At 53.3% G+C, this 134,910-nt stretch overlaps 6 protein-coding genes across 14 annotated transcripts; all 6 read right to left on the bottom strand.

Moving 5' to 3' along the window:
• Positions 1 to 47,827: 47,827 nt before the first annotated feature.
• On the bottom strand, positions 47,828 to 52,055 carry LOC147414956 (uncharacterized). 3 transcript variants are annotated; one of them, XM_086470036.1, is made up of 5 exons: positions 51,802 to 52,055; positions 51,090 to 51,155; positions 49,041 to 49,075; positions 48,764 to 48,930; positions 47,828 to 48,662 (listed from the first exon to the last, which is right to left on the bottom strand). In XM_086470036.1, the coding sequence occupies exons 2-5, from the start codon at positions 51,112 to 51,114 to the stop codon at positions 48,647 to 48,649; spliced, it is 243 nt and encodes an 80-aa protein (XP_086326162.1). In that variant the 5' UTR covers positions 51,115 to 51,155; positions 51,802 to 52,055; the 3' UTR covers positions 47,828 to 48,646. The 3 variants fall into 3 exon arrangements, 2 of the variants coding, with proteins under 2 accessions (XP_086326162.1, XP_086326161.1); XM_086470035.1 differs by lacking the exon at positions 51,802 to 52,055 and having other exon boundaries at positions 51,090 to 51,438; XR_015183775.1 differs by lacking the exons at positions 49,041 to 49,075; positions 51,802 to 52,055 and having other exon boundaries at positions 51,090 to 51,438.
• A 1,768-nt stretch (positions 52,056 to 53,823) lies between these two features.
• On the bottom strand, positions 53,824 to 59,008 carry RPS4X (ribosomal protein S4 X-linked). The gene is made up of 9 exons (XM_086470705.1): positions 58,979 to 59,008; positions 58,510 to 58,689; positions 58,277 to 58,363; positions 57,988 to 58,065; positions 57,266 to 57,446; positions 56,750 to 56,847; positions 55,452 to 55,623; positions 54,623 to 54,780; positions 53,824 to 53,986 (listed from the first exon to the last, which is right to left on the bottom strand). Exons 1-9 carry the CDS (start codon positions 59,006 to 59,008, stop codon positions 53,885 to 53,887), a joined length of 1,086 nt encoding a protein of 361 aa, XP_086326831.1. The 3' UTR covers positions 53,824 to 53,884.
• Positions 59,009 to 59,503: 495 nt separating this feature from the next.
• On the bottom strand, positions 59,504 to 59,962 carry CITED1 (Cbp/p300 interacting transactivator with ED-rich tail 1). The gene has a single exon (XM_086469812.1). The coding sequence runs from the start codon at positions 59,960 to 59,962 to the stop codon at positions 59,504 to 59,506; it is 459 nt and encodes a 152-aa protein (XP_086325938.1).
• Positions 59,963 to 61,908: 1,946 nt separating this feature from the next.
• HDAC8 (histone deacetylase 8) lies at positions 61,909 to 101,271 on the bottom strand. Its single transcript, XM_086469849.1, has 11 exons — positions 101,191 to 101,271; positions 100,608 to 100,660; positions 99,073 to 99,203; positions 96,661 to 96,802; positions 93,589 to 93,701; positions 92,500 to 92,577; positions 91,984 to 92,092; positions 83,365 to 83,537; positions 81,592 to 81,686; positions 68,983 to 69,088; positions 61,909 to 62,453 (listed from the first exon to the last, which is right to left on the bottom strand). Exons 1-11 carry the CDS (start codon positions 101,269 to 101,271, stop codon positions 62,431 to 62,433), a joined length of 1,104 nt encoding a protein of 367 aa, XP_086325975.1. The 3' UTR covers positions 61,909 to 62,430.
• Positions 101,272 to 105,804: 4,533 nt separating this feature from the next.
• Positions 105,805 to 124,790, bottom strand: PHKA1 (phosphorylase kinase regulatory subunit alpha 1). 7 transcript variants are annotated; one of them, XM_086469842.1, is made up of 33 exons: positions 124,713 to 124,790; positions 124,384 to 124,542; positions 123,790 to 123,837; positions 123,072 to 123,240; positions 122,630 to 122,712; positions 122,341 to 122,421; positions 121,814 to 121,912; positions 121,553 to 121,699; positions 121,181 to 121,234; positions 119,451 to 119,573; positions 119,264 to 119,359; positions 118,469 to 118,576; positions 118,187 to 118,265; positions 117,626 to 117,760; positions 116,445 to 116,554; positions 115,699 to 115,843; positions 114,678 to 114,756; positions 114,073 to 114,248; positions 111,933 to 112,109; positions 111,448 to 111,542; positions 111,108 to 111,247; positions 110,801 to 110,957; positions 110,554 to 110,633; positions 110,277 to 110,355; positions 110,058 to 110,187; positions 109,568 to 109,669; positions 109,036 to 109,151; positions 108,660 to 108,698; positions 107,595 to 107,639; positions 107,170 to 107,340; positions 106,572 to 106,625; positions 106,230 to 106,430; positions 105,805 to 105,978 (listed from the first exon to the last, which is right to left on the bottom strand). In XM_086469842.1, exons 1-33 carry the CDS (start codon positions 124,788 to 124,790, stop codon positions 105,805 to 105,807), a joined length of 3,729 nt encoding a protein of 1,242 aa, XP_086325968.1. The 7 variants fall into 7 exon arrangements, with proteins under 7 accessions (XP_086325968.1, XP_086325967.1, XP_086325972.1 ...); XM_086469841.1 differs by having other exon boundaries at positions 107,170 to 107,427; positions 107,463 to 107,639; positions 114,169 to 114,248; XM_086469846.1 differs by having other exon boundaries at positions 114,169 to 114,248.
• Positions 124,791 to 130,170: 5,380 nt separating this feature from the next.
• BMP15 (bone morphogenetic protein 15) lies at positions 130,171 to 131,778 on the bottom strand. The gene is made up of 2 exons (XM_009959755.1): positions 131,463 to 131,778; positions 130,171 to 130,946 (listed from the first exon to the last, which is right to left on the bottom strand). The coding sequence occupies exons 1-2, from the start codon at positions 131,776 to 131,778 to the stop codon at positions 130,171 to 130,173; spliced, it is 1,092 nt and encodes a 363-aa protein (XP_009958057.1).
• Positions 131,779 to 134,910: the final 3,132 nt, after the last annotated feature.

Here is a 134,910-nt window from a genome sequence, read left to right as displayed (position 1 = left end):
CCCTAACCCTAACCCTAACCCTAACCCTAACCCTAACCCTAACCCTAACCCTAACCCTAACCCTAACCCTAACCCTAACCCTAACCCTAACCCTAACCCTAACCCTAACCCTAACCCTAACCCTAACCTCCTAACCCTAACCCTAACCCTAACCCTAACCCTAACCCTAACCCTAACCCTAACCCTAACCCTAACCCTAACCCTAACCCTAACCCTAACCCTAACCCTAACCCTAACCCTAACCCTAACCCTAACCCTAACCCTAACCCTAACCCTAACCCTAACCCTAACCCTAACCCTAACCCTAACCCTAACCCTAACCCTAACCCTAACCCTAACCCTAACCCTAACCCTAACCCTAACCCTAACCCTAACCCTAACCCTAACCCTAACCCTAACCCTAACCCTAACCCTAACCCTAACCCTAACCCTAACCCTAACCCTAACCCTAACCCTAACCCTAACCCTAACCCTAACCCTAACCCTAACCCTAACCCTAACCCTAACCCTAACCCTAACCCTAACCCTAACCCTAACCCTAACCCTAACCCTAACCCTAACCCTAACCCTAACCCTAACCCTAACCCTAACCCTAACCCTAACCCTAACCCTAACCCTAACCCTAACCCTAACCCTAACCCTAACCCTAACCCTAACCCTAACCCTAACCCTAACCCTAACCCTAACCCTAACCCTAACCCTAACCCTAACCCTAACCCTAACCCTAACCCTAACCCTAACCCTAACCCTAACCCTAACCCTAACCCTAACCCTAACCCTAACCCTAACCCTAACCCTAACCCTAACCCTAACCCTAACCCTAACCCTAACCCTAACCCTAACCCTAACCCTAACCCTAACCCTAACCCTAACCCTAACCCTAACCCTAACCCTAACCCTAACCCTAACCCTAACCCTAACCCTAACCCTAACCCTAACCCTAACCCTAACCCTAACCCTAACCCTAACCCTAACCCTAACCCTAACCCTAACCCTAACCCTAACCCTAACCCTAACCCTAACCCTAACCCTAACCCTAACCCTAACCCTAACCCTAACCCTAACCCTAACCCTAACCCTAACCCTAACCCTAACCCTAACCCTAACCCTAACCCTAACCCTAACCCTAACCCTAACCCTAACCCTAACCCTAACCCTAACCCTAACCCTAACCCTTAACCCTAACCCTAACCCTAACCCTAACCCTAACCCTAACCCTAACCCTAACCCTAACCCTAACCCTAACCCTAACCCTAACCCTAACCCTAACCCTAACCCTAACCCTAACCCTAACCCTAACCCTAACCCTAACCCTAACCCTAACCCTAACCCTAACCCTAACCCTAACCCTAACCCTAACCCTAACCCTAACCCTAACCCTAACCCTAACCCTAACCCTAACCCTAACCCTAACCCTAACCCTAACCCTAACCCTAACCCTAACCCTAACCCTAACCCTAACCCTAACCCTAACCCTAACCCTAACCCTAACCCTAACCCTAACCCTAACCCTAACCCTAACCCTAACCCTAACCCTAACCCTAACCCTAACCCTAACCCTAACCCTAACCCTAACCCTAACCCTAACCCTAACCCTAACCCTAACCCTAACCCTAACCCTAACCCTAACCCTAACCCTAACCCTAACCCTAACCCTAACCCTAACCCTAACCCTAACCCTAACCCTAACCCTAACCCTAACCCTAACCCTAACCCTAACCCTAACCCTAACCCTAACCCTAACCCTAACCCTAACCCTAACCCTAACCCTAACCCTAACCCTAACCCTAACCCTAACCCTAACCCTAACCCTAACCCTAACCCTAACCCTAACCCTAACCCTAACCCTAACCCTAACCCTAACCCTAACCCTAACCCTAACCCTAACCCTAACCCTAACCCTAACCCTAACCCTAACCCTAACCCTAACCCTAACCCTAACCCTAACCCTAACCCTAACCCTAACCCTAACCCTAACCCTAACCCTAACCCTAACCCTAACCCTAACCCTAACCCTAACCCTAACCCTAACCCTAACCCTAACCCTAACCCTAACCCTAACCCTAACCCTAACCCTAACCCTAACCCTAACCCTAACCCTAACCCTAACCCTAACCCTAACCCTAACCCTAACCCTAACCCTAACCCTAACCCTAACCCTAACCCTAACCCTAACCCTAACCCTAACCCTAACCCTAACCCTAACCCTAACCCTAACCCTAACCCTAACCCTAACCCTAACCCTAACCCTAACCCTAACCCTAACCCTAACCCTAACCCTAACCCTAACCCTAACCCTAACCCTAACCCTAACCCTAACCCTAACCCTAACCCTAACCCTAACCCTAACCCTAACCCTAACCCTAACCCTAACCCTAACCCTAACCCTAACCCTAACCCTAACCCTAACCCTAACCCTAACCCTAACCCTAACCCTAACCCTAACCCTAACCCTAACCCTAACCCTAACCCTAACCCTAACCCTAACCCTAACCCTAACCCTAACCCTAACCCTAACCCTAACCCTAACCCTAACCCTAACCCTAACCCTAACCCTAACCCTAACCCTAACCCTAACCCTAACCCTAACCCTAACCCTAACCCTAACCCTAACCCTAACCCTAACCCTAACCCTAACCCTAACCCTAACCCTAACCCTAACCCTAACCCTAACCCTAACCCTAACCCTAACCCTAACCCTAACCCTAACCCTAACCCTAACCCTAACCCTAACCCTAACCCTAACCCTAACCCTAACCCTAACCCTAACCCTAACCCTAACCCTAACCCTAACCCTAACCCTAACCCTAACCCTAACCCTAACCCTAACCCTAACCCTAACCCTAACCCTAACCCTAACCCTAACCCTAACCCTAACCCTAACCCTAACCCTAACCCTAACCCTAACCCTAACCCTAACCCTAACCCTAACCCTAACCCTAACCCTAACCCTAACCCTAACCCTAACCCTAACCCTAACCCTAACCCTAACCCTAACCCTAACCCTAACCCTAACCCTAACCCTAACCCTAACCCTAACCCTAACCCTAACCCTAACCCTAACCCTAACCCTAACCCTAACCCTAACCCTAACCCTAACCCTAACCCTAACCCTAACCCTAACCCTAACCCTAACCCTAACCCTAACCCTAACCCTAACCCTAACCCTAACCCTAACCCTAACCCTAACCCTAACCCTAACCCTAACCCTAACCCTAACCCTAACCCTAACCCTAACCCTAACCCTAACCCTAACCCTAACCCTAACCCTAACCCTAACCCTAACCCTAACCCTAACCCTAACCCTAACCCTAACCCTAACCCTAACCCTAACCCTAACCCTAACCCTAACCCTAACCCTAACCCTAACCCTAACCCTAACCCTAACCCTAACCCTAACCCTAACCCTAACCCTAACCCTAACCCTAACCCTAACCCTAACCCTAACCCTAACCCTAACCCTAACCCTAACCCTAACCCTAACCCTAACCCTAACCCTAACCCTAACCCTAACCCTAACCCTAACCCTAACCCTAACCCTAACCCTAACCCTAACCCTAACCCTAACCCTAACCCTAACCCTAACCCTAACCCTAACCCTAACCCTAACCCTAACCCTAACCCTAACCCTAACCCTAACCCTAACCCTAACCCTAACCCTAACCCTAACCCTAACCCTAACCCTAACCCTAACCCTAACCCTAACCCTAACCCTAACCCTAACCCTAACCCTAACCCTAACCCTAACCCTAACCCTAACCCTAACCCTAACCCTAACCCTAACCCTAACCCTAACCCTAACCCTAACCCTAACCCTAACCCTAACCCTAACCCTAACCCTAACCCTAACCCTAACCCTAACCCTAACCCTAACCCTAACCCTAACCCTAACCCTAACCCTAACCCTAACCCTAACCCTAACCCTAACCCTAACCCTAACCCTAACCCTAACCCTAACCCTAACCCTAACCCTAACCCTAACCCTAACCCTAACCCTAACCCTAACCCTAACCCTAACCCTAACCCTAACCCTAACCCTAACCCTAACCCTAACCCTAACCCTAACCCTAACCCTAACCCTAACCCTAACCCTAACCCTAACCCTAACCCTAACCCTAACCCTAACCCTAACCCTAACCCTAACCCTAACCCTAACCCTAACCCTAACCCTAACCCTAACCCTAACCCTAACCCTAACCCTAACCCTAACCCTAACCCTAACCCTAACCCTAACCCTAACCCTAACCCTAACCCTAACCCTAACCCTAACCCTAACCCTAACCCTAACCCTAACCCTAACCCTAACCCTAACCCTAACCCTAACCCTAACCCTAACCCTAACCCTAACCCTAACCCTAACCCTAACCCTAACCCTAACCCTAACCCTAACCCTAACCCTAACCCTAACCCTAACCCTAACCCTAACCCTAACCCTAACCCTAACCCTAACCCTAACCCTAACCCTAACCCTAACCCTAACCCTAACCCTAACCCTAACCCTAACCCTAACCCTAACCCTAACCCTAACCCTAACCCTAACCCTAACCCTAACCCTAACCCTAACCCTAACCCTAACCCTAACCCTAACCCTAACCCTAACCCTAACCCTAACCCTAACCCTAACCCTAACCCTAACCCTAACCCTAACCCTAACCCTAACCCTAACCCTAACCCTAACCCTAACCCTAACCCTAACCCTAACCCTAACCCTAACCCTAACCCTAACCCTAACCCTAACCCTAACCCTAACCCTAACCCTAACCCTAACCCTAACCCTAACCCTAACCCTAACCCTAACCCTAACCCTAACCCTAACCCTAACCCTAACCCTAACCCTAACCCTAACCCTAACCCTAACCCTAACCCTAACCCTAACCCTAACCCTAACCCTAACCCTAACCCTAACCCTAACCCTAACCCTAACCCTAACCCTAACCCTAACCCTAACCCTAACCCTAACCCTAACCCTAACCCTAACCCTAACCCTAACCCTAACCCTAACCCTAACCCTAACCCTAACCCTAACCCTAACCCTAACCCTAACCCTAACCCTAACCCTAACCCTAACCCTAACCCTAACCCCTAACCCTAACCCTAACCCTAACCCTAACCCTAACCCTAACCCTAACCCTAACCCTAACCCTAACCCTAACCCTAACCCTAACCCTAACCCTAACCCTAACCCTAACCCTAACCCTAACCCGACACCCTAACCCGACACCCTAACCCGACACCCTAACCCGACACCCTAACCCGACACCCTAACCCTAACCCTAACCCTAACCCTAACCCTAACCCTAACCCTAACCCTAACCCTAACCCTAACCCTAACCCTAACCCTAACCCTAACCCTAACCCTAACCCTAACCCTAACCCTAACCCTAACCCTAACCCTAACCCTAACCCTAACCCTAACCCTAACCCTAACCCTAACCCTAACCCTAACCCTAACCCTAACCCTAACCCTAACCCTAACCCTAACCCTAACCCTAACCCTAACCCTAACCCTAACCCTAACCCTAACCCTAATGGCTCTAACCCTAACCCTAACCCTAATGGCTCTAACCCTAACCCTAACCCTAACCCTAATGGCTCTAACCCTAACCCTAACCCTAACCCTAACCCTAACCCTAACCCGACACCCTAACCCGACACCCTAACCCGACACCCTAACCCGACACCCTAACCCCCTAACCCGACACCCTAACCCTGTTAGCCTGATTGGGGTTGTGTAGGTGTGCTGTAGTGGTAATTGTTGGGTGGGGGAAGAAAAATTTGCATCTCATTTGCATAAGTAATTGGTTAATTTATGTAATCAATTATGTGGGTAGTCTATGTATATGTCAGTGTGTCAGGTGGGGAATATTTAATGAGGTATGGGATAGTAAATAAAAAGAATAAAAATAATAAGAAATGCATGCAGCAGCAGGGCTTGGCTTGCTCCTGGGGCATAGTTGCTCCTTAATTTATTAATTTTCTTTACAACTTGTAACAACTATGCCCCAGGAGCAAGCCAAGCCCTGCTGCTGCTGCACTAGTTTACAAAAAAAGAAAGAGACACACAAAAAGAAAAACACCAAGGAGTAAAAACTCTTTATTAAACTTTATTCCTTTGCTGCTTATTTTCTTTATTTCTGTCAAACTTGAACTCAATTACTGTAGCTCTGCAAAGTACTGAGCTTGCAGCAGCTACAACACATATATAACTCAGGTGCAGAGCCTACAGCAGGTGCAAAGTGTACAGCAGGTGCAAAGTGTACAGAGCTCAGGTGCAAAGCCTACAGCAGGCACAAAGTGTACAGAGCTCAGGTGCAAAGTGTACAGAGCTCAGGCGCAGAGCCTACAGCAGGCGCAAAGTGTACAGAGCTCAGGCGCAGAGGCTAGAGCAGCTACAACATGTACATAGCTCAGGCACAGAGCCTACATCAGGTTCAAAGTGTACAGAGCTCAGGCACAGAGCCTACAACAGGTACAAAGTGTAGGCAACTAAGTCATGCCCAGAGCATGCTGAAGACAGAGAGCTTACAGATTTAAACTACACAGCACAAACAGCACAGATTTTGATGACAGAGCACCAAGCTTACAGTTTACACACTCAAGGGCACAGCTTTACAACATTGAGTACAAACTGTACCCACCCTCTTTCCCCTTGGATGCTCTCACATACACAGGGCTCGCATCCCTTGCTTGGCATCCATCCCTCTTCCTCTTTAGAGTGACTGCTTCTCCAAAAGTATGATGCCCGGGCAAAGAGCCGGCTGGCTCTGCTGCTCCTGACAGGACCTGGCCTTTGGCACCTGCATGCAAACAAACAATTGTTAACAATACCATTACAGCAAAAAACACACAGCCACAGTTAAAAGCCTAGCCATTTAAAATACAGAGAGGCCCACTTCACAACCCTGCCTTCCTCAAAACAGACTATCTAGCCCCTCTCACTGTACCTTTTTATTGCAGGACCCTCAATTGCCTTCCCTAGACACTCACCTAAACATAGCACCCTGCAATAACACAGAAATAGCCACATTCCAGACTGGGTCTCCTCGGGAACAGCATTCCCCGGGGCCTCCAAAATCACCCTGCCTGCAAAAAACCCAGCCCTAGGCCCTCAGCCGCCCAAACTTTGGCATTGATCATCGCCATGCGGACTGACTCAGACCAGGAGATAAAAAAATCCAGCCAGGGGGAAAAAAAAAAAATCTCGCGCATGGGGTTTTTTTTATTCTAAGTTGTGGTTGGTTGAATTTTTTTTATTTAATACAATGCCTGGAAAAGAAAAAACTCAACTCCATATGCAACACACTAACATCTATTACATACTAACACACAACCATACAAACCCACACACAGGCACAACACTCGCTCACCTACCCAACAAACCAACCCTCCCACTCCCTGCCGCCCACCGCCTCGTCTCCGTGGCTCTCCTCGGGAACGGGGTTCCCGGGGGCCTCCAAAATCGCCCTGCCTGCAAAAACCCCGGCCCTAGGCCCTCCGCCGCCCAAACTTTGGCGATGATTGTCGCCGTGCGGACCGACCGGGACCGGGGGAAAAAAAAACCCAGCCGGGGGAAAAAAAAAAATCCCCCGACTGGGGTTTTTTTTATTCTAAGTTGTGGTTGGTTGATTTTATTTTTTTTTTTTAAATATAATGCCTGGAAAAGAAAAAAATCTCAACTCCATATGCAACACACTAACAACTATTACATACTAACACACAACCATACAAACCCACACACAGGCACAACACTCGCTCACCTACCCAAAAATCCAACCCTCCCTCTCTCTGCTGCCCGCCGCCCCGTCTCCGTGGCTCTCCTCGGGAACGGGGTTCCCGGGGGCCTCCAAAATCGCCCTGCCTGCGAAAACCCCGGCCCTAGGCCCTCCGCCGCCCAAACTTTGGCGATGATTGTCGCCATGCGGACCGACCGGGACCGGGGGAAAAAAAAACCCAGCCGGGGGAAAAAAAAAAAAATCCCCCGACTGGGGTTTTTTTTATTCTAAGTTGTGGTTGGTTGATTTTTTTTTAATACAATGCCTGGAAAAGAAAAAATCTCAACTCCATATGCAACACGCTAACACCTATTACATACTAACACACAACAATACAAAGCCATGCACAAGCACAACACTCGCTCACCTACCCAACAAACCAACCCTCCCCTCTCTGCTAATCCCTTCGCCCAGCACCACGGGCCATCGCCCCGTCTCTGCGACTCACTGACAATGGCGTTGCCGGGAGACTACAAAATGGCCTTCTGTGTGAAAAACCTGGCCCTAGACCCCTCGCCGCCCAAACTTTGGCAATTGATGGCACCCCACAGAGCAATGAGGACCTGAGAAAAAAAAAAAAAAAAAACAAACAACACACAAACACCCAGCCAGGGAAAGAAAAACAAAACAAAACAAAAAACCCCCAGCTGCTTTGGTTTTTTACTTTCCGGTACTCTCAAATCAATACCTTACTGTCAACATTATATCCTACCTGAAATAAAAACAAACAAACCAACCACATTCACACACCCATAAGTTTACACACAATAACTCCCATTCATTCGTTCATTCGTTCATTCATTGAACTCCCGCTCATTCGTTCATTCGTTCATTCATTCAACTCCCGCTCATTCGTTCATTCGTTCATTCATTCAACTCCCGCTCATTCGTTCATTCGTTCATTCGTTCAACTCCCGCTCATTCGTTCATTCGTTCATTCGTTCAACTCCCGCTCATTCGTTCATTCGTTCATTCGTTCAACTCCCGCTCATTCGTTCATTCGTTCATTCGTTCAACTCCCGCTCATTCGTTCATTCGTTCATTCGTTCAACTCCCGCTCATTCGTTCATTCGTTCATTCGTTCAACTCCCGCTCATTCGTTCATTCGTTCATTCGTTCAACTCCCGTTCATTCGTTCATTCGTTCAACTCCCGTTCATTCGTTCATTCGTTCATTCGTTCAACTCCCGTTCAACTCCCGTTCATTCGTTCAACTCCCGTTCAACTCCCGTTCATTCGTTCATTCGTTCAACTCCCGTTCATTCGTTCATTCGTTCATTCGTTCAACTCCCGTTCAACTCCCGTTCATTCGTTCAACTCCCGTTCAACTCCCGTTCATTCGTTCAACTCCCGTTCAACTCCCGTTCATTCGTTCATTCGTTCAACTCCCGTTCAACTCCCGTTCATTCGTTCAACTCCCGTTCAACTCCCGTTCATTCGTTCATTCGTTCAACTCCCGTTCATTCGTTCATTCGTTCAACTCCCGTTCATTCGTTCATTCGTTCAACTCCCGTTCATTCGTTCATTCGTTCATTCGTTCATTCGTTCATTCGTTCAACTCCCGTTCATTCGTTCAACTCCCGTTCATTCGTTCAACTCCCGTTCATTCGTTCAACTCCCGTTCATTCGTTCAACTCCCGTTCATTCGTTCAACTCCCGTTCATTCGTTCAACTCCCGTTCATTCGTTCATTCGTTCAACTCCCGTTCATTCGTTCAACTCCCGTTCATTCGTTCAACTCCCGTTCATTCGTTCAACTCCCGTTCATTCGTTCAACTCCCGTTCATTCGTTCAACTCCCGTTCATTCGTTCAACTCCCGTTCATTCGTTCATTCGTTCAACTCCCGTTCATTCGTTCATTCGTTCAACTCCCGTTCATTCGTTCATTCGTTCAACTCCCGTTCATTCGTTCATTCATTCAACTCCCGTTCATTCGTTCATTCATTCAACTCCCGTTCATTCGTTCATTCATTCATTGAACTCCCGTTCATTCGTTCATTGAACTCCCGTTCATTCGTTCATTCATTCATTGAACTCCCGTTCATTCGTTCATTCATTCATTGAACTCCCGTTCATTCGTTCATTCATTCATTCATTGAACTCCCATTCATTCGTTCATTCATTCATTGAACTCCCATTCATTCGTTCATTCATTCATTCATTGAACTCCCATTCATTCGTTCATTCATTCATTCAAATCCCATTCATTCGTTCATTCATTCATTCAACTCCCATTCATTGCTCCCCTCCTCCAAACATCTCTGCTTCAGCAGTGACCTTCTAGAATAGCATATTTCCCCCAATTCCAGAAGCAGCCCACAAATTGAGTCACTAGGATCCTCCAAACAACATCACCGCTCCACTCGAGGCCAAAATGTCAGCCTTCATAATGGGAAGCACAGGAAAACGTCACATCACGCTCAAGACCCGGGGCAATGCGGAGCCATATCGTGTGACACAGTCTCACAACACGCTCGAGACCCGGGGCAATGCGGAGCCATATCGTGTGACACAGTCTCACAACACGCTCCAGACCCGGGGCAATGCAGAGCCATACAGTGTGACGCAAGACCCAATGCAATACAGAGCCATAGAATACTAGGCAGTCATAGATCACAGTTGAGACCAAGCATAATACAGACCCATACAGTGCGACGCAAGACCCAGCGCAATACAGAGCTATAGAATACTAGGCAGTCATAGATCACAGTTGAGACCAAGCGTAATACAGACCCATATAGTGCGACGCAAGACCCAGCACAATACATAGCTATACGGTGTGATGCAGTCTCACATCACACTCCAGACCCACAGCTATATGGAGCAATGCAGTGCGACGCAAGACCCAGCGCAATACATAGCTATACGGTGTGATGCAGTCTCACATCACACTCCAGACCCACAGCTATATGGAGCAACGCAGTGCGACGCAAGACCCAGCGCAATAAGGAGCCAAACAGTGCGAGCGCTCTTGAATCACAGTCAAGACGCAGGGCAATACAGAGCCACAGAATACTACGCAGTCTTACATCACAGTCGAGACCCAGCACAATATGAAGCTGTATGGTGCAACACAAGACCCAGCACAATGCGGAGCCATATGGTGTGACGCAGTCTCACACCACGCTTGAGACCCGGGGCAACGCGGAGCCATAGAGGGCGACGCAGTCTCACATCACAGTCGAGACCCGGCGCAACGCAGAGCCATAGAGGGCGACGCAGTCTCACATCACAGTCGAGACCCGGCGCAACACAGAGCCATAGAGGGCGACGCAGTCTCACATCACAGTCGAGACCCGGCGCAACACAGAGCCATAGAGGGCGACGCAGTCTCACATCACAGTCGAGACCCGGCGCAATACAGAGCCATAGAGGGCGACGCAAGACTCAACGCAATACAAAACCAAACATTGCGACGCAGTCTTGAATCACAGTCAAGACAGCGTGATACAGAGCCATAGAATGCTACACAATCTTAGATCACGGTTGAGACTCGTTCCTTTGCCTGGCCAAGCAGAACTGACTCTGGACAGCCCTCTCCCCTAAGCTAACTTTAAAATCCCCTCCCCAATATTCCCAAATTTATCTCCCCCTCAGTCCCACCCCCCTCCCTTCAAATACACATCCCAAAACTTAGCTTGCAGAGGGCCAGGGGGCGCAAATCCATCCTCAGCAAAGGAAACACGTCGGCCAAACGGGATGCTCCCACTGTCTCCAAACTCCTCCTTGTTGTCTGGAAAATCCAAAGAAAACAACTAAATATTGCTGGCAGACAGCACCGCACCGCTCACTTCCAACCTCTGCCACAACACACGCACCCAACCACCGCCAAGAACGGCCGAGGTGTTCCACTCCTCACCTGCCCTGCACCGGTTCCAGACTTGGGTGCTGTGGCCCTCAGCGCTCGCCGCACCTGAGATACCAAGAAACAAAAATCACTGGTGCGCTTGTGAGAAGTCACCGGCTCCATGATCCTTCTCCGCCTCCCCCCGGCTCACCTCAAACTTTCATCCTATTCCAGAAGCAGCCTGCACTTCACCTGCAAAAGAAAAGGTAAGTGCTTAAATAAGCTGCCATGTAACACTTGGCTCATAGCCACCGAGGCAGCCCACAACAGCCTCACCTTCTCCGATTGCTCATCGACATGAGGCTTCGTCACTCCCAGCCCGTGTGTGGCACCTGTTAAACACAAAGCAGAAGACACATTTTGAGTTACTGCCCAAAACCAATGCCTGCCCGCAGCGATGCATACATCCCGCCTCCTATACCTTGCCTGCTCCCCTGTCCAGCCTCTGTCATTTTAGGCTGCTGCAATGAGGCTTGCGTACCACCTGTAAAACACAAATAAGAAGGAATGCTTAAAACTTCATTGGCAATACGACAACTGAAAAATAACCGCTACTTCAGCCCGCTAGCCATGGCTCACCTTGCCAGAGTCAGCACTGGCACCAACATCCCGCTTTGCGCATCACTGGGCATCTTCAAATCAGAAAAAAAAAACCCACACAACCCATGATGTAGTCACATCGCCACCGGTCACAACTTCTCTCTGACACCCTGCACTGACTCACCTTCTTACAAGGCTCTGCTCAGCCGCTCACTATGGTCTGCTCACCTCCTCTGTTGCTCTTCGAAGCGCATATTGTCCCTCTGCATCGGAGAAAACAAAAACCCCAACCAAAACTTGTTACATGGGGCACCCAGGTGCTGATCAATAGCTTCACAATTCCATAGCTCTCGCCTCCATTGCGGAGTAGCACCTAGAGGCAAAGGGCAGCCTGCCATTCAAAACAACACACCGACATTCGCGGCCCACAGACACAGTCCTTTACACATTTGAGATGCAATCTGCTTCACTCCCGCTCAACAACCCCTGCCCAGAAGGGTCCCAGCCTCTCCATGAAACACTCCCAAAATGACTGGCCACACAGCCTGCCAACAGCTACTCAACCAGAGATGACTGTACAAACGTTGCCTAAACAGTCTATGCATATCATCAAGACATTAACCAGAGATGCTTATCGCTATAACACCTACCCCTGACTCTACAGCCCTGGGCAGAGCAGCTCCAAGCCACACACACACACACACTCAGAGAGCAACGCTACACAACTCTGCAACCAAGAGAGTTTGTGCAAACAAGGCGACTCAAAGAGGAGGGAAAACTCCCAGCAAGAAGGATGACAGCCGATTGAGTTGCGCTGTCGGGCAAGATGACATACAGAGCCGTAATGCAAGGCGAGGGGTTCTATGGCAGGCCCAGAAAAAAAAGTGGCACGAACTTAATGGCCCGTTCTGAGAAGTTACGGTCAAAACAGAGATGACTGATGCGCAGGAAGCCTGCCTTCAAGACCTATGAACGCAAGGATGCAGGGAAGAATTCTCAGTATATAGAAATGGACAGCTAGCGAGCAGAGCTGCTGGTGCAGCCCAGAACCACACCACAAACGAGGACAACCCGGAAACTTCCGAGATGCAAGACCGATCCACGCTAGAAGCTCGTCACGCAAAGAAAAAAAGAAATGCCCGCGTGGCACTACGCCAAACAGCACAGGCATTCGAGACCACAGGGATGGCGCCCGAGATGTCTGGCTCGCTCTCGAGCGCAAAGAGGAATGACGACATTGAGACCTCAGAAATCTGTAAGACACTGAACGGACTAGACAAACTACAGAACAACACAGAGACAGGCTGGAACTGCCCTGCCCGTGCTACTCCGGTGCCAAAAAGTAACCCGCTCCTTTATCCGCCCAAGGAGAACTGACCCTGGACAGCCCTCTCCCCTAAGCTAAATTTAAAATCCCCTCCCCAAAATTCCCAAATTTCTCTCCCCCTCAGTCCCACCCCCCTCCCTTCAAACACACATCCCAAAACTTACTTTACAGAGGGCCGGGGGTGCAAATCCATCCTCAGCAAAAGAAACACGATGGCCAAACGGGACGCTCCCATGGTCTCCAAATTCCTCTTACTCGTCTGTAAAATCTAAAGAAAAACCAAAATATTACTGACAGACAGCACCGCACCGCTCAATTCCAACCTCTGCCGCAACATCCCCACCTCCACCAAACCACCCCCACCCCCAAGAAGGGCCGTGCCATTCCACTCCTCCCCTGCCCTGCACCGGTTCAAAAGCTGGGCGCTGCAGCCATCATTGCTCACCGCACCTGAGATACCAAGAAACAAAGTTACTATTACGCTTGTGAGAAGTCACTGGCTCCGTGATCCTCCTCGCTAATACCCAGCTCACCTCAAACTTTCATCCTATTCCAGAAGTAGCCTGCATGCCACCTGCGAAACAAAAAGGTAAGCGCTTAACCAAGCTGCCATTTAATACTTGGCTCTTAGCCACTGACCCAACGTTCAACAGCTTCACCTTTTCGGATGTCTCATCAGTGTGCAGCTTTTTTCCTCCAAGCCTGTGTGTGGTACTTGCAAAGAACAGGGCAAAAAAACGCGTGCTGAGATACTGTCCAAAACCAAAGACTGCTTGCACCGATGTCTACGCCCCACTTTACCTTGCCCGCTGCCCAGTGCGACCTCTGTCCTCTTGGGCTGCCGCAATGAGGCTCAGGTACCACCTGTAAAACACAAAAAAGAAGGGATGCTTAAAACTTCACCGACAATACGACAACTGAAAAAATAACTCCTACTTCAGCCCGCTAGCCATGGCTCGCCTTGCCAGAGTCAACACCGGCACCAACATCCCACTTTGCACATCGCTGCGACCCTTCAAATAAAAAAAAAGAAAACAAGGCATGATGTAGACATGTAGCCACCGGTCACAACTTCCCTCCGACACCCTGCACCGTCTCACCTTCTTACAGGGCTCCACCCGCCTCCTCTATTGCTCTTCAAAGCACATCTTGTCCCTCTGCAATTGAAAAAAAAAATTATCAGCACCTGGGTGACTTGTTTAAGTAGCTTCACAATTCCAGAGATGTCATCCCCATTTCACAGTACAACCTAGAGGCCAAGGGCAGCCTGCCATTCAAAACAACACACCGAGCTTTGCAGCTCAAACAAACATCCCTTAAGACCGTTGAGATTCATTCTGCTTCACTACTGCTGAACAGCTCCTCCCAGAAGGCTCCCAGCCTCTCCATGAAACACTCCCAAAACGACTGGCTGCACAGCCTCCCAACGGCTACTCGACCAGAGATGACTGGAAAACCATTGCCTAAATGGTCTATGCATATCATCGAGACATTAACCGGAGATGCTTGTCGCTATACCACCTACCCCTGACTCTACAGCCCCGGGCAGAGCAGCTCCAAGCCACACATACACACTCAGAGAGCAACGCTACACATAACTGTGCAAACAAGGTGACTCAAAAAGGAGAGAAAACTCTCGGCGAGAAGGAGAACACCCGAACGACACAAGGTGTCGGGCTAAAAGACCTACAGAGCCGCAACACAAAGCGAACAGGTTCTATAGGGCAGCCCCACAAAAAACAAACCTCGAACGTAACGGCCCGTTTCGAGAAGTTAGGGTCAAAACCAAGATGACTAACGCGCAAGAAGGCTGGCCTCAAGACCTATGAACATAAGGATGTGGGGAAGAAGTCTCAGTCCCTGAAAGCGGACAGCTAGCAAGGAGAGCTGTTGACACAGCACGGAGTGACGCCACTAACGAGTAATGGCCAGAACTTGCAAGATGCGAGACCAATCCACGCTTTAAGCTCCTCATGCAGAAAGAAGAAACGCCCCACTGGCACTACGCCAACCAGTACGGGCGTTCAAGACTGCAGGGATGGCGCCCGAGACGTCTGGCTTCCTCTCGAGTGCCAAGAGGAATGAGGACATCGAGACCTCAGAAATCCGCAAGACACAGTAAACACACTAGATAGACTACATACCACAGAGACAGGCTGGAACTGCCCTGCCCGTGCTACTCTCGTGCCAAAAAGTAACCCACTCCTTTATCCGCTCAAGGAGAACTGACCCTGGATATCCCTCTCCCCTAAGCTAAATTTAAAATTCCCTCCCCGACGTTCCCAAAGTTATCTTCCCCCTGAGTCCCACCCCCCTCCCTCCAAACGCACGTCCCAAAACTTAGCTTGCAGAGGGCCAGGGGGCGCAAATCCATCCTCAGCAAAGGAAACACGTCGGCCAAACGGGATGCTCCCACTGTCTCCAAACTCCTCCTTGTCTGGAAAATCCAAAGAAAACAACTAAATATTGCTGGCAGACAGCACCGCACCTCTCAGTTCCAACTTCTGCCACAACACACGCACCCAACCACCGCCAAGAAGGGCCGAGGTGTTCCACTCCTCACCTGCCCTGCACCGGTTCCAGACTTGGGTGCTGTGGCCCTCAGCGCTCGCCGCACCTGAGATACCAAGAAACAAAAATCACTGGTGCGCTTGTGAGAAGTCACCGGCTCCATGATCCTCCTCCGCCTCCCCCCGGCTCACCTCAAACTTTCATCCTATTCCAGAAGCAGCCTGCACTTCACCTGCAAAAGAAAAGGTAAGTGCTTAAATAAGCTGCCATGTAACACTTGGCTCATAGCCACCGAGGCAGCCCACAACAGCCTCACCTTCTCCGATTGCTCATCGACATGAGGCTTCGTCACTCCCAGCCCGTGTGTGGCACCTGTTAAACACAAAGCAGAAGACACATTTTGAGTTACTGCCCAAAACCAATGCCTGCCCGCAGCGATGCATACATCCCGCCTCCTATACCTTGCCTGCTCCCCTGTCCAGCCTCTGTCATTTTAGGCTGCTGCAATGAGGCTTGCGTACCACCTGTAAAACACAAATAAGAAGGAATGCTTAAAACTTCATTGGCAATACGACAACTGAAAAATAACCGCTACTTCAGCCCGCTAGCCATGGCTCACCTTGCCAGAGTCAGCACCGGCACCAGCATCCCGCTTTGCGCATCACTGGGCACCTTCAAATCAGAAAAAAAAAACCACCAAGCCATGATGTAGTCATGTAGCCACCAGTCACAACTTCCGTCCAACACCCTGCATTGACCTTCTTACAGAGCTCCGCTCACCTCCTCTGTTGCTCTCCAAAGCGCATCTTGTCCCTCTGCTTCTGAAAAAAAAAAAAAACCTAAACAAATCTTGTTACATGAGTCACTCAGAGGCTGATCAATAGCTTCACAATTCCAGAGCTCTCGCCTCCATTGCGGAGTACCGCCCAGAGGCCAAGGGGAGCCTGCCATTCAAAACAACACACCGAGCTTCGCGGCCCACAGACACAATCCTTTACACCTGTGAGATGCAATCTGCTTCACTACTGCTGAACAGCCCCTCCCAAAAGTCTCCCAGCCTCTCCATGAAACACTCCCAAAATGACTGGCCGCATAGCCTGCCAACAGCTACTCAACCAGAGAAGACTGTACAACCGTTGCCTGAATGGTCTAGGCGTATCTTCAACACATTAACCAGAAATGCTTATCGCTATACCACCTACCCCTGACTCTACAGCCCCGGACAGAGCAGCTCCAAGCCACACACACACACACACTCAGAGAGAAATGCTACACAGAACACTGCAAACAAGGCGACTCAAAGAGGAGAGAAAACTCCCGGCAAGAAGGATGACACCCGAACCACACAAGGTGTCAGGCCAAAAGACCGACAGAGCCGCAACGCAAGGCCGAGCGGATCTATGGCAGCCCCACAAAAAAGCCTCGAATGTAATGGCCTGTTATGAGAAGGTACGGTCAAAACCAAGATGACTAATGCGCAAGAAGCCTGGTCTCAAGACCTATGACCGTACGGATGCAGGGAAGAAGACTCAGTCCGTGGAAACGGACAGCTAGTGAGTAGAGACACCGTCGCATCCCAGAGTGACGCCGCAAATGAGGACTGCCTGGGAACTTCCGAGATGCAAGATGGATCCACGCTTGAAGCTTGGCATGCAAGACAAAGAAACGCCCGACTGGCACTACGCCAACCAGTACAGGCATTCAATACCACAGGAATGGCGCCCGAGATGTCTGCCTTGCTCTCGAGCGCAAAGAGGAATGAGGACATCGAGACCCGAGAAATCTCCAAGACACAGTAAACAGACTAGACAGACTACATAACACCACAGAGACAGGCTGGAACTGCCCTGCCCGTGCTACACTGGTGCCAAAAAGTAACCCGCTCCTTTACCCGCCCGAGGAGAACTGACCCTGGATATCCCTCTCCCCTAAGCTAACTTTAAAATGCCCTCCCTGAAATTCCCAAAGTTATCTTCCCCCAGTCCCACCCCCCTCCCTCCAACACCTGTTCCACAACTTAGCTTGCAGGGGGCCGGGGGGACACATTCATCCTCAGCAAAAGAAACACGTCGGCCAAATGGGATGCTCCCACAGACTCCTAATTCCTCTTCACCGTCTACAAAATCTGAACAAGAAAACAGTGTTGGTAGACAGCAACGCACCAGTCAATGCCAGCTTCTACCACAACACACACACAGCCCCAGAAGGGCCATGTCATCCTACTCCTCATCTGCTCCTCATCAGTTCCAAAGCGAGGGGCTATGGCCATCATCGCTCACCCCGCCTGAGATACCAAGAAACAAAATTACTGTTCTGCTTGTGAGAGGTCACCGGCCCCAGGATCCTCCTCGCTAATCCCCAGCTCACCTCAAATGCTCGTCCGACTCCAAAGGCAGCCTGCACGGCACCTGCAAAAACAAAGGTAAGCGCTTAACCAAGTGGCCACGGAATACTTGGCTCTTAGACGCTGACCCAGCACGCTAACACCTCACCTTCTCGGACGGCTCGTCAGCATGAGGCTTCGTTCCTCCGAGCCTGTGTGGGGCACCTGCCAAACACAAGGCAAAAGACACCTGCTGAGATACTGCCAGAGACCAACTCGTGCCCACAGCAATACCTAGCTCCTTCTGCTTTGCCTTACCCGCTCCCCTGTCCTGCTTCTGTCATTTCAGATAGCTGCATTGAGACCCAGGTACCACCTGTAAAACAAACAAGGGATGCTTAAAAGTTCACCGGCAATACAACACCTTGCCCGAGTCACAACTGGTGCCTGTATCCCGCTTTGCTCATCGCATTGTGCCTTTAAAATACAAAAAATGACCAAAAGATAATGTAGTCAAACAGCCACTGGTCACAACTTCCCTCCCAAACCATGCACCGACTCACCTTCTTATAGTGCTTCGCTCGCCTCCTCTGTCGCTCTTCAAAGCACACCTTGTCCCTCTGCATCTGAAAAAAAAAATAGTAACAAGAGCCACCCAGGTGCTGATCGATAGCTTTACAATTCCAGAGCTCTTGTCTCCGTTTCAGAATACCGCCTAGAGGCCTTAACACCTGTGAGATGCACTCTGCTTCACTACTGCTGAACAGCCCCTCCCAGAAGGCTCCCATCCTCTCCATGAAACACTCCCAAAACGACTGGCTGCACAGCCTGCCAATGGCTACTCAACCCGAGAAGACTGTACAACCGTTGCCTAAATGGTCTAGGCGTATCCTCAACACATTAACCAGAAATGCTTATCGCTATACCACCTACCCCTGACCCTACAGCCCCGGGCAGAGCAGCTCCAAGCCACACGCACACACCCAGTGAGCAGCGCTACACGGAACACTGCGAACAAGGCGACTCAAAGAGGAGAGAAAACTCCCGGCGAGAAGGATGACACCCGAATGAGACAAACTGTCGGGCAAGAAGACCTACGGAGTCGTGACGCAAGGCGAGGAGGTTCTACGGCAGCCCCACAAAAAAAGCTTGAATGCAATGGCCTGTTTCAAGAAGTTACGGTCAAAACTGAGATGACTGATGGGCAAGAAGGCTGGCTTCAAGACTTATGAACATAGGGATACAAGGAAGAAGTCTCAGTCCGTGAAAACGGACAGCTAGCGAGCAGAGCTGCCGACGCGGCCCGGAGGGACGCCGCAAATGAGTAAACGCCCGGAACTTTCGAGATGCAAGACCGATCCATGCTTCAAGCTCGTCACGCAAGACAACAAAACGCCTGACCGGCGCTACGCCAACCGGTACAGGTATTCGAGACCACAGGGATGGCGCCCGAGATGTCTGGCTTGCTCTTCGAGCGCAAAATGGAATGAGAACATGGAGACCCGAGAAATCTGCAATACACAGCGAACAGACTAGACAGACTACATAACACCACAGAGACAGGCTAGAACTACCCTGCCCGTGCTGCTCTGGAGACCTATTCCTGGACAGCCCTCTCCCCACTATGCTATTTTTAAAACCCCTCCCTACAACTCCCAACCTTGTCCCCACCTCCCAGAACACCCTCCCAAACACCCATCGCTCCACTTAGCTTTCAGACGGCCGAGGCTCTGAATCCGTCCTCGACAAAATACCGCATCGGCTAGCCAGGATGTTCCTGCAGCTGCCAGGCTCATCTTCATCTGCACAGAACCAGTACCAGCAGTAAGCATCGATACAGACCTCTTCTACTACACCCTCCTACTCAAATAGAATGTGGCCTTCTGCTCAACTGCAGCAATTCCAGCGTTGGATGCCAGAGACATCGTTGCTTGAGGCACCTAAAATACCGAAAGACAAAAGATTGGTGTTGCTCTTGTGAGAAATCAGGTAATTCACGATCTTGTGACTGCGTGCCAGATATTTGCCCTAGCCCCTGCTAGTTAACCTCACCATTGGTCCTATTTAGAGAAATAGTAACAATTAACTCGGTATACACTAAAACTAGTTCCATTTCAATAGCTAGGAGTTCCGAACAAACACAATAGACATAGATTAAAAGAAAAAGCATGCTACTTTTACCAGCCCAGAACAAAATTTTTGACCTAAAAAAAGAAAATTTGTATATAAGGATACTTTGTAAGATAAATGCAGCTGAACTTCAACCACTCCAGAAGCTCCTACCTCAAAGAGAGCCCTCTGTTTCTTTAAGCATCAAGGCATATCTGCCAAAAATAGCTTAGGCAGTTCAAAAACTACTAATAACTGAAGGCTCGGCAGAACACTGACACCAAAGAAGCCCCAGAGCAGAATGAGCTCCCTGAACAGAGCCCGAGGCTCATATACTCCAGGACCCGCCCACCACCCTTCCCACAATCCCCTGGGAAAGAGGCAGGGTCTACCACCATAACACATAAAGGCACCCAGAGGAGCAGCAGGGACTTTTCTCATCTGCTTTCAGTTTACAGGATACAAAGCACTGAATAGAGAAAGCCACCTGGACTAGAAGTTACTCTTCCAGCTCTTTTACTGTGGCTATATCCATTACATCAGCAACGTGACCAGGTAGGGAATTCAACTTCATTTTTCTGGGGTGTAGGTAGAAAAACATAGATGCCTTACTAAGCTATGGAGAGAAGTCACTCGTTGATTATAACAGCAATATTATTATCAAAAATTATGTCCTTTTACTTTACCGGTTTAAAAAATTCCATAATGGTAACAAAGGGAAACCAAAATAGGTCGATAAGAAGGAAATGTTAAAAAGGAAGGAGGGAAATAGGGTCATCAAACTACAAGAATGAAGATATTGAAACAAAACGTAAAAGGTGATGAAGATGAGGATAGGCAGGAAGACAAAAAAAACCCAGCAGGGACTTGGATAAATAGAGACACGAAAAGAAAATTTAGAGAGAGACCTAGAAATGCTGTTTTCACATGCAACAAGGAAGAATGAAATAAGAGCTGGTGGGCAGATAGAAAAGGAAAGACATAGAAAGAAAAGGTAGAAGGTGACAGTTGACAGGGCAATGTTAGCAGAAGAGGAAAAAGCTTTGGGGAAACAGACAGCCTGAAAAGGAGAGGAAGGCAAGGACAGGCAAGGAGGCAGGCAGAGATCTAGAGAACTGCGGCGGGGATGGACCCCGGCTAGAGCCCGTAGGGAACAGAACACCCTGGGCCCACGGCACATCGCCCCCTCCTCTGCGGCCCGGCGGCCGGAAACGCATCCGGGATTGCAAACAAGGCGGTGACGGTTTGTGCCTTCTTGCCCTTCGGAAGTCCCGGCGGTGAGTTCGCTACGAGGATCGATGTCTGCAGGCAGCAGGAAAAGAGGAATGAGGAAAGCAGGAGGCAGGCCAGAGGAAAGGTAGGGGTGTGGGACGGGGAGCTGGGAAATGGGATACCGGGAACGAGACGGGGACGGGGAACCGCACGAGGGTGTCGAGAGAGAAACGGAGCTCGGCAAGGAGGAGGACGGAGAGGTGCGATAGAGAGGGATGGAGAGAGCGAGGTGCCCGCAGCCAGGAGAAGAAGAGAGTGGACGGGGGGGTTGTGGATTTTACTACAATAGGGAACCGGATAGAGGGAGATGGAGAGAAAACTATAAAAGAGGAAGAAAGCAGAAAGAATTCTTTTTAAAAAAGACAGCTGCATACCGGCATAGACAAATTGAAAAGCGACAAACCTGGCAAAGAATTCAAAACTAGAGAACGTAAGATGACTGGAGTAACAAACAGAAAGGGAGCGGAATTGGGGCAGAGCGGCGATGAAGGAGACTCCAACTTCGTAGCCTTTTTCTAGGTATATTCTTTAATTGGCACGGGCGTGCGGCATAGCAAAGGAAGCTCTCTCGCTTCTCTTTTTCAAGCAACTACATAGAGGTCTCTCATGCCCAAACTATAAAGCCAAGCAGGATGTTTTATATTCTTCTCTGGCACACCCACGCTCGTGACTCTTTTTTCAGCCATGTCTTTTCTCATGCACGATCCCGGGGGGGTTTCCAGCCTGGCCTTTTCATGCGCTCAAGTCTCGTTCTCCTGTGTGGAGAGTTATTGAGAACACCTGCTCTTTTATGTTTATTCTTACGTATTGAGTATTAGCCTCGTGCTTCTCTTTTAGTCTTGGTCGTTCGTCCGTATGGCACCGCTCCCACGTCTCCCCCTCTTTGTTTTGGAACGTCGGGTTCACGGCAAGAGCGGCAAGGAACCTCGACTTCCGTTCTTCTGGGATCTTGTATGGTTCACCAGACGATTCTGAGCGCTACAAGTATAAAAAGGACACAAGTGCGGCCGAGACCAACAATTGCCCAAATTTGTAAATTTAATCCGGTAAACCGATTTTTCTGGGGGGCTTTGGCCGCGTCATGCTATCAGAGATGTCATCCGATATGCTTTTATGTGCTAAATCTTGTAAGCGCTGCCACTTGTCCTTGCAAAGCGAGGGTCAAATCTTGAACCGTGCCATCTATGTTAGTTGAAAAAGCATCTTGAATGTGCTGTTTAATATGATCCCACGTATATATGCTATCGTTCCATACTAATGGAGTAATGCATAACTTTTTTCTTTACATTCCCAGTCGCATTTGTAATTTCATTCGATTAGCCGTTGCATTTTACCTATCGCCTAACCGTATCGCTGCCGCTTCCGATACATCTAAGTGCGTTAATATTTGCCGATCGATATTTGCTTGCGTAGTTAATTCTTGGCTTATGTTACTCAATGTTCCCGCTACTTTGCGTGCGGTGTGTACAGACTCTGCTAAAGCTGTAGCGGTAATAGCTGCGGTAGCTAAGATATGGATTGCGGATATTATAAAAGCGATGACCCGTCCTATACAGAGTTTTCTTCGTTGTGGAGGTTGTTTCAGTGCCTTTGCTAACCGACTTAGGCCAGAATCCCCTACCCGTTGTCGAGTCGCATTTACGAGAAGACGTATCTCGGCTTCTCGTCTCATTGGTATTGTGGCAGATACATTTAATTTAGAGATTTTTGTGTGTGTAATGCAACTGAAATGATATGAGTTCTGTAAGGTGAGTTCAAAGGTATGACTTGTTTTTGGAAATATTAATCTCAGATGCGGCCACAAAAGCGTAAGGATGCGAGGTACAAATAATAAGAGTCATTATGAAAATTGGTCAACTGTAAAGAATATTAATTATTATTTTTTGAATAGACTCCACGTGCTACGTGTCTGAGTCTAAACGGCGAGGCCGATCGGCAAAGCTTTGCAAAATATGAACTAAAACTCTCCTTAAACTGAGCCTGTAGCACGGGTCCTGAAAGACCTCCTTCTGACCGCTTCGACTCATTAGTTAGTGCATAAAAAATTTACGTCCTTCGAGGAATTAGTTATGAGGTGTCCGTGGGGACCCAGGTCCCAAAATATTAAATTGGTTGTGTTTTGTAGCACAGGTTTTTGGTAGGCTATGAGGTGTCCGATTAAGATTTGTTACATCCTTTGTCATATCTCTGGGGATCTTACATAAAGGTAAATTAACAGGGGGAATCGTGGTTGCATTTTGACTGACGACCCTGTTGGCTATTCCGGGAGCAGAGATGAATGTTAAATGGCTAGTTGCTCCTTGTCTATTTTCCCATGTTGAAAGATGAAATTTTTCTCCCGTATTAAGGCAATTCGGTATTGGCTCGTTTGACGTGCAAATGGGTGATAACTCGGTATGATACTGATGGGTGTCGTTACTTCGTACCCCATCTCTGCCTTCCGTTAAAGGCCCTGAAGGGGGAATCCGGGTTCCCTCCGTCCATTTTGAATCGTTATCTGAAATAGGAATTTCCGGATCCCACCAGGTATTTCGTTTAAATGGGGGTGAGGGGTCCGAGACATGTGCCTGATACAAATGTCGAGTGCAACTAGGATGACGTATCGTGTAAAGAATAAGTATACGTCCTTACCGTACTGTTCCTGGCGATGACGGCTAAGTACACCAAAAAGGTGTTTGCTGGCATAGGCAATGCACCCGCAGATGCTGTCGTTGTACTCGCGCTATGTTGTAGTTGTTTCAGTTTTCCCCGGGCGACAGGACCATCTTTTGTTGTTCTCTCTCATTTCCGTGGTCTCTTATTTTCATTTGGGTTCAACTTCTCCATCTGAGGCGCTGGATTCCGGGTCACGTCTTTGCAGCTCATGATAAGGCTTGATATATCGTGCCGGAAACCGTTGCGGTCCTGATGGAAGAAGAACGTGCGCGTACCCCTCTCCCCCACGTGATCGATTCGGCGGGACGGTTATGTCGGTTGTTTGCGCTGGGGCCCCTGTATGTAACCTCTGGACGATGCAATTGTTTCTCTGAAATTGAAAAATGCCTTTCTGCGGCAGTCGTGTTTCTGCCAGCAATATTCTTGCGCTCATAAAGGCAGATAAAGGATTTCGGGATCGTATCCTGTCTGTGTCCGAATACAATGATGCCCTTTCGTAATTAACCATATGACAAGTTCTAAATAAGGGGTTATGATTTTGTTAAGCTCATTTGGTAAAAAACAACTGTTCTAGGTCAAAAAACTCGCTTATTGTCTACCGACAACTGACCCACTGACCCGATGGGTTGACGTTCGGTTCTGAGGATGAAAAGACCCACGGGTAATTCTGGTCAAATTCTGTCGGCTTGAAGCTCAGATAATTTTTGTGCTACAGGGTCCAATTCTTTCTTTGTTTCTGCTGATAAGCAGCATCCTGAGGTAAAGTTGCTATCCCCTTTCAAAGGTGCAAATGAATGACACTTCCCAATTAGAAATACCCGGCCGAGGGCGTAACCAATTGGTGGTTCCTAATAACTTCTGTAAGTCATTCAAGGTCTACTTTGTCTTGTAAGTTTTAGTACATTGTTCTGATAAAATACACGCCGGCTATTTCCACAGTGGCAGTTCGTACTTTTTAATCAGCGATTTGCAATCCATGAGACTTTATTTCATCTGGCATATGATGCAGGATGTTCTTCAAGTATCCTTTGGTTTTTTACACAGACAAGAATGTCATCGGTGTAATGATATATCGTACCGGACGGGAAATTTTGTCTCGTCGATTGCGGAGCGGTCGCGACCGCAGTCCGACAGACGGTTGAGCTGTTCGTTGTGCCTTGCGGTGTAATAAAGAATGGCTAACTGGCTTTTAGAAAAGTGCTGCTGACCAGCCTTTAGAGATAGGGAGGGAGGCCGATTTGTGCTAATCGTTATGCGTATATCCATTGTGGACTAACTAACAAACACTTTAAAGATAAGAACGAAGCAGAATCCGCCAAGTGAAGGGCACCAGGTGCAATCCTCCAATCAGACTGTGGGGCTCAAGGAACACAGAAGACTAAGCAGGAGAGATAGGGAGAGCAGCTAGCAAGAGCTGGTCCTGTGGTTTGGAAAAGACCCAGGATGGTACAGGGCATGCGCCACAGGACAAGTTCAAAAGTTCAACTGTGAGGAAGACTCGGACCTTCATCCCCAATGACCACCAACGACCCCTGACGGGGGGGCGTAAATTGGGCGGACTGGGGTGGGACTATGGGAGGAACTTATGGTAACGAATTCCTGGAAATAATTAGAATAACTCAACCTTTTCTTAGAAATGTAATGAATAAACATGAAAGCTGTAAATATAAGGCAAGAATCCTAACGCTTGAGCGTACACGTACGGAAGGAGCTATCCCCTGTGCTGCCTGGCGCCGCAATAAAGAATACCTGCTTAATAACACTTGGTTGTGATGGAGGTTTCTCGGCTTCAGTGTTAATACTGTCCGGCAATATCTTTTCATGGGTTTTGTCAAATTTTTACTCTTGAGCATCTGCCGCTTTTCAGGACGCTCCTGGCTTGTATGTCCTTGTTTACCACAATTAAAACATTTAACAGTGTTCCGATAACTTTGCAATTGAGATAATGTGGCGGCGAGAACTGATACTCTGTGAGTCTCAGTTTCGATGTTTTGACGTACTTTAATACATTCCCCTACGTCCATTGCCTTTCCTTTCAATAGTAGTAGCGCTGATTGACAGTCACTGTTAGCGTTTTCAAAAGCCAACTGGAATAACAAAGCTTTGGCGGCTTCAGGATTATCTACTTGCCTTTGCCCCCTGCAGTATGTCTTCAAATGTCAGAGGGCTCCCGAGAACCTCGTCTTATTGTCAGAAAAGATCCCGTACGATGTCCCGACTTGTGGCGGATGAAGGGCATGGACTCCGATTGGGGATGAACCGAAGACCTTTATTGTTTCTTACCACCATCATTATATACTTTTCTCTATTAGCGCACGCACCACTACGTAAGCTATGATTGGTGTACAGGCATGGTTCACGCGTCGCTACTGCTAACTCCCTTGGCTGCTATCCTGCAGGCTTGTGCTCCTCTCGGACCTGATGGTCTGCACCTGTTTACTTCCCTGTTATCTTTCTTTACTCTTATTCAAGGCTCAGGGCGGGACATGCCTGAATCCTGTTAACTCTTTCCATCCCTTCTCTCCTTGTTCCTCCTCACTGACCCAGCCGGGCTTGTTCAAAAGCCCATCTATCCAGGGCTATTTGTGCCTGTGTGCTTATATGTTGCCCTGTGCCTGTACGCAGACCCGGATGAATTGGTATTCCTGCACTCAAATTATCCATCGCCTGCTCTGTTACTAAGTTGTAACATTCTAATTGCCAAACCTCACGGCGTGCTGAAAATAATGTTGTTTTCGTTAATATTTTCCAATCCCATGCTGTCATGATGTATGCCACCCGCACTGCCTCTGAACGTATTTTGTAATTCATTTTCTGTAATAGTTTTTTTTTTAAGCTCTTTAGAAACCTGGTAAGGCAAGCCATCGTTACTTGGGGACCGGTTTTATTTCTTTATAACAGAAAGCAAAAGTAAAATTAGCCCGTTTTATAGATGCTTCTTTACATTTCTGCGCTACCGACTTGATCTTGGATAACTCCTTCAGAAAGGGATTAGCAGGTACCGTAGACAATATAGAACGTAACAGCGGTGGAAGTGAAAATTTCAGTGGGGGGTGGGGGAGGTGGGGGCGGTGTCTCTAATGGCTGAGGAGGTAATGGTAATAGAGGGTATAAGTCTGGTTCCCCCTCTGCACTAAGCGGCCCAGGGTCAAAAGGGTCTTCAGTCTCAGAATTATTTGGGACATCTTTAGCTCGATCATATATATTTTGGCCCTTTGGCCCCCGTTTCTATCTTTTTTCTTTTTTTTCCCTTTTTCTAACAATAGCCTCTAAAGGTTTGAGCTGCGCCAACATGGAGTATAAAAACTGCCGTGTCACAATAACAGCATCAGGAATCTCAAAACCTAGCCCTTTAGGTTTCTGTAAGCATTCCCCTACACCCTCCCGCATAGCGCTATCAAGTGCGCCATCTACTGGGAACCAATTACAATTTTTTTTACCAACAGCAGCGATCACATTAGATGGGTTTTAGTTACACGGTAACCAGCAGCACGCAATACCTGTTGCGGTGCTTTTTAATGTAATTTAGCTCTTGCCAAGCCATCTGTCCCATTACAATGATCCTGTAGTTTTCCTGTTCAATGGGTGCAGGTGTTCCTATTTAAGGAATGTAGCCACAAAAACCTTAGTATAACTATAAAAAGCAAACTCGCCCAGAGGTTTTCCCTCACAAGGGGCACCTATCTGCAGTGATGAAGGAGATGCAGACTTTGTAGCCTTTTTCTAGGTATATTCTTTAATCGGTACGAATGTGTGGAATAGCAAAGGAAGCTCTCTTGCTTCTCTCTTTCAAGCAATTATACAGAGCGCGCTCATTCCTGAACTAAAAAGCCAAGGGGGATGTTTTAACATTCTTCTCTGGCGCGCCCACGCTCGTGACTGTTTGCAGTTACGTCCTCTCTCACGCACCCTCCCAGGCGCTTTCCAGCTTGGCTTTTTTGTATGCTCAAGATTCATTTTGCCATGGGGCTTGTTTGGAACACCTGGTCTTTTAGCGTGTTTATTCTTACATGTTGAACACTAACTTCACACTTCTATTTTAGTCTCAATCAATCTTCCATATCGTTGGCACTGCTCCCAAAAGGTAGCAAATTCAAAAACTTGTTAGGGGGAGATTCAAAGCGGAACATAAAAAGCCATGGGCTAAAGTTTCTAGGACAGGAAACTCGGTAAATGATAACAGAAATAAAATTTTTAAAGCAATATGGTACAGGACAGGAAAAAACTAAAACAAGGGAAAGCGAACTAGATAAATGGAGACATTAAAATAAAATTTAAATAGCCAGAGTAAGGAAAATTTAAAAAGAAATAGGGAGCGCAAACTGAATAAAGGACAAGAGAGTCAAATGTGACTGGGTATGCAACAGACAAGAAAGGATTAAAACACAGGGATAGTCAGCTTACCAAAACGAGACAGAGAAGGAAACCTGAAAATGCAAAAAGCTAAGGTATGGTCATCAGAGAACTGAAAATAAGAGACGGCAAACTGAATTACCTGTACAGGTGTAGAAACGCTTTTTAAAGCCAAGAGATTGAGAGAGGAAAAGAATTCAAAAACAGAGACAACAATCTAAATGAATAGACTTGTGGAAAAAAAAAATCATAAAAGAAGCACAGGCTGCAGGACACATGGGAAGGAAATAACAAACAAACATGTTAGCTGGGATAAAATTAAGCACAGAAAACATAAAAAGCCATATGAGGCAAGACAAGCAAACCTAAAAAATAAAGGCTGAAAAAGAGACGCACGTCAAAAGTAAATTCAAAAAGTGACCGGGTACTCAAGAAACTGGAAACTATTAAAAATAAGGATAGAGAGCTGGGTCAAAGGAGAAAAAAAAAAGTGACTAGGTAGAGGACAAACAAAAAACTTAAAAACACCACCAGCAAACTAGATAAAAGCAGGCACAGAAACAAAATTTTTAAAGCCAAGAGACTAAGACAGGAAAGAATGGAACAATAGCCAAAATAACAAGAGACGAAAGAACAAAGAGCCACAGCAAAAGAAAATGCCAAGGTAGAAAGAATATCTAAATAGTGAGGGCGCAGAGGAATGCACAAAATAATTTTAAAATGTCTCAAAATTAAGACAGTAAATGGGATCTAAGGAGACAAAATTTTAAAAGGAATTAAGACAAGAAATTTAAACACAATGATGGAGAACTAAAATGGATTAAAAAAAGTAAATGAAAGAGCACTAAGGAAAGAAAGGAAATAATAAAAGTAGGCATAAAAAAAGAATAAAAAAGGTATGGTTACTAGGGAAATGAAAAAATTATTAAATAGGGACAGCAAACCAACAAGTAGAAAGAAAATATGAATAACATCAGCACTAAGGAAAACTAAGAAATAATTTAAAAAGACAGCAAAGGGTATAATCACTGCTACTCTCCATTTCTTTCTCCTCATTTGCCCCAGTTCTCCCTCGTTTCCCCATCTTTGCCTCCGTTGCCCCTGGTCCCCCTCCCTTCTCCTTTTTATCTGTTTTCCCCCCATTTCCCCCCTGTCCAGTCTATGTGGTGCTGAACCTGGGCCTTTCTCACAGCTCTTACCTGGAAAAGATGACTCCGGTTCTCTCTGTGACTAAAGCCCAATGCCCGCACATCCGGCCAGCTGCGGAGCTGCCACCACCAGTGGAGCACCCACCCCAGAGCAGAATGAGCTCTCTGTTGACTTACCAAGAGCTCCACAGCGTCCATTGGTCTTTCCTTAACCCCGCCGTCACCCTTGCTCCATTCCCAAGTGCACTATGGCTTCTGCCGGACTTTCCCAAAGCACACCAAGCTCCCTACTAAATCGCCGAGTGTGCTGTGTCTTTTCCCGGCTTTCCCGAGGCCCAGCAGGGGACATGCCACTTCTCCGAGTGTGCCAGGGATCCTGCCGGGCTTTTCAAAAGCCCACCAAGTACCCTGCTGCCTTCCACCATCCAAACTTTGGCAGAAATTATCTCTGTGCAGACCAATTAGGACCCAATTACTCTTTCGGTAAAGAAATTCTTCCTAATATCCAATCTAAATCTCTCCTGGTGCAGCTTGAGGCCACTACCTCTTGTCCTGTCATTAGTTACTTGGGAGAAGAGACCAACGCCAGCCTCACTACAAGTTCCTTTTAGGTAGCTGTAGAGAGCAATAGGGTCTCCTCTCAGCCTCCTCTTCTCTCGGCTAATCAATCCTAATTCCCTCAGGAGCCCCTCATAAGACATTTTTTCATGACCCCTCTGCTTCATTCCCCTTCTCTGGGCCTGCTCCAGGACCTCAATGTCTTTCCTACACGGTGGTGCCCAAAATTGCACACAGCACTCAAGGTGGGGTCTCACCAGTGCTGAGTACAGGGGCACGATCACTCCCCTGCTCCTGCTGGCCACACCATTGCTGATACAGGCCAGGATGCTGTTGGCCTTCTTGGCCACCCGGGCACACTGACAGCTCATGTTCAGCCGACTGTCAACTAGCACCCCTGGGTCCTTTTATGCTGGGCAGCTTTCCAGCCACACTTTCCAAAGCCTGTAGCGCTGCTGGGGGTTGTTGTGACCGAAGCGCAGGACCCGGCACTTGGACTTGTGAAACTTCATGCAATTGTCCTCAGCCCATCGATCCAGCCTGTCCAGATCCCTCTGCAGAGCCTCTCTACCCTCAAACAGGTCAACAGTCCCGCTTAATTTTGTGTCATCTGCAAACTTGCTGAGGGTGCACTCGATCCCCTCATCCAGGTCGTTGATAAATGTATTAAACAAAACCAGCCCCAATACTGAGCCCTGGGGAACATCGCTTGTGACCGGTCGCCAACTGGATTTAACTCCATTTACCAAATCTTTCTGAGCTCGGCCATGCATCCAGTTTCTAACCCAGCGAAGAGTACACCTGTCTAAGCCATGAACCACCAGCTTGTCCAATAGGATGTTGTGGGAAACGGCATCAAATGCTTTACTGGAGTCCAGAGAGACAACATCCACAGCTTTTCTCTCATCCACTAGGCAGGTCACCTGATCATAGAAGGAGATCAGGTTGGTCAAACAGGACCTGCCTTTCATGAACCCATGCTGGCTGGGCCTGATTCCCTGGATGTCCTGCACTTACCTTGCGAGCACACCCAAGATGAACCGCTCCATAATCTCGCTCGGTACCTAGGTCAGGCTGACGGGCCTGTAGTTCCCCGGATCCTCCTTCTAGCCCTTCTTGGAGACAAGCGTCTGTCTTGGTTTGAAAGACAGGTGTCTGCGGAGGAAGGCAGGAGCCTCCCTTGAAATGGAAAATGCAACCCCCTTCCCTCCAAATTATTATAATTTTGAAGTTAACGGGCCTTCAGGCAAAGATATGGGGAATAGGAATAACAGTTCTTTACTTATATATATATATATAAAAAAATAACACAAGGCAGGGAAAAAAAAACCAACTGGTTTACACTGACAGAGTCAGAAATACAACCTGACACCCTGTTAGGGTGGCAGTAGCAGTCCGAAAAGATGGTGGCTGCAGTCCTCCTGAAGCGATGGATGTAGTTCTGTTGAAGCAGCGATCTTGGAAAAGGGTCTGGTCTTCCTCCGAAGGTCCAGTGGTAGGTAGGTAGCTCTTGTCCTCTGGAACTCCAGTGGGGGAAAAAACTCCTCTGGGAATCCAGTGGAAGAAGGCTGCTAGGGTGTTCGAGATCTCAGTTTTTATTTAGCATGGTAATAGAATACTTTTTTTTTCTTTTGGCACATTTTACACTGTAACCTAGGACAGCGTCACATTGGTAAGCCTCCAGTCTTCCGGGACTTCTCCTGTTGACCAGGATTGCTGATAAATGATGGACAGTGGCTTGGCAAGTGCCTCCGCCAGCTTCCTCAGCGCTCTCGGGTGTGTTTCATCCGGCCCCATAGACTTGTGAGTTTCCAATTGGCAGAGCAGGTCATTAAGTACCACTTCCTGGATTATGACGGAATTCTCCTGGTCTCCATCCCTGTCCTCTTGCTCAGGGGGCTGATTACCTTCAGGGTAACTAGTCTGACTATAAAAGATTGAGGCAAAGGCGGCATTAAGTACCTCAGCCTTTTCCTCACCCTAATAACAAATCCCCAGCGCTGCAATACCTAAGGCTACCAATCAGGACTGGCAGATGTGCTGGAAAAAAAAAAAAAGAAAAAGAAAAAAAAAGAAAAAAATAACCTTGATCACTCAGTACAGATGTCAGTGTCTCAGTCAGGTTTTCACATACCCCTAAAAGATACTTTAAAAGCTTACAGACTGAAAAAGCATAAAGCTTTTATTGTGAAAACAGTCCGTTTCTTCAGAACACCCGAACTGTTATGCACAGTTTCTTTCCTCTTTGAGTACAATACAATTCTCACAGAATCATTTCTTAGTAAGCGCACAGAAACAGAAGAATACACACGCTTGCAGGAAGAGAAAATAAACAGAGGGAAGTACGTTTCTCATAGGCCTAACGTGCTCCAGGATAGATATTATTTTATTTATCCAGTCATGACGGAGCAGTGGGGAAAGCGGCAAAAGCGAAGACAAACAGCAGCAATGTTAAGTGAAATCCAGCTTTAATTTTGATCACGTCTTTAAGAGACTCTCCAAGTCTACACCTCAGTCCTACGAAGGACAAGCTCTTTTTTGGAAGGACAAGCTTTTTTTTTTTTTTTTAAACATAAAACTCCTAGACTGAGGACTCCACAGAACAGAATTTACTCACCTCTGCCCAGAACAAACCCTGGCATTGAGCTGGCTACAAGGCTCGGTGCCCAAACGCAGCAGGACAGCAGGAAAGAGAAAAGCAGGAGGAAGGTAGAGAAGAGATGGGGGACAGGCAGCCAGCAAACGGGATGCTGCAAACAGGAGAGGGACAGTGAGCAGGACAGTAGAGTAAAGAGAAGAGTACTGGGACACTGAGCAAAAAACCCAGGGAGAGATGGGGGAATACATAAGAGAGAGGGGGAGCAGGAGAGAGAGGCCAAAGGGACCAGCAGGACCACAAGGCAGGGACAAGACGACGGACAGGGAAATATTCTAAAGCAATAGGGGAAAAGAAACAGAGACAAGAACTAACACATAGGGTCAGGAAGACAGAAAGAGGGAGCCTTACAAAGACAATGTAAAAAGTGACACCATTTCCACCCCCTCTTGACTTCCACAGTTTCCCTGCCTTCGCACTCCATGTCAGCCTCCACTTTCTTCCAGCCCTGCCACACCCCGCCTGCCCGCCCCCCCCCCCCCCCCCCCCCCTGCAGCTTGAGGGGAAGCCCCAGTGCCCTCAGAATGGCAGCAGGGTGCCTGGCAGGCTTCCACAGCAAAGGGGCCAGGACAGAAAGCCATTGTCGGCCCTTCCCATCCCTGGGCAGCCCTTCCCCAGGCAGCGGAAGGAGCAGCAGGCAGGGCAGCAGAGATGGACCGGGATGTGCATGGGAGAACGTGTGACTCACCCCAGCTCCTGGCACTGGCTCAGGCCTTCAGCACCCCAACACTTTTCTCTCAACACCCCTCCACCGCCAGGCTGGCCAGCAGCTCACACACACAGCCGATGCAGGCACCAAGCTCCCAGCAACGTGTGCTGGTGGTCTGCTCCGTCATGGACAGCTCAGGGGGATCCTTCCTCACCACAGGGACCAGCCATTCCATGCTGGAGGCACCTCCAGCTCCCTCCTCAGCCAATTCCCCTTTACCAGCTCCCTCAGGCAGCCCCTTTATAGTCCACAGCAGGGCCAGCCCTCTCATTAGCCCCATTGGCCAAACCTGGAGCCCTTCGGGAACAGAGGCCACAGGCAAGAACAAACACCCAGGGACAAGGAGCTCAGAAGAGGGAGATGTAGGAAGAAAATGTAGAAAGTAATGCTGCTTTTCAACTCTCCCACCCACCCCTGCCCTTGGCAAAGCCTGTTGGAAACCATGAGGCTTCGGGGTGCCCCTGCTGGGTGCCCCCCATTTCCCCTGACGTCTACTGGTGATGGCATTTTGGGCCTAAGCTTCGGGATTTGGGGCCCAAGGAAGTGCCAGAGCAAAGTTTGAAATGCAAACAGTTTATTGGTGCTGTACATCTGGAGCACCAGTTCTTGTAGAGGTGGGGGCAAGGCAGGTGCATGGAGCAGGGACAAGGGGGGGACAAAGCATGCCCATGGGAGGCAGGTACAAGGCACACCGATGGCGGGGGGGGCGGGGCAAGACAGGTGCATAGGGGGAGGATAGGGTGTGAGCTATGCACACCCATAAAGAGGGTACACAAAGCAGGCAAGGCACACCCATGGGAGGCAGGGACACGAGAAGTAGGGCCAGGCACACCCACCCTTGGCAAGGCCACCAAGTTGGGGGTGGCATGGGAAAAACCCCACCTGCAGGCACGGACAGGGGATGGGCGGGCATAGACAGATGCAGACATGGTGCACATCCTCATGGCTGCTCGATAATCTAACCTTCAGTCCTAGGAAGGGAAATAGGGTCAGAAACACTCTTCACAAAAAACAAGTTGCCATCCTGCAGGAAGTTCAGAATTCCAGGAAAATCCAGTGCACCTAGAACAAAACAAAAACAGCAGCAAAAAAAAAATCAGTTAAAGCTGTGTGTTTTAAAACCCTCTTGTCACCCCTGGACACTCCCTAGGAAACTGCTGATGGAAAATAAAAAAAAAAAAAAAAGCCCAAGCTGCATCCCAGAGCATTCGCTCCTGCGGGTGCTGCTGGACCCTACCCAGTCCCACAGCTCCCGCCTCGCACAGAAGGAGCTCCCTGGGCACAGCCCGGGGCTCATCTACCCCAGGCCCCGCCCAACGCCCTTCCCACCATCCCAAAGCAAAGGGGCGAGCACAGGGCCCACGGGGGGAGCGCGAGCAGTGCGCAGCACACCCACTGTAGGCGGTAGCAGCAGAGCGCGTGGCAGCGTGCCGCCAGGGCTGCAGTACCGCTTTTTGGTCACACGTTGGCCGCGGAGAGGGCGGCAGCGTGCAGCCGGGGCTGCTGTACCGGCTTTTGGTCACAGGGTGGTAGCAGAGAGCGCGGAAAGCGTCTTCGGGGCTGAAGTACCGCGTTTTGGTCACAGGGTGGCAGCAGAGAGCGCGGAAAGCGCCGCCGGGGAAGAGGCTGTAGAACAGGAACCTCTTGGTCAGGTTGCCCGGCCAGCGGCCAGAAGACCAGGCACGGGAAAAGCCTCACATGGGCAAAAACCTCTCACGGAGGCATGGACAGGTGGATAGGGAGGGGCATATACAGGTGCATACATGTTGCACCTTCTAATACCTAATAATCTCACCTTCAGTCATATTAAGGGAAAAGCTGTCAGCCAAACTAGAGAAAAAAACAAGGTTCCATTCCGCTTCTCTCCATGACTAAACCCCAATGCCCACACAGCCCAGCCAGCTCGCGAGCTGCCACCGCTGGCAGCACCAACAGAACACCCACACCACAGCAACCTCAGAGCAGAATGAGCTCCCTGAGCAGAGCCCAGGACACAAATAACCCAGACCCCGACCACCACCCTTCCCACAATCACAGGGAACTGGTTAAACAGAGACACGGGGAGGGGGAGACCTAGAAATGCCATTGTCACAAGCAACGAGGAAGAATGAAATCAGAGCTGGTGGGGTACCAGAAAGGAAAAGACATAGAAAGGAAAGGTAGAAGGTGACACTTTACAGGGCAATGCTAGCAGAAGACAGAAAAGCTTTGTGGAACCAGACAGCCTGAAAGGCAGACAGAGGCAGGGACAGGCAAGGAGGCAGACAGAGATCTGGAGAACCAGGGCAGGGATGGGCCCGGACAAGCACGAGGGGACATGTGGCTCCTGGTGCCAACGGCAGACCTTCACCACCCTGAGGCTTTTCTCTCTGTCTCTGCCCCTTTCTCCTCCACAGTACTGGCTGCCTGACCTTAGGAGTAGGCGGTGGGTGACTCAACACACTTCTCCCACAAGGTTTCCTGGACATTCAGCAGCTCACATGTGTGCAGCCAACAGAGGCGCCAAGGTCCTGGTGCCATGTGCTGGTGGTGTGCTCTGTTGGGGACGGCTGGGAGGGATCCTTCCTTGCCACAGGGACCATCTGGAGACAGCTGCCTGTGGAAGCCCCTTGGTTTGACTCCTCAGCCAGCTCCTGCACTTGGGCATGCCCAGGCAGCCCCCTTCATAGGCCAAAGCAGGGCCAGCCCCATCATTAGCCTCACTGGCCACACCTGCCCCAGCTGGAGCCCATCAGGAACAGGGGCCTGGCCAGAGCCCCACAGCACATGGCCCCCTCCCTGGCACCTGCCCACAGCCACGAGCTCTGCACCCAGGGGCTTGAATACCATCCAGGGGCACAGAGGAGGCAGGAAAAGTTTACTCGCTCCTGCCCAGAACAAACCCTGGCACTGAGCTGGCTACCGGACTCGGTGGCCAAACGCAGCAGGACAGCAGGAGAGAAAGGAAGAGAAAAGCAGGAGGAAGGTAGAGAAGAGATGGGGGACAGGCAGCCAGCAAAAGGGATGCTGCGAACAGGAGAGGGACAGGGAGCGGGATAATGGTGTAGAGCAAGAAGAGATGAAAGACTTAGCAAAAAACCCAGGGAGAAATGGAGGAATACATAAGAGAGAGGGGGAGCAGGAGAGAGGCATGGAAGGGACCAGCAGGACAACAAGACAAGGGACAAAGAAAGATTCTACAGCAGTAAGGGAAAAGAAACAAAAGCAAGAACTAACACATAGGGTCAGGAAGATAGAAAGACGGTGACTTAGAAAGAAAATGTAGAAAAACGTGACACTACTTTTCCACCCTTCCAGCTTGTCTTGACTGCCACATTTTCCCTGATTTTGCACCCCATCCCAGGCTCCACTTTTTTCCAGCCCTGCTACTCCCTCCTTGACTTCAGCAGAAGCCCTGGCACTCTCAGAAAAGTGGCAGGGTGCCTGGCAGGCTCCAGCACCAAAGGGAGCAGGACAGAAAGCCATGGCTGGCCCTCCCCATCCCTGGGCAGCCCTTTCCCAGGCAGGGTGGAAGAGATAGACCAGGATGCACATGGGAGAACCTTCAACTCACCCCAGCTCCTGGCACCAGCTCAGACCTTCACCTCCTCGAAGCTTTTCTCTCAACACCCCTCCACTGCCGGGCTCGCCAGTAGCTCATATGCATGACTGACACAGGAACTGAGCTCCCGGCACCACATGCTGGTGGTCTGCTCCATCACAGACAGCTCAGGGGGATCCTTCTTTGCTGCAGGGACCAGCCATTCCATGCTGGAGGCACCTCCACTCCCTCCTCAGCCAATTCCCCTTTACCAGCTCCATCAGGCAGCCCCTTCATAGCCTATAGCAGGGCCAGCCCTCTCATTAGCCCCACTGGCCACACCTGGAGCCCATCAGGAACAGAGGCCACAGGCAAGAACAAACACCCAAGGACAAGGAGCTCAGAAGAGGGAGATGTAGGAAGAAAATGTAAAAAGTGACACCGCTTTTCCACCCTCCTGGCCTTGGGAAAGCCCAATGGAGGCCTCGGGGTTTGAGGATGTCCCTGCTGAGTACCCCCCTCTTTCCCCTTGGCATCACTGGTGATGGCATTTCGGGGGTAAGCCCAGGGATTTGGGGCCTGAGGAGTTGCCAGAGCAAAGTTCAGGGTGCAGACAGTTTATTTGTGGTGTGTGTTTGGAGCAGCAATACTTGGAGGGGTGGGGGCAAGACATGCCCATGGAGCAGGGGCACAGGCAAGGCACACCCAAGGGAGGCGGGTCAGCGGTGGGACCAGCACATGCACAAGGGTGGGTACCACAAGAGGGTCAGGGGCAGCACCAACATGCCCCCAAGGGGCAGGATGGCAAAGGGCTTGGGGGTGGTGCTGACACACCATGGGGGTAATTTTGATGCAATCCCAGGGATTTGGGGCCCAAGGAGATGCCAGAGGAAAGTTTGGAATGCAAACAGATTATTGGTGGTGTGCATCTGGAGCAGCAGTACTTGGAGAGGTGGGGGCAAGGCAGGCACATGGGGTGGGGACAAAGGGGGAGACAAAGCATGCCCACCTGAGGGAGGTGCAAGGCAGGTGCACAGGGCGAGGACAAGGGGGTGAGGTGTGCGCACCCACAAAGTGGGTACAAAAAGCAGACAAGGCACACGCATGAGAGGTGGGGTCGTGGGAAGGGGGGCTAAGGCACGCCCATGGGGTGGGTAATTGGGAGGGGCACGAGGCACGCCCACGGGAGGCGGGGCTGCATGAGTCAGGGGTGACAGGTACACCCACGTGGGCTACAGGCCCACAAAATAAGCACAGTCTTGATGCTAATAAACTCGGAAGAGCTTGCCACGAGGTGCAGTTTTTAGGGACAATGTGGTGCTCTGCAGGTGACTGGGAAAGGCAATGGGCCTTCTCAGACCCTGAAATACACTATGCTTTATGTTGCTGCTGCTATTTTGAAAAATGCTCAAACTCTGTATACAGATGCATACAAGGTGCTCACCCTAACCCCTGCTGGAAAACGTGACCATCAGTCCTATTAAGAGAGAAAATCAGCATAGATTGAAATATCGGCAACTTACAGAGCCTACAGCAAAACCGGTGGGAAAAAACCAAGGTCCCATCTTTCATAGTCAGGAATTCCAGGAAAACACAATGAATCTAAAATAAAAGAAAAAAATTGCACACTATTAAACCATCTTGCCACCCCCAAACCCTCAGCAGAAAATTACCAACCTGAAAAACAACCAAAAACTGCGTACAAAGGTAGTTCCTACTCTATGTGCTGCTGGACCTTGCCTTGTCCCGCAGTGCTTACCTCGGACAGGCACCTCCGCTTCTCTCCATGACCAAAGCCCAGTGCCCGCACATCCAGCCAGCTCCAGAGCTGACACCGCCGGCAGCACCGGCCGAGCACCCAAGGCCAAAGCCTTGAGCCATAAACTTTTGACCTTGACCCTGTGGTCTTTGAACCTGTGACTTTTTGACCTTGATCCTGTGACCATTTCCCCTTGACCTTTGACCATGTGACCCCTGGCCTTTTGACTTTGACCTTTGACAGCATGGCCTTGTGACCTTGACCCGTGCCCCTTTGACCCTGTGACCTTTTGATCGTGGTACTTGACCTTTTAAAATTCAACTTTGACCTTGTGACTTTTTCCTTGGCCTTTGACCCTTTGACCCCAAGCCTTTACCTCTGGCATTTTGACCTGGACCTTTTGACTGCTGACCTGTAACTCTTGGCAACTGACCTTTTGACGTTTGACCATATGACTGTTGATCTTTGACATATGACATTTTTACCTTGACCTTTGACCCCATGACATTTGGATTTACCATTGACCCCATAACCTCCTGACCATTGACCCTGTGACCTTTTATCCTTTGACCCCCTACTTTTGACCTTTTTGAACTTGACCTTTCACCCCCACTACCTTTTGATCTTTGATCCCTTGATCTTTTGACCATGACCCGCGACCTTTGATCCACGGCCTTTTGACCTTAACCCCGTGACCTTTTTGACCTTGACCCCTTGACCTTTTGACCTTTTGAATCTTTGACCTTGATCCCGTAACACTATTACCTTGACCTTTTGACCTTGACCCCATGACTTTTTTACCTTGACCTTTTGACCTCTTGACCTTTTACCTTGACCCTGTGACCTTTTGACCTCTTGACATTGACCCCGTGACCTTTTGACCTTGACTCTGTGACCTTTTGCGCTTGGTCCTTGACCTTTTGACCCTTTGACCTTGACCCCTTGACCTTTCAACCTTTTACCTCTGTCCCATGACTTTTGACCTTTAACCTTGACCTTTTTCTTTGACCTTGACCCTTTGACCTTTTGATCTTTGACCTTGACCTTTTGACCCTTTGACCTTAACCCCGTGTCCTTTTAAGACTTTTGCCCTTGACCCGTGACCTTTTGACCTTGACCCCGTGACCTTTTGACCTCTTGCCCTTGACTGTGACCTTTTGAGCTTGGCCCCTTGACCTTTTGATCCTTTGACCTTGACCCCGTGACCTTTTTAGCCGTTTGTCCTTGACCCGTGACCTTTGGACCTTGACCTTTTTACCTTTGTTCTGACCTTTTGACCTTTTGACCTTGACCCCGTGACCTTTTGACCTCTTGCACTTGACTGTGACCCTTTGAGCTTGGCCCCTGACCTTTTGAACCTTTGACCTTGGCCCTTGACCTTTTAACCCTTTGACCTTGGCATCTTGACCTTTTGAACCTTTGATCTTGACCCCGTGACCTTTTTGACCTTGACCCCTTGACCTTTTGACCTTTTGAATCTTTGACCTTGATCCCGTGACACTATTACCTTGACCTTTTGACCTTGACCCCATGACTTTTTTTTACCTTGACCTTTTGACCTCTTGACCTTTTACCTTGACCCTGTGACCTTTTGATCGTCACCTTTTGACCTCTTGACAATGACCCCGTGACCTTTTGACCTTGACTCTGTGACCTTTTGAGCTTGGCCCTTGACCTTTTGACCCTTTGACCTTGACCCCGTGACCTTTTAACCTTGGTCCCTTGACCTTTTGACCTTGACCCCTTGACCTTTTGACCTTTTTACCTCAGACCCATGTCTCCTGACCTTTAACCTTGACCTTTTCCCTTTGACCTTTTGACCTTGACCCTGTGACCTTTTGACCTTGACCTTTTAACCTTTGTTCTGACCTTTTGACCTTTTTACCTTGACCCCGTGACCTTTGGACCTTGACCTTTTAACCTTTGTTCTGACCTTTTGACCTTTTTACCTTGACCCCGTGACCTTTTGACCTCTTGCCCTTGACTGTGACCTTTTGAGCTTGGCCCCTTGACCTTTTGACCCTTTGACCTTGGCCCTTGACCTTTTAACCATTTGACCTTGGCATCTTGACCTTTTGACCCTTTGATCTTGACCCCGTGACCTTTTAACCTTGGTCCCTTGACCTGTGACCTTTTGACGACCGCTTGACCTTTCGACCTTTTGACCTCCGTCCCGTGACTTTTTGACCTTTAACCTTAACCTTTTGACCTTTGCCCCTTGACCTTTTGCATTTGACCTTGACTCTTTGACCATTTTACCTTGACATAGTGACCTTTTGACGTTTGACCTTGACCTTTTGACCCTTTGACTGCCCCCGTGTCTTTTGGCCCTTTGATCTTGGCTCCGTGACCTTTTGACCTTGACCCCGTGACCTTTTGCCCCTTTGACCTTGACCTTTTGAACTTTGACCCTGACCTATTTGACCTTTTGACCTTGACATCGTGACCTTTTGACCTTGACCCTGTGACCTTTGACCTTTACCCTGTGACCTTTGACCTTGACCCCATGACCTTTGACCTTTGGCCCTTGGCCCTGTGACCTTTCACCCTTGGCCTTTCAGCCCTGTGACCTTTTCACCTTGACTCTGTGATATTTTGACCTTTGATCTCTGACCTGTGGCCTTTTGACCTTTGTCTCCGATATCTTTTGACAGACCCCGTGATATTTTGACCCTGCGACGTTTTGACCTTAACTCTTGAGTTGTGATCTTTTGAACTTTGACCCCGTGACCTTTTGAGTTTGACCCCATGACCTTTTGACCTTTGACACTGCTATATTTTGACCTTGGCTTTTAACCGCATGACCTTTTTTCCCTGCAACTTTTTTTGCCTTTGACCCGTGACCCTTTGACCTTGAAATTTACCACCGTGACCTTTGACACATGACCTGTTGACCTTTGGTCCCGTGACCCTTTCACCCTTCTCCCTTTTAACCTTGACCTTTGACTCCATGACCTTAAGTACCTCAGCCTTTTCCTCACCCTAATAACAAATCCCCAGCGCTGCAATACCTAAGGCTACCAATCAGGACTGGTAGATGTGCTGGGAAAAAAAAAAAAAAAAGAAAAAAAAAAATAACCTTGATCACTCTTAGTACAGATGTCAGTGTCTCGGTCAGGTTTTCACATACCCCTAAAAGACACTTTAAAAGCTTACAGACTGAAAAAGCATAAAGCTTTTATTGTGAAAACAGTCCGTTTCTTCAGAACACCCGAACTGTTATGCACAGTTTCTTTCCTCTTTGAGTACAATACAATTCTCACAGAATCATTTCTTAGTAAGCGCACAGAAACAGAAGAATACATACGCTTGCAGGAAGAGAAAATAAACAGAGGGAAGTACATTTTCCATTGGCCTAACCTGCTCCAGGATAGACATTATTTTATTTATCCAGTCACGACGGAGCAGTGGGGAAAGTGGCAAAAGCGAAGACAAACAGCAGCAATGTTAAGTGAAATCCAGCTTTAATTTTGATCACGTCTTTAAGAGACTCTCCAAGTCTACACCTCAGTCCTACGAAGGACTAGCCCTTTTTTGGAAGGACAAGCTTTTTATTTTTTTAATTTTTTTTTTTTTAAACATAAAACTCCTAGACTGAGGACTCCACAGAACAGAATTTACTCACCTCTGCCCAGAACAAACCCTGGCATTGAGCTGGCTACAAGGCTCAGTGCCCAAACGCAGCAGGACAGCAGGAAAGAGAAAAGCAGGAGGAAGGTAGAGAAGAGATGGGGGACAGGCAGCCAGCAAACGGGATGCTGCAAACAGGAGAGGGACAGTGAGCAGGACAGTAGAGTAAAGAGAAGAGTACTGGGACACTGAGCAAAAAACCCAGGGAGAGATGGGGGAATACATAAGAGAGAGGGGGAGCAGGAGAGAGAGGCCAAAGGGACCAGCAGGACCACAAGGCAGGGACAAGACGACGGACAGGGAAATATTCTAAAGCAATAGGGGAAAAGAAACAGAGACAAGAACTAACACATAGGGTCAGGAAGACAGAAAGAGGGAGCCTTACAAAGACAATGTAAAAAGTGACACCATTTCCACCCCCTCTTGACTTCCACAGTTTCCCTGCCTTCGCACCCCATCTCAGCCTCCACTTTCTTCCAGCCCTGCCACACCCCGCCTGCCCACCCACCCCCCCCACCCCCCCCACCCCACCCCCCCCCGCAGCTTGAGGGGAAGCCCCAGTGCCCTCAGAATGGCAGCAGGGTGCCTGGCAGGCTTCCACAGCAAAGGGGCCAGGACAGAAAGCCATTGTCGGCCCTCCCCATCCCTGGGCAGCCCTTTCCCAGGCAGCGGAAGGAGCAGCAGGCAGGACAGCAGAGATGGACCGGGATGTGCATGGGAGAACGTGTGACTCACCCCAGCTCCTGGCACTGGCTCAGGCCTTCAGCACCCCAACACTTTTCTCTCAACACCCCTCCACCGCCAGGCTGGCCAGTGGCTCACACACACAGCCGATGCAGGCACCAAGCTCCCAGCAACGTGTGCTGGTGGTCTGCTCCGTCATGGACAGCTCAGGGGGATCCTTCCTCACCACAGGGACCAGCCATTCCATGCTGGAGGCACCTCCAGCTCCCTCCTCAGCCAATTCCCCTTTACCAGCTCCCTCAGGCAGCCCCTTTATAGTCCACAGCAGGGCCAGCCCTCTCATTAGCCCCATTGGCCAAACCTGGAGCCCTTCAGGAACAGGGGCCACAGGCAAGAACAAACACCCAGGGACAAGGAGCTCAGAAGAGGGAGATGTAGGAAGAAAATGTAGAAAGTAATGCTGCTTTTCAACTCTCCCACCCACCCCTGCCCTTGGCAAAGCCTGTTGGAAACCATGAGGCTTTGGGGTGCCCCTGCTGGGTGCCCCCCATTTCCCCTGACGTCTACTGGTGATGGCATTTTGGGGGTAAGCTTAGGGATTTGGGGCCCAAGGAACTGCCAGAGCAAAGTTTGGAATGCAAACAGTTTATTAGTGCTGTACATCTGGAGCAGCAGTGCTTGGAGAGGTGGGGGCAAGGCCGGTGCATGGAGCAGGGACAAGGCGGGGGGATAAAACATGCCCATGGGAGACAGGTGCAAGGCATACCCATGGCGGGGGGCGGGGGGAAGGCAGGTGCACAGGGGGAGGATAGGGTGTGAGCTATGCACACCCATAAAGTGGGTACAAAAAGCTGACAGGGATAACCTGACTGAGGAAGATGAAGTTGACCTTGATGGCATTCCAGTATACCCTTGAAAAGATGGAAGAAGTGGATGAAGAATGTTGTAAACAAGTTTGAGGAAGTGATAAGAGACTCAGCAAGAAGAGACTGAGCAACTAAATACCACAGAGCAGAAACTTGGCAAGAGAACAGTAGATACAGTTGGAAATACAGTAGGAGCTCCAGCCAGTCAGTATGTGAACGGACGTGAATGGACAGAGCTATTGAGCGAATCATTTTGGCAGCCTTAGTGCATGAACAGGTGGACAGATAAGAAAGGTTATAAAAGGATATGCTTTTTCTGCTGCACCATCTCAGCCATCTTGGCTTTTGCAACTTAATAAAGACTGCCTTCTTACATATACTCTTGTCGTTGTCCGTCCCTACCGTGGAAAAAAGCAGGCAAGGCAGGCCCATGGGAAGCAGGGATATGGGAAGTAGGGCCAGGCACACACATGGGAGTCAAGGCCACAAAGATCGGGGTGGCATGGGAAAAACCCCACCTGAAGGCACGGGGGGGGGGCATAGACAGATGCAGACGTGGTGCATAACCTCATGCTACTCGATAATCTCACCTTCAGTCCTAGGAAGGGAAATGGGGTCACAAACACTCCTCACAAAAAACAAGTTGCCATCCTGCAAGAAGTTCAGAATTCCAGGAGAATCCAGTGCACCTAGAACAAAACAACAACAGCAACAACAAAATCAGTTTAAAAAGCTGTGTGTTTTAAAACCCTCTTGTCACCCCTGAACACTCCGTATGAAATTGCTGACGAAAAAAAAAAAAAAGCCCAAGCTGCATCCCAGGGCACTCTCTACTGTGGGTGCTGCTGGAGTTTGCCCAATCCCACAGCTCTCACCTCCCTCAGAAGGAGCTCCCTGGGCAGAGCCCGGGACTCATCTACCTCAGGTCCCGCCTACCGCCCTTCCAAACATCCCGCGGGGAAGGGGCCGCCACGGGGCAGAAAGGGGAGAGCATGCGGTGAGCAGCCCACCCACTGTAGGCGGTAGCCCGAGAGAGCGCGGCAGTAGTACCGACTTTCGGTCACACGGTGGCAGCAGGAAGCGCGGCAGCGTGCCGCCGGGGCTGCAGTACCGCTTTTCGGTCACAGGGTGGCAGCAGAGAGCGCGAAAAGTGCCTTCGGGGCTGCAGTACCGCTTTTCGGTCACACGGTGGCAGCAAAGAGCGCGTAATGTGCCTTCGTGGCTGCAGTACGAGTTTTCGGTCACAGGGTGGCAACAGGGAGCGCGGCAGCGTGCCGCCAGGGCTGCAGTACCGCTTTTCGGTCACAGGGTGGCAGCAGAGAGCGCGGGAGCGTGCCGCCAGGGCTGCAGTACCGCTTTTTGGTCACATGGTGGCAGCGCGAAAAGTGCCTTCGGGGCTGCAGTACCGACTTTCGGTCACAGAGTGGCAGCAGAGAGCGCGAAAAGTGCCTTCGGGGCTGCAGTGCCGCCTTTCGGTCACAGGGTGGCAGCAGAGAGCGCGAAAAGTGCCTTCGGGGCTGCAGTACCGCCTTTCGGTCACAGGGTGGCAGCAGAGAGCGCGAAAAGTGCCTTCGGGGCTGCAGTACCGACTTTCGGTCACAGGATGGCAGCAGAGAACGCGGCAGCGCCCTCGTGGCTACAGTACCAACTTTCGGTCACAGGGTGGCAGCAGGGAGCGCGGCAGCGCCGCCGGGGCTGCAGTACCGCTTTTCGGTCACAGGCTGGCAGGAGGGAGCGCGGCAACCCGGCGCCAAAGCGCATGCGCGGCTTCTAGACTGCAGTACCGCTCTTTGCTCACACGGCGGCAGATGATAGCGCGGCAGCACGCCGCTGGAGATGCAGCACCGCTTTTTGGTCACAGGGTGACAGCAGGGAGCGCGGAAAGCTCCGCTGTGCCTGCAGTACCGCCTTTCGGTCACAGAGTGGCAGCCGGGAGCGCGGCATCGCCTTCGGGGCTGCAGTACCGATTTTCGGTCACACGGTGTCAGCAGGGAGCGCGGCAACGTGCTGCCATGGCGCATGCGCGGCTTCCAGGCTGCAGTACCGATCTTCGTTCACACGGTGGCAGTAGAGAGCGTGGCAACGCGCCGCCAAAGCGCATGTGCGGCTTCCCGGATGCAGTACCGCACTATGGTCATACGGTGGCAGCAGGGAGCGCGGCAACGCGCCGCCAAAGCGCATGCGCGGCTTCTAGACTGCAGTACCAATCTTCGCTCACACGGTGGCAGTAGAGAGCGCGGCAGCACGCCGCTGGGGCTGCAGCACTGCTGTTTGATCACAGGGTGGCAGCAGGGAGCGAGGCAGCCCCTTCGGGGCTGCAGTACCGCTTTTCGGTCACAGGGTGACAGTAGGGATCGCGGTAGCGCCGCCGGGGCTGCAGTACCGCTTTTCGGTCACAGGGTGGCAGCAGCAAGCGCCACAAATCCGTGTCACCGCACACGCGCGTGTACCACGCCCCAGTACCCAATCCTAGTCAAATGGTGGTAGTAGAGAGCCCCGCAAAGGACCGCCAGCGCGCATGCCCATATCCCAGGCTGCAGTACCGCAGCCCCCCACGCGGAGGCAGCACAGAGCGCCGTTTCACGCAGCAACGTCGTGCGGTCACAGCGGGGCAGCAGCACCTGCGTCTTTCTCTGACACTGGGGGTACAGGGGGACCCGGAGATGGGTGGGGGATGACCGGCACCAAGGCCTCTCACCAGCATAACCCACAGACGAGCACTCATCTGCCACAGCCCACGAGATAGAATCCACCCTCGATGCCTGCCCCACGCTGGATCATCGACGCCAGCTGCTGCACAGCAGAGGGGTGGGGGGCGTCCGCCAAAGGACGGTGCCGTGGCTCTTGCTGGCGCTCGTCTCTGCCACGTTCCCCGTCCCGGACCACGCCCAGACAGGCTCCCCAGAGCAACAACTGCCCCTTTCCCCACTGGACAGCCGTGGCTGCTGTGCCTGCGGGGCAGCCCTTGGACAGAGACAGAGCTGGCCCGGCAGGGCGAAAGCGCTGAGCAACTGGCAGGCAAACCGGGGGGGGGCTGGGGGGGGGGGAGCTGCTGCGCAGCACCAGACACTCACAGCAAGACATCGGGAAACAAAATGCCCCAACCATAGTTCAGCACATTAGAAGAACAACACAGAAGAAAGGAGAGGAATTCAATAGAAAGAGGGACAGGAGAGCAGTCGAACGGAAGGAGACCAGCCCGAAATACAGACGCATCCTCTACAAACCGGAGTGATTTGAATACTTAACACTCTATAGAAAGACAAACAGATATGATTTCCAACACATTCTTAGCAGAAAAGCAACTGCTCTTGCTCATGTTTGACGCCTTTCCTTACAGCGCTGCTGCAGGACAAGGCTGTACACCCCCATCTAGATCTATGCTTACACCTGTCTCCAAAATACACAGTTGTTATTTGACTCTGCTCCCCCACCGCCTTGATCTATCATGTCACATGATTAGAAACGAAGTACTTCAGAGCGCTCTGTCAAAACACAGGGAAGAAACCCAGTAACATGCAGCTGCCTCTGGCTTGGAAGAGTTAGAGAAACCCCTGACCGCTTAAGTACACCTCAAAAATTACACGCTGTACTGATTCGGCAGCAAGTTTAAACTGCATTAGTCATTCCGCCAATTATACAATTTTAACTTTCTCTAGAGTTTCATGTATGATAGGAAAAGATCAGTGAAATATAGATCCCCCACATGGTTTTACTCATTAAAAAGAAAAAAAAAAAAAAAAAGAAATTCAAAACCCCAGGGCTGCAATAGGTAAGGACACCAAACAGGACTGGCAGATGCGCTAAGGCTTCTGGCTGTACCAAAGCACGCAGAGGAACATTTTTTAATCGTATCTCGACTGTTGCAACCGAGAATGCAAAGACCAGCGACGCCATCCACTTTGGGAATACCTGCTGTGCTTCGGTCTTCGGAAACAAATTGACTTTTCTGTAGTTTTGTTTTTCAAAAGAGGGCAAAAAGTCTCGCTGCTCATGACTTCTACGGCCAAGCACACAGAGTCCGACAGGCAGTTCGTACAATGTAATTTCTTTGAAGGAGAAAGATTTCCATTCCGGGAAAATCTCTTTTCCAACTGAAATCAAAGTTACGCACTGCATGACAACGGTCCCTGGTCCCTCAGCTTCACTTCCAGAGGGCTGGGGACCCATGTCCATCCTCAACAGAAACCACATCAACTAACTCGATTACTCCTGCAGTTGCCACGTTCCTCCTCATCGCCTGCAGAAAAAAAAACAAAACAAAACAAAACAAAAAAACACACACCGCTGACAGCGGTAGTTGTCACACAGGTCACCACAGACCTCCTCCAAACACCCTCCTCCTCAAAAGGAACGTGGTCTTCTGCTCAACTGCTCCGCACCGATTCCTGTGTTGGACGCCGCAGCTGTCATCGCTTGCGGCACCTAAGGTAGCAACAGACAGAGAAATACCGTCACGCTTGGGAGAAATCACCAGCCCCACGCTCCTCCTTGCTGCTCCTTAGCTCACTACCTCAAAAGCTCACCCAACTCCAAAGGCAGCTGCGTAACACCTGCACAACCGCACAGAAACACTTGACCAAGCTGCCGCAGGACGCTCCGCTTTCAGACTCCAGCCTGGCTGACAACCGCCTCGCCTCCTCAGGTCGCTGGTCGGTGAGCGGCTTTGCCCCTCCGAGGCTACGTGCGTGACCTGCAAAAGCCAAACCAAAAGGCACGTGCTGAGATACCGCCCAAAACCACAGCCTGCCCGTGCCCATTCCCCTCTCCTCCTCCTCTACTTCGGCCATCCACCCACCCTACCTCTGCCAACTGCTGCGTTGAGGCTCGGGTACCACCTGTAAAACACAACCAATAAGGGATGCTTATAAACTTCACGAACAACACAACTCCTGAAAAGTAACTGCGCTGCTGCAGCCCACCAGTGCCAGCTCACCTCGCCCCAGCCACCCGCGGTGCCAATACCCCGCTTCGCTCGCTGCTTCGCGCCTTCGGAATACAACAAACCTACCAAGACCTGTCAGCTGCTCAAACAGCCACCGGCCGCATCTGCCCACTGACACCGCGTGCCGACCCGCCTTCTTACAGCCGCTCCCCCGCCCCTCCTCTAACCCTTTGGCGCACGGTTCGTCTCACTGCATCTGAAAACGGCATTGAATGAGTCACCCGGATGCAGAGCAACAGCTTAATGGTTCCGGAGGTCTCCTTTCCACGTAGGAATACCCTCTAGACTCCAACAACAGCCAGCCAGCCATCACAGAAAACCAAAACCAAAGCAACACCCGGCCCTAGGCGTACGACCCTTAACACCTTCCACCCCGGAAGTCAAACGCCGTGGCCCCTGACAAAAAGATACGTCCGCAACCACAACGGTGGACACGCGAGAAGCCGGGCCCCAAGACCCAACATCCACAGGACACAGAGAAGTCGTCATCCCAGAAGGGGGCTCCGTGAGAACAGACCGCTCGACAGCGGATACCCTGGCGCATACCGGACCACCCGTCACCTTCTCGGACACGAGACGCGCTGGACAGATCTGCGTGTGGAGCTTCTCGCGCGAGACGGGGAGCGTTCGGTCGGCGGTACGCCGGTGAGTCGAGGAGCACAAGACCCTCGGTGCGGCTACCGATGCACCCGCCTACCACAAAAGAATAAACCGCCGGAGCATCAAGACCCCATATATAGTATGGTGCAGTATAGCGCACACGGAACAAGCACCACCGACCGCCTCCTTACCACTAAACCCCTCAAGGAATCACAGCGGCGGTCGGCTGACGGAAAAAACACGGCGGCTCAAAGATCTAACACAGGCACCTTACAACCACAGAAACCAGTGCTAAACACACAACAGGTAAAAAACAACACGGAAACGTAACTGCCGTGACCGGCACTACGACACGTCTCATCAGGCGCATCATGAAAAAGTCAGAAACAGAGTAACGGGAAGGCTCGCGTGCCCAGGCCTACGACAGAAGACAGACCCCGGCCGGAGACTGTTACCAGCGCAAAGAACACAGACCCTCTTCTCTGAGAAGTTCGGGGGAAGATGCCTTCTTGAGAAACGCTCAAGCTCTGTATACAGGCAAGTACAAGATGCTCACCCTAACCCCCACTGGACAATCTCACCATCACTCCTATCAAGAGAGAAAAACCAGAGTAGAACAAGACATCAGCAACTTACACAGCACGCAGTAAAAACGGTGGGGAAAAAAAAACAAGGTTCCATCTCCCATAGTCAGGAATTCCAGGAAAACGCAATGCATCAAAAAAAAAAAAAAAAAAAAAAGGCACGCTATTAAACCATTTTGACACCCCCAAACCCTCAGTGGAAAACCGCCAGCCCGAAACAACAAAAACAACTGCATACAAGGGTACTTCTTACTACGCCTACAGCCAAACCTCGGCCGGTCCCGAAACTCTTCCCTCACACTGACGCTTCCGCTTCTCGCCGTGACCAAACCCCTGACGCCCACGCAGCCCAGCCGGCTCCAAGAGCTGCCGCCAGCGACCGGACCAGCAGAGCGCCCGCACCACAGCAGCCCTGTAGCAGAACAGGCTCCCTGAGCAGAGGCCGGGGCTCTTACACCCAGGGCCCTGCTCACCGCCCTTCCTGCAATCCCCCGGGAAAGGGGCTGGGGCGACCCCCAGCAGACGCAAGGGCGGCCAGAGGAGCAGCGGGGAGTTTCCTCACCTGCCTCCGTGTTATGGGGTACAAAGCGCTGAGCAAAGACAGTGACCCATACCGCAAAGGACGACACCTGCTCTTCTACTGCATCTGCGGTACCAGCAACGTGACCGGGCAGGGAATTAAACTAACAGAACCACTTTAACTGGGAGAATAAGGACACAAACCTGAGCCAGATGCAGTCAGCAACATCCCCTGGGGAGGAACTGGCAACCAAGTCCTCAGCGCTGCCCCTGGGAGACATAAAGAACAGCCAACTGTTGTCCACAGCGACGGCCACCCCTCTCCCCGGGCACAAACCCCTCCTTCTGCAGGAGCTCCTGGAGATCCTGCTCTTTCCCCAAACTGATGCTAACAGCATCTACATATTCACAGGCCAGCTTGCTGCCGTGAGGGCAGCGTGGGGCTATGGGACAGGCTTCAGAGGAGGAGCTGGAGCTGAGGGCAGCTGCATGGGGTGAGTGGGGCCGGACTTTTCCAGGGGGTTGGAAGGCCTCCAGGTGCCTGGAGGCAGCCATCTGCCCCTCTTCCTCCTTCCTCTCCACCAGCTCAGAAAACCCCTGGGAGCTGCCCTGACGGGGCCTGACATCTGCTGTCGGCACTCTCGGGCAGGCGTGCCCTAGCAGCACCATCCCCTGGGTCTGCGGCCTTGTGACACAGAGCGGCCATCGCCATCAGCCTCGCTGGCTCCCTCCGGGGCTCCTCCGGCCCCAGCCCGCAGCTGCAGTCATGGCCCCTTACCCCCACTGTGTACCTGCTCCCCTGGACTCTCTGACCGCCACTCAGCGAGCACAAAGGAGACAGAGCGAGGGTTTATTTGTGAACGCGTCTAAGTGCCAGGAACACGCCTGCTCTGGGGCTCAGAGCCCGTCCACTCACCCTTCCCTGGGACCGCTCAGCAGTCCGTGCTGGGGCAGTGGGTACCGAGAACGAAAACACAGCCATGGGGAGCTGGGCAGAGGAACAGAAAGAGAAAAAATAAGGTGAGGGAGAGGAACCGAGGAGCAGAGAAAGAGAGGTACCGGGAAAAGAACAGAGAGGGGGAGACACATAAAGAAAGGACACAGAGCCCTGCAGGGATGCGGTGCAAGGAAAACGGGGTCAGGGAGCAGGGCAGAGGGGGAGAGCGTGCCCGCCGGCCCCGCGCCCGGGGGGCGGCAGCGGCCTTTCCTCACGGGGAGGTGGCAGCGGGCGCGGCGGCCCCGCCCCGCAGGCCCCGCAGCATCGCGCGGCCGATACCGGTGGTGCCCGCCGGCAGGACCGCCGGCCGCTCGCCGGGCAAGGCGGTGAGCGCGGCCCAGCGCCACAATGCGCATGCGTAGCGCCCGAGCCGGAAGCCCGCAGCCAACCACACGATACCGGCAACAAGCCCACAGCTCGGGCCGCGCCGCGCGCGCCCGAGAGCAACGCGGCTGCGAAACCTGCAGCCCCCGGCACAGACCGGGGAACCCCACGCAGCCGCTCGGCAGCCAAGGGCCGCAGCACCGCACTCCCCGGCCCGCTCCGGCGCACCGGCAGGGCCGCCCGGCAGCCCCGCCACCGCCGCTCCCGCCGTGCCGCGAGAGGCGCCCGCCCGGCTTACGGCCCTGCGGGGTCACCGCCCCCCCCCGCCTCCGCGCCTGGAAGCCCCGCCGAGCCCCCGCCGCCTGGCTGCGGCACGGCGCCGCGGCCCCGCCGCTCCAGTCTTCCGACAGGGACCCGCCGGTCCTGCCACCTGCCCCGCAGGCACCACCGCCCTCCTCGGGACTTTCCCCGGTACCCGCCGGTGGATCGCGCGGCCCTGCTTACCTCCCTCGGTGCAGCCGCAGCGCAGCGACAATCGACGACCATTCGGCCGCGGACGCTTTCCGAGGCCCGTAAGATGACCGCTTTCCCCTGATGCTCCTCTGTGCCTGGTCCGTCTCGGGAGGAGGAAGACGGGCGCAGGCAAGGCCCGTGCCGGCGGGCAAGGCAGAGAGCCCCTGCGCTCCCTCCCCTACAGGCCCGGCAGAGCCCGTGCCCTCGTCCTCTGCCCGTGCCGCCGGCGCTGCAGCTCCCGCCCAGCTGGGGCCTCACTGGCCTCGCTCCGAGGTGCCCGTGTGTGCCTGCACCCGGGCAGCCCCAGCCCGCACCCGCTGCCCGTGCACGGCCTCCCCTGGGCCCGGCAGCACTGAGAAAGCCCTTCCCTGCCCACCCCCTTGCGAGTGCTGCCTGGGCACGCTGCCCACCTTGCCCTCCAGGGCCTTTCCCGCAGCCACTGCTGCTCTCCGGCCACTGGGCCCCAGCCCCACCTCCTGCGGAGTCAGCCCATCCCCGGGCAGGTGCCAGGCACTTGCCTTTGCTGGAGTCCCTTGGCTCCCCATCAACCCATTCCTGTGCACCGGCCAAGGCCGTCCCAAGAGCTCCCTGGCCTCCAGCAGCGCCACTGCCACCCCCAGCATGGGGGCCTCCCCTGTCCTGGCTGTCAGCATGATCCCTCCACTTCCAGAGGCAAGGCGCCAAAGAAGAGCTGCCTGTGAGTGACCTCCGCAGTAAGGAGCCACCGGCCAGGCTCGGGACACAGAGCACCACCCCCCTTTCTGCTCAGTTCCACGGCCGGGGGCGATCCCAGAAGGCCCCAAGCCTGCCTGGCACCACTGGCCTCACAGAGAGGCCATCTGGCTCTTCCCAGTCGCCCGCTCCTCCAGCATGTCCCTGGGAGCTACGTCCAGGACCACCTGTGCCAACGCCTTCCCGGTGACTGAGCAGCCTGCAGGTTCTCCTGCATCTCCTCCTTGCCCTTCCAGAAGATGGCTCTGGCAGTTGCTCAGGTAGCCAGGACTCTCACCAGATCAGCAACCCCTTCCAGAGAGCAAAGCATGGCTTCGCACTGGCATGGCATGGCTCCCCCAAGTCCCAGGATGCTCCCCAGCCACTCACACAGCCATTTGGGAAAGGCTTTAATTCATATACTGAAAGGACCGCTGCCAGCCCGAGCTGGAGTTCACCCACTGCTCTGCTTGGCCGCCAGTCTCTTGTCTCTCTCTTCAGCAATGGTCAGGCGGATGCCCTTTCCACGGGGCAGGGAGATCCACGGCTTGTTGCCCTGCAGCAAGGGAGAAGCCACCTCACATCAGGAAACCCAGAGAGGGGCAGAACTCTCCCTCTCAGCAGGGAAAAGCATCAGAAGCCAGCCCCTGCCCCTGCTGGGCCACGTACACACAGCCATGGCACTGGCCCAGCAGAAGCCCCTAGGAAGGTGCCGAAGGCATACAAGCCTACACCTGCTTCTTTCGGTCACACCCGTGAAGAATGCACTTCAGCCAAAACCGAAACACCAGCCCTTTCCAACCTGGGCAAAAGAGTCCACTGGGGATGGCAAGACAGCAGAGGCACTGAAGGGGGGAGGGCACTTGCAGGCAGAGCCGCTGCCCAGGTCACCTCAAGATCTGAGCCCCCAGCACAGCTCAGCTCCCAACTCTCAAAGACGGTTTAAAAAACCACAGAGAGCTGCTTCTTGAAAGCATCCCCATTCCCAAATTTACAGATGCTTCCCCTTCCCAGAGCAGTCAGCCTGGAGTGGGCAGAACCACAGGAAGTGGAGCCAGAACTGGTGCCAGCACTGGAGCTTCACCGTGTGGGAAGCCCGCTGCCTACAGAAGACACCAATGTCTCTTTGCCTCAGCCAGCAGACCCCAACAATGGGAGAGAACCCACCCGCCCTGTGTCCATGCAGGCTTACTTTGCCAATAACGAAGATGTTGGAGAGCCTGGTGGCAAAGCTATTGCCATTGGCGTCCTTCACGTGAACCACGTCGAATGACCCAGGGTGTCTCTCCCGGTTGGTGATCACCCCAATACGGCCCAAGTTGGCACCGCCAGTCACCATGCACAGGTTACCTGGGGTGAAGGAAGACAGGTGGGGCAAGAGCTGGCACCAGGTGCTGTGGTGAAGCCCTTCTGCTTGGGCTCTTTGAGGAGCATCACTGGAGAAGGGCAGGGACCAATCTGCACTGGCCCACAGAGCGGCCACCGGAGCACCTGCAGACACCTACGTCCCACAGGAACCCCGGCGAAACTCAAGGAGCCAAACAGGTCTCTGGCCCCAACACCCATACCACACGTTCCCCACCACCACCGAAGCTGGAGCACCAAGGAGGCGTTCCCATACCACTTGCTCTGGCACCACTCATAGCTCTGCAGCTGAAACCTTCTCCCACAGCAAAGAGCCAGGAATCTCCCTGCAGCTGCCCAGAGCTTTCCACTCACAGCCCCATGAGAGCCAGGCTCAAGCAACCTCTCCACCAGCTCACTACTTCTAACCGGTGCCTGCTTGCTCTCGGAATCACTCCAACTCCCGAGACTGAATGCCTCCCATTGCCAGCACAGGGGAGGAATCCCTGCTCCAGCTCCACGTGGACATGCCCCAAGGAAACAACTCCTTTCACAAGGCTGCCACCACTGCCTCTCTACTTTTTTAGAGCAAAGATGTCTGGCATTTGTGTTTAACTTCCACACTACTCCCCTCAATGGGGAAAAGTACAGTGTTTCTCATGGTATGCAAGACCTACCTGTGTCAAACTTGATGAAATCTGTGATCTTGCCCGTCTCCAAGTCAATCTGGACTGTATCATTCACCTTGATGAGGGGGTCCGGATAGCGGATGGTGCGGGCATCATGGGTGACCAGATGAGGGATTCCTTTGGTGCCCACGAAGATCTTCCTCACCTTGCACAGCTTGTACTGCAACAAAACGCAGCATTGCTCAGTTGAGCCAGTGAGCAGCACCATGGACTGGGGGGACTCCTGTCCCCCAGAAAGCTGCCAGCCACAGCAGGCCTCAGGCCCCAAGCAAAACACCTCGCAACAGGAGCCCAAGCAGCGACTTGCCCAGCTCACTGCCCCAGCAATGCCTCTCATAGGGCTGCCATGCAGCTATGCTACAGCCTCGCTGGAAAACACTTGCCCTTCGGGAACAGTTGCCTGGGCTTCTGCCTCCCTGCAAACACCACGGCTACATCTTACCAGGAAAGCCTACACCAGGGCAGTTTCCTCATTCTGCCCTGAAGCCCATGGTCACACAGCAGAGGCAGAGGCCGCCTCTCTTCAGCACCCAAGAGAGATCCGTATCGTTCCTCCAGGGCACCCTGTTTTCCCTCCTGCCTTTCAGCCGCTGACTCCTTCACAGCCACTTTGAGACTCACAGGTGAACACAGTGATAGCCAGAAGTACAAGCGTATCATGGGGGCCGGTGTGTAGGCCCCAAACGCACACCACAGCCAGCTACAGCACAGCCAGCTCCCCCCTCAGCATGACTGTGTGCCTGCACAGCCTGCCTTTTGGAAGGACACATGAAGGAGGGCACAGACTCGCAGCTCAGGCACACCAGCATGCTCGGGTTAAGAAAACATGTGCAGGAGCTGCTCTCTGACACAGAGGGCCAGAGGGCAGTTATGTAAACACTTCCGTAACAGACCCAGGATGGAGTTCAAGAGTTCTGCATCACAGGTAGTCCCATGTTTCTGACCACTGTTAAGTCTGCAGAGCCCTAAGCTAAGGCTCACCACACCACAGCAGAACCATCTCCACGCCAAAGCTCCCTGTGAAGGTAACCTAGGCCATGCCAACAGCGGTCATTTCAAGCACCAGACAACGCACCTGCAGTCATCTGGAAGTTGCTCTCCTGTCACCAAAAGATTGCCCCCTGCTTCATACCCCAACCCTGAAGGCCCTGATCTTCTCATGGGTGGCACGGACTCAGCTCTCAGGGAACACAGCCAACAGCTCCCGTTTAGGAAATGCCAGAGAGGAAACACCACCCCAACCAAAACAAACTGGGCACACGCTCACGCCAAGCTGAAGCCCTCACCTTGGCCTCTTCAGCTGTGATGCGGTGAACAGCAAACCGGCCCTTTGTATCGTACACCAAGCGGAAATGCTCACCTGTCTTCTCGATGCTGATGACATCTGATTTCAGAGAGGGAAACAAAATAGCAGCTCTTATCAGCTACGTTACCCAACACAGTAACTCAGCATGAAGCATATGTTTAAAAAGAACTAAGGACTGCTCAAGAACTCTTCAGGCATGAATGACAAGGTCAGTATCTCCTCTTGACCACAGGCTCACGTCTTTTACTGTGATAAGAGTGCAAATTAGCAAAAACTGCCAAAGGCTGAAGTCTGAACAGCAATTTATGCACGTGCAAGCAGGCAGTTAGAAGCGACAGATATCTGGCTTTGGTATCCATTGCAGCTCACAACTCCAAACTAAGTAACAACCGCTTATACTTATCTTTTCTTCAACTCCACCAGGAAAGCATCCTTCCCCCCAAATCATGCCAGCCTCACAAAACATCCCCCTGCCAGTGCTGCCCTCCCCGCTCACCCATGAAGCCTGCAGGGTAGGTGATGTCTGTGCGGACTTTGCCATCTATCTTGATGAACCTCTGCATGCAGATCTTCTTGACCTCATCTCCTGTCAGGGCATACTTCAGCCTGTTCCGCAGGAAGATGATGAGCGGAAGGCACTCCCTCAGCTTGTGAGGGCCTGTCGACGGACGAGGTGCCTGCAAACAGAAGCTTTCTGCTGGGTCCTCAAGCACAACAGCAGCACCAACTGTCCCCAGGGGAAGAATGCTACCGCTCTGACAGCTCTTGCAGCGGTACCCAAGGACAGATGCGTGGAGACTAACTGCTAAGCAGGCAGTGATAGGCTACAGATATCTTTTACTGGTATTCACAGCACCCTTCCCCCACGTCTTGCCAGCCTCACAAAACACTGCCCCCCACACGGCACAACCATCTACTGACCTAGCCCATCAAAGGAAAAAACCAACAAGCACGTTAAAAGAGAGCAACCAGCTATCCCACTGCCATATCCCTTGCAAGGGGGCAAACACGAAAGCACGCCCTTCTGCCCTGCACTGCCCACCTGCACCAGCTCACCACCGCCCCCCAACAGCACACGTGAGCACCCCTCTGCTCAGGCTGTGAAGCCGCCTGGGCCCGCAGGGAGCGGGAAAAACCGCCGCGGGCAGCCCGCGCGCGGCCCCACCCCCCGCCCCGGCCCCATCCCCATCCCCATCCCCATCCCCATCCCGCACTCACGAAGACGCCCGTCAGCTTGTCCAGCATCCAGTGCTTGGGCGCAGCCACGCGCTTCAGGTGCTTCTTGGGGCCGCGGGCCTACGGGACGGGACGAGACGCGTTACGGGCCGCCGCCAGGCCCGGCCCCCCCCAGACGTTCCTCCCCGGCCCCCCCGGGCTCCCGCCACCCCCCCGGCTCTGGCGACAGGCTCCCTCCCACGTCCCTCGACGCAGCGGAGGCGGCGGCAGCCCACGGCCGGCGGCGGATGGCCGCGGATCGCGGCGGGGAGCGGCCGCGCCACACTCTCACCATGGCTGCGCTCCGCCGGGAAAGGGCCGCCGCTTCCGGGCCGCCGCTGATATCCGTCGGCGTGGCGGCCGCGCCACAGGGCTCCCCCTGCCGGCCCGGAGGTCCACTGTCGCCCGGTTCCAGGGCAGACGGGGTGCGTGTGCCCCCCACTCGGGACAGGCTGGGCGGTCCCCGCGGTGCTCTGTTGACGTGCCGCCCATGGGAGTTGAGGGGGAGCTCTGGGCAGTCCTCACCAGCGAGGTGGGGTGTCCCGTCCCCTCCGCGCTACAAACGGCCTCGACGGGGGCACCCCGCTCCCGGTAGCGGGCGGCTGTGTCCGTGCCGGGGGGCGCGGTGAGGGGGGGTGGTGGGAAGGCTGACCGGATCCCTCTCCGCCCCACCAGTGCCGTGGGCCAGCCCCCCACGTTGTGCCCCTGCGATTTGGGAGAGGGTGTAATGGTGGCGGGGGTGGCACGTTCCCCTCCCCTTCCCCACACACGCGTGCCGGGCCACCGCTCTCCCCTCGCCCACGGCCCCTCCCGGGTTAGAGCTGGGACCCAACGCAGCCCCCCGAACTCGACTCCGGGCCTAAGCGCCTGCTCCCAAAGGCAGCTCGGGGGCCATCCGTCCCCGGCGAGTCTCCCCGGGGAGGCTGGAGCGTCCCCCCGGGGTACCCCTAGCCCCCCGCGCCCCGCCAAGCAGCCGAGTCGAGTGGCTCCGCACCGGGCGGCCCCCGGCCGGTCTCCGCAGCATCGTTACCGCAGCAGGGCACGGGCGGGACGGAGGTGCCATCCTCAGGGGTGACACGATGGGCACACCGCGCAGGTGGCACCCCTGGCGCCATCGTAAATATGGGAGGAAGCACGGGAGCTGCGCGGCGCAGACTCCCCTTCCACTCCGGGCCGCTTCCCACAGGGTCCCCTTGCCCCCCGCCAGCCCTAGCGCTGAGCTGGACAGGGAAAGGGGCTCAGCCGGGGGGACAAGGGTCCTTCTATATTTTATTCGACAGCAGCTTGAGACCTCTGCCTGCCTGGCCCAGCGAGGCGGCCCCGCGTCGGAGGCGGGCAGCGCGGCCCCACCCCTCCTCCCGCCCCGAGGGCGGCCCCTTCCCACGCTCCGACGGGCTCCGAGCGCTCCCTGCACCCCCAGCCTTCCCGCAGCGCCGCCGCTCGCTCCCCTGCGGGCAGCGGGGACGCGGGTCCCCGGTGGGGTGACGCGGGAGTCCTCGGCCCCAGCCGCCCTCCCGCCTCAGCAGCCGGCCGGCACGTCCGCGGGGAAGTCGAACTCGTGGTGGCCGAGCCAGAGCTCGGGCAGCTCGTCCGCCCTGTCGAGGCCGAGCTCCAGCACCAGCGCCCTGAGCACCTCCTCGTCCACCGGGTCCGAGTCGATGATGCCGGGAGCGGCGGCCGCGGGGGGGCGGCTCCCTGCGACCCGCGGCTGCGTCCCCAGGGCCCAGCCGGGCGGCGAGCGGGGCTCCTGGAGGCGCCGGACTTCCCCCGCGGCGCGGTGCTGCCTGTTGAGCTTCTGGGGGTGCATGCTGGCCAGAAGGTGGGGGCCCGCCTGCGGGGCCAAGGGGGAGGCGGGGGCCGGCGGAGGCCCCGCTGCGGCGGCCGGCGGCTCCCCAGTCCCGGTGCCGGAGGGGCAGAGCAGGGTCGCCGCCACCTCGCGGTCCTTCATGCCCCGGGGTGGGGACCGTAGAGAGCTCATTTCCTCCGGGGCCTGCGGGGACACGGCGGCGCTCAGCGGGGCGCGGTGTTCCGTGGGGTCACCGGCCGGGGAGGAGGCTGGAGCGGGGCGGCGCGAAGCGGAGCCCCGGCTACCCTCCGCGCTTACCTGGGCCGCCCCGCTGCCCGCTCGGCTCCGCTGCCCGCCCGGCCTGGGCAGGCGCTGCCGCCGCCGGATTTATAGCGGTCCCGGTGCAGCCGGGCTGCGCGGGAAGCCGAAGCGGAGCGGGGCCTGCAGGCGGACGGGGCGGTCTGGGAGAGATGGGACGGGGCGGGACGGCCCCCAGGGGCGGCGCCGGCACCGCCTGCCCCTCCGGACCCCCGTGCCTCCCTCTTGCAGGCTGCGTCCTTCCGTGCCCTCCCCGTTCAGGCTGGGACCTGCCATGTCACCCCACCCAGGCTGGTACCTCCCATGCCTCCCCATCCAGCCTGCACACCTCCAAACCCCCCATGTTCTCCCAGCTGCCTCCTAACCTCTTGGGTGGGAACCCCCATGTCCCCCCCATCCAGGCTGAGACCCCCAATCCCTACCCCCCGTCCAGGCTGGGACACACTTGTAACATCTATCCAGGGTGGGGGCAAGAAGGGGTTCAGTTCATGCCAGGGCTGGCCAGGGTAACATGGGCTGATGCCCTCAGCCAGCCGGAGGGGAATTTGGGTGTGAGGGGGTCAGTTGAGGGGGCACTGGGGGTACCCCCTGAGCCTTTGTCCCACCTTTTGTGCTCTTCTTGCTTTGCACAGAGCTGAGCTCCAATTGTTTCTCCGCATTCAGGGGTGTGGATGGAGATGGTGGAGGGGGTACATTACCCTGTGCCTCAGTTTCCCAGCTGTCTGTGGGTGGGCAACCTGCCTGGTTTAGGGTGCCACATCTCTACAGTCCCATCCCCAAGTGCAGCTCTCCCTGCACCTCACCTAAACCCCATTTAGTGCAGCAATGTTTGACACTTGGGGGGTTTCCTGTTGTTTTCCTAGTTGTATTCCTGAACCAGCTCCTGCAGCTTGCAGGGCCTTCGGGGCCTGGTGCGGGGACAGAGCATGTGGGCCCCGAGGTGGGTTGGAGGGGGCAGCTGTCTAGCTTCTCTGCTCTCTCATTCCTCACTTTTCTCCTGGCTGAACGATCCGCAGGGCTGACATCTCCTCTGGGCACTGAGAGCCTTTGCTGTGCCAGTGGCAGCGCCAGCCTCCTGCCAGTGGTCTCTGCACAAGGCTGGTCTCACCCCACCGCAGCAAGCACCCGGGACATGGGGGGAAGCAGGAGTCACTCCGAGGGACATGGGAGCTGCATCCAGCTCAACTCACTCCACACTGGATCTCCTGTTGTTTGCATTGGCAGTGAAAAACAAGAGATCAAAACAAAGCCAGGCAAGGCTGAGAGTCCCTTTGTGTTGCTATTTATTCCAGTGTAATTATTTAAAGCAACAGGAAGTACACTTTCCCACAGCAACTGGACATCTTTATAAAGAAACAGCACAAATAAAAGCTCTGTGGGCCAGCTGAAGGAGGGGACAAGGGCAGCAGAGGCCAGGCTCCACAGCCAGAGGCTCCAGGAGGGACCTGCCCCAGATACCTATGTACCTGTCCCCTTGCCGAGATGCTGAGTGGCAGCTCTCATGGGCCACTAGAGCACCTGGAGGTTCATCTGAGATCTCCTGGGACAGGAGCTGCCACCCTGCCCTGCATCTTGCTCAACGCTCTGGAGAGCCATCCCCAGGGTCTGGCCCATCCGCACAGGATTTCAGGAGCCCACTCATTGCGCTGGTGGTGGGGTCTGTGCTGTCTTACATGATGGGGCTGGAAAGGACCATCACAAACACAACTGCAGATTTTTGCCTTCCAGCGCTGGCTGGACCTCCACTGAACGTGTGAAGCGCTGTGGAAAAGAGCACTGGCAAGGCAGGGTGGGCGCAGAAAGAAAGGAAAGGGCTGAAGGAGTATTTCAAATACTTTATTTAAAAAAAAAAAAAAATCCCAGTAAAAAACATAATGGCTATGCCTTTCTGTGGGTAAAAAGCATAGTCTGTGCCCCAGGACCCAGCTGGCCCTTCACACCACTCCCCGGGTGGGCAGCTCAGAGGCCATGCTCCTACCAGGAAAGCAACGCAGTGCTGGGCTCCAGCTGGGGAGGGTTCACAACTCTTAGCAGCCCCTCTCTTAAAAAAAACATTTAAAACCAGTTGTGAGAATAAACTCTGTGGTGTTAAAAAAGGAAAGAGAAAGGAGCAAGGGAGGCTCTGCTGGCACTGGAAGGCTGTGGCTGGAAGGCCCACATTGCTGCATGGGGAGAGCAACGGTGCTCGTGGTGCGCAGCAGCTTTTCTTCTTTAAAGAGAAAAATATCAATCAACCAACAGTAATTTCTTCCAAATTTCCTCCATAGCCACAAATTTCACCAGCTGCTCACACAAACACGCCATCTTCCCCATGGGAAATGCTCTTGTGGAAACCTTCTCCACTAAACAACATGCTTCAGATTCCCTGCAAAAAGGAGGCAGAAAGGGATATTTCCACTGACACTTCAGCCTGATGGAGTGGTGCAGCCAGGGGTGGGGGTGCCACCTCTACGCCTGATGGACCAGACAGTGATACAGCAATCCCAGCCTGAGCGCAGACCCTGGTCCCTACTGGCCCCTTGCTCCCTTCATAGAGGCTGCTGCCCTCCTCCGAGCTAGACTTGGGGAACTATCAAAGGGAGACCCTGCCACCACTTCTGCTATGAGTTTCTTCTGCAGGCTGATTGCTGGTTCAGGATTTATGGGTCAGCACCAGAAGGGCACACGCTCACTCCCTGCTGCCTTGTCCTTGCTCCAGCCTGGACGCACTCCTTTCCAGCTCTGGAGCAATGCTGTTCCTGCTCCCCTCCTGGACAGGTCAGGGGGGATGTCCACTCCCTAGGATTGGCCTGTGCTTGGGAATGGACACTCCAGGGCGTCCACAGCCTCTGCACCTCCCTCCCACCCACCTCGTCCTACTCTACTTCTAACACCAACACATCACAATATGCACAGAGAGTAAAAATGGCTGCTGAGCCCTGTCTTGCTACCCCCAGCTCCTCCTGGGGACAGGGACAAAACAGATGGCCAAGAATATGGAACAAGGCTGGCAGGAGCTGGCAGGGCTCACCCAGCTGCCTGCCCTGGACTCCAACAGTTTTCAGTCTCCTGCCTGGCTAGAGGTCTGTCCCAGCTCCTGAGGAAATGCATGGAGACCAAGGGGGAACCATCTTCCTTGGCCCTCAGGCAGGCCCCAGCCCTCCACACAGCTCTGAGAGGAGCAAGGTGGCTCTGGCTCTGCCCCACAGGCCGATGGGGTGCCAGTGCCACAGGAGCCAGGCCCAGGGATGCTACACACACACTCCTGCCAAAGGCAGAGCAAGGTCTCTTGCTAGGCCTGAAATAAAAAAAGAGTAGCTGGGGCTTTGCAGGACCCTGGGCAGAGCACTTGGCAGCTGACGCTCAATTCTTGAGCAGTTAAGTGTGTTAAAGAGAGCCTGCAGGCTGGGCTGGCAGTCCCTGTCATCCCCCTGTTACCCTACCCCACCCACAATTTCCCTTTAGACCGGTGGTTCACATCCCAAGCAAATCATAAAGACTCTTCCTGCATTCCAGGGGACTGGATAGTCTGCATTCACACCAATTGCTCCACACAGCAGCTGGGGCCATAGTTGTTGGAGCAGGAGGGGATGGAAAGCCCAGCAGCTGCTATCACAGCTGAGCAGGCAGCAAAGCATCGTTGGGAGTCAAGAGTTAAGAGCAGAAGACATGGTTGTGCTGCCGTCAGCCCGTCCGTCCCCTTGCCCCACGTCCAGCAGGCCTATTCTCCCAGTGCTGGCAGTGCCGCATCCCCTTGGTGCAGCCCAGGTAGGGGCTGTGGTTCTGCCTTGCTCCATCTGTCACTGTTTCACTACTGAGGGGGACAGACCCTCTTTGCCCCACTTGCTCCTGCTGCCTTCAGCACTGCCACTGCAAGCACAGCGGAAAACTCACTGCAGGGAAAACCAGTCCTGGAAAGCACTGGGCTCTTGGACCAGCCTCTCCACAATGGCTGGGGAGGGAGGAACAGGGTTTCTCCACTCTCCCCTCTGCCACAAGCATGAGTTTTCCTCTCAGCAGGTGGCATGACAGAGGGAATCCTGCTATCCAGCACCCTAGCTTCCAGCTCCTTTTCAGCCACACGTGATGCTGGCTGGGAAGGCTTTAGGTGCTCACCCACAGGTCTGGATCTACATGGGAGGCATCTTGGCCACTGCACGGAAAAATGCAGCATGGACTAGTCGAGCACTGCATGCAGGGCTGACCAAGCTTGGGGTCTCAAGACTCCTTCCCAAGCAGATGAGCAGCCTGTCTGGGGCACAGACCACATTCGTGCCAGCTGGTCCCCAAGCACACATCTGTCTCTTTTGAGAGGTACTATCAGAGAAGACAAAGATATCTGGGATCCACCTGTCTCCCTTCCACGGCTACTAAATCCATTTCCTTCGGCAAGCCCGAAAGCCTTCCTAGGCACAAAACACACATTCCCACCAGATCCAGCACTTGCAGTGGCTGTGGCACTGCTGCTCCCTCAGGATGATGAGTGTACGTGTGGGAAGTGGTAGTTCACCAAGCTGTGGTAAAGGGACTGTCAGCAACTGGGAAGCACGTCTAGGAGTCAAAACTGGGCTGGGAACTGGAGAGGCTAGGAAAAAACTAGGCTGGGGAACTGAAAAGCTAGCCATGGTGCAGGGGAAGGGCTAAACATGCGAGCTCTCCTCTCCTGAACTCTGACAATGTGGTACAAGAGGGAATGAAAGCCATGCATCAGAAGCAGCTGGAACATATCCCCTGAAAGCAACTGCTTCTCATTCAGTCCTACACAGCCTCCAGGTCCTCCTGCATCCAAACATTAACCCCCAGCACTAGGCAGTAGGCTATGAGATTTCTCTCTTATTGACAGAGTAATCCCAGCCATGGTACCTTCCCTGCATCCAGGCTGAGACCTGGGCTCACACACCCAGCTTTTTCTGTCTAGCTGTAATTAGCTGCTTTCCTCTGAAGGGAGCTTCTGCGTGGGCACATGTCTGAGGCTGATGACACCCACAACCACGTCCAGGAAGTGTTTCATCTTATCAAATGAATCACAGAAGGTTTGGGTTGGGACAGACCTTTGAAGATCATCTAGCCCAACCCCTCTGCCATGGGCAGGGACATCTTTCGCTAGATGAAGTTGCTCAGACTTGACCTTGAACACTTCCAGGGACAGAGGATCCACAGCTTCTCTGGCAACCTGCTCCAGTGCCTCACCACCCTCATCGAAAAACATTTCTTCCTTATGGCCAATCTATACCTACCCTCTTTCAATTTAAAACTGTTGCCCCTTGTCCTGTCGCTACAGGCGCTGGTAAAGTCTCTCTCCATCTTTCCTTATATATTGAAAGGCTGCAATAAGGTCTCCCTGGAGCCTTCTCTTCTCCAGGCTGAACAACCACAAATCTCAGCCTTTCTTCCTAGCAGAGGGGTTCCAGCCCTTGGACCGTTCCTGTGGCCTCCTCTGGACCTGCTCCAACAGGTCCATGTCCTCTTTGTGCCGGGGACCCCAGAGCTGGACATAGTGCTCCAGGGCGTCTCACCAGAGCAGAGCAGAGGGAGAGAATCCCCTCCCTCAGCCTGCTGCCACACTGCTGGGGACACACCCAGGACACGGTTGGCCTTCTGGGCTGCGAGTGCACATTGCCAGCTCATGTCCAGCTTTTCACCCACCAGCAACTTCGAGTCCTTCTGGGCAGGGCTGCTCTCAATCCCTTCATCCCCCAGCCTGTATTGATACCAGGGGTTGCCCCAACCCAGGTGCAGAACCTTGCACTGGGCCTTGTTGAACATCATGAGGTTCACATGGGCCCACTCCTCCAGCCTGTTGAGGTCCCCCTGGACGGCAACCCTTCCCTCAAGCACATCAGCTGCACCACTCAGCTTGCTGTCATCTGCAAAATTGCTGAGGGTGCACTCAATCCCACTTTCATGTCATTAATAAAGATATTGAACAGTATTGATCCCAGTGCAGACGCGTGAGGGACACAACTCGTTACCAATTCCCACTTGGACACTGAGCTATTGACTGGAACTTATGTTAAGGCATATGGATGACAGGGAGGTGATTAGAGACAGCCAACATGGCTTCACAAAAGGCAATTCATACCTGACTCATCTAGTGGCCTTCTACAATGGAGTGACTGCATTGGTAGATAGGGGAAGAGCAACTGATGTTATCTATGTGGACTTCTGTAAGGCCTTTGACATGGTCACACACAACATCCCTGTCTCTAAACTGGAGAGGTATGGGTTTGATAGATGGAGTATTAGATGGGTAAGGAATTGGCTGGATGGGTGCATCCAAAGAGTTCCAGGAGGATCAGCTCTATGATCTTACTGGACACAGAGGACAGGCTAACTGGTTGGTAGTTCCCAGGGTCCTCCTTTTTACCATTTATAAAAATAGGCATGATGTTCCCTGTTTTCCAGTCACTGGGAACTTCACCTGACTGTCATGACTTTTCAAATACGATGACAACTATATTTTTCAAGTATGATCTGTCATCACAACTGACTGTTTATCTGCAGCGTCACCAATTCTTCACAAATCTGACCTTACCTCTAAAACCCTCTTATTAACAAGGTAACAGAAGCATAGTGCAAGCCACTACCAGGCATGTTGTGGCCAGCTGTCAGGAAGACTTCAAAAAACCCTGATTTTCATTTAGGCTGTCTGTGAGAGAAGGTTTAAAGAGTTTGGGCATATGGCTCCTATTAAACTGGTCCTTTCACAAGGACTCATCTTGTGCAGTGTCATGCACGTCCTACAGGCCAGACCAGGCTGGCCAGAACAGTCCATTCTCACCCAAGACCCACTCACTGTCTGTTGCTTCCCCACGAGGCTTCCAGATGTGGCCAGGGAGAGGGTGGGGTCCTCCCAGATTGTGCTTCCTCTCACCTGACATCCTTCCTATAAGCCCCTGCCTTCCTCAGCAGGCTTCACGAGCTGGTGCTGGCAGAAATGATGGACAGAAGTGCCACGGCAGCCTGAAGTTCCCTTCCTTCCCCTACACTGTCTCCAAGGAGTTGCAATTCCAAGGCACCAATCGCAAGCCACTCCTCATTTTGAGTGCCACATGGCGGGACAGGACAGAGGAGATGACCGTCTTGTCCTCAAGCTTCTGTAATGAACCAGACCCTCAGCAACTCCTTGTACCACACATAATGGATTTTCAGAACAGCGTCTGTCCCCAGGACAATGCTCTGCAGAGTGGGCAGCAATATGCTCTTGACTTTGCAGAAGACTCTTTCTCACAAAATGCTTTCAGCCCTACCAAGACAGGGGAACCTGCAATCTTTTCTCAATGCCCAGTGCAGGTGTGTGCCCACTGCTTTGTACCAACAGGTGTATGCCAGGCACTGCTGTCATGCCAACCTGTCCACCACCTCTTGTGATCTCTGTGCGAGACGCTGAAAATCAGTCCCCTGTAAAGATCCAGCTGACTTTAACCGATTTTTCAAATCCTTTGCTCTTTGCTTCCTTTTTCCAAATCAGTGGATGTGAAAGTCTCAGTGGCACATGACTTGATACATTTCCAGTTTGGCCTAAGGAGTATCAGTTCTTGGTGTAATGCTGTTATAACCTAGGTAATAAGTAAAAAGTAATGGAATAGAAACTCATATTTTTCTCCTCAAAGGAGCTGGGACATCTTTCTCATTTCAACTTTGGGAACTGCAGCAAGTTCTGAGGGTTTATAAAACTGCTGCTGCATCCAGTTAATCCCAGATAAAGACGTGCTCCTTGTAGAGATGGAGCAGATCAAGGCCCTTCAGCGTGAAAAAGTGGTGGTGGAAGTGCGACACAGGTTAGCATTGGGAAGGTGAACAACAACTAGTTACTTGGTGTTTCTTATTTAGAAGAACAAGATCGCACTCAGTGAAATTACCTAACGCCAAGCTTTACACAAAATAAAGTAGTATGAAGTTTAACAAAGACAAGGGCAAGGTCCTGCACCTGAGACAGAATAACCAAAGAGCTCAGCTCAGGATAGGGTCTGTGCGGCTGGGGAGCAGCCTTGCTGAAAACGACCTGGTGGGCAGCAAGCTGAACGTGATCTGGCAGTGCACCACTGCACCAACAAAGGCAATTTGGATCCTGGACAGCATCTGCAGGGGCATTACTAGCAGAGATAGACACGGGACCATCCCATTCTACTCAACGCCTGTCAGCCACATCTGGAGTACTGTGTGCCCACATTACAAATCAAAAAAAGACATGGACAGACTAGAGAGGGTCCAAAAGGAGGGCCACGAAGATGACCAAAGGGCTGGAGACCCTGCCCTGTGAGGAAAGGCTGATGGAGTTGGGTCTTTCCTCCCTGGAGAACAGAAGGCTCAGGGAAACCTCACCACAGTATTCCAGTACTTGAAGGGCAGCTACAGAGAGGACAGAGGCGCTCTCTTCACAAGAAGCCACATGGAGAGGACAAGCGGCAACGGGTATGAGTTGCACCAGGAGAGGTTTCACCTTATAAGAAAGAGATGTTTTACAGTGAGGACAATCAAACACTGGAACAACCTCCCTGGGGGCGTGGTAGAGTCCCCATTGCTAGAGGTTTTCCACATGTGACTGGACAGGGTGCTAGATAATCTCTCTGAGCTCCCATTCCCGCAAAAGGTTGGACCAGGTGATCTTTGAAGCCACTTACAACCTGGGCTGTTCTATGATTCTAGTAAGGTGAGGCCTCGTGCTCCTCTGCCCAGCCAGAGGAAAGGCAATGGCAACTTCTGCTAACAGGGACCCACAGCTCTGAGCTGATGTGCTACTAACACTGAGAACCCCAAGTGAAGCAGAAGACAGATGACATTGTACACAATGAGCAGTCAAGTGACTGTGGTTCATCTTTCTAGTCAGTGAGAAAGACTCCAGTGAGCTTTCCTGAAGTCCTCTCTAAAAGACCTGTAAGCCTGAAGCAGGAGTGTGGGCTTGGACAACTCACCTTTGATAGAGTTAAGAATTTCTTGAATTCTCTGTGGCTCATTGCGGTCTGGTCTGCAGCTGGGTGTGATCTCCAGCACATAATCAGGACCGTACTCTGTGAAGAACTGCAGGGAAGAGGAGAGGAGAGTCAGCAGAGAGGTCTCTGGCTGGCTGAGGCTGGAGGGAGGGCTCCCCATGGGGACCTGTTTGTAAAAAAGACAAGATTTTCTCCATCTGCAGGGCACATGTAGCTGAATTATGTCAAAGAGGTGCTTCTGCAGTGTCTGTGCCCACCTGAAGTCTGCAATCGCTACCAATTCAAGGGCTTGGGAAGCAGAGCTCAGTGGCACAGCCAAAAGCAGTCAAATATCTATCCCAATGCTTTATTTGGGAAAGCTGTTGACACTCATTTTACGGTTATCTGCAAACCTGATTTTTTAATGAAAAAAATTCAAGTGCTGCCTATCAGCTCCTTGCCCCACCTTGCAGAGTGCTGCATTGACATGGCTGTGAAACACTGGACGAAGAAAAATGAGTGTGCTTCAAGGTTAATAATGTGTCTTTTCTAGTTGAGTGCTCCAATAGTGTGCAGCTGAGCCTGAATGAGAAAATCTGCAGCATGTGGGCTCTACACGATAACGCAGAATCACAAATTATTGCCAGCATTTTTATTTCACCAGCACAGAGCACTGAACAAAGCAGCAGTCACACCAGGGTTAAAAATTCAGTGGTGAAGTTGCCATCAGTCTTGTTGCTACCTCTGGAGAGCTAGTCCAGACTTAAAAGCTACTGTACCAAAGATAGGGAAATTCACAGATTATAGTCTCCCAAGTGATTAATGATGCACAGGGCTGGGGTTTTCTTTAATGGTGAGATTGGAGGTGGCAGATCTGGCAATCCAAGGCTGACATGTCTGCACTAGCAAGGGCAATGAGGGCTTCTCCAAGCAGACCTCAACATGACAGTACTGACAAGGAAAATGAAGTGGTTGCTGAACACTGCAGGTTACAGTCCAGCATTTGAAAGCAAACCTGAAATTGTGCTGGGTTTACCAGCCTGTGAACCGCAGTGTTAAGAGCTGCTCGTTCTGCAAGTACATCAGCTATTGACATAGAATAGGCAAGGCAGCTGGGTCAGGGCAGGCAACGTGTTGCTGCCCTGCTGCCTGCCAGACTTTTTTTGTGGGCCAACACAATATCCCACTGAAAAGGAAGTATAAGGCAGATTTTGACAGCCGCATCAGCTCATTTGTGCGGTGCTCGGTCACTGTAGACCCAGGTAGCTGATTTTTAAAAAAAAGGAAAAATCTTTCCTTTTTAGCAAGTCAAGGGTTTTATCTTTGCTTTCAAAACTGTGAGAATGAGGTCCCAGCTGTCCCCCAAACCAACGTGGGGCAGCAGGAAGCTGCAGTATATTGTGGCTGCTCTTAGCTCATTGAAAAATTACCACGACTATTCAGATCAGAGATGGACTCAGGGCCAGTAGTCTGAATGGGAACCCTACCCAGCTGTATCAAGCAGCATGGGAGCACATGCTTAGCTAATGAGCAGGCCTGCCCTCTTTCTTCCAAGCTTCTCTGCAGTCAGCCCAAGGACTGATGTATATATTTCAAGCAGACTATTTTCACTGTTTTCTTAAGTAATCTCCTTTATAGCGAAACGTTTTCCTTTCTTCACCTCTGCCCAGAGATTGCTTTGGAAAGCCCCTGCTGAAATACTGACACAAGAGGAGGACACTGACATTCTCCCCCGCTTAGAAAGACTGACAATCACTACAGCAGAAGCAGCCAACATGTTTGGGGAAGTCCTCACTGACAGCTGGTGCCACTGGTCTGGTTTGAGTTTGCTCTTGAAGTGTGAGCAGGAGACAGCTACTCCCAGAGCACACAGCCTCCACTGACAGAGCCCACTGGCTCCACAAACCAAGCAACCTGGCTTATTTGCAGGAAAAAAAGGAAATACACATAAAATCTTGACTGCAGCATCTGTGAAAGAGCACATGGAAAACACACACCTCTCAGCAACTGCTCTCAGCTGCACAACCCGCTGGTTACACAGGCAGTGGCACAGCAGACTTTGTATCATGTCTAGTACATCCAACCTGGGAAACAACAAGGCACAGTCGATCCCGACGAAGGCATCATTTTGCACTTCCTCATTCCCTCATTTCTGTGGCATCAAGTGAAACAGAGTTCATGCAACTGTTTTTCAAAGTCTATGTTAAAGGGCAAAATACCTGGACTTTTCCACTGATGTGGTTTATGGCAGTTGAGAAGCTTTTGGTATTAAATAACTAGCATCCTGTAGGGCAGCTCCATGTGCTGAGCCACCCAGTGTGGGTTGCAGAGTGCAGTCATGCAGAAGAGCTTGAGGCTGGCTGGGTTTTACACCATCCACCTGAAAGCAGGTCAGCAGGGCAAGCCTGGTAAATCTTGAACTGGCTTATGCAAGAGCTCTGATGCAGGTCCTCTGAAGCAAAACAGCCCCGGCTGCTCAAGACATTTCTACCCCTCTACCACATGTTTCTGTGCAGCTGGCAGGAGAAAATACATATCTAGTCACCCCAGGCCAGTTTGAGACACGAGGGCTGAGACAAACCGGCAGGACACAGGGGCAGCAGCAGGAGCCCCTGCCCACTTCTGCTGCCTTGCACTGGTGGCGGGACAGCCAGGCAAGAAGGTAAGGACAGGACCACCTCTCATTGCCGCAGCTAGAGGTGCTTCTTGTCTCTGAGGAAGAACTAACAAAATAAATTCTTTCAACCACTCATCAACTGACAAAAACAACAAGCAGCACCTGGGAATCAGCTGAGTTTTGACCCACCACAGGTACTCAGAGAGGCAAATCCACCAAAACAAATGAATAACATCAATTCTCTCTTTGAGGTGGGAGGCTTAAGACTTAGTATTTCTGAAGACGGTACAAAAGAGCCATTTGTACAAGCACCTTGTATCCACTGTCTTGCAGCCTGGAGGGGATTCAAGAGGTCACTTTCAGTGCTTCAGAAAAGACTCACTCTGTTTCTCCACCTCAGAACAAGGAGGATGTTACAGGCAGGCAAGCTCATGCTTCATCAACAACAAAATGCCTGCACTACTCACTCATCCATTTATTTGCAGCAGGGGAAAATATATCTTTTTCATCCCTGAAAAAGCCCGTCATTTTCAGCGGTGAAAAAAAGTGTTGAGAACCAAGACTCACAAGGAAAGCTAAAAACCCCCTCCTTAATCAGCAGCTCACCTAGAAACACAAAACTGCTCCCTTTTAAAACTCAGGCATGCCAAAACTGAGAGAATCACAAATGTCTGATGCATAATCCTAAAGCAAACCAAAAGGAGCTGAAGTTTAAACCAGAGGGAGGCATACCTGGGACCGCAAATGTCTTCACTCCCATCAGTGTCCCAGAGAAAGCAGCAGTGCCCAGTGTAGTAGCACAACTGCCGAGTGCTTTGGTGGTCTGAAAGAGGGTGGGAGTAATGGTTCAGGAGATAGGAATGTGGACTGACTGCAGGGAAAGAAGTGTTGGAGGAAGAAAAGAGTAGGTGTAGAGGCCAGGAAAAAGGGTGAGAAATAGAGAAAGGAAAAGGCAAACAGGAGGGGAAAAAAAAGGCTAAAACAATAGTGTTCTTAAAGGGGAAGGGTATTTTCTACCGAATAATGCCAGATCTGACAAGAAGTACTATGCCAATAGCAAAAAATTAGGCATCTTATAAAAGTCTAAATTCTGTCCCTGATTTTAGTACACAGTTCATTGGTGGACACTGCTGCAGTGGGACCATGACTACACCATCAGCACTGGATGGAATCATAAAATGGATGTTCAAAGAAATTCTATTCTGGTCCTTTCAGACATCCTAAGACTTTAAACACCATTACACTGCTGCTCAGTCAAATGCTTTCTGGATCTCGAGACCACAGCAGTCTTGTTTTCAAGCCCTTCTCCAGAAACTGACTCTCTACAAACTCATTCAAAAAAGGATGACCAAAAGAAGTCCGTGTTTTTTAATATTGACTTTCTTTCACAGCAACTTAATTCCAAAACCTGGAGATGTAAAGAACATCCCCAAACCATGCAGTGCTGGAAAAGAAGCAAAGCGCTGCATGTAACTGGGTAGAATTTGGCCCGTCATCCCTGAAAAAGAATGCCAAACCTGGCTGACGGAGAGAAATACACTGAGAGTAGCACAACCTAGCCACTTCGCAGCAAGGTGCTTCAGCAATGATCTGTCCCAGGCCACGCACTATCACGAGCTTCCTTCAGGAGGTGAGCAGACCCCTGGGGTTGTACAGTAGGAAAGCAGTGCCTGGACTGCCTTCAAGCTGCTCACAGTCAGGAATTCTGTACTGATCTCAAAAAGCTGACTGGTCCGGCAGCTCAGTTTCCAAGTTTCATGTTAATGAGAATGCAAATTCCAGTTTAAAGCAAATAAAACACAACATCAGGAAGTACCAAACCTTTGTTTCTGTGCACAGCACTGATAAGCTATTAAACCATTAGTGATTCTTTGCCAGAAGCAGCAGAAAATAACCCTGCGCATCTGACAAAGACATCAACCCTGTGTGCGCACAAATATGTATGTACACATACACAGAAAGCGTGCGCTGTTTCCCCTTCAGATTGTCTTACAGCCGTGCAAATATTTCATATCCACTAGCCTCCAAACCAATTCCCCTCCTTCATGACTTCTCCCCCTGTCGAACCTGCTTCCACCAGTTTACCTTAAATATGCTAGCCCATCCCAGTAGCACATCACAGGCAGCCTGGAGCATCTTGTGAAAAGATGTAATACAGAGTTAAATATACTGATGAGAAGGACTCTAAAAATACGCAAAACCAGTCAGCTGTAGTTTCTCTGGGAATTTCTGTTAGGAAGCTCTGAAGGATTAATGAAGGATTAATGCAAGATGTGGACATCTCATTCTTAATCACAGAGAAACAGGCTGCTCCACAAAGTGCTAGCCTGGAACTTGCACTAGCAGCAAGGTGAAGAACTACGTTACCTTTGACTAGTTCCATCTAAAGTGAAAAAAAGCTTTTTCTAAATGCAATGACTCATGGAGTGAGAGAAGGGAACAGAAGAACTCCCATCAAAGTGAAAGAGCTACATATTGAATACATAGTGAGACACTCCTTCCCCTGAAAATCTGAGGTCCATGAGGTTTAAACTAACTCATCAAGTCTAAAATTCAGGTGTGAACATCACATGGGAATGTGCCTCGTGCAGACTCTGGAATAAGGCAATGGCAAAGCACTGCCTGCCATCTGACTGCTCTCTGTCATGCTCTGACGCAAGATGAGCCTGCTAGAAAAGACAGAAAGTGTATTTTAAGTTCAGCAAATGGCAGAGCAAGATGGGCTACAGCTCCCAACGATGGTGTACAAGTATTATTCCAAACCGTGTCCTCCAAAAACCAAATTTGCCATCAGCCATCTCACTGTCTTCTGCTCTGACAACTGTGACCTTCAAAGACTGGTCTTCCAGATAGCTTTGCTGTAAAGCAGAGCCATGAAGAGAAGCCAGAGAGCAAAAAGTCCTTGGTGAATTTGGATGTCAGCTCCCAAGCTGGCTCATCCCTTCTACAGGCAGCTTGCAGAGGGCCGTTTGACTTGAACAGACTCAGGTCCCCTCACAGAAAGCACAGGAGTGCAAGAGCAGCAAGTTGGTGCCCAGAGCACTCAGTGGGCTGAGGCAGTTTACCCGAGGCAGCTGATAGAGAAGCTGCACTGAACTGCACGCCCTGCTTGCACCCACCAGTGAACCTGCCCGACAGCAGGGCCTTTTGCCTTGGCAAAGGTGGAGAATGGAAGCTGCATCCTAACTTTGTCCAAGCCCCCCACAAGACAACAGACCATCTTATGGATGTGGAGTGGGATAAAGCTTGCTTTTGTTTACACAAGGCTTTCCTGGTTCACTCTGTGGTTTTTTAAAGACCCAAGTCTTGACGTGCCCCTCTCCATGCTTCAGAGGAAGCCAGAGGACACGCAGCCATCCCCACATCCAAGCTGAAATGCAGGAGGAAGGCCCCAGATGCACTGTACAACACACGGACACCCTTGAGGCAAGGCAGAGGACACCTGCATCCTGGGCGCCAAATTGCTTAATGGAGTTTGCCTTCTCCATATAGCCATTCACCAAACACCCAGACAAGCACTCACATGGCATCTCAGAGTTAAGAGCCCCAAACCAAACCTCCACCATTCTCACCTGGACGTTAAGTGTGTGGGGCCACGTGCTGCCACACTCATATACAGCTCTTCATCATGAAGGGGCTGGCAAGTGGTGGCACAAGAAGCCAGGTTTTTATGACCTCAAACAGCACAGAGGTCTCAGGAAGCCAGGCCTGAGATTTTCCTCCCCATCAGCATCTGCACAGGGAGCTGCATCAGCACAGTCACTGCACTCTCTGCAGTGACCTCTCCCCAGACCTCAAGCACCAGCATTTCTTGTAGTTGCACTACTACAGAGGCATCTCCCTCTGCCAAGGACCTATGCGCACGTGTCCCCGGACATGGATATTTCTGACTGTGCTGTGTCCCAAAGGGATGGTTCAGCAGCAGGCTTCCAGGATGTGCTGCTACCTGTACACCCCTTGCAGCTTTCATCAGATATCAGACTTGTTTCAGTGCTCCTGAGAAGCAGGAGGTTCCCAGTCCTGAAGGAACACTCTTTCCTGGGGGAGAGGCACAACACAATCCAGTAAAAGCTGTCCCACGCAGGCCTTAAGACAGAGCTTGCATATCCACTCAAAGGTGAGAGGCTAGTAGGTCTCAAACTCCTGCTCTCGTGCATGCCAAAGCTGGTGCCATCCCTCAGCAGAAGACAGAGTGATGCGCTGAACAGCTGAACCGCAAGAAGCCCCAGCTTGCGGGGTACGCAGGTACCTGGCAGGGACTCTCCCATGAGTTTCATCAGCCAGCCGGGATTCCCACGTCAAGCGGAACAGATTCACCAGGCATAGGTTAATAAACACAAAGGCTGGGACATAACAAAGGTGGATATTGGAGTCGTTAAGACAAGACACACACTGGCCCTCACGTGCTCAGGCGGCACACGCCCTCTGCGTATAAGCAAGCAACAGCATTTTCCCAGCTGGACCCTCCTGGTCCCAAGCTCTAATTGCCACATCCAACACAAAGACCAGCCATTTCACAGTTTCACTGGTTTATCAGCCTCAGCTATAAATTTCCCACTGATGAGTAAACAGATCCAGCTGGCAACGTTTCCAAGTTGCCTGTTCTTACTCCGTGAGTGAGAACACCTTGGAGGACCAGGGACACAAAGAAGAGTTATTGGTTTGAGTAAAGCAGCCACCAGGCTGCAGCCTCAGCTGAAAGCTCACAAGAGCAGGATCAGAAAGTTTGGTCTGTGTGGAGAGGAGCCAGCTTGGTGACAGCATCTAAATTAAAAGGCAACATTAGCTACAGTGAAGACAAACCTACAACTACTTGGGATCTGCCATGGCTTCTGATCTCATGAAAAACAGGACAAACAATATGAAAGATGACAGCTTCACTGAAGATCGCCTGTGGCTGTCAGACTGCAGTAAGGTTCCTGCCTCCTGTCCATGGCAGCTTCACCATGTTAAAAGGAACTTGCATTTACTTACATACCCAAATCTAGACTGGATCAGGAGGGAATTTTGTAGCTGAGCTTCAACAGAGCCTTCCACTCTTGGAAAACAATTTTTCTCCTCTCCAAGCCGTAGTGGTCTTCAGAAACCATGTCAAAGAACATGTTTATTGCTGCTGTAATCTTCTTACATAGCCATCCTGTCAGACACCCTCAGCCAAACATGGGACCAAATAACCAGAAATTGTTGCATTTGTCTCTATCTCAGAAACAGCATAACAGTAATCCCAAACCCAACTTTCTTCTTTTCTAAGACACATTCAGGCACTGACCCAAACCGCTGTCAAGCAGCCAAGTGCAAATCAGCTGGAGAAATCACTCCCACGTTTGCTGCACATCTGCACTGCTTCCCATTTTACTTCAAAGTATGAAAAAGACTTAAGCTCTAAACCCAAAGATGCAGTTTCCAATGAGAATGAAAGTTGGCCAAAAAGGCTTTACAAGGAAGACAGGACAGGAAGAACCAAATTTTTACACTGCAAGAGGAGCTGCTGGAGTCTCCAGCTGGGAAGTCTAAGCCCTAAGAGTTGGGTGAGAACAGCCTGGTGGCACTGGGGGTACAGGGACAAAACCAAACTGAGGGAACCAACCTGAAAATCTAAGCATTTCCTGTGGTGGAAATCTTTTTGAAAGTGGAAATTTTCCTAAAGGAAGTGGTGGAAGCCCAGCTGCTTCCATTATCTCAAATCAGATAAAGCCCTTGAGCATAAACGAAAGGGAACATTCCTGTACCAGGAATTTGAAAGTTTACTTTGAAAGGGGAGTTTTGATATCTAAACAGAATTTTTTTTTTTTCATGTCCAGTTTTCATGAGCAAGGCACTTTTCTGATTCACTTATTTTCAAAATTAAAGTCCTCGTAACTGTTATTAGCCAAATATATCCCCTCATAGCTATCTTTCAGCAATCCTCTCACACAGAAAAACCCCGCCACATTTTCTGCACACACTAAGACTTACATGCTGTAATACACAGGCTAGCGGGCAATGGGCAGGGATAATCTACCCACAACTCCCTGACTGCTGAAGAGTGTCCAGAAGACAAAAAACCCAGACAATGGACATGGAGACTGCTGCACGCACGTAAATTCTATTCATTACAGAGGTACGGAGCTTTGCATCACCTGAAACCTTGGTGCTACAGACACTGGACCTGGCATCCTCGTTCAATGAGGTGGATGAACTTGCTCCAGGTAACTCAAGCCGAGGTGGCAGAGCAGGCTCAGGCGCAATGCATCTGCCTCATTTATGGCAGGCAGAATTTGAATGAACAACAGTGGGATTAAAGCCCTTACCTTTAGTGTTACCCCATGCATAGCGCATACTGGATCACATCTTGGCATACAACCAGGCGTCTCCACCTCGCTCCGAACCAGAGGCTCAGCCAATTCAGCCCTGTCAGGTACCGGATGAAGAGCAAGGCATTACAGAGACCAAAAGGATGTCCTCAAATGTGCCACCCTGCAGAAGCAGCTACCCCCTTTCCTGTGTGCACTCAGCAGGTCCCACAAAGCACACTGTTATAAGCCTTGTGCTTTTCTTTTTGCCCAGGGTCTCACTTGGCCAGGATAGGTTTGGAGAAGTGCTGAACACCCACAGCTGTCTCCAGGGCCACTTTTAAACATGTAAGTACCATAATAATGCTGAATCCTTTCACAAACCAAGCCTCACATGTTACCAAAGGGACAAATACAGACACAGCAGGATATTTCTTGGCCATACATCACAGAAAGCTGGAAGAGCACCCAAAGAAACTCTGTGTTCACACTCTTCTTTATACTCGCCCCCCTGCATCTGCTATTGGCTGCTGTGGCAGAGAGGAGACAGACAGACAGCTTCCTGGACAATACTGCTCACTTGACATAGTGAAGAAGGTACCATCCTCCAGATTGCACATTCCCATGCTATTTAAGGCCGTCGCAACACGTCAAGTGAGCAAAGTCCAGTGACCAGGCCAAGGAAGAAAGAAAAACACTTGCAGTGGACATAACCATGACACAACTGTTTCTTACAGCACGTGGGGAAAAAAATCTCAGATGCATGGTTTGGGAAGAAAGCTCTTGTGGGCTGGGAAGGGGAAGTGGCTTTTGGTACAGAGGGCTCAACTCCACTTCCCAATTCCCTTCAGCTCTGTGGAACAACTGTTGCCTTTTGGAAATTGTTGTCTGCCAGGCCAGGCACCCAGCTCAACACCAGCTGAGCAGCCAGCAGACACTGGAACGTGCCCCAGTGCACAGGCAAGAAACAACAAAAGAGCTTCACTTACAATCAGGGCTTTTTGACAGCTTCCCTCCTCGTCCACCCCAATGCAAATTGTCTAATTCCGTGTCCCAAGCCCCTCGCACCCTCTCAGAAACGCCTGGCCACCTGTTTGCTCACTTTTTGGCAGTTGGTGGAGTGGAGAGCGGAGTGGAGGTTGTTCAGCAGGTAAAAAGTGCTTTTTGTTCCCTCCACAGGGCTGAGCTGCCACTTCTCCTGCTTCTAACCCTCCTGGGGTCCCTGGGAGAAGAGGCAGGGGCAGTTCAGGAACATGACTGCGTTCAGTTTCCAGTATCTTAGCAGGGCCACAGCTTGCCTCTTTGATCCCTGGCCATGAAAAGCACATAAAAAGACTGAATTCAAAAATGAAGACCTTTACAAACTGGCCTACAGTGACCCTGTCTGCCAGGACCTCGTCCCACAGCAGCAGTGCCCTGTATTATCACCACTCCCTGTGCCGGTCACTGGCTGGCAGTCCCTTTCATGTAGCTGCCCACACCTCCCGCCCCTACACATCGTGCTCAACAAGCACCCTGCAAGCATCGCTCTGAGGTCCCACACCGAACAAGCCACAGGCTCACTGCTGCCTGGATATATGCAGTTGGTATCTCATGCAAAACACTCGATTCCTGCAAGCGCAGCTGGAGCACACAATCACACAGAGGCAAAATCTCCCCAGCTGGCTGCAAACCAGAGCAACATTTAACTCCTCCCCAGTAAATAACCTTCAGGAGGGCAGTGGGCAGTAGCCAGAAGGCCAGGGCTGAGAGCACTCCATTCTGCCTCATGAGCCAGGACCCATCAGGCCACCTCGCTCACACCGCACACGAGGATGCTCTGCTCCATCAGCCTTCCTCATTTTGTAAATCCCACCAAAAAGAAAATTAAAAAAAAAAAGAAAATCACACCTTACCAAAAGATCTCAACATCATTTATGAAAGTGATTCACACTGGTGTACTGATGATTCATTCCATTCCCTTGTGTCCTATCCCTGGTCACCAGAGAGAAGAGATCAGCACCTCCCCCTCTGTTGCCCCCCTTGAGGAAGTTGTAGACTGCAATGAAGCCCTCCCTGAGCCTTCTCCAAGCTGAACAAACCAAGTGACCCCAGCTGCTCCTCTTCAGTCTTATGGACGCCCACAGTCCACTAAGACACCCAGGGACATCAGTCTCGTGCTCTACGCTTCTTCCCTCCCTGCCCTCCTTCCTCCATTCCTGCTCAAAGTCTGGTAATGTTACCTTCTCTGGTTTGTGAGCGTCTTTGGGGGACTAAACAGGGCTAACAAGACTTTATAAACATCTCACTTAGCATGCCCAAGAAGACAGAGCACAATTGCACACAAGCACCATGGATCAGCAAAGCTGTTCAAAGCAAACACGCTCCACCTGACTTGGACGGCAGACATTCAGATGCCGATTCAGCACTGCACGCTGTGCTGCACCATCTTTAGTGTTATGTTTTGAATAGTGGCATGAGAGCAAACATGGCCTCATGTACCCAGGCTGGGCTGATCTCTGGGAACTCGTTCCTCCAGAGCGAACCCTGACAGACCATCTCATCTCCAGTTTCACTGCAAGGCGAACACAAACAGGCCAGCCACCAGCAGCACCACAACTCACAGCCAGCTCAGCTCTGCAGCCCAAGCACTGGCCAGCCCAGGAAGGGATACAAATTCCTTTGAGAAGGAGTAGCCAGAGCACACAAGGCCCCACTGTGCACCCTGTGACACCCTGCAATCAACTCTTTCCCACACTGCTCTTATCCTTCAGTGCACTCGGTGCAGGAACCATTAACACAAAAAATAAACTGTTCAGAGCAATAACGAACAGGTAAAACCTAACCAACTTCAGAAGTTAATTCCTACAGAGGGATCTACCCTTTTCACTCCCTGCATATACGAAGGATCCAGTCTTGTTTAAAACCCGTTTCTGAAGAAACCTGGTTAAAGGATCGTATTTAAGCATGAGAACTCTCAAAAAGCATCTTGTATCTCTAATCACCAGTTTCTATAATGATGAATTTCCAGTTTCCATCCACACCAACACTTTACTTCCTCACGCATACTGGTCTGTGAGATCCCTAAACAAAGGCAAAACCATAATTCTCCTCAGTAGTCACTGTAGGCTTGAACTACTTTGCACGTGCAGGTTTCTTTCTGTAGGGTCAGTAACACTGATCTGCAGTTTGAGACCTATTATGAACCTATAGTCATTCCACCCAAATACAGTCTAGATTGTGTCCCTCCGACCAGCTGCCCAGGCCTGCTCAAGACTTTAAAAGCACCAGCACAGGAACTGAGACAACTCATATGCAATCATGAACAGCACCCAGCCCCATGGCCCACTGCAAGACTGCTGGTCAGTTCAAAGCCGCACCTGGTACTTTTTATAAGTTGATGAAAGCAGGGCTAAAATGTAAAGCCTTGAGAAAGGCCTGGCTCTTCCCTACCAAAAGTACATGCACATCCTAAAGAGCTCTTTGAGCAAACAGGTGACTCCCCCTCCCCATCCTCTCTGTAATTATCTGAGACTGGAGTTTATTGGCGCCCGAGATCCCTTGCAAAAAGATGCAGACAGCCTCGGGTTTTGGGAACAAGCACCCACTATGCTGCTAAGACAGTACGTTATTGTTACAGGATTGCCTCAACAAAACAGTATTGAGCAGCAAGGATGCTGTTCGGATTAGGTAAAATGACTCAGCTCTCGCACAAGGAGAACGGAGGGTTTGTCAAAGCTTTACCTCGTGATCGGGGATCTCGGAGGACAGTGTTCTCCCAAGGATGACCCCAGTCAAGTATGTCCAGCAGCGAGCTGTGTTGGCAAGGTTGTAGCCTCCTGTCTCCAGCAAGAATTGTGATTTTGGAGGGGGAAGAGTGGGGAAAGGGAAGAGAGGGGGAAAGATTTTAGTGTAAGGAACAAATTGCAGAGGCAACATGCACAGTTTACATGAATTCAGCTTATTTCATCTGCTCAAGCTGTGCCCAAAAACTGCATTTTGCACCTGCTGGCTACACGAGACCAGAACTGAATGACACTGTATGCCAGGGCAGACCTCTCAAACACCCAGCATGGCACAGGCCAGGCTCCTCCAGCCACCATCTCAGACCCAGCACGAGCCCCCAGCCCCATGCCCTGGTCTCTCTCCTGGCAACAAGAAGGGGTGTTCAAAGGTAACAGGGAGAGAAGTGAAAGAGCAGCAGCGGAGATGGGGGACTCCTGCTTTTTAATGCCAGCCTTTGACCCATAAAGCATAATACACACGAGCAACCATTCACTGGTGAGCTCTTCAGCACTGTCATGTTTGAGAGGACAAATATGAAGCTCAATAGTACGACTTGCGGCTGCTTTCCAAGTAAATGAGGTTTCACAGTCAGTATGGTAATGGTCACCTCCGTGGTAATGGTACTTGAGCCCACAAGGAGAAACCTTGGCTGAAAGCAATCCTGCAGGAGACTCAGAAGAAGTTTTTTTTCCAGCAAAGATGACTAAAATAGTAAGAGAGAAAACCACTTTGAAAAGAGAGGGAGACCATATTTTTCAACATTCCCTTCTCTTTGGGTTGTTGTTTTGGTGGGGTTTTTGCTTGGTTTTGTTTGGTTTTTTTGCAAGTACTGACTCCTCCAATTTCCACTTCAAATGCTTCCACAAGCTGCAGTGGTGGGATTTTCACAAGTGACAAGCAGTTGTCCCTCATTTTTTGACAACAGTTTTGAGGGGTTTTTTTGCCCAAAAGGTGCTATCCCCAGCATACCACAGACACACCACAGCAGGACTGAACAATCATAACCTTTCCAAAACAAAGTGCGTTAGGCACATCAAATTTTAGGCTTAACATGCTATACCTGATGGCCCCCGTCTCAAAAAGAACAACAACTAGGGGAGCCGATACAGCTCCAGGCACAGAGCTGGGTGGCTCTCTGTGGCACACAGCAGCTTTTGTTGTTCTGAAATGCTCTGTTGCATGAAGCCAGGACAGTGCTCTCCCCACTGGACAAGCAGCTGGTTATGCAGCATGGCAGAGCTAAGTCAACCTTAGCTTTTGCTGGGTATCAAAGCCCTGCTGTACTGTGCAGGCAGGCAGTCCTTTTCCCAAGCCCCTGCCTGAATCCAAATGAAGTGATTCATTGCCAGATGCCCAGGGTAGGTTTGGGAACACAGCGCTCACTTTTAAAGAGAAGCGCTAAAGGGCTCATCAGCAGAGATGGGAATCAGAGGTGCCATTGAAAAGCCAGGGTCAGTTCATCAGGGTTAACAGCCTCTGCTCTTCTCTGGAGGAGCCAAGCAGCCTTTAACTCAAGATCTTAGAGTCAGGATTGAGACTTGCACCTGTTGGTATAGAGGATTTCAGGTCTGTGTGAAAACAGTACTGCGCCACAGAGTGCCCTTCTGACGCTGCCAAGCAGTCACCCTGCTAAACTCCAGTCAGTGCCAAGCCCAAGGGCACACACTCAAGGAAGGGTTGCAGGAGGACAAACCTGTTTCCTTGTGAACAGCAGGACACACGTGCACTCACCTCCTCCCAGGATCAGAGTTGCTAGCTGCCACTGCAGGACATACTTCAGGCACTTGCCCACTCCCTCGGGCGTCATGTTGAAAGAGCACATGGGATCTCCAGCGATGGTGTCTGCCCCCAGCTGCAGCACAACCGCGTCTGGGTTGAACGCAGCGTACACCTCCTTCAGCACACTGTGGAGAGGGGAAGTGGTGGGTGCAAACGTGGCTCAGAGGGGTGCTGGTGGCACGGCTCTGGTCCCTCAGATCCACCAATGCCTCTCAAGGTTTCTGCATTCTCTTCTCCCACCCCCCTTCGTACCAGTTATGCTCCTTCCGCTCCCAGTTAGCCTTCCCCCTCCACTACTCCCCTGCAGTAAGTTTAGCTCTCAAAGCACTCATCACAAGGCTGATGAAGGCAAAAGCATCACTGAGAACACAGGGGAGGGGAATCTAGTCCTGAGCTTAGTGGCAGCATCAAACCGCACGTTTTCATGGCCCCCCTGAGCAGAAGGGCTGCAAGCCAAATCCAGGGGCTTTTCTCCCCTGTAAAAGTCGGAGTGAAGAGCAGGGTCTGGTGAAACAACAGTGCTAAACTCTCAGACACCTCTCACCACGACAGCACGAAGAGAGGAAGGCTCTGTCTAGGTTCTCACTCTCCTCTCTCCCATATGGCTCTTGAGGCAGAAATACATTTTCCCGGGCTGTAGCGGATTCTGGGGTGCAGCAAGGCCAGTGTCCTGGAGATAATTTATTAGAAGTATTCTCTCTTGCAGAAGGCAATTGGGCACGTCAGACACTTGGCTTTGCTCCAGGAGATTCTTGTATTATGAACACCACAAAAGGCAATAAACCTGTTCTCAGTGCTGTGCTCCAAAGCCCAAAATACAAGGCAAATAACGGAGAAAAACATGTTCCTTTCACAAAAGTGTTTGCATTTTGCTAAAGGAGAAACAGATGTGATCCCTGGAATCAACATTTTTGCCTTGGTTAAGAAAACCTAAGCATTGCCAGTTCTTATTTGATATGCAAATAGAAACCACTGCGGTGACAAACAAGAGAGCTGCTTCCCTGTGACAAAGAGCTTGCATTTACCAGCACTCACCCCAAAAAACTTAGTCAGCCAGGACACCCAGATAAGGAACCCTGCTGAGCTCACAGTGGTCTGCTAAGGCAGATGCCTGCAGGGCTGAGGCCATCAGATCTGCAAGTACCACAAATTCACTACTGAACTACAGGCACCACTGGGAAAAAATTCGACCGGTGATGAGAAAATCTCTCGGAAAAAAATCAACCACCCCCCCCCCCCCCCCCCCCCGAGACCAAATATGTGAGCCTGGGGAAAAACAGGATTTCCATTCAGTATGCGTATTCACCCTGGGTATGGCAGCACAGCCTGAACATGCTGAGAGCCTGGCCCCAGCACCCCAGGTACCCTGCAGGGCCAGGCAGCCATCAGCTAGTCACTCCACTCATGTCTCAACAGCTACCAGGCCACGTTGCCCACACAGTCCCACCAAGCTAAGCAAACTGAGGCAGATGGCGAAAATCACTGTGTCAAGGAAACACAGTCTATTCAGCATAAGCTTCCTTCTCAAAGTAGACCCAAAGTCAGCATCTTTTCTGCAGATGTTAAGGATGGGATGGATGAGAGGACCTTCCACCTCTGCCCAAGGCTCACATTGTACTGCCCTTCCCTGGAATAAGGAGGACTGAACCGTCTTTCTTCAAACACCAGGGCTTCTTGACACTGTCTGCTGCTGGTGAAGGCTTTCATCGCCTGCACTCAGACCTCTGCAAGCACATCTAGCTCCTGTGAGGTGTCTCTGGGTCGCCCTTCCCCCATGTCTCCCAGACACGCTTCTCTACTTTTGCTAGACAGGCATCTGACACTGGCCAGTTCAAACAGCTCACTTTTTCCCTAGGAAGCTTTACATTCCTCATGGATCCATCAGAAATGGGCAGATGCAGGTGAAATAACACAGAGAGAGGAAGGTTTACCTCTTGCTAGAAAAGACTGGGAGTTCCCTGCCCCCTCACCAATCCCACTGTGCAAGGACAGCCACTTCCACCAAAATGCAATCACTGTCATGAGTCCTTCTATTACTTCCCCAATGAAACTCACTTCAGGCCAAGACTTCCTACTATTTCTCAGCAAGGTCTCCCAGCAAGGATGGAGAAAAGTCTTTTAGCCCATCCCTACAGGTTTTTGCTGGCTACATGAGGAGTTTTAAACAAAGTTCACTCTCTCCCGGGGCTTTTTATTTTCAAAGCACATTTCAGACATTACAAAAAATTATAAACATCTCCTCGACACAACAGCATTTGTCTGTAGCTGCTGGGATCTCTGTTAATGCATAAGCATAGCTTAGCCCCCTTCTTGCCCCACGCTGTGCTCAGGCACAGAGTAATTCTTTCCAGTGTTTTAAGAAATCAGGAGGACTGCTCTGTAGTCTCAGCCCCATCCAGATGTTGATGGACCCTTACACGCATGCAGGCTACAAGCCTGAGCTGATAATAAAGCCAAACTGACCATACAGCATCAGGTAGTCCCTTCCACCCATACTTCCCAGCCCCTTCCTTTTGTTTATGATGGATGCCCTCGTTTAGGCTAAACCAGAACTGATTCTGTTCAGTGCTTTTACTTTTCAGTTAAGTCTCTTCTAAGTAACTGCACCTTCTGAAAACAGCAGCATGTTTTTCCAGACAGTGACTGCTTCTAGTAGTGACAGCGCTTGATGTTCATAGTTAATACCAAGGAACGGTATGCAGAAAGGCCCTTTCTTATAGTTGCTCACAGCAACCAAGGTCACTGCTAAATCTTGTACTCCGTGTTGGGGTGCCGTAAGTGAAAAGGGTCACAAGCACATAAAAGGTTGCACCTGTGGGGAGGAACAAAACGGACAGGTGACCCAAAACTGACCAGCTAAGCATTCCATCCCACAGATGTCATGTTCAGTAAAAAAGCTGAGGGATCACGAGATTCAAGCTCTCTTCTTCAATGGCCGACATCCAAGGAGGACTCCATCCGTTCTTCTGTCTTAGATCCTGATCTGTGCATTCCTGAATCCAGCTCCTGCATCCAACTCCTCCATTTGGTTCTCATCTGCTAGAGTCCAGTCTGGGACTGCCCCAGTGCCAGCCCTGCAGCACCAGTGATGACCTATCCTCAACAGGGGGGCGTGAGCTGGGTTCGGTATTGGTTTTGTATATATTTGTATATATTTCATTATTTTTATTATTATCTTATCTTTTATTGTTATTGTTTCATTAAAGCTGTTTTAGCTTTCTTTTCCAACCTGTAAGTCTCTCTCCCTTCCCCTTCTGGGGGAGAGGGGTTAATAGAGAGCATCTGTCATTCCTCAACGGCCGGCCCAGCCTCAGCCCTTGACATGGAGCTGCTCTGATCCCCACAGTGTGCACTTTCAGAGAGCTGAACTAATACAAAGTTGCTTAGCATGGATAGCTTTCTGCTGGGTTAACTCCCTGAACCGGTTCACAGCAAGGAAAAGAGGGAAAAGGAGTGGGCAGCCAAGGATAAGGCAGCAGGAATGGGACTCTTCTCCCCTTCTGGCAGCATCCCTCAGGGAGACCAGCTCAGTCACACTGTCAGAGCTCCAAGCCTGTCTGGGAACTACTGATACACTTCCCTGCAACAGCAGACTAATCCCAGCTAGAAAACTGACCTTGCATCAAGATACATCACGAGCGCAGCAAAGATCTCTCACCACCTCACAGCTGTGGGCACAGGAACCTCTGACCTGTGACAGCCAGCTCCAGAGGGATGGCATCCCCGTCACACAGCCAGGGCACAGCGCAGCCAGCGAGGACCGTGGGGTCTGGGCTGTGCGCTCATTGGGCACATGTGCAAAGGGGATGTTCTGCCCTCTTTCTGTTCCTGAACTAACAAACAAGTTCATAGAAGTCTCATGAGTGAGGCAGGGCATGAAGACAAGGTGATCCCAGAGGTTTCTTTCTGGCCCTGGCAGAGGGCTGCACTGCCTGGCCTTGCAGTGGAGATGAACAGATGTTGCCAGTTTTCAGACTTCTCCAAGCAGCGGGCAGAGAAGTCATCTTTTGTTGCCCGCAAAGAGATCAGAAGAACAGCTAAAACAGTCAGCGATTGACAGGGAGGATGGAAGAGAACAGGCTTCTGCAACTGCTCATGCAAACCCGGAATAGCAGTCAAAATTACACAGCCCCAGTGAGATTGCCACTGGAAGAGGACCAGTGCCACATGAGTTTCCCCCCATCAGTGCCAGGAGGTGGACAGCAACACAGAAAGGAGCTCCCCAAATTGGAGGGCTTTCCTTTACCTGGGTATACAGGCAAGATCACGACTTATGCCTCCAGCCCCCAAAATGCTGCATCCAAAACACACCAAGCGATCAAGTTATGTCCGCTGTCAGCAGCAATGGCTCCTCCTTCTACCCATGCTGCAGGCAGACAAGACCCAGGGCTGCCCAGGGCTTTGCTGCTCTCAGAGCCAGCAAACTCCCCACGCCAGCTCGCCTCCTGTCACCCCTGGGTCTGCCGCCCTGTTGCTGACTGCCCCATCCTGAACACATCCCAGCAAGACCCATGATGTGCCAAGGTGACAGCTGCACCAGCGAATGTCACAAGCCCTGTCAGTAAGCTAAAGAAAGCAGCCAGGCTAATTCTGTCAACTGGAAAGTGGGTTTGAGCTGGGGGTTGTGCCCAAATGCAGCACACACATAATGCCTGCCAGCATAGGCACTCGGAAGGCTCCACGATCCACAGGGTTAAATCGGGCCTTTACCCCAGCTTAGAACTTGGGACTTTTCAAAAGAAAGCAGGGGTCTGGAATTTCAGCCCAAGTTTCAAAATTTCATCCCAAACCGTGAAAAACTCAGAACATGAAATTTCTGCAAAGTTTGTGGGACTGTGGACATATTTTAAACTTTTACAGTCTGGAAGAACATTTAGGGTTTGTCCTCTGTTGCATGTGAAAAGCAACCAATGAAGTCCAGATGGTGGGCTAGATCTCCCGCATTCACCGCCTGCCCCATGCTGTATCCAACCCTTTACAGTAATAGAAAGTGAAAGACCAATCCCTTCCAAGCAGATCCCAAATCCAGATGTCAATCACATCCCTAACCTACAGAGCCTCTCAACGACACAGTCACTCTGGGGTCTGTACTGTTCAGTGCCTATGGCCAAGGACCAGATTGAGCACCGGCCTCATGACAGGATTTCCAGGCCACATGGTGCTTTTCATACCATGCACACCCAACATCTAGAGAGAACATGCACCGTCTCCCCAGGAGTCTCCATTTATAACTGCATGACATGAAAAAACCCTGTTAGATGCTGACAGAGATGCAGGAATTGCTTTTTATCACGCACTCCATATTTTTACCTCATTTTCCCCCTCCACTCTTTGCTTTAGACTGGCCACTCCACTGGGAAGAGGCTGCTCACCTCTCTGTCGGATTCCTCCCCAACAGTGAAATGGGGGGAAGGATGCATCAGCAGATACCCTCAACCCATCGTAGCTAGGAATGGGCACAGCTGGATGTACTGTGAAAGCACTACTGCAGCCTCCCAAGAAACAGCAGTCACTGCTTTTAGTCTTATTCTTGCAAGTGGGAAACTTTAGCTAAAAAAAAAAAAAAAAAAAAAAAAAAAAAAGAAGTCTATTCTGGGTTTTCCCATCTGGGGCTTGTCTAAGGGCTTCACAAGAGGCAGCAAAAGAAAAACAGCCAACCATCACGAGGCTAAAATTGGATCTACAGAGAGCCATGCTGCCACTTGGGACACTGTAGGTACCCACATATCGACAGAAGTTGAAAGCCCTCGCTTAGAAGGATTTAAGGGGGGAAAAAAAAAAAAAAGTATTATTTTTCATCTCATCAAAAGCCTGCAGAATAGGAAAAAGCAGATCAGATCAGAGAAGGGGGAACTGGCCTTGCTGCTCCTACATCATGCCCCGGGAACAATCAGTCTCACCCTGTCAGGGCCACTGCGGGCAGCACGACGAGACCCCAGCCCGTTGTCCCACCACCATGCAGTACCACCCAAGGTACATCACCCACGGCACATCACCCACGGCAGCCAAGTCCAAAGGAAAAGAGACAGCTGGCTGTTGGGATGCAGCACATCCACCACAGTCATCCTGTTTTCCTTTAGTGACACTGTAAATAGAGAAATAGCATCCTCTTTCTAGATAGCAGGCAAGCCTTTAGTGCCACAAAGGTCGGGATGCGTGCTTTCCTTGTAAGTGACCCATGTTACTAACCAGCTTCTCCACCAACATAACGGACAAATCACAACTTCCACCCGAGCAGATCTTTGTCACACAGTCCAGCCTGCGGCGGCTAAAGTAGAATTTTGCAAGATCCATGCCTATGCACAGCTTCCCTGCATCATGTATAATGACAGACCAAACAGCATGCAGATTTTGGGGTGGGTTTGGGTTTGTTTGGGTGTTTTTGTTTTGAGGTTTGTTTTGATTTGTGGGGGGTTTTGTTTGTGGTTTTAGGGGGGCGCTTTTTTTTTTTTTTGCACACACATCCTGAATAATACTAGGGGACAAATAGCTGATTAGTTATCTCTTTCACCTATAATTAATTGTGAGTTTATCAAGCAAACTACTACAGCCATTTAAAATAACTCAGATTTCTCTTTTCTCTTTGGAGCAAAGATAATAGTTTTGAATGTCTCTGGATTATTTCTGTTTACTTTTCTGCACTTGCAATGTTTCTCACATACTGCATTTTTGTGAGTCTTCAAAAGCTTAATAATTAGGTTAATATTTAAACTCCTGGTAAAGTTACTGACATCTTTTCAGAACTAATTTCATTTATTAATTTGGACAGTTTTGGAAGGTGATCAAGCAAATCAGCTATTCTGGATGCTTACTATTAGCCAGACCCATCATACCTTTCTCTTCTGATGAAGAGATGATGTGAGTAGATAGGGTCCCAGAAGGCTCTTAGTGGAAACACACCTTGGACACATCTCTGCACAAGAAACTCAGCATCCAGCTCTGGTGCTGTCACTTTCAGGGCAGCTCTGAAACTTTTCATCCCTGCCTGCCTTTATCTTCAAATTTTTAAAGACATCAGACTTTCCAGAAAATAAATAAGGTCACACTTTGGCCCCCTTTCCACGCAGCAGCTATTAGTAACAGCACACTTTAATTGGAGTCCGCCCGCCCGTGTCATTCAACTTCCAGAAACAACAGGCAATTATCTGTGCACCACACCACCTCGAAAGCAGAATAGGAGTTTATCTGCTAGAACAAAAGCGATCAAACACAAGCACTGTAATTTACAGAGACGCAAGTTCAAAGTGCAAGACACCAAAAGCAAACTTCCTCCCCGTTTCTTTGTATTTCTGTGCTGCAGCAGATCAGCCTCCACCGAGACTGGGGAAGCAGTTGTCACCTCACCCAGGGAGGTGAGACTGTTTTGCACACCATCTCCCTGGCTTTTTGCTCCGGGAATGCGTGACCTGGCTGGACGAGGCAAAGAGCAGAGGGCTGCCAAGAAGCAGGTCTCCTCTCACCAGCAGGGGACACAGAAGAATACGAGGAAATGCTCTGTGTAGGGTGTAATCAGCCTGCAGAAACCCACACCAGAGGGAGTCACGTACTTCGATCCCACCACGGGTTTGGGATGCACAGGCAATCATCCTCAGACATCAGCTGGATGAGATACCCACAATCATACATGTGACTGTCTCCCAGCCTGGTCAGAACCCTTCATCTTTGCCCATGAGATCTCAAAATTTCTTTGTAGATGCTTTGGTTATATGCAACTTGGAACCTATGACAGGTTTTGATGTCCTTCAACTGGGAATGCATGCAATGGGCTACTCCTGACTGGGCTCCTAACCCGTACTCAGCCCCTAAAGCTGCTCGGCCTGTTGGAAACACATCCCCCCGCAGGAAAAGGGCTGCTCTACCACCAGCAGTGACAAACACCAACCAGTTAACAGGGGGCACGGCCACAGCATGAATCCCCTAACGGGCTCCAAGTCCAGAGAGGTTTCAGCCCTCAAGTGTCAGAGCCAAGAGGTGGATGTGCTACTGCGTCCTGCAGCCCTGCGCTGAGGCTCCTCTCCTCTTGAAAAGAACAAGCTCTGCAGCCCAGTTTTGACATGGGCAGCGGCTCGTGATGTCCAATACCAGTTGAGTGACAGAGGGGCCCACTGGGAGGCAGCTCAACACCAGCAGATATTCAGCCTTCAGCCTTTCATTATTCCAGCATAAACAAAAGGTGCTTGGAAAACACTTCTAACTCAGTGCCAAGTACACCTCCCACAGACGGTCAGAGTTCAGAGCATTTATTTGAAGAAAAAGCATCTAGCCCTAATTCCACAGCTAAAAGGTACTTGCCCCTCCTCAGTCTCTCCTTAAACATACAAGGCTGACAGGTGTTAAAGAGACCCTCCAGTCACCCACAAACGCCTCTGTATATTCAGTTTGCCTAAGGATTCGGACAAGACCTCTTAGACCTCTTAAGATCCATGTTCATTGTAATCAGAAACTGTATCTGGGGAAAGGGCAAGCCTTAAGGAAGGACTATAACTAAAAATAATAAATAAACAAAATCTGTGCAGTGTCTGTTCTCTAAAGACCCATCCAAGTAAACTGTACCAGAGCAAAAGGGCTTACGTTTCACAGATCTGGTAATATTTCTCATCCTGAATGCCATCTTGAATAGGCACGTTCACGCTGTAATAGCGACCTTTTCCCAGGCCAACATCTGTCACATCACCAGTGCCTGAAAAACAGAAACATCCCATGGTTAATTACGAGGGTAAGTGGATCAGCAACAAAAGAAATGTGTGGCATGTCTCAGATGAGAGCAAAGAGCCAGGACGTCTGGCATGCTTATGGAGAAGGCCACCTGCCACCACCAATAAAGGAGAGGTTGGACAGACCTGGTTCTTGCCCTCTGTCCAATTTGTCATGCAACTTTCAACAGCTGCAGGTGGCCACCCAGAGCTTAGCACCAACCAGAAAAGGGGAAATGCCAAACATGTAGTTCCTCCCTCTTTCCTCCTCCTGGGTTAACAGGACAGGCAGCGAGACACCTCTGCTGGACACAAGGGATGGGACTTGCCTTTGCTGGGACCTCGTCAGTGATGCACAAACCGAATTAGCAAAAACCTCACAAGTTCAACTTGCCTGGGAAAAATCCTGGTGAAAACTTGTGCAGAGAAACAGTCATGACTTTTGAGGTGAAACTAAAGGCATCTTCAACGCCTGTCAGAAAAGGGAAGGGGAAAAAAGCTTTCATGCATCATTCATGTAAATGACAAAAGTCTAAACACATAAGTGACCCACTTGATAAACATGGGGCAGCAAGCAGAGCAGAAAACCAGATGTGGCTCAACAAATCCATCCTTAATCAATGGAAACCCAAATTCAACTGCAGCAAAGGTCACAACTGAAATTAATTTGGTGAGTCTCATGCTAATCAGTACCAAATGGATCCCAATACCTCAGACAGTGCCCATGTCAGCAGCACTCGCCTGAAAGTCTGGGGGAGGGAGCTGAGCAGGGGTGCCTTGGCCAGAGCTTGGCTCTGATTAGAACCAGAGCTACTGGGCTCTGCCGCTTTTTATCAGCACTGCTGTGGTTCAACATGCCTTTTATTTTCCTCAAAGACATATTAAAGTAGTGGGGGTGGGGAGGGAAAAAGAAATGGAACAGAAACCAAATGTGAGGGGAAAACAGAGCAAAATGAAACACACCATAAAATTTAGGAGAGCAGGAAATGTTAAATGGTGTTGAAATAACGTCCCTGAAGGAGACAGCATTTTCAGCAAGGCCAGCTCCGGCTTTAGTTTTATAGTGTCAAGCCTTCTTTCAAAAGCACTGTTTACTACCAATTGCTTTCCTCTTGCACTGGTAGCATTAAACAATTAAACTATCAGCAGCTGTTCTGCCAGGATGGGAGACAAGGGACTGAGGGAAGTCCTTGCTGCAGAGCCACTGTCAGAGGGGATTACTGGAATGGAACATGCTGTTTGTTGCTTTAGGTACAAGACTGCTGCCCAGACCCTCAAGAGAGGTCTGATGAGCAGCACAGGGCAAATCCATAAAGCAGGACAAGGCAGAAACGGATTGAGGGAACCTGACTGCACCAAAAGGAGGCAAAGCCACAGCTGTTGCAGCAGATAAAGCCCTTCTGCCCCAACAGGCCTTGACTTCTCCCAGTCCTTCCGGTGAGTCTGTGAGGCTGTGGTGTTTGCAGCCTGTGCTGGGCCTTACCATCCCCATGATGCAAATCCAAATCGATATAAAGGACACGGTCAAACTTCTGGCGCAGCCGCAGGATCCCCAAGACAGCATCGTTCAGGTAACAGAAGCCAGAAGCTTCATCTCTGTGAAAACAACGTCTGTGAGGTTGAACATTACTGATGCAATCACCACTGAACTCTGTGTTGTCACTTTCGCTTTGGGAGTTTCCACCTTGCAGGTGCACAGAGGAGGATGAAGAACCTGGCCAAGGCCCAGCAGCGACCAAGGGATGGGTCAGGAGCAGCTCAAAGCACAGCTGGGAAGCACAAAGAACATGACTGCTTGTGACAATCGCTTCTCAACCCTAGGCTTGCTGGCAGCTGGTAAAGCATCAGCTGCCTCTGCTGCACAGAGACCCTGACCCATGGGGGGCTTGGCAGGGTACCTCCGACCATTTCACTTTCGCACAAATAAAACATTCGTTTCCTGCACTTGAGGTATTTTAAAGAAGTTCAGAGCCACTCAACTCAAACACACTCTCCACTGTAGCTTCTCTCTCTCTGCAGCAAGAAAGAGGACAGGGCTCTGGACAGTCCTGCTTGGCTATTTTCCTGTGAGTGCTGGTCAGGCACAGGCAAGCAGCCACTCCATCCCTGCTGCGCAGGTCACAGCTCCTGGGAAGGTTCTGGCACTGCTGCTCTGTTCCAAATTCTCAGGGTATGAAGGTTAAGATCCTCTCCAAAGCAACACTTTCCCTTCCTCCCCAGGAAAACGCAAACAAGATGCCCCACATGCAGTCCCTCACAATACAGCTCCTGGGCTCAGCCAGAAGACAGCCCCAGCAGCGAAACAGAGGACAGATGTTGCATGGAAAGATTTATCCCTGACATACATCAGGGGGCAGCTTCCATATTGCTGGCATCAAAGGAACAAGAAAGTTTCTCAATCTAGGACTCCAGACTCACTTTGAAGTCAAGTCCCCGTCACCACTTGGCACTAGCCCATATGCACTCCTAGGTCAGTCCTGAACAGCTGATTTAAACCAAAGCTTTATACTTTGCAAAAGGAATGTCCAGACCCCTCTTCCCCAGGCTCAAACAACTCCAGGATCTAAGATGTGCCTCTTTGAAATGCTTCTTGACTTTTAGCCACAGCACTTAGCTCATTTCCCCTGATACTCCTCTGCTCAGCAGAGGGAAACAGCAAGGAGCAAGCACAGGGTGGCAGAACTGCACTTGCCCTCGCTCTCTGCAAATGTCATGGAGCACAGATGCTTCCCAGTGACTCTGTTCATTGACAGTCATGCTGAGAACGGGGATGTTAGCAGGTATCCTGGGAATCTTCCTTAACTGTGCTTACACACTGTACTCTTCCCCTCCTTCCCAGCCCGCAAGCAAGCAAAGTGAACTATGTCACATCTCAGGCACTGTCTCCAAGCTCTAACACGTGATCTCTGTCAAACCCGAGGGCAAGCAGAGCAGGACATCAGCTTGGACTGAGGCTGACCAGCATCAGAGCTACAGCTCAGGGCCAGCACTTGGGATTTCCCGCTCCCCACAGACCCACACAGCAGAGCTCAGACTGTCACTGCTAGAAGAAAGGGCAGGGCTGGGTCAAGAAAAGGCAGCAACTCAGCACCTTGCCCTCTGCTTCAAAGGCATACCAGTGAACTGGGAGCTTCAAAAGCCCCAGGTGACAGTGGTTACCATTCCTACCTTTACAATCTTGGAAAGTAACTAAGCCACCAGGTAACTAAGACAGCAGGTCTTTTTTGATAAAAGGACATGTATTTTGCTAGGACACAGGTCCTAGCACCAGGCACCTGCAGTTGGGTACCAGTCTGGCTGGACCCTCATACTGGACTGGCACCTATCACAGCTGCTGCCTGCAGCATCCCACACCACTTTACTGGGGTGACTGGGAACAGTCCTTTGGGATCAGTAAGTTTTAAATGCCTTTTTTAAACAGATTGTTTGCTTCCCAGAACAGCGCTAACAACACAGCTCAGTGGCAACAACACTGCTAAGACTTCTTCTGTTACAGGCATTTTATAAACCATGCAATCAAGACAAAAGAGAACAGAAGATTTTTAAAAAGCTATCCCTCCTGCAAAGAGCAAGAGCGGTCATCTCAGCCAAGCTAAACTCTCTCCTTTGTCAGCAAGTGGTAGCTGAACCCATATTCAGCAAAGTGCTGACAGGAAAAGGGTCCTAATGAGACATTGCCTTCACTGGCATTTGCACACCACTGCTGCAGCTCTGGAGTTTCTCTGCCAGGTTAGAAAAGTCACTGGAGCAAGAACAGAAACATGTGCACTCACGTATAAGTTGTTAGGGTTAGACATGTGTTTTGCGATAATTTCTGGGGCTCCCCAGGGAAAGAGAACAGCACGGCAAAGGCCAGTTAGCTGGGGACAAGGAAGAGTACCGTCTTGTCTGCATTTCCAGACAGGTCTCATGTTTTGAGAGATGGGGAACACAAGTTAAAATAAAACATACATTCACGGAAAATAGGGAAGCCATGGAAACAAATCATTTTACCACTACAGAATCACAGGATTCAGGGACAAAATTTTTACTTCCTCTCCTGTTGTTCTGGAAGATCATTACTGACATTACGGCTCAAGAAAACAGCCACCCACAGAGCATGGGGAAAACCAGAGTCAGTCCTACACTGGTTTCAAACCAAAAAAGTCAGGTAAAACAATTTGGACAGCACGTTGCCATATTCCCATTCTCTTGGGTTGGAAGAGACATCAATTATTTGCCACTCCAGAGCCCGTCACTGTGGACTTGGCAAAATCAGTTCTCACTTGAACTCCCAGCGACAACCAAGTAAGGATAGCAAGACACCTCTGAACATAACTGCCCCAGATCCGCACTGCAGTCCATGATAACACCAGGACTAGGCAGAAGTCAGCCTACTCTCAGGCCTCTGCCCTACACTCTGCTTCTTTCCTATCTGCCTCCTGCCTTCCCTCACACCTTGTGCTCTCTTCCAGCTGGATCGCTGGACCCTGAGGGTTCACAGGGAAGCTGGGAGCTAGGAGGCAGGGTTCAGACACCAGGTGAGAAAACGCAAGGGAAGAGATTGTTTTCTTACTTCTTTGCATGGTGCCACCCTCCAGGCCAGTTAATCGCTACCTTGCACTTGCTGTCCAGCAGGCACTGGGCTGCAGTGATGGTGGCTCCTCCCACGGCTGCTGCATACTCAAAGATCCCTTCAGTAGCCGGACAGTCATAACCTGCGGGTAAGAGTCCGTGTGTCAGACACAACAGGCCTTTTCCTCTGGGGGAAGAACATTCTTTTTGTTTTGAGCTATCTCTCTTTAACCACTGCTCTAACCTTCTGTTCCAGGCATGAAGGAAAAGACATGGCACAAAACCGTCACAACAGGACTCACACAGTAGATTTAGAGGGCATAAGTAGGAAAAAAATTGCATTTGGCTTGTGTGGCAAAGTTTTCATAGCGGGGGAGCTACAGGGGTGGCTTCTGTGAGAAGACACCAGGAGCTGCACCCATGTCAGACAGAGATGGCTCCAAGACAGACCCACCACTGACCAAGGCTAAGCCCATCAGTGACAGTGGCGGCACCTCAGTGATAGCATATTGAAGAAAGGGTTAAAAATGCTGCGCAGCAGCTAGGAGAATATGTGAGAGAACCAGCCCTGCAGATACCCAGGTCAGTGGAGAAGGAGGGACAGGAGGTGCTCCAGGTGCCAGAACAGAGATTCCCCTGCAGCCCGTGGGGAAGACCACGGTGAGGCATGCTGACCCTCTCCAGCCCATGAAGGTCCACGGTGGAGCAGATCTCCACCTGCAGCCCATGGAGGACCCTACGCTGGAGCAGGTGGATGCCCAAAGGAGGCTGTGAACCCATGGGAAGCCTGCGCTGGAGCAGACTCCTGGCAGGACCTGTGGACCCATGGAGAGAGGACCCCACGCTGGAGCAGGTCTTCTGGCAGGACTTGTGACCCCACTGGGTCACACTCATGCTGCAGCAGTCTGTTCCTGAAGGACTGCCCCCCGTGGAAGGTATCCACACTGGAGCAGTTTGTGAAGAACTGCAGACCATGGGAAGGACCCACATTGGAAAAGTTTGTGAAGAACTGTCTCCCATGGGAGGGACCCCATGCTGGAGCAGGGGAAGAGTGTGAGGAGGAAGGAGCAGCAGAGAAAGTGTGATGAACTGACCACAACCCCCATTCCCCATGCCCTTGCACTGCTCGAGGGGGAGGGAGGTAGAAGAGCTGGGAGTGAAGCCGAGCCTGGGAAGAAGGGTGGATGAAGGGGAAGGCGATTTTAGTTTTGTTTTCAATTCTCACTATCCTACACTGTTATTAATTGCCAATAAATTGAAATAACTTCCCTAAGTTGAGTCTGTTTTGCCCGTGACAGTAACTGGTGAGTGATCTCCCTGGCCTTATTTCAATCCACAATCTTTTCCATGGTATTTTCTCCCCTATCCTGTTGAGGAGGGGGAGAGACAGAGAGCATCTTGGTGAGCACCTGGTGGCCAGCCAAGATTAACCCACCACAAAAATCAACAATCAAAATGTTTCCTTGCACTCAGATCATTCACAGATGGGTCTTGAACCAACTTCTGATCTGCGTGCCTGGCTAGCTTGACCTACTGGTCCATCATACTAATCTCGCAAAAAACACTCTCAGTTCTCTGGCTACTCTACCAGGAAAGCCCTGACATGGTCACTGATGTATCTCCCCCCTACAAACAGACATTCACAAAGGAGACAGGCCTAGGTACACTGCAGGTCTATAGCTAGAATACGATATTCACTTACTCCTGCAGCAGTCTCCCTGGAGCCATTCCCAGCAAGGCGTGACCCCAGGGCTGCTCCTCTGTCTGCAGCCAGATCAGCTTCAGAAATGTAAATGGCAGATCTAGGGGAGACTCACGAGATCAGCACAGAAATTGCACCACTGCCTCAGTGCTGGCTCACGCCTCCTGTTCCTGAGACTAAGACAGTACCCGCAGCCACCTCACCTGCATTAACTACCACACTGCTCAGTTTTAAGTCCAGGCAGGCAAGAGCCCCTGCTCAAGACATAAGAAAAGTCACCAGGCAAACAGCAGCCACCCTGAGCCCTGGCTGTAGCTTCAGGCCGTTGTTCACGCGTGCCCTCCATCACAGCAGGCTTGCAGCAGCCAGTCGCAGCTCTGTCCCAACGGCAGCATGTCAGGCCTCCTGTCCTGCCCGAGATCCTCAAAGCAGCAGCCAAAGGCAGCGGCTCCCGGTATCAAGTGACGGGCCGAGCTGCACAGAACAGCAGCCTGAGGCTGACAGTACCCTCTGCTGGCAGCAGTGAAAACGCCAGCCTGACAGGTGACTGCTGGCTGACGGGCTTCAGCAACATCCCATCAAAGAGTGTCCCCCTCCACAAACGACCCAGCAGCCCACTTGAGCTCACCCCTCTGTCTAACCTCAGCTTCAGCAAAAAGCGTCCTGGACCCAACACTCAGTTAATCTCTCGCTGAAGATACGTGTCCTTACCTAGTCCATACTCCACAGACTCCGGATGGTCATCATCCCCCTCCTCACTGACCTTCTGCAGGTGCTGCAGGTAGGCGTCCGTGTGGAAGCTCGCCATCTCCTCCATGGAGGCCACTTTTGGCTTGACTATCCTAGGCAGAAAGGAAGAAAGGAGCAGGTCAGGACAAGAGGCTTCAGGGTTCAGCTGGAACGCCCAGCTTTGACATTCTCGGACTAGGAGCCTTCTTTTGGCAGTCATTGTTGAAAAAGCAAACAAACCCCCCTTCTCCTCTCGCACGGACTGTCACTTCGAGTGACAAAGCTGCTCAGCTGAGCTGGGAGTAGGCCCTTCCCCCAGCTTGGCATTGTCTCCTGTGCCCACCCCAATAAGGAACACCTGCAGGTGCTGCCTGCATTAACCTTTCCACTTTGCTTCATTTTTTTTCCCCTTTTCTGCATGTTCTCCCACTGGGAGCAATCCCCAGCAGATCCAACGTTCCGGTTACACACAAAGGAAGTAACAGAGTGAAAACATCCAGGCCCAGCCCAGCTCTGCAGCATGACACCAGCCTGCTGGGTCAAGAGCTGAGCAGCACCTCTTACATGCTCTTAACTCTGCCGGCACTCAAAGCAGAGACTGTCTCTGTCCTCAGCAACTCACACATCACCTTTCCCAGGTTTGAGTGCTTTGCAATCTGCCTAAATAAATCTCGTCACATGCTGAAGCCCTCTCCAGGCCTCAGACTCTGGGGGTGCACACAGGCAATGCAGTACAGCTCCATTGCTACTGGAAGAATGAAAGAAGTGACCAGCTCTAGGCTAGCCCAGGTGCCGGGCACTTCTGACCCCACATCAGGGCAAATGGCCCTTTGAGTCCACCTCTGTAATGGTACCTCCAGCCATTTCCCAACCACACTTTACCAAAATGACCAGAAAAAAAACATTTAAAAAAAAAAGTCCCAATAGGACTTTCTGGCCCTGCTGAACAGGAGCATGGGACTTTTTTAATATTTTACAAGATGCCACATAAAGGAAGCTGAGCTAAGCCTTTTTTTCCCTTCATATCCTCCAGTGTCAAGAGCCTAATGGGGCAGGAGGGTGCTCACTCTTCTGCCTCGGACCTCATCTTGTCTTCTCTCCTGAACAGCACCAAGACCTCATGAAAAGTCTCCCAAATCAATCACACCACAGCAAAACACGGTCCATCTCAGCATCAACACTGGCCAGCGGATTCAGAGCAGTGCCAACAAGGATGGTTTCCACACCATCACTTCTGCTCAGAGCCATGAGAGCAGCGGGTGACAGCGTGCTCTACGGAGAAAGCACAAGGCAACCTGTACTCCACTGGACCAGGAAGGGTAACCATAAATTATACCTGCCGTAACTAACATAATCTGGTCCCTTTAGCAAAACAAGCAGACTTTCCTTAGATCCTAGAAATACACAGTGTGGGCTCCTATAATCACACTGCCAGCGGGGACCTGCAGTTACTCTCAGTATCTTCCAACCTTAGCAGAGAAGAAAATATTCTCTTCACAGAAAACGGGAGCACTTACTTCATCTGGTCAAGTAAGGAATACGCTTCAATCAACGAATGCACCATACTGGCCTAAAAAAAGAAGACCGTGAGGGCAGCTCTAGCGCCGGAGACAGAAGCGCAGCAACCAGGGGCTAAACGACCCGCGGCAAAGGCGTAACCGCGACTTCTCCCAGCAGCGCCGCTAACCCGGCCCCGGCCCCGCGGCGGAGGGTGTGCGGGGACACCCCGTGCGCCAGGGCATGGCACGGCAGCGCGCAGCTTCCGGGGGGGCGGCGCCCGGGACCTGCCGCTCCCGCGTCCCGGCTACCCGCCCCCGCCCGGCCAGGGGCGCTGAAGGGGACAGGCAGCTCTCCCTCCGCTCCCGCACTCCGCCCGCCCGGGGCCGTGGCTGCCCCCCCACCGCTGCCCCTTCCGCCGAGCTCCCCACACCCTCCCGCTGTCCCAGGTGCCGACAGCCTCCCCAAAGCCCCCCGGGCTTCCCAGCAGCCTCCCTGGGGTCCCCTCCGGCCCCAGGCCCCAGCGCTGCCCTCCCAACGCCCGCGCGCCGGGGTCTCACAGGGCCCGCTACCCCCCCGCCAGCCCCCCAGCGCGGCGCTGACCCGCTTCGGCACTTTGCAGAGGGAGTCGCAGAGGGCCACGTACTCCGGGCTGTACACGTACACCGGCGGCGCCGCCGCCATCAGGGCCGCCACGCCGGGACGCCCGGCGCCGCCGCCCGCCCGGGGCACGCCGGGAGGAGCCGCCCCGCCCCGGCATGCCGGGAGCCGTAGTCCCTGCCCTCACTGGCGCGCGGCGGAGCCGGCGGGCCCACCCCAGCCCGCCCCGCCGTGCCGAGGGCCCGCCCTCCTTCCCGCCCAGCGCCGCCGGAGAGAAGGGGCCGCACGCTCGCGTTAGAGGTGCTTTATTGGGAGCTGCCGCTCCACGCAGCTCGGGGGGCCGGGTTTTCTTTAAAAACGTAATAACCGTCGTTAAAAAAGGCCCGAGGCCTGCACGCACCCGCCCGCCCCGTCCCCTGCCGCCAGGAAGGCTGCAGCGCTGTGCCCTGCTCCCCGAAGGAGCGCCAGGAGGGGCCCAGGGCCCTCTGCCGGGGCCCCGCTAGCTGCCGACTGCAGCTGCCTCCCGACTGTCTTGGGACACAGAGAGAAGCAGCCCAGGGGTCACGATCTCCTAAAGCCACCTCTGCCTGGAGGGTCAGGGTGCAACGATTATAGAGCAGCTGCTACCCTCGGGACGTGGCCCTGAGAGACAACCCAGGAACTACTCTCAAGCCCAACTTTAAGGCCAAACCAACCTGGAGGTCAGAAAACACACAGGAAAACATCATGTGCTGAGGGAAGCTGCTCCGGAGCTGGCTTGATCCGCAGCAGAGTAGCAGATCTTGGCACGCAGGCCACCCGCGCACCTATTAAAGCAGCCTGGGGAGTGCTGGTGGCCAGGAGCGCTGCGGACAGAGCCGGCAAACAGAGCATGGCATGGCAGTTCGTGCAGCAGGGCACCATCACCCTACCAGCTCAAGAGGCAAGTTCAGTGGGTGGTCACTACCCTCCCAGAAGACGCTTAGCTACGGTATCCACCCAGCAGAAAGCAGTGTCCTCTGCACTCGCCAGAATGGATGTGGCAACCCAGACAGAGTGCCAGAGCCTGTCACTGGTAACGCGTGGCAGTGCTGAGAACAACGGCCATGTGAGGGGTGAGCAAGTGGATGATCTGCTCAGCCTGGTGGCAGAGCTACAAGAGGAAGCAGAAAGGTTAAGGAGCATCAGGGAGTCTGAGAAAGAGATAGGCTGGTGACACCATGCTCTGCCCTCCCTGAGAGAAAAACAGGAACACCCACCCGGAAAAAAAAACAGGATCAAGGGGATCCTGTATCCTCCCCGTGCCAGGCTGAAGGCAGCAGCTTAAAGGAAAAGAGTGAATGGAGGCACATCCATGCTCAGGGTGGCAGGCAAACTCCTTCCTTGCCCACCTCACCCTCCCAGGTGCTTCTGTACAACAGGTATGAGGCTCTGGATGTGGAAGGCCAGTCAATGGATGATGTGGATGACAGTCCATCTACACCAGAGGTGTTAAAGTCAGAAAGGCCTACCTCCTGTATTGCAGACACCTCCACAAAGGAAGAAAAGATGGGTTGTAGTTGTAGGTGACTCTCTTCTGAGGGGAACACAGGGTCCAATATGCAGGACAGACCCTCATCTTAGGGAAGCCTGCTGCCTCCCTGGGGCCTGGGCTAAGGACATCACTAGGAAACTTCCTAGCCTGGGATGGCCCTTGGACTATTACCCACTACTGTTCTTCCACGTAGGTGGTGATGAACCTGCAACTCGTAGTCCGAGGGTGATCCAAAGAGACTTCAGGGCCTTGGGAGGTTCGGTAAGGGAATCTGGAGCACAGGTTATTTTTTCCTCTGTCCTTCCAGTTGTGGGCAGCAGCATTGGAAGAAACAGATGGACCCAGGCTATTACTACATGGCTTCATGGCTGCTGTCACGACAACAGTTTTGAGTTTTTCAATAAGGGGATGGCCTACACGGCACTAGGCCTACTGTCTCTGTTGAATAACCGTGAGCAGGTTCAAAGCTTATGGGTAAGAATTAAGAGACCGAGGCAACAAAGGGAACCTTGTGGTTGGGGTCTACTACAGGCCATTCAATCAAGTGGAGTCGATTGACAAAGCCTTCTTACTCCAGCTACAGGAGGCTTTGAGCTCACAGGTTCTCGTCCTGCTGGAGGACTTCAACCACCCCAACATCTGCTGGAAAAGTAGCATGGCGAGCTGTACACAGTTGTATTTGGTTTGTATGGCAAGATTTTGGTAGTGGGAGGGCTATGGAGGAGGAACCACTGACCTGTCCACCTCACCTCTGTGCCTGGGCAGTCATAGAACAGATCCTCCTTGAATCTATGCTAAGGTACATGGAGGGCAGGGAGGCAATTCCAGACAGCATGGCTTCACCAAGGGCAAGTCTTGCCTGACCACCTTAGTGGCCTTCTATGATGGAGTGACTACATCAGTGGAAAAGAGAGGAGCTGTAGATACCATCCATCTGGACTTCTGTAAGGCCTTTGACGTGGTCCCCCACAACATCCTTCTCTCTATATTGGAGAGATGGATTTGACGGATGGACTGTTTGGTGCATGAGGAACTGGTTGGATGGTTGCATCCAGAGGGTAGTGGTCAACAGCTAAATGTCCAGATGGAGATCAGTGACAAGTGATCACCCTCAGGGATCTGTATTCATCAATGAAGAGACAGCAGGATCGAGTGCACCCTCAGCAAGTTTGCAGATGACACCAAGCTGAGTGGTGCAGTTGACATGCCTGGGGGATAGGATGCCAACCAGAGGGACCTGGACAAGCTTGAGAAGTGGGCCTGTGTGACCCTCATGAGGTACAACAAGGCTCAGTGCAAGGTCCTGCACCTGGGTCAGGGCAACCTTGGTACCAATACAGGCTGGTGGATGAAGAGATTGAGAGCAACCCTGCTAAGAAGGACACGGGCATACTGGTGGATGAAAAGCTGGACATGAGCCAGCAATGTGCGCTTGCAGCCCAGAAAGCCAATCGTATTCTGGGCTGCATCAAAAAGTGCGTCTGGCAGGCCGAGGGAGGGGATTCTCCCCTTCTGCTCTGGTGAGACCCCACCTGGAGCATGGCATCCAGCTCTGCAGTCCCCAGTACAAGACAGACAGGGACCTGTTGAAGTGGGTCCAGAGGAGGCCACAAAAATGGAACCTTTTCCTATGAGGACAGGCTGAGAGAGTTGGGGTTGTTCAGCCTGGAGAAGAGAAGGTTCCGAGGAGACGTTATTACGGCCTTTCAGTACTTAAAGGGGGCTTATAGGAAAGATGCGGGCAATCTTTTTAGCAGGGCCTGTTGTGATAGGACAAGGGGTGATAATTTTGAACTAAAAGAGGGTAGATTCAGACAAGATACAAGGAAGACATTTTTTACAATGAGGGTGGGGACACACTGGCATAGGTTGCCCAGTGAGGTGGAAGATGCCCCATCCCTGGAAGCATTCAGGGTCACAATGGACGGGGCTCTGAGCAATCTGATCGAGCTAAAGATGTCCCTGCTCACTGTGGGGGGGTTGGACTAGATGACGGTTAAAGGTCTCCTCCGACCCAAACTATTCTGAATCTATAACCCCCACTCCCCCTACCACTTTGTGGTATGTGTGCCTCATCCCCATCAGTCCAACTGCACTATCCTATGTGGTGTTTGACCTGCAGGATAGAGCAGAGCTGGGACCTACTCTAAAGTCACCACCCCTCTCCTGTGCAAGGCTGTGGGAGCTGGGGCAGAGGCCAGAGCTGAGCATTAAGAGCACAACTGTGAAGGCACAGCTAACACTGAGCCAAGCAGCCAGCTCACAGCTGCTTCACAGGGTATGTATGAACTCCGGAACCTGCAACTTAGCCATTAGCTACACTGCCAGGGATAAAGCAGATGGCATGGAGGGGCTGCCACCGGCATCCCCCAGCCAGCCAGAAGCCCTGTCCTCAGCTTGGTGTCAACAGGGACCTGTTATCACCCTGGGATTGCTCCTGGCTCCCACAACCTCCCCAGCTCTGCGCACTTCCTCCCCCTAAAGGGGCCATGATGAGCTGCCTACTTCCAAGCAGCACAGCTGTGCCTAGGCTGGACAGTTTCAATTTTGGATATGCTGGGAGAGAGGCTCAGGCAGCATCCCCTATTCCTCTAACAAAGCTTTTCCATCAGCAGCAGGAAGAGCAAGAGCTCCAGCCTACAGTAGTATAAACCCCACAGATTTGGAATAAAAAGCAGCACAGAACAGGTTAAAAACCTCAAAACAGCTGGAAGCAGGAAGAGCATTAGCTGGCCAGGGAGCGCTGCAGTGCTGAGCACACATGGCTGGTGATGGGGACCCTTTCCATCTCCCTCAGAGGCCTCTCCGGGGGTGATGGCCCAGGAGGAGCTGTGCAGGCAGACACTGCTAACACAAGCAGGCTTCAAAGCTCAACCTTTCCCTGCCAGCCCTTGCTCCACAGGGTGCACACGGGCACAGGTCAGCGTACCATGTGTGCCACCTGTGGAGCTCCTCGGGAGAGCCACTCACCCACCAAGAGGCCAGGACTGGGAGGAGAGATGGCCACACAGGCTGCCTGTGAACTAGCCTAATGCCCATCTTTAAAAGCTGTATGAAACAACCCCCCTGTGACATCTGCAACCCAGGGAGAGGAGCTATGAGAGCTACTGCATGGAGCAGCCGTCGGTGGGCAGGAAGTCGTACACGTACATGGCCACCGACTTGGACAGGTAGGTCATGGTGCCAAACCGACCACTCGGTGCACTGTCGTACAGCAGGCTGCAGATGCCTGTCGTGGGATCCCTCTCCAGCATGCGGTCATCAGCACCCAGGGCTTTCTGGATTTTGGACAGGGAAAGAGAAAGGCAGCATTAGGAATAAGGGCGGCCCCCTCACCAGCTTTCACCCCAAGCATCCTCTGCTGCGCTCGCCGTGGGACACTGATGGCGAGCAGTGGGAGGAGGACACTACATCTTTGCTATGCCCCATGAACACAATGGAGGCAACAGGCAGGACCCTCCAGGTGGATGAACACTGCATAGCTGTGAGGAATGCAGCCAACAGCCCCTGCATGAGGCCTAGTCCATACCTGCTCCTCATAGAAGAGGTCGTTGGCTGTGTGCAAGATCTTTTCCACAGCTATAATGCCACCAATGGTGTGCACCTCCATGTCCACCAGCATGGTGAGCACTAAGATAGCCTCCACCAGCAGCTGCCTGTACTCTGGCTGGGGCACGCGGTTGAGGACTGACTCCACATGCACAGCAAACTTCATTTCCCCTGGGGTCATCTGTGAGGCAGGAAAAAGAAATGCACCTAGATCACTGTATCACCAGCACAAGTCCTGAGCTGGGCTGGGCACTCGCCCAGGGCAACCCAGGACCCAACACCAACCCACCTGCCCTGTTTCCCCTTCACATAAACCTCCTACCTCTCTGGTTGTTGAAGAAGGGAGAACAAAGCCCTCCACAGAGAGGCCATGGCACTGCAGAACAAGAAGGAGAGACTATCGTTATGGCCTGGAGAAGCACTGTGCTAAGACATGTAAGTCCAGCCCACCAACTCACTCCAACTTGAGCATTGGTGCATGCTGCCCACATAACCCCAGCTCCACCTCCTGACTCTGCACAGTATCACTCCTTCCCCATCAGCTCAGCATCAGTGGAAGCCCCCCTGAACACAGCACAGGGCTCTGCTCCCTGGCTTACCATGCTGAGGACAAGCTGTGCCCAGAGCTGCTTCAGCAGCGGCTCCAGCCCTGCCTCTGCCTGGCTAATGCGTAAAGCACCTGAGCAGACCTAGCCCCCCTCTGCAAGGGTCAGCACAGTATGAGGTATGTCCTGCATGCCTACAAGGCCGCTCCAGGGCTTCCCCAGCTTTCCAGGGCCAGTTGCAGGCCTTGTCCATGAAGCACGTATCTACACAACATCAGGGACCAGCCCCGGGTGCCTAAGTCCCCCTGGCAAGGCTGATGCCTGGGACCACAGGCTCACATGCACAGAGAGGAGCCAGCTAGATGTCCAGCTCACCTTCTGCAGGACCTTCCACACCTTCTGGTAGAAGCCCCCAGGGACACGGTTGAGGGCCCCATCCAGCCGCCGTCTCCGCTGCCACTGGCCTTGGCGGCTGTCCTTACTGCCCTGGTCTTCCAGCATGCTTGAAAAGGAGCCCTTGCCCAGCAGCTCGGAGTGCCCAGTGGACTGGGCAGACAAAACAAGGACCACAGAGACTGCTGCAAAGTTAAATACGCCGCAAGAACGCCAACCGCCACTGCCCAAGAGCTTGTGCTCACCCAGCCTGGTTCCTAGGGCAGAGCTGCTACACCCTCCCCCCAAGAAAAGCCCACCCTGCAGCCCTGGCTCCCTGCAGCACCCCACCCCCCAGGGAGCACAGCTCCTTTCTGCAGCCACAAACAGGACAGACCCCATGCGTGCAGCCAACAAACACAGGTTACCAGAGATGATTTCAGGTCCATGTCCGTGGACTGCAAGCTGAGGGGCTGAAGGAGAGAGAGAGAGAAAAATCAGACTGCGCCAGAGCAGGGCAGCCATCACTGCAAGCAGAGGAGCAGCAGCAGCATGGACAAAGCTCAGGTCACAGGGCAGTTATCCCTTCTGGGATACTTCTGCAGGGGCTGCAGTTAGCTGGAGATCGAGAGGTAGTTTTGAAAGGCGAGCTGCGGAAAGTCTCACGTTGGCATCAGAGAAGGACTGCAACAGGGCATGAAGCATCTGCAGGGCCCCTGCATGCCAGTGCTGCGGCAGCCGTGGGCTTGTGCTGGCCAGCACACAGAAGCAGGGCTGCTACTGCTCTGTTGGCTGGTGGCGTGGGCAGAGATTTAGTCTCAGGCAGACTGCAGGGCCAGCAGCAAGGTCTGGACCGTGCAGGCCCTGTCTCTTTGAGGACAGGACCCCTCCCAAAACTCAGGGCTCCTCCTGAAAACACACCAGGCACCAGAGGAGGTCTTTGTCATTTGTAGCTGGGCAGGAGCCTCTTCTCCTCAAGAAGAAATAGCTGGGGAGGCTACAGGCAGGATCTGTGATCACCAGTGAACTGCTCCGCAGGGCCACTGCTGGTCATGGCACTGGAAACATGCCATCCTGCTCAGCCAGGTTTGTGAGTATGAGGGAATCTATTTGGTCATAGCAGCAATCGAGCACAGCTCCCAGCTGGCTGTAATGCCAATACACCCATGGCTTAGAGAAGCCTTCCTCCCTGCCAGTCCAAACGCAGCAGGTCCTGCTCAAAGGTGAGCTCCCTGAAGGTTGCGGGGCAGTGCCAGCCCTGGGCCCCCCCAGCATGTTAAGCCATGCTGACCTCTTCCCGGAGAGCCAGCCTCCTTCCCAGTCCTGAACAGAGCAACCCTGGAGCTTGCCAAGAGGGGAAGCCAGCTCATTGCTGCAGCAGCTTGCTCAGCAGGTTTAAGAAACCTCGTTAACTCATGCATGCTCAGAAGCTGCCCTGGTGTGTGGCAGGAGGGATAAAAGCTGAGGCTGCAGGAGAACCAGGGTGGCTTCACCTTACTCCCAGTCAGAGACTGCCTACGTTTATCCAATTGCTGCAAGAGAAGAAGGAAATAAAGTTTCTGCTGCTGGAAGAGACCCACCAGGACACCAGCCATGCCTGGAACACCGCATGGTCCTCCCCACCCCTGTACCTGCTCAAGCACCCCTGTGCTCCTCCTGTACTGCACTGCCAGAGCAACCCCCACCCCCACTAACAGATTTATCCCAATTCTCCCCCCCAGGGAGCCAAAACGAGCTCCTGGAAGCAGCTGTAACCTCTCTGAAGCCCAGGAGCGAGCTCCCTTCTGCTCTCCCATCAATCCTGCCTGTCCTGTAGCTGCTTGTCACCCACAAAACCTGGCAGGAGCAGCCTGCACCACATGCCCTCACCTGTTTGATCTCACTTTTCAGCCTGATGATGCCAGCACGCTCAGGCTTGGTGGCCCCGACAGCCTCCACCTCACAGATGGAGATAGCAGTGGTGAGCGATGAGTCAACTGATCGCACTGGAGGGGAAGAGAGGTCTCGAGTGGGTACCATGGCTCAGGGCACGAATGCCCCTTGCTGCTGCTTGGGCACTGGTACCTCTGCACACTCTTGCCCTCTATCCCAACCAGCACCAGAGATCCACGACCACAGCACAGAACTGCTTCAATTTAGGCCTGACCGAGCCAAGTGCCAAACTAAGCAAAGCCCTATTTGCCATAGGACTCGGGCTTGATCCCAGGAAATCGGCTAAGCACCACCCTGCTGAAGAGCACAGCTTCTCACTGGACCACTCCAGTGCAGAAGCAGCCGCACTCTGAACACGCAGCAGGACAGGGACGTCCACCATAGGCAGAAACACCTGGAGCTGGCCACACTTTGCACCAGGATGCAGCTTTGCCCAGAGATGCTCTCACAACTCTGCTGAGAGACTCACCGCTCCTTTCCACCCCAAACTCCTTGCCGGAGAGGATGTGATAGAGGAGGCTCTTCATGTCTGACGGGCTGAGATTCATCAAGTTCTCAGTGGCTTCTCCAGCTGGAGAGAACAGAGTTGGGATGTTGTACCCCACTTCACAGTCCTCCTGGGACATTTCTACCCTGCACCTTATTCTGTTAGGAGGGGAAGCACCGGTTCAGGAGCTCATCCTCCACGGATGTGAACTAACTCCAGGGGTTGCCTACAACAGGGACTCTTCCCCATCCCAGCCCAACACATGCCTGAATAAAGACCGCAGTGAAATCACTTGCCTGTGCTGCCCAAGAACAGTCCCAGCTGCAGACCCTGGCACTTTCATGCAGGGTCTCGTCCTCGTGCCAAGCTGCCCATTTTTAACAGCACTTCTGTTAAAAGCTGCCCACTTTTAACAGGGCCACAAGCACCACAGCACCCACCCCAGCAGGGATGCTGTCCCCACTGCACATACCTGAGCAGCGCAGGGAGTGCGCCAGCTCCGTTGCCATCACCTGGATGATGAGCCCAATGCGGATGCGGAACATCTCAGCAAAAAGTGCAGGCTGTGTGCGTATGTACATAGCCAAGTACACCATGATCTCCTGGGGTGGGGGAAGAGGCAGATCACCCCACTGCTGCTAATTAGGGCAGACACCCAGCTGTGGGGTCCCTTGCCACCCCAGCCCCTCACCTGGGTGAGGATGGACACACTGAGGTTCTTCTCGCTGGCTTCATCAATGAGGCGAACGAGCTTCTCGTAGGGGATCGGGCTGGGGGGGAATGAACAGCAGGACAGGTGAAAGGTAGTAGAGCAAGCACTGCATCCCTCCCTGGTCTGTACAGCCCAGAAGGCCAGATACGGGCTGGGGACAGCCACCCAGAGCCGCTCCTGCCCATGGACTCCGGAGCAGCAGGCTCACGTCCAGTCCAAGCCAGCATGTGTGGGGAGGGAGAGGTGCCACACTCACGCAGAGATCGTCTTCTCACGTGGCTCTGGGGGTAGTCCCACTGTCAAGTGCTTCTGGTGAGACAGGAGGTCAGTGCAGGCCTGGGGACAGAAAGGGTCACCCTGGGCATCACCAACAGCTTAGGGTTTGGGGCCTCAGCACAAGGCAGAGGGAGACAGAGCTGATGAAGTCACAGTTCGCCTGCCCACTCTGCTGCCTCCTCCCTGACAGACCTCAGCCAGCTAGAGGCTGGCTGCACAGTCGCTACCTCGTCCAGAGCTTCCACCTTCTTCTTGAGGATGCCAGAGATGTAGCGGATCAGGGCCCACTGGCGCGTGTCCCCTACCCGCACGTACAGCTCGGTGAGGAGCTCCTTGACGGTGGGGCCAGGCTCACTATCAAGCCCTGTGTGCCACTCGGGCCCCCTGCAGTAAAGGAGATGCCAGGTTATAGCCAGCAATTTGCCCTAGAGCAGCTGCCTGGCAGCCCCCAGGCTTTGCGGGCTGGGACGCATGCGCGGATGCACCAGCTCTCCCTCTGCTCAGTGAGCCTTTAGGACTTGGAGCTCATCATACTTAAGGATGTGCAGCATGTAGAGAATGTCTGCTTGCTCCTGCAGCGTGGGGCAGATGCGCAGCTGGTCCACCAGTGCCTTGCAGTCCACATTGCCGTCCTCATCACGGGGCAGGTTCATCTCCGCATAGGGTGCATGGCTCTGGGGGGAGATCCATGCTCCTGATTAGCACCGCCAGCACCCCGCACCAAGTATGGTCTGGTTACGGAACCAGGCCTTTCACCCATGGATGTTCCCCCTCGCCAAACACTAAGCCTTCCCCGTTGCAGCCCCGCAAGGGTCCTTTGGCTCCAGCTGAAAGGGTGGCACTGCTCGGCCAGTCCAGGAGGGACAGGGCTCACCTTGCCATCCACGTCGTGCTGGTGGGGTGAACTCAGCAGCTTGACTGACTGCTGAGACGCCTGAAAGATCTTGCTGGGGACATACATCCCAACATCTAAAAGAAAGCCAAAGTTAGTGCAGACACTTCTCAACCCCAGCTACCACTGCTGTCCCCCAAACCACCTCACATCTGACACTCTGCTCCCCCAACAGACCCTGCAGAGAAGTCGGCTGTGGCAGAAGCAGCCCCAGCCCACCCTAACCAGAGGAACGCCACGGGGAGCTGCAACTGCTTCTCGTTCAGCAGTTTCCATGAGGACTGCAGAGGCACCAACTCCAAGACACTCCATGGCCAGGACTACCATGGTGGACACAACGTGCCTTTGCCTAGGTTGCTCTGCAGCCCATGGGGCCCTCCGCATCATGCAGCTGGGAAAACTCCCAAAGCACCTCAGCCTCAGCCCCAGGCTTGAGCGAAGGTGCTGAGGGTGCTGGAGTTACTCACTCTGGACATGAAGGTCCTTGGCCTTGGATGCCAGGGACATGAGGTCACGGGTAGTGTGGACAGCAGCCCGGAAGCGGCTCAGCCCTCCCCGCTGGGCGGTGGGAGGCAGGTTCGACTGGGGAACCGTGCGCTGCAGCAGGTGGTCCAAGTACTGAGCAACCTCATCGTACGTGTCCGCTGGAAGGGGAGGCAGAAGAGGGGGGGTTCAGCTGCTTTGCGCCGGGCCACCCCCAGACCCCAGAGAGCTCCCCAGCTGTGCCTTGGCGAGGGCAAAGCTCTGCTGGCTGCACAAAGCAACAATGTGAGGCTAGTGCCAGCAGTCAGATGGACAGACGAACAGTGGCAGCAGCTGGGCTCACAAAGCATGCCAGCCATGGCAGCCCTGTTCCTGCACTACTCTGCTGCCTGGACTCTGGCTGCCAGCTGGAGCCAAACTGGGGCTCCCTCCGAGTCACATCTGGACAAAGGGAGCAATGGGGCTGCAGCATGTCTGATCCAAACCTGCGCAAGGACAGCAGAGTCTGATGAAACCCTGCAGTGAAACCCTCACACTCTTTCTCTCCAGGGGAGAAGAGGAGGCACAGCCAAGGGCGGCCTGTCCAAGCAGCCACCGCTTAGGAGCACCCCAGCACAGCAAGGGCCTCATCCAATCAGGATAGAGGTGGGACAGGTTTTGCAGCAGTTATTTCTAATTAAAAATTACTAGTTCTTCCTAGGAGTTAAGAGGAGGAGTTACAGCTCCTGCCTTGCTCTTCACCCAGCCTCCAGCAGCTCCCATTTGCTCCCAATGCCACACTGGGAGCGCCAGAGCCACTGCTTCCTAACTGCAGCATGGAGGAGGGTGCTCAAAAGCCACGTCTCTGCTCAGCTGGGAGATAACAGCACTGCCCAGCAGTGAGGGCAATGCCCCAGGGTGGGAGATGCCATGCCAAGGCAATGCAATACAACACAGAGCTGTCAATACACTTCCAGCCAGTGAGCCAGGGCAAAGCCTCGCTGCCCTCCAGCTGACAGACAAGCTTCGTGGTATGTCTGCCCCAGGAGGTGAGCTGCAGACCGCATTCGAGGCCGACAGCACAGCATCCCCTTTCCACGCCTGGTGGGAACGCCTCCTGCCAGCACCTGAAGGCTTGGCTGGAGGAGTCCCCCAGACATCAGGCTTGAGAACATCATCCTGCCTGGCTGCAGCACCTGACCACAGGAAAAAACTTAAAACTGGACATCTTCTAGCTGCTGTCGAGAGGCTAGGCAGACTCTGTCTCTCACTGGGGCTAGGGCGGAAGCAGACACCTTGGAGAAGCCCAGGTGCAGCCTGCAACGAGACAGCAGGCAAAGCGAGAGGAGGGCAAAAGAAATAAATACTCAGAGTCACAGCAGTGCAAACATTGGCTACAGGAGCAGCAGAGGCAGAGCAGACTGATGGGAAGGCTGGGAAGATGACCAACACTAGTCATGCAGGAGGAGGATGGGCCCAGGCCTGCTTGCAAGGGGAGCAGCAAAACTTGCACCCCACCACGGTCTCAGGACAAGGTGGCTCCATCAAGTTGTGATAGGTCAAGGCCCTCTCAGGCACCCTATCCACAGCAGCAAGGCCTCCATTTGGCACCCACTGGAGCCACTCTGCCCAGGGATGGTTAAAGGCTGTGGGGAAAACAACACCAAGAGGTTGCTTGGGGACATGGTGGCTCTTCCCCACTGTTTCAGGCACTGTACCATCACTTTCTGCACTGCCACTTGCGCACCAAAGATCCTCAGCCAAATCTCCTGAGTGGAGTGAGGCTGCCGAGACTTCGCCTCTTCCCCATGCAACAGCATATGAAGGTCAGAGCGGCTTGTTCCAGAGCATCCTCCATGCTTTCCACGTCCACCAGCCTCAGCCCCGTCTGGCTGGGAAACCCCTCCGGTGAGAGTGCTACAACAGGTGCATCAATTCACCCAGTCCCACCCCACTGGTGTCACCATGAGCATCACACAGACAAGGTTAATTGATGGAGGATCAGATGGGAACAGAAACATGGTGAAAATCCAAGTATAGGAAGAACATGGTGGTGGATGCTGGCAGGGAGGTTGGGTGTTACGGGTTTATGGGTGAGTTTGGCATTTGCCACACCACAGCACCGACTGGTCTGTTTCCCCTTACCATCCTCTGCTATCTGCAAGCCATGCAGCCACTCCTTGGCATCTAGCTCCTCGAAGCTGTCAATGCTGAGCTCGTAACTCTTGGCAAAGACCTTACCCTCTGGCCCAGGGTCCATAAAGCTGAGGTGCGTTCGGCACGACGTTGTCAGGAACTCCGACAACTTACCCGTCTGGATCCTGGGCAAGAGGAGGGGAGGTCACACAGAGAGGAACTGGGAGGCAATACCCTTGGCTTTGCCTCCTGGATCCAGGGCAGGCCCTTCAGCATGGTGAGAAGCACTCGCCCAGGTGCATACACATGCCCCAGTGCCTGCTTTAGCTGCCTGCAACTCCTCCAGCCACAGGTGGGTATAGATGGGCTGCCCAAAAGCTATTAGAGGGATCCTGCAGGCACAGGTTTAATGGCATGAAGAGACACGTCCTCTTTTGCATCTCCTCTGTTGGGATTGTAGTCCTGGTGTGCATTTACAGCCTAGCATACCCAGTGTATCCTCCACCGCTTGTTCCCCAACAGATGACGCTCAGGCTCAGCAGGAACCCTCATAATCAGGCTCCCTGAGGCCACCAGCCCTCACCCCTCCCTGCACCCCAGGAAGCTGCACTCACCTTGCACCACCGAAATACCCGTCCTGCAGCTTCCGTAGCATTGCCAGCACTGTCGGGTGCACGCTGCTGCCAGTTTCATCTGTTGGGGATAGAGACACAGGCAGTCAGGCTCTCCAACTCAAACAAGCTCCCAGAAGGTAACACAGGGCCAGGTGGGCATTCAGACACACAAAACCCCATGGCATCGGCCAGACTCTTGCTTTGGGATGCACAGCCAGGCTGTGGCACCAAAAGCACCACCCAAAAAGGGAAATTCAGGACTATCCAGGTGTGATTCCAGGAAAACCAGGCCAAGATGCACTCCAGGCTCGTGGGATTTCACCTTGGACTGAAGCCGAGAGTACCAGACAGCAGCACCCAAACAGCCCCCTGCTCTGTCACTGGCTTTCACACAGGGCAGCAGAAGGGGTGCTGCCATCAGGGCCAGAAGACACCACAGCAAAGGGCATGCTCGAGACACTAAGGGGATTTCAAGTATACAAGGAGAGCCAAAAAGACCTGAAGGCAGAACAGAGTCCCAGGCTCATGAGGAAGCTGTGAACTTCCAGAGAAGCCAGTTTTGCTCTGCACCACTACATAGCTCTTTACTCCTTTTTGTTTGCTGCTTTCCCCTTCCTGTGGTCTAGGAAAGCCTTTAGCAGGTGGTTAGTCTTAGTGAAGAGTCAAGATACAGAAGGAGTCCCAAGAACTTTTACAGGGTTATTAGTTCTTTGGTCTTGCTCCCAAAAGGCCTCCCAACAAGCCTAGCCGCCCAGAGACTGAATAGCTTCGTGCCAGCAAACATCCCTTGAACTGCAGGCACTACTGCTTGACAGGCAGATCCACTAGCTGCCAGGACAGCTGCCAACTCAGTGTGTCTCCTTTGAGCAGTAAACTCTTTACAGGATGCTACTGGCTGTTCTAGCCCCACTATGTCCCCATTACCAAGATGGTCCCACATCTGCCCACCCCCTTCCTCCTGCAGAAGCTGCTTTGCAGGGCTGCTCTAACCAAAAGCCTTGCGAGGCCAGAGGATCTATACCAAGCATGGTGTGGGAGACAGGGAAGGTGATGGTTGGCTGCCCAGTCATCCTCCAGCGGCTGCAGAGGTACGAGAGGTCTGTCCTCAGCATCTCCACAATCATCTTGTTGTCGAGAGCCAGGTAGAACTGCTGCTGGTCTATGAACTGTGAGGACAGCAGGAGATGAGAGTGGCCCTTCCCACAGACGCTCAGCCAGGCCAGCCACACAGTGCACCCAGGGGAGATGCTCCTTTGCACTGACAGATCATCCCACCTCACCTCGTAGGTGCCAGTGCAATCTAGCAAGGGACCCTCAACCCCCAGGGCAGCTACTGGCTACCAGCAGACACAAGAAGGTAACACCACAGCTCAGCAGCAGCATTGCCCAGACAGTCCATGCTGTCCCCATCCCAAGCAAATACGCACTTCCCACAGTGTGACGCTTGCAACCCTGCTCATCCCCGCACCATGCTGGACACAGGGGACAGAGTGATCCCTGTCCTGCCATCAGCCTCCTCCTAGTGTCCTTGTCATGGTGAGCAAAGAGATTTTCATCCAATGCTCACCATCAGAACGCTGAAACCATCTCCCAGCACACACAGAGCCAGGACACACAGAGCTGGGGCTGCTCCACCCTCCCAAGCTGTTCAGAGGGTGTCAGGCCACCCCTGAGAACAACTCAAGTGTTCAGCCAGTGGAGAAACCTCCTGACCAGTTCCAGATCTCATGACAGCTGGGAATGAGCCCATGCAATGCCACCACCCACCTGCGGGGTAAAGGTAAAGATGTTCTTCCTGATGTTGTAGAGCTTGGAGGTCCCAAGGACACCCATGTGCCGGTAGGGCCGTCCTGTCAGGCACAACTGCTTGTTGCGGCCTAGGGGGGCAGGAGGAGGAGTTTTTAGTGCAAGATTCCTTACAAAAGGGGATGCAGCAGCAGAGACAGGTGTCTGTGCTACCAGCCAGCACGAAAAGGCTGGTTTGTTGCTGCGGTACCCCAGGACTGTGTCAAACTGGCGCAGCTCTAAGGGACAGTGATACTCTGTCCCCCACTCCTGCCCAGAGGGCTAGAGACACCCAGGCCCTCCCCAGAGACTCTTGTTGAAACATGGACATGCAGCCTGTCCTGACCTTTGCAACATGCTGCACCTCCAGGTCCTTGGGGATGTCAGAAGCTGAGGTTCCCCCCTGCACAGGGCTGGCTCCCCAAAGCTGGCAGCTCCATCAGTGTTCCCACTGCTCCTGGACTACTCCCAGAGCCCCGGATGATGCAGCAGCAGCATCACCCCTTGGTCATGTCAGCCCTGGCAGCTGCCAGGCTGCTCCCTTGCCTGATTTGCCATGTCACACTTGGCCTTTCGGTGGCTTAAATTAGCCAGCCTACGGTGGATCAGGTTTCTCCTTTGGCCCAGGCTGGGTCTCCAGCTCCTGCACAACAAGCCCCATCCCCAGGCGGGTGCAGCATCAGGGGAACAAGCATGCAGAGCTCTGAGCACACCCTCCCTTCACACTCAGCCCTGCCAGCCCTCCAACAACAACAGTCCTGCCTGAGCTAGAGGCTCTCTCAGCCAAGGACTACCAGGGGACCCTTCTTTGGTGTCCCCCTTGCCTCCCCCATTGAGATCTGGGTACAGGAACAAAAAGCTGGCTCCTGCCCACACCAGGTCCATCCTATATGGATCAGAGCCTCCACCTGTGCCTGGGGTGCCTGTGCAACTGCAACGCCAAAGCTTTGTGCTTTTCAGAATCACCCTGAATAGCACTGCCTGCCACCCCAGCTCCCCTTGGGCAGGAGTAGCTTTACCAGGCCCCGGAATGGATGGCAGAGCCCTCATCATCCAGGCAGAGAGCAGCGGGGCAGGACATCAGCATCTGTGAGCAGGAGTGCTGCGGGTGGGACAGACCCTTCTGCGCCCCCTTTGCTGCAGGAGCAGGGAGTTCAGCTCACCCAGCCGGGCATAGATGTGGCTGAGGATGCGAGCAGGCTGCACTCTGATGGGGTAGACATCTGCCACAGTCTCCACGTTGATGTCCTCCTTCCTCAGGACAGCCTTGATCCCCTCCGTCTCTGCCAGGATGCATACTGCGGAGGGAGGAGGACAGGCTCAGTGCAGCAGGGACACACGGGTGTGACAGCACTGCCCATGGCCTTTGGGGACACATACAAGGTGACATGTCACAGAGGCAGATGTTTGGGGTCCCTTTGCGAACCAGTTCCCAATGCAGAGGTCTGCCTTGCTCCTCCTAACACTCTCTACACCTAAGCCTTCCCTGCTGAGCAGCAGGAAGACGGGACAGTTTTCAGCCTCTCTGCAGAGGAGGCCGTAGCAAGTGATATCTCCCTGGGGCAACACAGGGTGGACAGACTTGCACCCCATCTTATACCCACCTTGCCAAGGCAGCCACCCAGCAAGCAGAGCCACCCCAGAGCCACGGCCATGAATTCCACACAGGTAGAGTCCCCATGCCTGCCAGGCACAGGGGTTTGGGACCAGTCCCTTTCCCTCACCTTGGACCACAACATCAGGCTTGGGGACAGTTGCAAACCGTCGGTTGAGGGGATCTATTTCACCGGGGGCTAGAAATCCCTGAGGAAAAAGAGGTACGAGAAGGTGAGCATTTCATGAGCATGGCAGAACAGGTCATGCCTATGGTCAACCCACCTTTAAGAGCTCCTGGGGGACGGAGGTGACAACTTCCCCACAGTAGGTAGCTCAGGGTGGTACCAGTTGCCCTTTCAGAGCTCAGAGCCTAGCCCCACAGCCCTCCCCAGCACCAGGGTTGACCATACCTCGGCCATCAGGCAGCCCAGGATGTAGAGGGACTGCCCCCACATGAGTGGCAGCTTGCCCATGGGTATCCTGTCCACAGTGTGGGGGTTCCTGTACTCCTCATCCACCTGGAAGACAAACCATGTCAGGGAGGGATCCACAGACACGGGATCCTGAAGGAAGCATCATCATTTTGAAGTCCAGCAGTTTAAGGCATAAAACAAAAGCCTACAAAAGCATTTGCCACAGAGGGTCCAAAACATCCTGGCTACATTCCTCCCCTCTTCTTGCAATTACTTCAGGCACCCGTGTCAGATCACAGATCGACCACCTGCTCAGACTGTGTTTGAGTTCCCAACATGGGCCATCCCACAGGAACCACTGACATGCCCCAGGAGCACTGGGGCGATGCTCTCGGATGCTGGCAAAGAGAGCATCTCTCCTGTACCACCTGGGCACCAGGAGGCTGTTGCTCTCAGCCCAGGCCCATGCAAATACCCTCACCACTGACCAGGACCTCAGCACAACCTCCTCAGCCCAGGTCTGTGTGTCCTGAGCTCTCAGAGGACTCTGACTCCAGGCTAGCAGACTGTCAGCAAAGCACCCTTTGTGTATGGAGGCCATAAATGCTTTGGGAAAGAAAAGTTTATTTATCCAACATGGTTTTATAACAGCCTCAAGCCACACTTTTTTCCTATGGGGTTTCCAAGCACTACACGCACCGCTTTACTAACAATTCGGGTTAATAAGCAGTTAAAATCTAGTTATCTGGTAATGAGACGTTCCTGCACCCACTGTAGCTCAGGACTGCTCACCTTGTCTGGTGGGACGCTGTACAGCTCTGGCATCAGGTGCACCCCATTCTTCCCCTTGATAAGAACTCCCTCAAGGGCTTCCCGGTACTCCTGCACCTGAGGAGAGAGGAGAGAGGATCTGACCCTGGTCACGGCTCCCTTGCCAGGGACTTCTTTCCATTGGCCCAGCAGGTCCTGCCTGCCTCACCTGCTCCATGTTTCCACTGAAAATCCCATCAATGATCAAGTATGCCCAGAACAGAGGCCACTCGCACTCGATGTTCTCAAACAGCTTCAGCTCAGCAGGTTCGTAGTAGAGGCGGTTGGGGTCCTGCAGGGAGGGCATGACAGCAAGGCAGGTGGTGGGTGGCAGGATCCTCTCAAACTGACAGGGCTCCTACTTCCCCCCTGAGACCCAAATGCCCTCCCAGTCCTCCTCTGCAGATGATGGCTGAGACAGAGCTGAAAAGCAGTTTCACCTCCAGGCTGTGTCCTTTCCATCAGACACCCCCTCCCAAGCCCCTTGCACTGATACTGAAGGGCCTCACCCTTCCTGGGCAAAGGGAGCCTCCCCAGTCTCCAGGACAGCACCCCAGAGCTTTGTACCACAGCACAACATACCCCTCGCTGCGCTGGGGACACCTGCATCCCCTTCGCCTTGCCTGCTCTGCCCCAACCTCTCAGCACCTGCCTCCTCCAGCATTACCAGGCTGGCCCAGCCGGGTGTGAGGGCTTGGGCTGGTCACACAGGGCCAGAGAGCAGGGCCTCTCCTGCCATTTGGTGCAACTGTGAGCCTGACATGAAGGAAGCAGTCTGGATGGAAAGCTGCCTTCGCCAAATCCTCCCACCCCAGATGGGCATGGCGTGGTGCCCCAAGGGACCTAGGCTCAACCCTCCTTGCTAACTGCTTTAATTCTGTTTGCTATAGAGAGAGAGAGCTGGCCTTAGCAGACTGTCAGACAGAGAGGACAGCAGGGACACAGGGAGCAGATGTTCTCTATAGGGCCTGCACACCGGGCTAGAACTCCCAAACTCCCATTTGACTCCAGCCAGCTGCAGTGCCTCTGAAGACAACGCCGCCCTTCCTGTGCCTCACAGCTCCCCAGAAGTTATCCATGGCTTTGTGCACTGGTAAAGCTTGTGAGCGCTGGGAAAGTCGGACTGGAGATACTACCGCTCTTCTCTGTCTCTGAAGAGACACAGCCACACACGCTGCCTACTATGGTCAGGTCTGAAGAGGCACAGCAGAGAAGCATTTAGAGGCACTCATGACCAAAAGAGTCCCACCAAGTTATGGGCCCAACAGCCGGTGACAATTTAAGAGCCTCCAAGTACCACTTCCTAGTTTTGTGGTTATCAAATGTGACAGTTGCTAATGAAATTTTCCTGTTCCCCCGCAGCAAGCAGCAGAAGAGTCTCCGCTCACCCTGCTGAGAGCCAAGTATGGCAGTAGACAAGCTGCCTGCTGTCCTGGGAGAGGCAGAAGCAGCTTTGTGACCTCCAGTGCTGCCACAGAGCCGAGGCCATCAGGGAGCAGCACTGCACAGTCACCTCTGCAGGCCTCTGGCCCTTGCTCAGGGCTTGTGCAGTCCTGGGAGAGCCAGGGAAAAAGCCCATCTCAGCAGGGCTCCCATACGGGGCAGCGGTCCCATCTTGCCCCAGCCTAAGAGGTACACAACAGTCAGGTCCCAAGATGCAGGCAGAGCCTGCATCTGCTATGGGTGTGGGTGGGACGTTCACCTCTGCAATGGGCTCTGGCATTTTGGGAAGCCTTGCCCAAACCCATGACACTGCCTAGGGCTACTCAGGGCTCTCATCTTCTCAGTGCTCCCCACCACAGCCTTTGTGCTGCACCCAGGGGAGGCTGCAAATGCAACCCAGGGCACCTGCTTCTTGGCACTCAAGTTCTGGCAGGTGGCAAGGCTGGGGACATTTACCTCTTTGGGGGTCCTGTATCCATCCCGGAGGAAGCGGCAGCACCCGTAGCGCCCCTGAAGGGAAGGAAAGAGGTGCTGAGCAGGAGGCACAGCATGAGATACCTTGGACCTTCAATACAGAAGCACAGGGGTGTCTCCTCCAGCCAAATACCCCCATGCTTGCTCACCAAGTGCTCAGGCACCATGATCATGGCATAGGGCCACAGCACACAGGACTGTTTCTTTGCATACCCCTGCCACAGGTCATGGAGACTGGGAGAGGACATGCCCCAGCATCCTCTCAATAAGCACGTTTTTGGGGAGAAAAGGGCTACAACAGTTTGCATTGCAGCTGTCTCTTGGGAAGGGCAAGACAAGGGCAGAGCTGCTCACCTGCAGCTTCGTGATGATCTCTTGCTTGGTGATTTCCACCAGCTCACTGTCCTCCACAGCGAACGCTGGGTAGGAGATGACAGAGAGCACACTGGCATCCACTTCCTTGGATGTGGAGGCCCTGGGCAGCATCGAGTGGAGGATGGACTGGGCAAAGGGGAAAGAGGGGTGGTTAGGTTGCCAGGCCAGGTATTGTTCACACCACAAGCCCAGCAGATCGTAGTTCATCCTGCAATGGTGTAAAGGCCATGCAGATCTCACCTGGCAGTGCTGCACCTCATCTGACAGCACCTGTATCACCGACTGCGGGCCTCCCTTTGCTCCAAAGAGATCCAGCTCATCCAGCGCCTCCAGGGCAGCCTGCAAGCAGGGCAAGACCCAAAGCAGCAAGTCCTCCACCACGCTGCTCATCTGTAAGAGCTCTCACCCCATGCCAGCCCTTCTGTGTAACACACTTCCAAAATTTAAATCCTGCTGCAGCTGCACAGCATCTCTGGTCAGAATGTGACCACAACTCCAAAGCCACAGGTAGCCAGACATCAACAGGGCCCTGGACATTTCTGCCACACACCTCAATCAATTTCTCACTCCCAGTTCAGGAAAAACTCAGGCAAGAGGGGCGCAGTTTTATCCCAGCACACAAGAAGAAAGGTTTTCCTCCCCAGGAACCTATCAGTGCATGAGGCATTGAGCCTCAATAGTTCAACACGCCCAGCCTTCCCTGTAAAAAAGCAGAACGGGGCCACTGGTGCCCCCCGACACCTGCCCAGCACTTCTACCCAGCTCACCTTGGCCATGCCAACGGAGCTAGCATTCAACTCAGTGATGCCCTGGTTCGTCTTGTCCCCACGCTCCCATATCCCGAAGTCCTGTGCAGAGGCAGTGGCACATTAGAGTAGGCAGCAGTTCAGAGCACACCCAGAAAGCCTTCGAATCCCACCCATCGGTGGTGCTCCCAGCAGGTGCCATGGGTCTCTGCCTGTCAGGGATCAGGAGGGACCCACAGCTGCCCCTAGACACCAGCCCACCACCTGCACCCCTGAGGCACACTTCTCTTCCCCAGCATGGGCTACCCACCGCAGTTTTGTAGGCTGCTTCAATGTAGAACACGAGGTTCTGGATAAAGTTGACTTCATCCAAGCTGTGAATTATGTGGAGGCCTGAAGCAGGGGGAGGAATTCACATTAGATGCTCCAAGCCCACAGGCATTCCTAGGAAGGGACTGCAGCAACCCAGGCTGGACCTCTCCTCACTGCGTGCCTGCCCCATGGAAGCCACATCCTGGCCGGCTCCCATCCCCACTCCCACCGCTGGGGCTTCAGGCAAACAGGGGCTCTTAGAAAGATGGAGACTGAGGGGCCCAAATCCACTTCAGGTGCTGTGAGTCTAAGGAAACAGTGAGGTTGGTGAGGCTGACACAGCAGCTTGGCACCCCAGAAACTGCACCCAAACTGAGAACGTGGAGAGCCCTGGAGATCAGCACACTCAAAGCTGCAATGGCATCCCCCAACAGCATCACCTGAGGCTGTCATTTGCGCCAGCATGAGCAGGTAGAGGGAGGTGGCATCCATCTGTAGGTGACCCCACTCGTGGTCCCCCACCACAGTGGCACAGGTGTGGGTGTTGTACTTGGCATGCAGGCAGTCCCTGGTGCTCTGGCTGTACTTGAATGCCTCCACCTTGTCCACCTTGAGAAGGGCAAGGAGACACAGGTTCATCAAACCCTGCCTCCAGAGAGTATTGGCAGCCTCAGAGCCAAGGACTGCCCCATGCCATCAGGCCAGCATGTGGAGCTGTGCCCAGCAGGCAGAAATCCTAAAGCCCTGGGCTGAGCCACTCCACACACCAAGGCAGTGAGTGCAGGCTCACGTGCCACCCTAGTGCAGGGCTGCAGCTGTGGAGGGCCCAAAACCGCAGTTGCACCATATGGAGAGAAAAAGGTCACCCCAAATGCCCTCAAGAAAAAGAGCTGCAGAGTCCCAGCACCAGCCAGACCACAAGACAGAGAGCAGCTGGCAAAGGCTCCACTGGCCCCCAGCCTGCAGCACTGGGACTTCCATCACACCAGGGACAGATGCCAAGCCAGAGCTTATTTCAAGACTTGCTGTAAGGGGGCCTTCCCTCCGCTCGTCAGGGAAGGCTGGGGAGAGCTGGCACAGCTGAGACCAACCATCTTCGTGGCAGAGCTGGACTTTGAGGAGACCACTCGACTCTCGGAGTTGCTTCCCAGTCCCTACCTGTCTCATCATGCACTGGAGCAGCCCCCGCATCAGCTTCACCACACTCTGCAAGAACAAGGAAAACAAGACTGTTAATCCCCATGCAGCCAGGAGAAGCCCTGACTCAGGATCAGCTGGCCACTGACCTTTGCAGGGCTCCGGCATCTGTAATCAGAGCCACTGCTCACATTTCCATGGCCCCTGCTTCCTAGGCGATAGCAGAAGGAAGCAAGATTTCTTGACCTGCCAGCAAGGCCAAGCTGTTGTCCTGTGCAGGGGGAGGTAGGGCACGGCTGCAGGACTCAGCTCTCCAGCCCTCGGGAGAAGGGCCACATCCCCAGATCACCCCAGAGCCAGAGGGCTGGACCCTCCAGCTGGGCTCCGGCACACTCTGGGAAGAGCAGACTCTGACATCCCCTCCTGTTGCCCCCGCGCCTGGAGACAGCCCCATCCCCATCCTCACCGCACAGCCTGCCGTGGCCATTCGGGACAGAGCTGGGCCACACCAAAAGCAAATCAGCCGCGAGGTGCTGGCTGGCTCCCATTTGCCACCGGCCAGGCTGGGACGGCCGCGACGGGCCCTCCGGCTGCCTCCCGCCGGCTCCCTCCTACCTGCTCCAGCTCGTAGGCCTTGGCCTTGTCCTCGTCGCGGTCGGCATTCTTGCGGTAGGCCAGGCCCAGGCCCCAGACAGCGAGGATGCTGTAGACGTTGTCCCGGACCCAGGCGTCCCGGTGGTCGGCGCTGGCGGGGAGCAGGCCCGTCACCGCGTCCTGCGGAGGGGACACACACCGAGGGGCCGCGGCCCCCTTTCCCAGTTAACTCCGCCTGACCCGGCCTGCAGGGTCGAGCGGCGGCTCCCCAGGCCCGGGGGTCGGCTCGGCACACCGGGGCCCCGGGGCCCGCAGCGAGGTGGACTCTGGACCCCCCGCAGGCCCCGCACCTGGTGCCGGAGGATGGTCTGCTGCACCAGGCGCCCATAGCCGTCCAGCCGCACGCCCGAGTTGCTCCGGCTGCGCATGGCGGCAGCAGGACCGGGCGGGCACGGCGCTCACCGGCACTGAGGGGACCGGGCCGGACCGCCCCGCCCCGCGCCCGGGTCCTGGCAGCGCCCCCGCCGCGCCCTGCCTCGCGGCGCCGCCCGCTCGGTGCCGCCAGCGGCGCTGCCCCGGCACCGCGGCACTCCGAAGCAGCCCCCCTGCCCGCGCTGCCCCGCGCTCTCCGCCGGCGGCGGCGGTCCCGGCCCGCGGGGAGCTCACTACACAGCGGTCAGGACCCGCCGCCGTGGCGGCCCCCGTGGGAGGGTGGGAGGGAGGGCGGCGGGCGGCGACCCCTGCTGGAGGAGGTCGTGCGCGCTGCGGGCGAACCACGGTCACGCGTGCGGGGGTATGGACGAACGCACGTACCGGTGTGCGCCCATGGGCGGGCATATATACGGTGTGCACCCATGGATGGACACACGTACCGGTGTGCGCCCACGGGCGGGCACATATACGGTGTGTACCTATGGATGGACACACGTACCAGTGTGCACCTATGGGCGGGCACACAGATACATGTACCCGTGTGCACCTATGGATGAGCACACAGACACACGTATTGGTGTGGAACTGTACAGACAGACACACAGACACATCTGCCAATGTATGCACACAGATGGGACACACGGACATGCATGCTGGTGTGGGTGCGTGGACAGACACACAGACATGCGTATGGACAGAGACATGGACATGTGCATAGGTGTGGACATACACACACAGAGGCACAGACATGCACACACGTGCACACATATGGGTATGCATGCATGCACACACCTACCTGCACAGGCACGCATGCACAGGCAGATCCATATGTGCACACACATCCATGCACACATGTGTACACACCTGTGCATACATACTCTTGCACTTCCATGTGTACACAGCACACATGGCACATACAGGCACACACACGTACACACATACAGAGATAGGAATACACGCACATGCACACATGTGTACACACATAAACATGCACATGCACATCTATACATGCGTAGACATACATACAAACACACACACTTCCCATGCACATACATAATCATACGCACGCACACACGCACGTACGCACACACACATTTATATACACACCAACATGTATAGGCGCAGGCATACATGTGCGTATGCACAAATGCTCACACACACACAGGCGCACTGGCAGTGTGCGGGTGCAGTGGGCTGCTGGGGACCGCAACACCCCTTGCCCTGGGGACCCGTTTGTGCAGTGGGGGCCAAGCAGGTGCTGTGGCGGCCTCAGCACCCATCAGGCACGAAGCAGGAGGCCACGGCTGCCAGGTGCCACCCTAGGGTTTGCGTGGCCCTGGCACACATGTGACCCATCTTCGTGCAAGCAGGCAGGGGCAGGAAGCTGCCGGATGCAGGCAGGGGGCAGCGGGTTTATTGCCTGCTCAGAGCATCGGGAGCGACTGAGCCACGGCGCTGCCCCGGAGGGCTCGGGGGGCACAGTCCTTCCCCAGATCAGCCCCACAGGGCACACAGCTGACAAGGAGTCCTGTCCCCGCGGTGAGCACTCGGCGCACCCCAGTCTCTGATCTCCGCTGGTCCCAGTGCAGGGTGGGCTTTCCTGGGGTTGCTGGTGGCTGTCAGCACTCATACTGCGGTGGGGCACAGCGCCCGGCCCTATGGGGCAGAGCAGCCGTGAGCACTGTGCCCTGGAGAGGGGGCATCCCCAGGCTGGGGACACCCAGGGAGAGGCAAAGCTGGGCTCTGCTGGGGCTTGGCCACAGCAGGGTGCCAAGACTGGCGGCGCTGGGACTGGGAGACACCAGAACCAGGGCACATGGGACATCCCTGGACTGAGGGCAGTGGGGAGTCGTGTAGGGGTGGGGGGGTCCCAGGGTGGCAAACTCCCAAAAAGCTGAGGAGGCTAGTGGGGTTGGGGTACTTGTTGGACCCCACGGACAGGGAGACTGGGGAACATGGGGGGGACCAAGGACTGGAGACACTGTGGGGACGGAAATGTGTGCGGAGTCCCGGGGTTGCAGGCTCAGCTGGGCAGGGGGTGATGTGGGGGATGGGCTGGGGTCCCTACTCACCTGCAGGCCCTGGTGACGCACTCTAGGCCGTGCCGGCAGTGGGCACCCAGGGGTCTGCTGCCCACCATCCTCCAGAAGGGTGTCATGCGGGGCAGCCGGGGTGCTGCATGCTCCCCTGCCCCCTGGGTCTCCTGCAGCATCCAGAGGGGCAGACGGCGTGGGGAGGGGGGTGCTGAGCCCCCCGGATCCCGGCGCCCCCCCCCTGTTCCCAGACCCACCTGGAAGGAGCTGGGGAGAAGCAAGAGGAGGGAGAGGAGCAGTGCCAGGCCGGTGACAGTGCCCAGGGGCCCCCCCCTGGCCCTGCCACCTTGGCCAGTGCCTGGCACAGGGAGGACTGAGGCTGCCATGGTGCTGCCGACTCCAGCCGTCCGGCGCCTCTGCTGGGCACTGCTCCTCCCCGGTCACAGCACTGCACAAATATTTGAGCGGCCCCGGGTGGCGGGACAGCCCCTTGTCGTCACCCCACCCTGCACCCAGCTGGGGGCTGCCAGCACCTCTGCGGGCCATGCACGGGCACCCATGAGGCGCCTCATGCCAGGGCATCACAGTCAGCCTCCAGCTACAGCCCCCGGCAGGGTGCCCAGGGGGCAGCTGCACTCCACGGCTGGGTGAACTCCACATCTGGTGTCCCCATGCAATACCTGGCCCAGATTTGCCCCAGCACTGCTAGGGCATGTGGGGCAGGTCATCCCCTCCCTGCCTGGTGTCACCCCAGGGGATGGGGCATCTGAGGTGGCAGTGACCACTTGGGATGGGCAACAGGAGAGGTAGTGAATGGGGACTCAGTGGAGACAGAGCAAAGCCCCAGTGGAGGGGTTGGAGCAGAAGGGCTGAGAGTGGGGCGGGAGGGAGCAGGTGTAGGCTGGTTGGCCTGGGGGAGAACAGGGGGCCAGTGCAGCCCCCAGCACGGGCAGCAGACCCACAAGCAGGACACTTGCCACAGTGTGGGGTGGGGGCATGTCCCCAAAGCTGGGGTTCCTGCAGGGCTGGCACCGATGGGGTTTGTTTGGCTGTGTCTGAGGGATTTTCATGGCTGTGGGACCCACAGGAAGAGCCCCTCCCCACAAGGTGCACCAGGCTGAGGCCCCCACACCCTCCACTTGGTTCTGCTCTGGCAGCCCCAGCACTGACAGCGCTGATGTAGGCACAGTGCCAGGGTCAGCTGGGGACAGTGGCTCTTTCCCTGAACTGCTGCTGTTCCTCTGTCCCTTTGGCAGCACCTGTCCCCACCACCAGTGCAGACGAGATGACACTGCTGGGGCAGCTCCTCGCTGCCCAGGGGTACCCTGGGAAGGGGTCTAGCCCAACAGGCACAAGAGCCTACTGGCACAGTGCTGCATCCAGGGACAAAGGTCCTTGACAAACAGACCCCAGTGCCCGTCCATCTCTGGGCACGCAGCAGGTTCAAGGGGTGCCTGCAGAAGGCTGGGGCGTGGGTCCCTGCCAGCAGTAGAACTGGCATCCAGTAGTGCCCAGGGCTGGGAGCGTGCCCGGCTCTCATGCCTTTCATCATCACTTGCCTGGATGAGTCAACACCACAGGCTTAATGATTGACAAGGGAAAATATTCCCCCCTGGGGTCAGGTCTGCAAGCTTCCAAAAAAGCAGAAGACATTCCCCTCCCCACAACCTCCTGGCTGGAGGTGGCCAGGGTGTGGCCAACCAGTGACAAGGGGCAGGAGAGGAACCTGGGGCTCTGCAGCTTCTCACTCTGCCAGGATAGGGCAGGAACTTTGGGGCTGGTGGGTAGGAGAACTGGGCCTGGCAGCACCCTGCCCCACAGCAAACACCCACAGGAAGGAAGAAGTGCTGAAGCCTTCCCATGGAGCTTGGACCAGCTTTAACAGATGGGGCTGGAGGCCAAGGAAGAGATGAGACCCTGGCAAGAGCCATGAGCTGCAGATGCAGAGGGAGTATTCAGCTGGGGACAAGCATTACATCTGTCACCCATGTCTTGCTGCTCAAAGAAGGGGAACTTTACCCCAGCTTTGCAAACACAGGGCATCGCACTCAGGAACAGGCAGGCTAGCCTGCAGACGCCTTCCCAAAATAACCCTGGCAGCCAAATGCCTGAGCCACAGTGACAGACAGCCCAGAGAGACCCAGCTCATTCCCCCCCCCCGCCCCCATAGTCCCCTGGAAGCTGACCCATATAGAGGTATGTGGGGCATCTCTTGTCCCCAGCCCCACCAAGGCAGCTGCCTGCAGCCACATCTGGTCCCCACATCTGGTGTGTCCCCCTCCCGCTCCAGGCACATCTATGCTCCAGGGATTTACCCCCTCCACACAGCAGGGAGCAGCACCCACCCCCTCCAGTGCAAGCACAAGGGTGGCTGCACAGTGACACAGTCTATGCCAGCCTGTTCTGGGGGCACTTGCTGCACCCCAGGGACAGAGCAAGAACAGGCTAAGATGGTCTTTAGCAAAATCCATCAATTTATTTATTTACCAAGTCAGCAATAAATAGAGGAAAACCAGGCAGCAGGGGTGCTGGGAGTGGGACTGACCCCTCCAGGATCGGGGACAGGCCAGGAGCCCAGCAAAGCCCATGCCCCATGGGAGAGCAAGGGTGTGAGAAGGCAGAGGGGCACTGCGACGGGGGTCCGACCCAAGCCCTACAACAGGACAAGCTGAGGAAGTGAAGGACAGGGGTGGCAAAGGAAGCAGCAGGCAGAGCACAGCACAGGCAGCTGCCTCACCCCAGCACTGGGAGCAGAGCTGGCAGCTCAGGTCCCTCCAGTTTTCACAGCACCCCAGAGCAAACCTGCAGGTGAGGAGAGGGGCTTTTCCCCCTCCCTAGCTCAATTCCCAGCCTGGTGACATACTGCCGCAGCTAGGACTAGACAGGATGGGTGCATGTGAGCTGGGAAGGAATCCCATGAGCAGGGTTATGCCGGATACTGAGGGCACCAGCTTGGTGCCAAGCACAGGGACACCTGAACCGCTCACCCGCCCTGCCCTGGCTCCACCAGGAGACCCAGCCACCTCCTGAGAGCTTCATGCTCCAGTCCAGGTACCCATCTCTTCTTTCAGAGCATCAGGCCAAGCCTCCCAGCCCCTCAAAAACAGGCAGCAGCCATGGGGCTGCAGGAAGGACAGATGCCACAGGGCAACCGCCCCAGCACAGGCTCCTGCCTTTAAAAACCTACAATTCACATAAAACTGCCATTGTAAAACCTTCCCACAGAGCAGTACCACACAGGGAGGGGGGATGAACTCATCCCAGGCAGAGCAAGACAAACCCTAAAGTCCAGATCCAGCAGGGACAGGCAGAGCCTGGGGGTGATGTGCCAGGGCAGCAGGTGTTACCGGCAGGTGCAGGACTCTGCAATCATGTTCTCATACTCCTTGTAGAGGATGCCACCGTCACGCTCGATCATGAGGACGCTGATGGGGCTGTAGCGGTAGGGGACACAGGAGGGCCGGGGCACGTTGGCATCCACCAGCTGATGGACGAAGCTCTGCACCACAGCGTGGTTGGGCGCATGGTAGTCGTAGCGGAGCAGGCGGGGACAGGCACCCTTGCAGTAGCGGGGGTTGTAGCGGTGGGGAGCAATGATCCAGTGGTCCCAGCCCAGCTGGGCAAAGCTGACGGGGAAGGGGCGCAGGGAGCAGTCGCTCTTGTCCCCTCCCTGCTCTCGCAGGTAGCTGGGCAGGTCGTAGGCCAACGTCCCTGTGTCACGCCGGTGCCGGCGGGGCTCTGCCACTGGAGGTGCCAGCCCAGCCCGGGTGTCATTGAGGTAGAGGAGGAGAAAGGGATGGCTGAGGGCCACTGGGGCATCGTGGCCCTCCGCCCGGCCAGCACGTACACAGACATGCCGCAGCACCAGGCTCCCCACACTGCCATTCCCCAGCACCAGGTAAGGGGTGACATCTGCTTCGGCCCAGCCATGGCGGGGGCGGGTGGCAGGGTTGAGCAACAACCCAGGTGCCTCGCCAGTGGCCACCAGCTCCAGGGCACAGAGAAGGCGACTGTGGGCCAGCAGCAGGCTGGGCAGGTAGACCACGGTGGCTCGGAGGAGGTGTTCAGCCTCAGGCTGGCCCTCCAAGTGGTAGGTGAGGGGCTGCACATACCAGCGACCTGTGGGGAAGCAGCAGTCAGTGCCCCCCTAGTACAGCACAGCAGGCACCGCACCAGCACAGCCTTCTCCCACGGTGCTGCTGCAGCGGAGCCCACGGCGTCACCACCCTCAAAGCCTGTGACAGCCAGGTGACCCAGCACAAGCCTCAGCAAGCAACAGCCATGTGCTGCAGCTTGCTGGCAAGGTGAAGGACAAAGAGCATCTGGGACAACTCCTATCCTCTGCACCAACACCACTGGCCTGGCACAGCATGGGGCAGGATGGGAAGGGGAGAGGGGCACACGGGGCCAGTGGGGCCCTTGCCGAACTCCCCCCTGGGGCAGGGAGAGCCTGGGCCCCCAGCCAAGAGGGACTCCACAGCCAAGGGCAGCCCCTGCAGGGCACAGGACATGCCAGCCCTGGCAGGACACTGTAAAGAGGGGGAAGGAGGCAGGTGAAGACCCCACAAGGCTCAAGCCCACCCTGCCGGCTTCACTAAGCCCCCACACCACCCTTGGTGCCCACCTGCTCCTTACCTGCCCAGGGCTGATCCCTGTGGGAACTGGCCTGGACCAGGCGGACAGTGTTGGTACCCAGGCTGCGGCCGTGGCGGGGTCGCCCTTCGTGGTCGGCGGCACGTCGGTACAGGTTCAGCATGTAGCGGAGGGGATGCCCGCTTGCTGACCCTGCTCGCCAGCCCTGGCTGCCTGGTGCCCGCAATTGCAGGGCCTGCAGGAGGGGCAGTGCAGGGATGGCTGGCAGGGAGCCGGGGGACAGCGGGGACTGGTTTGCAGCCCAGGAAAGGGACACAGAGAGGAGGAGGAGGCTGGTGAAGGGATGGAGCGATGCCATGATAGGTGCGTGGGAGGCTGGGTGAGAAGGTGGGTAAGCAGGGCAAGGTGGGGCTGGCTGGCAACAGGATTAGGGGGAGCCTGCAGTCATGCTTCTCCCCCCTGGAGAGGCAGAGCTAGCTGTGGGCACCAGCAAAAGAGGACCCCACAGTGCTGCCAGCTGCTATCAAGCCAGGACAACCATGCCAGCTGCTTCGGCTCGGCAGAGGAACAGGAAGGGGGGGGGGCACTCTGTATGCAAAAAAAGAGGTGCAAAACCCAGACTAAAACCTAGACCAGGGGCAAAGCCAGCCAGAGAGGAGCCTGGCTACAGGGACTGTAAAAGTGCCAGGGCAAGGGAGTGGGATGGTGTGGGGAGGGTGGGAAGGACCAGCTCGCTCACCCCACCTGCTCCTGGCCAGCCTCCTCCTGCAGGGTGAAAGGTGCAGCCCCCGGGGCCCATTTTAAAGGCACGGCCCCAATCAGGGTTTAAAGGGCCAGGAGCTCCCTGGGTCCCAGGGGAGGGGAGTTGGAGCCCAGCAGGTGCTCCGCTGCGATGAGAGCCACTCCAGCTCCCCCCCCCGTGCCGACTCCCTGGCAGCGGGCTTGGCACCTTTGTGCCAACTGCTGCGAGCTGTCACTGCCCAGAGCAGGCACAGAGCCTGGGGGTCCACTCCCAGACTGGCCCCGTGGCACAGCCAGGTTGCCCCATGCCTCACCTTCCCCAGCTGAGGGATGCGCATAAAGCCCAGGGACCATGGCACTGAGACACACGGGTGGGCAGAGCAACCCGGAGCCCTGTGGAGCTGAGTGCAGCCAGGTCAGCTGGTGCAGGCATCACCATGCCCACGGCTTCGCCTGGCTTGGCTGTCCCAGCTCCGAGGTCTTTATGCCAGCACCTGCCCAAGGCTGCGGGGTTGCGAGGGTGATGCCCACCCTCTCACTGGCATGGGTCATCTGAGGCGTTGCCCTTACAGGGGACATTGCCCCCAGCCCGGGTGCTGCTCTGTGGCTCTGTGGTGCTGGCCCGAGGCAGGCTCCATGGGTGCACCACAGAGCGGGATATGGGCAGCCGTGGCCCAGGCCCCCGGCAGAGTGCCTGGCATGATGCCCATCCCCACAGGACACTGCTGCTCTCCTGCCAGGATGGAGTGGGCTGGGGGGTGGACACTCTGTTTGGGAACCACTGGTGCAGGCACAGGGACATGGTGGGAGCTAGCAGGGGTGTTGGTGCCTGTCTTGCCCTGGGTACTGTCCACCCTTCCCTGTGCCAGCTGGGCAGAGTGGTAAGGGCTGGGGGGGGGGGGATGGGAGGTCCATGGCGAGGGGTGCCAGGGCGGGGGGGGGGGGGGGGATGCGGTGCTTAATGGGGTGTGGGACCATGTGACAAGCCAGGGCACAGGGCCCTCACGCCCGGCTGGGCAGCCCTGGTTACTCATTTGGGCAAGGGCATGGGGGCAGCCAAGCCTGGTAGAGTCTGGGAAAAGTCTGAGCATGGCAGGAGCTGACTACGAGTGTGTGGGGGCAGCAAGGCCACGGGGGAGAGCAGGAGAATCGGGCCGGGGTGGACATGTTGAGGCCATGCAAGGGGGGCTGTGCATAGCTGCTGGGTGGGCTCCAGTGCCACAAACAGCCCGAGGACTGCCCTGTTCCCGTGCCCTGGGACACACCACACACCCCCCACACCCCCCCCCCCCCCCCCGGCACAAGGACAGGGCACAGGTACTGGGCTGCCTGCAGCCGGGCTGGGCAGGGTGCAAGGCAGGCGTCAGTGGACGGAGGCTGCCAAGAAAATCTCGACGGACCCTTACTGCGTCGGGGCTGAGCAGCCCCGGGATAGCTCGCCAGCCCGGCACAGCAAGCCCACCCTCCTGGGCGGTGGCGCTGCCCCCGCCCTGCCCGCAGGCAGCCGGGGCCGCAGGCGTTGCTGGCAGGGCAGCGCTTTCCGGCCCGGCTGTGCTGTCTGGGAAGGGGATGAGTAAGAGCCGGGGCCCCGGGCGGGAAGGGGAGGAGCGGGACTCCCGGGCTCCCCCGGGAAGCAGCGCCGATCCACTCCCACCGCCCCCAGCTGCCGCCCGTCGCCTTCTGCCCCTGCCTCAGTTTCCCCAGAGGGGCACAGCAGCCCCTCCTGGACCTGGTGGGGGAAAGGCGGAGGTGAGCTTGGCCATACCGCCGCACATGCCCTGGGGTGCCCGGCAGGACAGGGTGGGGGCTGGAACGGGCAGGCCAGACAGGAGCCGGCAGCGCGTGCTTGCCCGCCGGCAGCGGGGCTCAGAGCACCAGCGTGATTGCCAGGGTGTGGTGCCACGGGGACCCTCTGCCCCGGGGAGCCTGGCTGGTGCTGCATCACCCTGCTGCCACCCGAGCAGGCACCCCTCACACCCGTGTGAGCGCCGCCAAACTGCCCGCCACACTGTGCCGGGGCTGAGCTGTGCCAAGCTGAGCCGTGCCATCCCAGGCTGAGCTGTGCTGAGCTGGACCTAATGGTGCTGATCCTGGGCGGCACCATACTGGGTCATGCTGTGCTGTACCGTGCCAGGCCAAGCTAAGCCAGGCTAGGCCATGCTGTGATGAGCCAAACTACGCCAACCCTGCTTGTCGATGTCAACCTGAGCTGAACTGCACTGAGTGAAACTGCACCAGGCCAAGTGGAGCCAAAGCAAGTCAGGCCCCTGGCCGTGCCAGGCTGCACCAAACTGAACTGTGCCAGCCCCATGTTGTGCCATGTTGAGCTGAGCCAAGCCAGAATGTGCCAACTCAGCTGAGCTGCACTGAACCATGCCAGGCTGAGCTATGCTGGGCCAGCCAACTCATTCTGGCCCCCTTGCCATCCCATGATGAGCTGAGAAAAATTGTGCTGGGCTGAGCTAAGCTGAACTGTGCCAGCCCTCCATGTCATGCCATGCTGGGTTGAACTGGACTGAGTTCAATTACGCTGGCTGGACCATGCCAAGCTGAGCCATGCAGCTCAGTGCAGATCCCTGGGCCCAGCCATGCCATGTCAAGCCAAGCTGAGCTGAGTAGCACAGTGCTGAGCTGTGTCACACGGGGCTGAGCTGGGCTGTGCTGTGCCTAGCTGATCTGAGCCATGCCAAGCTGAGCTGTGCCATGCCATGCCATGCCAAGACGAGCCGTGCTGTGCCTAATCAAGCCA

This window comes from Leptosomus discolor, chromosome 9 (genome assembly GCF_034619465.1).
Source record: "Leptosomus discolor isolate bLepDis1 chromosome 9, bLepDis1.hap2, whole genome shotgun sequence".
NCBI classification, from domain to species: Eukaryota; Metazoa; Chordata; class Aves; order Leptosomiformes; family Leptosomidae; genus Leptosomus; species Leptosomus discolor.
This window is presented reverse-complemented; position numbering and strand designations above follow the sequence as displayed.

Bases quoted from the DNA above. Each gene is read 5' to 3' on its own strand.
- LOC147414956 (XM_086470035.1), bottom strand. From the start codon at position 51,283: ATGCTGTTAGCATCAGTTTGGGGAAAGAGCAGGATCTCCAGGAGCTCC. The intron at 49,076-51,089 runs GTTTGTGTCCTT...TGTGTTTTACAG, and splicing joins GCTGACTGCATCTGGCTCAG to GTGGTACCCGAGCCTCAACG. The intron at 48,663-48,763 runs GTGAGCTTTTGA...TTGCTACCTTAG, and splicing joins GCAGCTGCCTTTGGAGTTGG to GTGCCGCAAGCGATGACAGC.
- RPS4X (XM_086470705.1), bottom strand. From the start codon at position 59,008: ATGCTGCGGAGACCGGCCGGGGGCCGCCCG. The intron at 57,447-57,987 runs GTGAGTGCGGGA...TTCTGTTTGCAG, and splicing joins ACAAGCTGACGGGCGTCTTC to GCACCTCGTCCGTCGACAGG. The intron at 55,624-56,749 runs GTGAGGGCTTCA...GTTTTGTTGCAG, and splicing joins TCACAGCTGAAGAGGCCAAG to TACAAGCTGTGCAAGGTGAG.
- CITED1 (XM_086469812.1), bottom strand. From the start codon at position 59,962: ATGAGCTCTCTACGGTCCCCACCCCGGGGCATGAAGGACCGCGAGGTG.
- HDAC8 (XM_086469849.1), bottom strand. From the start codon at position 101,271: ATGGCGGCGGCGCCGCCGGTGTACGTGTACAGCCCGGAGTACGTGGCC. The intron at 96,803-99,072 runs GTAAGGACACGT...TCTTACCCGCAG, and splicing joins GTCTGTGGAGTATGGACTAG to GTTATGACTGTCCGGCTACT. The intron at 92,578-93,588 runs GTAAGGCCCAGC...CTTTTCTGACAG, and splicing joins GGATTTGCATCATGGGGATG to GCGTTGAAGATGCCTTTAGT.
- PHKA1 (XM_086469841.1), bottom strand. From the start codon at position 124,790: ATGCGCAGCCGGAGCAACTCGGGCGTGCGGCTGGACGGCTATGGGCGC. The intron at 121,913-122,340 runs GTGAGCTGGGTA...CCCTGCTTGCAG, and splicing joins GCTCCGTTGGCATGGCCAAG to GCTGCCCTGGAGGCGCTGGA. The intron at 114,249-114,677 runs GTGAGTGCAGCT...CCTCTTGCCCAG, and splicing joins GGGTATTTCGGTGGTGCAAG to GATCCAGACGGGTAAGTTGT.
- BMP15 (XM_009959755.1), bottom strand. From the start codon at position 131,778: ATGGCATCGCTCCATCCCTTCACCAGCCTCCTCCTCCTCTCTGTGTCC. The intron at 130,947-131,462 runs GTAAGGAGCAGG...GCTTCCCCACAG, and splicing joins CAGGGATCAGCCCTGGGCAG to GTCGCTGGTATGTGCAGCCC.